This window comes from Leptodactylus fuscus, chromosome 7, assembly GCF_031893055.1.
Source record: "Leptodactylus fuscus isolate aLepFus1 chromosome 7, aLepFus1.hap2, whole genome shotgun sequence".
Classification (NCBI taxonomy): domain Eukaryota; kingdom Metazoa; phylum Chordata; class Amphibia; order Anura; family Leptodactylidae; genus Leptodactylus; species Leptodactylus fuscus.
In genome coordinates this window covers 74,752,973-74,871,947 of record NC_134271.1, presented here as the reverse complement: position 1 = coordinate 74,871,947, position 118,975 = coordinate 74,752,973, and the positions used below count along the sequence as shown (strand labels likewise).

General features: G+C 42.8%; 3 protein-coding genes and 2 non-coding genes across 6 annotated transcripts; 1 reads left to right on the top strand and 4 right to left on the bottom strand.

The window, feature by feature from the left end:
- Nucleotides 1–2,651: 2,651 nt before the first annotated feature.
- Nucleotides 2,652–31,084, bottom strand: FBXO31 (F-box protein 31). 2 transcript variants are annotated; one of them, XM_075282160.1, is made up of 10 exons: nt 30,754–31,084; nt 23,582–23,653; nt 22,817–22,903; nt 18,684–18,760; nt 16,580–16,747; nt 14,348–14,422; nt 14,159–14,268; nt 12,760–12,913; nt 11,406–11,752; nt 2,652–5,686 (listed from the first exon to the last, which is right to left on the bottom strand). In XM_075282160.1, the coding sequence occupies exons 1-10, from the start codon at nt 31,049–31,051 to the stop codon at nt 5,464–5,466; spliced, it is 1,611 nt and encodes a 536-aa protein (XP_075138261.1). In that variant the 5' UTR covers nt 31,052–31,084; the 3' UTR covers nt 2,652–5,463. The 2 variants fall into 2 exon arrangements, with proteins under 2 accessions (XP_075138261.1, XP_075138262.1); XM_075282161.1 differs by lacking the exon at nt 22,817–22,903.
- Nucleotides 31,085–31,284: 200 nt separating this feature from the next.
- TRNAM-CAU (transfer RNA methionine (anticodon CAU)) lies at nt 31,285–31,357 on the bottom strand. The gene has a single exon. It is a non-coding gene; the product is annotated as a tRNA-Met (tRNA).
- Nucleotides 31,358–37,418: 6,061 nt separating this feature from the next.
- Nucleotides 37,419–48,819, top strand: MAP1LC3B (microtubule associated protein 1 light chain 3 beta). The gene is made up of 4 exons (XM_075282167.1): nt 37,419–37,563; nt 43,977–44,032; nt 46,586–46,692; nt 47,566–48,819. The coding sequence occupies exons 1-4, from the start codon at nt 37,524–37,526 to the stop codon at nt 47,735–47,737; spliced, it is 375 nt and encodes a 124-aa protein (XP_075138268.1). The 5' UTR covers nt 37,419–37,523; the 3' UTR covers nt 47,738–48,819.
- Nucleotides 48,820–55,951: 7,132 nt separating this feature from the next.
- Nucleotides 55,952–118,747, bottom strand: ZCCHC14 (zinc finger CCHC-type containing 14). Its single transcript, XM_075282168.1, has 15 exons — nt 118,399–118,747; nt 111,474–112,228; nt 104,746–104,869; nt 81,541–81,614; nt 80,313–80,384; nt 79,502–79,608; nt 79,320–79,414; nt 79,178–79,232; nt 78,832–79,087; nt 77,015–77,106; nt 74,069–74,193; nt 68,854–68,997; nt 63,787–65,211; nt 57,238–60,166; nt 55,952–56,952 (listed from the first exon to the last, which is right to left on the bottom strand). Exons 2-14 carry the CDS (start codon nt 112,041–112,043, stop codon nt 60,111–60,113), a joined length of 3,195 nt encoding a protein of 1,064 aa, XP_075138269.1. The 5' UTR covers nt 112,044–112,228; nt 118,399–118,747; the 3' UTR covers nt 55,952–56,952; nt 57,238–60,110.
- On the bottom strand, nt 102,531–102,636 carry LOC142214744 (U6 spliceosomal RNA). Its single transcript, XR_012717308.1, has one exon. It is a non-coding gene; the product is annotated as a U6 spliceosomal RNA (small nuclear RNA).
- Nucleotides 118,748–118,975: the final 228 nt, after the last annotated feature.

Below are 118,975 nucleotides of genomic sequence, written 5' to 3'. Positions count from 1 at the left end.
ACTGAGTACAATGAAATAAGATGCATTGAGCTGTGGACTCTTGTTTTGTGCTCGTAATGAGAAATAGCCTGGAATTTATAATTGTGTCACTTATTAGTGACATCATCTGTGACCCCAGAACTGAGTGCAGTTATAACTACATCCAGGTACATAGTGTGTCACCCCTCAGTAATGAGAAATAGCCTGTAAGTAATCATTGTGAGCCACTTATTAGTGATGGCCTCTGTGACCTCATTACTGAATGCAGCTATAATTGCATCCAGGTATATAATATGTGTGTGACCCCCCCCCCCCCCCAATCAAAGAGTAATAGCCTGTAAGTAATCATTATGTTACTTACTTATTAGCAACTGCTCCTATACAGTGTGCAAGAATAACATGGAGCCATCCTTACCTGGTGTCCAAAGCAGCAGCAGCTGATCCTGGAACAGGTAGACTCTAGTACAGTAATGGCCAGTACACCATATGTGGGGAGACGCTAATAGTGCTACAGTATGATATGGTACAAGCCTTTACCAAACCTATGCATAGCATCCTTTATACCATACTTTTGGGCTTACTTTCTCTCCTTTTACTTAGCTCAGGATGTAGATTTCCACTTTCAATAGGTGCTGTATGCTGCAGCTGCTTTTCCTTGGCAGTCTTGAGTAGAGAGTCAAAAATTCCATCCCCATCCCTTCTACAGCAGGTTCAACAAAATCAGGACATCCTTCACCCTCCTTGGGTACTGAGCTGAACCCCACCACTCAGCCTAAATCCAGAGCTTAAAGGGAATGGGGCACCAAAAATTACCTATGTTTTAAGCCAAATTTTTATGTGAAACATATTTAAGAATTTTTGATGGCTTTATTTTAACTGCATTAAAATTGTAAATGTTTTACTATATCATTTAATTTTCACTCTGGCCACTAGGCCTAAGACACTTGCCAATTCTGTAGGGATTTTCATTGCAGCAGTGCTGTACACCACAAGCAAGACAGACAGGATCACATTAGAAGATCACACCTGTTACAGGGATAACCCACAGTGACCCATTACATTAACTGCGGACAAAAAATAAAATAATAATAATAATAATAATAATAATAAATGTCACTGCTTCCCAACCCCCCTCCCTGCATGGAGCAAGTCTGGAATACTATCCCATAGACTTCAATATGTCAGTTTCAAACTACTGCTGTCTAAGACCATGACTATGCTGTAAATCATATCACTAACTGCTGTTAACAGAGCATTGAGAAAGCTCATGCAAGATGGCTGACCCATAATCATGTACATAAAATAGAATAAGACAAAAAAATATGAACATAAAAACAGATTAATAAAACATAATTATCTATAACTTATGTATCTGGTTTAAATAAAGAAAAAATAGGTGATACATTTGTTTTAAGGCCCCATGCACACGGAGGAATCTGGAGTGTATAATTCAGCCCCAGGCTGACCTCCATTCAGAGGCATGGACTCTCTGCATCATATTAGTGATCTATCTTAGGAATTCCTGCCTTCATGCATATAGTAAGGGACAGCAGAGGTGTGGGGAAGTAAAAAGCAGCATCACTATGCAGTGTGATTTCCAGGAACGATGGCTGCTTTATATTTCTCTGCTTTGAAAAGTTCCAGTTATGTAATGGTCTATATTGGGATTGTGACTGTATAACAGTCTGCTGAGGGGTTAGGGGACAGATGAATAGTGGAGGATATTAGGCCCTGTGGAAAATGAGGAATCCAGGCTTGAAAATCTGCTCCGTGTCTCAACTGGTTTTCCCAGCCCACACTCGGTACAGAGATCTAGGCTCCCTGCATCTTAGTGATAAAGGATGTTAGGAGTCCCTGCCTCCCGCTGGCTCTATTGGCCCACACTTAAAAAAACCCTCTAGCATCATACAATATTTAAGGTACCAGAGCCATTTACCCAATTTATAAGGAAATTTATAAAACTATGAATACAGACACCATATTATAATAGGGGGTGGTGCGCCACATTTGAGCATTTTCTGATCTGTTCACCACTTATGGGCTGAGGAGTGACCAGGGAAGACCTGGGGTGAGGATTTACTTTAACCCACTCCAGAGAATTATTGTGAATACCTAAAATATACACCAATCCCTTGACTGGTGTAGAATTCAATTCTGGCATATAGGACCCCCTGTGGTGTTAGTGCAGGCAGCAGATGTACCACAGTTATTAAGACTGGCACATAATGCACAGGTCTTAAGAAAATCCCTCCAATGTCTCTACCGAAACCTCCTGCTTCCCACTGAATGATATATGGAGCTTTGCACATTCAGGGGGAGGTAAATAAAGCGTGTCCCTTTATTCACTCTCATTACATTAATCCAGCATGACCCCCCCCACACACACACATCTCATATTCCACAGATTATGACGTACAGCCACAGCCAAACACCAGAATCACAAGCAAAAAGAACATTCAAGTAGAACAGGTTTAAAACGAACAAGACAGCTGAATGTGTTACATGGAGGTTGCAGCCCAAAAAAGACCAGACAAAATACCTTGAGCTAGCACTCGTGGTAGATGGCAAGCTCCTACGGTCAATTTTATATAGATACACTGTAGTCTGATATTTTCTGTAGTGTAATAAAAAATTTCATAAAACACAAAAACAGAGGCACACCAAGCACATTTCTCCAATTATAGAGCCACAGTAGAATAGCAGATTTTATGTAAACATTTTATTTTTGGCCACATTTCTGACGTTTTATATGCTGCTCTATATGCTCATGAACACATTAAATATCTATTTTCAGCTCCATTTTGCTGCCGTCATTTGCACAGTGGCAGAAATAGGAACAGAGCACAGGAAGCTGCACATTGTTGTTAAAACTGCAGCACCATCTTGTGGCAGTAAATGCAATTTCAAGCAGCAACCTAAAAGGGTTTGTGTCACCAAAGCAAGTTCTGTCCGTAAGTAGAAGAAACAAGAAGTCACGGCTCCAACCTATGTTATATTGTACTTAGGTCACTTGTTGCAGTCAGGATACTGAGTAATGGGCAGGTCTTTATTCTGTATCCTAACTGTACCAAGTGAATAAAGTGCACTGTAAAGAGGGAGAGTGTCGCAACATTTTTCTTTCTACTAATTTATCATATCCTGCTGTTCTGTAAAACAACCACTAGACATCCAAAGATTCTGAAAACACAGTCCCATCTTCCCCATGTAAATGAACCAGAAAGTCACGCATGTTCATGGCTGCTCCATTTATATTCTGTAGGACTGTTTTAAAGACTATCTTTCATGTCCTCTGGCACCGATTTGGAATACCGCTGGAAAACTAACAGTGCCCTGAATTCAGCTTACTGTCAGCTTTGACAGTATGCATTCGAGTGTCAGTGCAGTTAGTTTCAAAACCGATATCCCTTCACCATCAGACGGGCGAGCCTTAATGCTCAGGGTCATCTCTGGGCGGCAAGGAATACCCCTCTGACAGTAGAATGCTATGGAAGAATCCTGCCCTTGTGACAGTGGAGAGATATCGGTGCTGAAAAGCATACTAGCGGTTTAAAATATCACAGGTTCCAGAGGACGTGAATGGTCCTCTTTAAAGGGGTTGTCCAAGAACTGAAGATTTTTGATACCGATGACCTATCTACAGGAAGGGTCAATAGTATCAAATCAGTTGAGGTGTGACAACCAAATCGATCAACTGATGTTGCTGCTTTTCTAGTCACCACCTCTATACTGTACACACCGGAAGCTTTGCTTACTGTAGCAGGGGCACTTGGAACTTCAGTCCCACTCCCATTTATGTTCTTGATTAGGAGCAGGATTGCTTCTGGGCCGGCTTCCGACGGCTGCATCACCTGATCAGTTAAGGGTTCAGGTGTTAGATCCTGATCAATCTGATCCTGTGGATAGGTCAACAGTATCAAAAGTCTTCCGATACTTGGCAACCCTTTTAAATAGCCAAGCACTGTACTCTGCAATCTCTGGCAATCCAACTGAAAACGAAAGAAGCAGCAATGTGCATGCATAACTTTGTGCTCCATGGGGAAGACAGGACCCTGCTCTGAGGATCAATGGGGGTCCCAGCAGTCAGAACCACAACCAATCAGTAAGTTATGACTAGAGATTAGCTGATCCGAACAGCACGCTCGCATAGAAATGAATAGACGTAGCCGGCACGCGGGGGGTTAAGCGGCCGGCCGCCGTCAAAGCGGAAGTTGTTCGGATCGGCTGATCTGAACAGTACTCGCTCATCTCTAGTTATGACCTATCCTGTGGTGGTTGCTTAAAGGGGTTATCCGATTTCTAAAGATTGATGGCCATTAGTATCAGATCTATGGGAGTCAGACACCCCTCTCCTCCCCACCAAGGGAGAGCCACTCTGCTCACTTGCCATACAAACTGTAGCGATGAGTATAGGTGCTGCAGTGCTTTTCCACAGTGAGCAACGTGGCTCTCCCGTGTTGCCTCAGTAGCAATGATCGTCAGGGGTTCTGGGTGTCAGACCCCGCAGAACTAATCCTGAAGGCCTGTAATAATGAAAGGCCATCAATCTTAGAAACCAGATAACCCTTTTAACTGGCATCACTCCTTTAAATGTTGTCTGCCACCACTACCTACTAAAACTCTTTATGCTGTTGTAGGAGCTTAGCGAACATAATTTTTTGTGTATAAGTGCAATCTCATTGCCAAGAAGATTTAACTTCAACTTTTAATCCTTATGAAATATAGCTATTTGGTATACCCAAGGTGTGGCCACATCTGTCATAGCATTCATGGTCCTTGTACATTGAGATGTGCCAATGTTTGTGTTAGTGGCAGAGCTGGGTGGTAGCCACAGATGAATATGGGTGCACTGACAGGTCTGGCCACACCCCAAGGACACTGAACAGCTCATTTGCATACATATTTAAAGTTGATTTTCATAGTAGCAAATCTGCACTTTGGCACAAAAAGGTAATTTTGCTACGCCACTCACCGCCCCAATATCAGCATATACATAGTTTTCAAGCAATTTTGCTAGCAGTGGTAGACTTTCTTTAACATGGGGTATATATGACATTGCCACACCTCACAACCATACACATATAGGAAGCTCTTCCAACCTGTTCACTTTAGTTGGATAACAAGCTCAGTTGTGGTAACCTATTGGGAAGCCGACCATTTTCCTGCTATAGACAGATATACAAAAATATGACCTGGTTACTCTGCCCTGATAATTAACAGATAAGTTAGGCACCCCCTTATTTTCTCTATTTATACATTATTACATAGGTTAGGTTGATTATATACATTAAACAAGGTTTGCTTTTAATTTTTTCCCTTAAAAGCATCACTTCAAAATTTGTAGGTGTCTTATTGTAACTTTGCAATCTGTTGCAGAGCCCTTGGCACACAAAGGGTTACAGTGTACATGCGCTGACCGGGCTCTCTTTCTTTCTCTCTCTCTGTGAAGCCACGCAGGAGATGATCTGGTATTGTATACATGGCCCCCTAGGTTGTCCATAGTTGCATAGCTTTTAGCATTTCGTCAAAGGCTTCTGGTGATGGCGGCTGCGAGTTCTGAAATTTGTCCCTCATGCGACTGTACAAACTGAAGGACTTCAGCTCCAACCAAATAAATCCAAAGCGATCGTCATCAAAGAGAATGAACAAGCCTGGGGTTCTTTCTGGACTGCTGAACCCATGGCCGGCTATCAAGCCAGTCCCAAAGAAACTAAAAAAAAACAAACAAAAACATAAATGTAAGCAGTGAGTTACAAATTTGATGTTATTGTGTGTGCCATCAGCAAGTGAGACATAAGTAGTATTATGTAAGAAAAGACTAAAATTCTGCTATTTCTTATATATTTTATGTTTCAAGATCTATACTTACTGTCAATGATTTTTTTTCTCTATACTCAGAAGCTAAGAATCTGTCCACACCCAATACCCTTATGTTCAAAACCCGCAATGACCAAGTCCTAGTTGCACAGATCAGGGTTTGCTGAATCGAGTCTATCTAAACCAGCGGTTCTCAACCTGTGGGTCGCGACCCCGGCGGGGGTTCGAACGACCAAAACACAGGGGTCACCTAAATCATACCTCCCAACCGTCCTGGTCGGTGGGAGGTATGTCCCCGTTTCAACTGATCGGCGCCCGGAGGACGCCGATGAGTTGAACACACAAGCGATTAAAGCAGGAGCTGTCACAGCCAGCTCCTGCTTTAAACGCTGCGCTGCGACTTCTGCAGTGTAGCCGCGATGTGATGACGTCACATCGCGGCTACATCTATATGAGTAGAGACTGAGCGGGCAGCGGGGGAGGCGAGTATAAGAGGTTTTTTTTTTGTTTTAGGTGGAACATAATGAAGGGGCAGATGAAAGGGGGGACAGCATGACATTGGAGGCAGAGATGGAGGGACATGAAGCTCTGGGCAGATGAAGGGGGGGGACGGCATGACACGGGGCAGAGATGGAGGGACATGAAGCTCTGGGCAGATGAAGGGGGGGGGACGGCATGACACTGGGGGCAGAGATGGAGGGACATGAAACTCTGGGCAGAGATGGGGGAACATGAAACTGGGGAATAGATGCGGACATGAAACTGGGGGAAGAGATGGGGGGACATGAAACTCTGGGCAGATGAGGGGGGGGAACGGCATGACACTGGGGACAGAGATGGAGGGACATGAAGCTCTGAGCAGAGATGGGGGGACATGAAACTGGATTATACTGTGTGGGAGCACATGAAAAATTAATGAGAATGGGCAGAGTCAACATAAAAGTGGGCAGAGCTAAATTCGTTGCGGCGCGTCGCATATTTTCTCCCTCTTTCTAATCTTCAAAAGCTGGGAGGTATGCCTAAAGCCATCAGAAAATACATGTGTCCGATGGCTTTAGCCACTGAGAAGCCACGCTACTATCTGCAGCAGCGCTATTCAGCTGGAACATGCGCTGTTATGGATGCGTGTTCCAAACTGAATGGGGGTCACCGCAACATGAGGAACTGTATTGCGGGGTCACGGCATTAGAAAGGTTGAGAACCACTGACCTAAACCAAGAGTCAGCAACCATTGCCACACAAGATACTGTGATACCAGAAGTCCCAGCATGCTCCATGCACTTGTAAGGGAGGTCCAGTAACAGCAGATCAAGTTTCTGACCCCTGGTCTAGTCAATGCTCTGTGAGTTAAACTGTTTAGAGTCCAGACACAATTTACCTTAACTGATACACTAAGTGTATATAAATCAAGTATACACTAAGTGGTGATACACTAACCTACCTGGAAAGGAGAAAGATTTGTGCTGCTGATGTGGTTACCTTACAAATTCTCGACTACACTGCATACAAGAAACAAATCCTCAGCTGTAAGAGAAAGCTAGGTGTGTACAAGCATCTGGAAGTAAATGATTCAAGTATAGTAGAAAGCTGCTGCACAGCCGAGGTTGCAGACACATTGTGGAAGATAATCTAAAATAGTCTAACTTTTAGACCGTGTAATGTTAGACTAGACAGTCTAAAATCGCACAAGGTTTTCCAAAGTGTGTAATACTATATAAAGGTACACCAGATTTCTAGTTTCGAATAACTTTACACCACTTATTAGTTGGCTTAGTTTACAACTGTAACCGGTTGGAAAGTGTCTAGCACACCAGTACACCATTTTTTTGGCACAAATTTGGCCATGATGTTGGTGCATATTTATTATTTATCTGGATACCCCATTGTAATGCAGCTGCAGCTGTGTCCTGTTGTAGACAGACATAACTTCTTCCATCTGACTGCTATGAGTTTAGTTATATTTACAGCAGTTACATTCTTTGGTTCCCAGCACAAGACGAGAAGCTTCACAGTCTAAGTGTAGGATCAGCTGATGGATATTTATACCCGGTCATCTATTTATACATGCCAGCTCTTATGCCTGGTGTAGAGAAGCAAAAGTTCATCACGCGGATGGCAGGGGCCCTTGCTGTGAGAGTAACAGTATGGTGGCATATTCCAAAGACCTTGCCTGGCATAAGTAAGAGGAAGACACTCATCAGTGGAAAACGTTCTGTACATACCACAAAAGAGACTGACGACTGCTCATATAATAACTGTGACAATTTGATGTAAATGAAATAATTAGGGGTGTTTCCTCTGCCAGCCTTAATTCATTACTCCGATGGTGCAAGATGTTCCTGAATTGTTAACAGCCTCCGATGTCTTAATAATGCTATTACACCTCGGGAGACACCATGTTAAATAGTTTCCTAAAAAAGTGGCGAACAAGTCGGAAAATGGTGAAAGTGGTGAATTTGTGCTCCCTACTTATAACCGTAAACCAGCATGCATTTATAAGTAAACTCTCAAAATTGCCATAGACTAATAATTCTTAGAGCTGAGGGTTTGTACTATTGTATCCAGTTTAGACAATGCTGAAATCTCTCCTTTATCACCTCTGGCAAAATAAGGATGAACTTGCAATAGGGAATTACTCAAATAGCAATTCCTCATTCAACTTGTATTATTAATTAAGTGAACTTTTGATTATTTTTGATGAATTGCTCAGCCCTAGTTGTCCACAGCCAACGTGAAAAAGAATATGCTGGCAAAATCCGTCATAAATGGGAGACCCCAGTACTGAAAGACATAATTCAGAATCAAGATGGCAATCCTAAATGCCTTACTTTTATTGGGCTGAAGCCATATGTGAGGGAATTGGGAGGTTTGGAAACATGCAATCCTTCAAGGAGAGGTATGGTAGATTTTCCACCTCAGAACGATAACACCATATAACCTAAACAAACAGCTCAATTTTCTATGCTTTATGTGGCACAGCACAATGTCATATTTGGGTCCCTTTTGATTAATTGTTTAGTTTGAATTTCTTGAAATAACCCACTTAAAGGGACCTTTCATGTCCTCAGGCACATGTGGTTTCATAGACGAGTACTTCGGGGGAAGGGGAGGGGCGTTCTTCACAGCTCAGCGTCATCGCTGGGCGCACGTCCCCTCTGACAGTACAGCCCTATGGACGAATACAGTTGGGGGAGGGGGAATTGTTCCTCACAACCCAGTTAGACTGTCAAGAACGCCCTTTTGACAGTCGGCAGAGATCGGTAACGACATCAACATCTCCAGCCCCGGGGCACATAATGGGAAAGCCGACAGTGCACTGAATTAAAGAGGACCTATTCACCACCTCCAATTCATGTTCTTAGCATCTGTTAATAGGCGTTGCTCCACCGATTCCAGCACAGTTGGAATTTTTTTCTCTAGTCCCCACCCAAGCAACAAGCGCAGTTAGTTTTGGTGACTGATGTGATATTTAAGCTCTGTAATGTCCGAAGGACGATGTCAGGCAGATTCAGAGCTCCAATCAAAGGCAACCAGTTTCAGAGCAAAGAATCACACCCCTTGCCTTCACCTGCCTGACACCACTCTCCTGACAGTACAGAGATTAAATAGCTTATCAGACACCAAAATTAACATCATTGATAGCTCAGAAACTGTGGGAACTAGAGAAAAAATACTAACTGTGCCAGAATCATTGGAGCAGCAATGATGTAAAGAGCTGGACTTGATGAAGGTGCTGAAAAGTCCACTATGAAAGTAAAGCCTTTACAAAGAGATGTCCCTTTAAAAGGATGTAGGGTACGAGCATCCGTGGACGACTGTGCCATAACTGGTCATGCTATGTAACCCCATATACGAACAAGGGGTGGTATTCTCGAATTATTATGGGTCAAGTTATTTTTTTAGACTACTGAGGAAGTTGTATGCAAGGTATCTGGGGTTAGTTCTATTAGGTGAGGTGCTCTAATAACAGCATGAAACTCCTCCAGCTTATGGGGAGAGCCTTCCAGTAATATCTTCCTTTTGTAATACGGGATTGTGAATGTGCCATGATGCTTGCCTCGTTGCTTTGTCTATTGGGCAGGGTGTTTTGGGATGACATGATGTGGTGTGTTGTGAGGTAGGAACATGGACACGCACAGCAGTGTCATTTTGGTGAGTGTTCTGGTCCTCCGATTGTGAGCTACAGGTGTCTTCTATGACATGGAGGAGACAAGGGTGGGACTACTACTTTCAGATTTTCAGTCTGCCGCATATGGGCAGAGTGTGCCACATGACTGGCCACTCACAGAATGTAAGGGAGCTTTTTAATACTGTGGATGGAGCAAAAGGAAGATGTCAGTACCAAAGTACATGCATGTGTTTGTTATTTTTGAGCCAATACCCTCTGTTGTATCCCTCTGTTACACTAAGAATCCCCTGAGGAGTCACCCTGTGCGTTTTGTCACAAAGGAGGCAGAGTGAGGTCTGAATTATAGGCATAGTTTGGGGAACTACCCTTGTGAGGACGGGGTACACGGGTGTGTGAGATAGTATGAAGTAAGGGATGGGCTAGGGAGGCAATTCAGTTGGTTCATTGGTGAAATCTGCTGGCTATGCATCACTCACACCAGCAGGAACCGCCTACTTACAGGAGAACCCATTAAAATTGTTTCAATAAAAGGGTGGTCTTGTGGTGTTTTGAAGCTCTAGAGATTGTGTTTTCTCTTTTTTTTTTTTTTTTTTTTTTTTTTTTTTTAGAGATGTTGTTAAAGGTGCTTTATTGCTTCAGGAGGGTGTAGGCCTGTATGGCCTTATTTGCTCATAGTTTGGGCTCTAGCTGTTCCACTTGGAATATCAGAATTATTTCCCATTAAATAACATAAAAACCTGATATAAATGTTGACAATTAAACGGCATTTTAAAGATTTTCTCTACCTATCTTAGTGGTGACAAGCTGTTGATTTATTGCCAACGAATACAACCATGAATGCAGGAGCTTTCTATGGTCTAGGACTTGTCAGAAACTAAGCCATGATTTCCTTATTGTGATTGGGTTATCTTCTGATTCATGTAATGGTACTCCCTGCACTCGTGGCAACCAATCATGGAAAAATTTTCTCGAGATGGTTAGAAAAAAAAATCTTAATTATTTCCATTTGTAAAAATGTTTCATGCTTAATTGTCTATAAATTTAAATATGATTATGTTAACGAGAAACCCCTTTAGGCTGCATTCACACGGAGTAACGCCAGCGTGTATCACAGCCGTACACGCAGGGCTGCCGTACACTTCCCATTCATTTCTATGGGAGCCGGCATGCGAGCGCTCCCCATAGAAATGAATGGGCTGCTTCTGTCACTGCGAGCAGTCCCATTGAAGTGAATGGGAAGTGCCGGCGTGTATGGGACGGCATGAGCAGAGCTTGCCGTATACGCTGGCACTTCCCATTGTACGGCTGTGATACACGCTGGCGTTACTCCGTGTGAATGCAGCCTTAATCTGATAACGGTGCAGGGCAGTAGCCTATAACCTGCTCATACAGAGACTAGTCAGTGTATGCAATAACAAAAGAAACATGATAAGAGATCCCTGCATGTGTCAAGCCCTGGCAGACTTTTACGAACTACCCTTACCACATCCTGCAGCTTCGGGGATAATCTTCATTCCTTGCCATCACTTCATTTGGAAGAGCAAATGCCTGGAGATCGGAGGGTTTCAGCTCGCCTTGCACATCCATTTGTCTGTCCTTCGGTTTTAGGGGAGGAGATGGTCCTTGCACTGGCTCTTCTCCTCGGACACCTGCTGCTGCTTCTTCTTCCCTTCCAGCTAATCGTTCTTCTCTGTTTATTTGCTCATGGATGTCCATGATGAGCCGAGACAGTTCATCAATATTCTGCAGGTGTTCTAGATCCGGGAGCTGCACTGACCGGGTGAGATCAACTTCAAGTGTCGGTTGTCCAGCTGGGACATTGGGATCTCCCTATAACCAACAACTGATTAATGTCATAGTTGTACTCAATCACTCCTTGCTGATAACCTGACAAGACATTTAGTATCTAACCAAACCTTGAAATTATGCCAATATAGCATTTGGTCAGGGCCCATCATCCTTATAGGGCATCCCCAAAGACAGGAATCCCATAGTGGTGCAGAAAAACATACATTCTACTGATCTTGACTAACATTACCTTTCCTACTCAAGTCAAATTCAGAGGAACGTTAATGTTGTAGAGCATTGTGCAACCTCAGATCACAGTGATACAGTTAGGTAATGAAGGGGTTAAACTCTATAGCCTTAGAAGTGAATGGAAAGTAGATAAGATTTAAAGAAAAAAGATCTCTACAGCAAAGGAATTTATATATTTTTCAACTTCTGTGCAAATGTAAGCAATGAAATTTGATTAAAAGGGGTTCTATCATTAGAATCCTGCTTTAAGCTAAACCCACCTCGGAATAGCCTTAAGAAAGGCTATTCTTCCCCTACCTTTAGATGTCTTCTCTGCGCCACTATTCCTTAGACATCCTGGTTTTCGTCTATATGCTAATTAGTTTTCTTGCAGCAATGGTGGCGGGCCCCAGCGCTCAAAAAGCATGGGCGTCCCCTGTGCTGCGAGAAAACCATCCAGCGCCGCCGTCTTCTTGTTCTGCACCTCCACCTCTTCTCTCCTGTTCGACCACAGGAAAATGGAGCTTTTTGAAGAAGACGTGACAAGGTAGAACAGACGGAGTAGGCGAACAAAAAGAAGGCGGCGCTGGATAGTTTTCTTGCAGCACAGGGGACACGCTCAGTACTGTTTGAGCGCTGGGGACAGCCCCTAGTCGTGTGAGAAAACTAATTGGCATATGGACAAAAACCAGGGATATCTATGAACAGCGGCACGGAGAAGACATCTAAAGGTCGGGGAAGAACAGCCTTTCTTAAGGCTATTTCGACGTAGGTTTAGCTTAAAATGAGATTCTAAAACAGAATTACCCATTAACACTCACTGTTATTTTTGTCGCCTTGGCAACTGTCCCATGGAAACTCAACATGACAATCTCAAGGCCGTGGCTTCCGTAGGTACCCTTGAAAAATCCAGGCTTCAGCAAATCATCAGGCCGACTGGGGGGATGGTAGATGCGCCGGTAGGTAAGGCAGTTGCTGCAGATAGTGGAAAGTTTATCAGGTGCTTTATAATACATTTTGTTAGGAGTTATATTTCTATTTGGGTTACCCATTAATTTTTGTAGTTATGAATTGTGGTCACTGTAGTGGTTATGTCTTGTTGTGTGTCTAATGCATATAGTAATTCCAATTCCATTTTACAACCCAGGATGTCAAATAGGTGCATTAATTAATTTGTAAACAGCCAACTGGTTTGCAGGTCTATACAAAGAAGTCAAGCGTTTTTAGCCTGGAAGCATGCCAAAACAAAACTGTAATATTGTACCAAGGAAAAGAACAGGACTTCTTAAAATAAATAAATAAATAAAAAAATGCATGTCATGTTTATACCCATCTCCATACAGGAGTATGAGTGGAAAACCCAGACCGGTCAGTGACATCAAGCATCTGGACCTTCAATGTTAACAACCACCCCAATTTATGTATCTGTGGAAAAGATTGTTATTCCATTTGCATGTTTGGCATGTCTAATCTAGTAACAACATTCTGCATCACTTGCTGGGCACATCATCTATACACGAGGTGCCCTTGCGCAATATGGCACATTGCCAAAATAGGTCAGATTCTGGTTTATTTGGTACATAAAATAGGCCAGTCATATATGACAGGTGGGAGGCTCTAACAAGGGAGCTATGCTAGGAACACATCATATTAGTGATGCACAGGATCCCTCATGGTCATGTACCTGGAGAAGCATCCAAGCTTGCCATCTGTCGAATTTGTCTGCCAATCTCCACAGCCAGGCTTAAAAAGGATAGCCCATCAATATTAGATCTGGGGGGGAAGGTGACATCCATGACTCCCGCGGATCACCAATACTGAGGCAGCACAGAAGAGATGTTCTGCTCACTGACCGTACAAACTGTAGCGATGAGAGTAGGTACTAGGAGACTGTCCTACTGAAGTCTACAGTTTGTACAGCGTGTGAGCAGCATAGCTCCTTCTCGCTTCTCTCCTGAGTGTCAGACCCCCAGTTCTAATATTGATGGCCCATCCTAAGGTCACATGTGCTTGTATGGCGAGCGGGCATTTGGATCCCTGACACATGATGGCAATATGCCCTCCACCTAATAGGACAAGTTAAGGATTGGAGAAGGGTGCTATGTTCTGTCAGCTGCATGGAAACATGGGAAATAGATTCAGGAGAATGTACTACAGAAGAGTGATCTACAGTAACTAAGTGCCCGCCTTTTAAGGGTTAATCGCCTCCTCCTCACTTACTCGTATTGGCAGATATAAATGAACTTCATGAGAATTAGCTCCTGCATGTGTTCATGGAAGATGTCGTCCAGCGTCCTGCCAAGGTCATCTCGCAGCCATGTCCGGAATTCCTGCATTCAGAGCACAGGGTCTTCATTACATAACTGCAGCAGTGAATCCAGTAACCAAGCGAGTGGCCAAGTCTCCTACCTCCTGCCGCCCTCCGGACATTCGGTGGTAATCTGTCTGCAGGCATTTGGTACAGAATTCATCCTTCTTCACTAGCTAATAGGACACAAGAGATATCAGTCATCAGCACAGTGACACCAAACATGAAACAATAATTGTTCAAGGTCCAATTTCATGTAAATACAGCTTAAGGGGTTTTCAAAGAATACATGTACTGTGCTGCTAAAAATCAACCCGTCTCTAACCTCCCATTCATCTCTTTGAACGCTTGGTCTATTCTCGTTTGATCCGCTATCTCTCTGCTCTTTTCTTGACCCCTTACAATCTTGCTTCCACACACTGCACTCTACTGAAACAACCCTGACAAAAAGCCTCCAATGATCTCCTGATGGCTAAATCTAATGGAGACTTCTCTCTTCTTATTCTGGATCTCTCAGCAGCATTTGACACTGTTGACCATCAACTCCTTCTCACTATGATTCACTAAGTCGGCCTCAAGGTTCTCCTCTCATCTCTCAGACTGCATTTTAATTTCAGAATATAATATAAACTTATCATCCTCATCCACAAGGCTCTCCATAATGCTGCACCTCACTACATTTCCTTTCTCATTTCTTTCTCTCGCCCAACCCGTGTTCTCCATTCACTTAATGACCTAACACTTACATCCTCTATTATCAGAACCTCCCACGCTCGTATACAAGACTTCTCCTGAGTTGCACCATTTCTCTAGAATGCTCTATCCCGGAAGATCAGATTAACTCCCAAATTCTACAGCTTCAAGCTTAAACTAAAGACATCTTTTCAGACAGGCCTATCACAATTCCTAATGTAAACGCTTCTGTAGTTAGAATCCTTAAAACAAACCCTCCTCTGTTCACTCTCCCACATTATCTCACAAGATATGATATGGTTTCAGATTAACCTTACATGACCAGGGACCATCTGCACGTTAAAAGACATGACTGGTGACGGCTAGTATAATTTTATGTTTGTGTAATGACAGTACCCTCTATTACAAAATTGTCTGTCGATTGTATAAGAAATGCTACCTCTGCTGTCCCTGCTACCTCTTGTGTCACCCCCTCTACCTCATAGATTGTAAGCTCTTGCGAGCAGGGCCCTCAGATCCATTGTGTGAATTGACTGTTTCTTTGTAATTTATCTTTTTTGTCTGTACTTGAACCCTACAAATTGTACAGTGCTGCGGAATATGTTGGCACTTTATAAATAAAATGTATTATTATTATTGATGACCTCTCCTAAGGATAAGTTACCAATATGAGGTCATTGAGGGCCCAACACCTGGCACTCCAACCGATCAGCTGTTTGAAGAGACTGCAGTTGAGGGGCAACACGGTGGCTCAGTGGTTAGCACTGCAGCCTTGCAGAGCTGGGGTCCTGGGTTTGAATCCTGCCAGGAACAACATCTGCAAGGAGTTTGTATGTTCTCCCGTGTTTGCGTGGATTTCCTCCCTTTCTATAAAAAGACATACTGATGGGGAAAAAAAATGTACATTGTGATCCCTATATGGGGCTCACAATCTACATAAAAAAAATAAAAAAAAAGACTGCAGTTTTTGGACCAGTGCTGCAGCCTTTTTACTAGTTACCAAGCACAGTACCATACACTGTAGGTGTGCTTGGTATTGCTGCTAATCCCCATTCACATTACATCACAGGGACTGTAAAACATAAGCGGTGCTTACTGGTGTGCTACTGCTACTTTAAACAGCTTTTCTGAGGGAGTTCTGGAAGTCAGATTTCGACTGTTCTGATAATGATGGCTCATCCTATCTATAGCTTATAAATATATTAGCCCCGGAAAATCAATATTATCATTGCAAGATGAAGACTTCTACCCCTTGTGCTTCAACTCCTTACCAATATGAAAATCTCTACTTGCTGTCAGTGAATAAGAACTTTCTTGTTTCTATTCAGAGGATGAAACCTAATACTTCTCACAGCCATCTATGAGCTTGGCTGCAACAAATCAATAGGACAGAAAAGAGATTTGGATGGCTGATGAGTTTTTCTCATAAGAGATTTATCCAAAATAGAAAAAAAAATTGTCTTTTCCCACCATAGTAACTGATAGACTATCGCTAATATATTATAAGATAATCTGTCCTTTACCAATTGCTGGAAGTCCGCATAATCTTTAGAACAAAGTTCACGGAGCTTGTGCCCAGATCTTACTCAAACAAGATCTTGTCTGGGCCTCCTGTATCTACACAGTCATGGCTACTTTACCTGGATCTGTCCACTGTGGGGTCCTTTGGGCCCATACATGCATTCTACTGTGGCAGATTTCTTCTCCATTAAGTGGATCCGGAATACAGGCTTTAATCTCATTGGTTCGTCAACATGTGGATCATGAGGAGGTAGATACATCCAGCCAATGATGAAAAAGCCATCTACCTGCAGTAAAATAGACAAAACAAGTGGATGAATTCAGGTGCCCGTCTGTGGGGGCCAAAGGAAAAACATTAAGGGTATGTTTACACAGAGTATATTTTGTAGGTGGATTTTGATGTGGAATCAGTCTGAAAAAGCCTACCTCCCATTCATTTCAATGGGAGACAGTAGCAGATTTTTTCCTCTAGCGGACTGTTTCAGCTAGCGGGAAAAAAAGCAACATGATCTCTCTTCAGGCGGATTCCACCTTGAAAACCCATTGAAGCCAATGGGAGGCAGAAAAAAAATGCAACATGGTTTTTTGATGTGGTTTAGGACACAGGTTTTACAAAAACCGCTAGTGTTTTTTTAAAGAGAGGTTTCCAGGTCTATACAGTCAGCTGGAAAACAAACCCAAAAAACAATGTCAAAAAATTGTCAAAATTTTTTCCTAATATCTGAAGCAGATTTTTTCAGCCTGCAAAAATCTCAGTGTGAACATAACCTAAGGGTATGCAGTGCACCAGCATTCCATCGCTCCGGTTTAGGCCCGGATGACTAGGCTTAATCAGGAAGGAGTCTAAAGCTGTGGACACTGTGGGTGAATCCGCCTGAAGATTGGTCATGTTGCTTTTTTTTTCTGCTAGCTGAAAAAAATCATTAATAGAAAAAAAAAACTGCCAGTGACTCCCATTGAAATGAATGGAAGGTGTTTATTTAGGCGGATTTTGAGGCAGATTCAGTCTCAAAATCTGCCAGCAAAAAACTCTGTACTGACCGCAATTCCTCCACATAATACTGAGTAACTATGTAATTCCTACATAACGTGTTATACTCTAGTCACATTAAGAGCTGCACTCAGAGGTTTACTAAATTCCTGCTAGCTCTTCCTTCTCTGATCTCTCAGAATGCTTTATTACAGCAAACAATGCAAACACTGAAGTAGTAACAAGATGAAGGAGATGGCACGTCATTTAGCTTGAGTGAACAAGAAACCAGCAGAATTCTAAATGCAGAACTGGATGTGACTGAAACATAGTACAAGGTAAGAGAAACAATTGACAAATTTACTCAATATTTGATGTAGCTCAGACTTTCCCCCCCCCCGGTGGAAACAGATATTTGCATGTAAAAGAGGTGCATCATGGGAGCCAGAATAGCTATTCTACAATGTACAAGCAGGATCATCACTGAAGGGGGGAGGCTATGGGAGGGGGTCATCTAAGGAATTTTATACTGTGACTGGACTAGAAGATGTCACAACAAATAGGCTCAGGTCCTGTACACAGGATGGAATACCGCCATTGTGTGACTCAGCAGATGCCACAGTCTCCTGGCAGACTATCTATACTGCAATGTGATGTATTCTACAGTATGTAATATCTGGAGATTTTCCTGAAGCTGAAAAAGCAAAAATGCCCTGTTCTAATTGTGATGCATTGTCTTGCATCTGCATCCTCAGACCTGGTGACCGATAGAGCACAGTTTGTAGGGTCTGACTCATCCACAGCAGCCAGCAGGAGATTGATGAAAGGTAAGGACTGGAGAATTAGGGGCAGCAGCAGCATGAGGCATAGAGATGTCTGATAAGCAGAGAAAATACATCTAATATTATTACCAGGATCACTACTAAAGCATCACAGCCAGTAACGACATTTATAATAATACCATAAAACCGCAGGGAAATTAAAGATGCAACATCAGAAAATTGCTGTTGAATTTCTAACTGTATAACTTATCATAGCTCCCAAATAACAGGAAACAAGCAAAACTATGGATGCAGCTACAGATATGACTACAGTAAAAGACATAAGATCAATAGAAAATATGCAAAGAGAGGTGACAAACAATGATGGAACGCATTACTGTACATGTGGTCACCCAGCTTTCCAGACCCTGAAAAGCATATATCTGTATGAATAAGAAAGACATTTTCTGAAACCTAGAAACCTGTACTCACAACAACATTAAGTAGTCCTCCATATGGGCCGAGGTCGGGCTGCCAAAGACCTAAGATGTCCCGGTATTGATGCAGCACTAAATGGAGCGACAAGATAAAAATAATTATTAATAATGAAACTGTACGTATGGGAAATAAAAAAATAGCATAAAAGGGATTATCCATCCAGCAATCGTGTCAACATTTACCTCCTCTGGGTTCTTTATGCATTGAACCCAGGGGTTTCAGGCTGGTCCCGACTCTGAGTCACATGATCAGAACCAGCATCCAGCCCCTGCGTTACTCAACCTACACTCTCTTTTCCCATGTTCATAGGTAGTAACCTGTACTCTGAGGACTGGCAGACTCTAGTAAAGCCAACCCATATAGTACTAGTACTTGTAAACTACTGGAAGAAGGGAGAAGGCGTAAAAACTCTGGCACGGTGTGCTGGCTCCAATCATGTGAACAGGCATTGTAACTAACTCAGAACCCCCGGGTTTTGCACATAAGGGACACCAGAGTAAGCAAGTGTTGACAAGCTCCCTGGATAACCCCTTTAATTATACAGACATGTTGAGGGCCTGAGCTTATGGTTTACCAAAAAAAAAAAAAAAAAGTTAATGCCATAATACATCACATGGCTGATATAACAATGTCTCCCAACCTATCAAACTATAGCTTTCCATTATATTACATGTGTCAAGCTGGGGAGAAGCTACAGTCATGGTCATAAGTGTGGCACCCCTGAAATTTTCCCAGAAAATTTTCTCAAAGAAAATTATTGCAATTACATGTTTATTTCCTTTGTGCGTATTGGAACACAAAAAATAACTGAGGAAATAAAAACAAAAATTGTATAATTTCAAGCAAAACTCAAAAAACCGAGCCTGACAAAATTACTGGCACCCTCAACTTAATATTTGGTTGCAAACCCTTTTGAAAAAAATAAAAAATATTCAACAAGCTTCTTACATCTCTTAAATGGAATTTTGGACAACTCTTCTTTTGCAAACTGCTCCAGGTCTCTCACATTTGTAGGGTGCCTTCTTCTAACAGCAGTTTTAAGATCTCTCCACATTAATGGAATTTAGATCCGTATTCATTGCTGGCCACTTCAGAACTTTCCAGCACTTTGATTCCATCCATTTCTGGGTGGTTTCTGAAGTATGTTTGGATCACTGTCCTGCTGGACGACCCATGACCTGGGACACAAACCCAGCTTTCTGACACTGGGCCCTACACTGTGACCCCAAATCCTTTGGTAATCTTCAGAGTTCATGATGCCTTGTGCACAGTTAAGGCACCCAGTGCCAGAGGCAGCAAAGCAACCCCAAAACATCTTTGAACCTCCACCACATTTGACTGTTGGTTCTCCTCGGTGAGGAACGTTCCGGTATTAGTCTAAGCTCCAAATGTAGGATTACTGGCTGTCTATTCAATTTAATGTTTTTCAGAGTTCTGATGTCATCCTCACAATGATCCCGTCACTTGCACTAAACTATAAAAAAAATGAATGATTCTAGAAAGCTTTGCCCCAAGTCACAAAATTTAACTGCAATGCAGACACCTAAAGCTCAACTACGGCATAACAGGCCATTAAAAACACTGGAATTCTCATCTGCTCAGACTACTCCAAACATAACAGATAGGTCCATAATAAATAGTGTGACATGCAGGGTCTTTTAGGGTGCTCATAATAAGTAGTGAATTCACAGGCTAGATACATGCCACTCACCAGTGTGTAGAGCACTTATAGTAAAGGGGATCTCTACCCAAGTGTAACCATAGAAATATCATTAAAGGGGTTGTCAGAGATAAGACTAAATTGAAGCAAAGACAGGCAAGGGTGAAAAATAAACTGCTGAGAATACAAAGTCAATGTTATGTTGCCCCTGCAGACCCATAATCCAACACTGGGGGCAATTCAAGGTGTTAATCATGCTTCTGTGGTCACTTTATATCCATGCTCGCTGTAGCTTCAGATTAGTGTGATCTCCCCCTTAAAAGATACAGTAACAGAAGTAAAGGGGTGTCTATATCCTGCTCCCTCAACAGACTGGTTGCTGGGGACTTGCTGCCATAACAGAAAACACAGTGAAGCTTCATGTGAATTGATCCCTCGTAACCAGTCAGGTTGTGTGATGCAAACTTTCACAACTAATTAATATACTATAAGTAATGTAGTCATTTTAAGATGTCTGCTTAATGTCAGTGAATGGGAACATTTCTTATTACTCAGAAAGGTTAAAACCTCCTCCTGTCCTAGTCAAACTCCATTATCCAGCCTAGACTCTAGACTGATCCATTTAACCCTCTGGTCCTATATGACCAGACAAGTTTTGTTAATTTTGCCAAGTCACAATAAAATAAAGTATTAGAAATGGGTTCCGACATGCCATTGACAACGTTTGCTTTATTTTATTTTAATTTTTTGTTTAACTTACATAAACCAGGTCCAACAGAGACAGTGGCAGCTTTTCAAGGTATAGAGTTCATTAGTGAGAATTGAGAATTTATTTCTCTAAAGATTTAAGCCGCAAAACCCCCATTGGTCCAAAGAACTAATTTGTATATTGATAAAAACAGACTCATTTTAAACAGGTTAAAAATCCTCAGCTGTAAAAGTATTAAGTCTAGATATTTTTCAGCGTCTAGATCAGGAATGTCCAAAGTCTGCCAGTACTGTTGCCTTTAGTAGATCCTACCGGAACCCCACTGCTTTCTTTACAGGTCTGGTAATGGCCCCTATTAACGTGCCTATCCCAGGTCCTGCTCACAGCCTCCTCTTCCTTCATCATCCACCATGTGCCACACATTATGTCATCCCAACTTGATGTGCGGCAAACAGAGTCCATTGAAGGCTGAAGAGGAAAGAGGAGGCTGCGAGCCGGAGCGGTAAGTGAATGCAGACTGGCTCTCACCCAGTAGATAAAACCAGATAGTCATAACCTGGAAGAAGTGGCGCAGACATCCTTCATTCTGCTACTGTTACAGTGGCCACTTCACTGTTGTTCCATTTCAGTGGCCTCTTCACTGGTCCCCCATACTGTATGCATGTGGACCAGCGCTGGGGCCATTATATTGTGTAGGGGCAGTGTTGGGGGCTACTTTTCAAGCTCTGTGTGAAAAAATTAGAAGTATGCCATTTGCAATAAAAATGTCATAAAATATTTGCATTCAATGTTAAAGAGGATTCCCAAAAAGGAGCAGTCTATTTATCAATTCATAATTGTATTAGATAGCCAAACATACATTGCCAGTTGTATATCTTGATTCTAACATAACGTTGGTCTTGCCACATGTGCTTTTCATAATAAAACTGCTGATACCTGATGTATTTGTATATACTGCAATATTTAATGTTATGGATTTGACTTATAATTGATCAATTTGCAATGTAAATCAAATCCACAACATTAAATATTGTACATTGGCAATGCAGCTGTATAGTGATGTGTATATATGAAAGAGATGGGTTTTTTTAAATCACATTTATGAATAAATTAGATGTATTAATTGCACAGTAGAGCTGCCCTGTCTTTGTTGCGACCTCTACCCCTTACACTTTGTTCTCTACCACTAGTTTAAAAAAAAATGTAATCACGTTTGGCTATATGAATAGATAATAAATGGATGGAATTATACATGTGCTATTCCTTACCAGGTTCCTTATATATTTTTGGACTTTGGTGGGCAAGTCTGATACTGATTGAAGCTTTATGATAAATCTGGAAGCCAATTTAAGCAAACCAGTAGTTTCTATCCTATACACTAACCTGAAGGCATGCACCATTATGACCAAGGAAAAAAGTAAATAAGTTGCACTGGATACACTGTATTCCCTCCATGTGCATTAAGTTCTAAAGTTTTACACCCAATGGCTTATTCTTGCCCCTCAGCCACAGACAGTAATAGAGGAGAACCCCTTTAAGCCAGAAAAATATAAACATGACAGGGTGATATGCATTTAGACAGAAGCACTTCATGGGGCCCCCTGCATGCAGTCCAAATGCAGAGGGTCAGCAATAGCTGCTGGAATCGCACACTGTAGTTTTGTAATAGAAGCATGTGTTCAGCTTTACGGCAGTGCCTTAATGCTGTCAGCAGAGTAAAGGTTAACACAGACACTGCACCTCCATGCAGATACCTACAGCATGTATACACATCTCGATAGTTCATGTGCTCATAGTCGGGAAGGATTTTCATAAAACGCCCAGATTTCACCCTCGGATTAATACCTGATACAGCAAGACACAGCAGGTTAAGGAGGTCTGAAGACTGGGAGGTCAGAAATGCAAATGTGTACACACAAGCTGGCGGCCATTTTTTAGGCATAAGGCATACACCTAGTGCCTTACTGCTGCAGAAGTATTCAAATATACAAGTTCTGGGTCTGACCACAAAATGGTACCGTCTACAGGGGAGAAGGGTCAAGTAACTGTCCAGTTTATTGCATGAAGATCTTGCCGAAATACAATGAAAAAGGTTGCAAAACCAGAACTTGTATGTAGTATAAAAGGAAAGACCAGCAAACACCACCAAACACTTTTGGTCTCCACTGGTATATGGGAGCCTATGGGTTTGTTTTTAGACCTGCACCTGTAGCTATACCAGTGCAAAAGCACAATGCAGATGTAATGTACTACTCCAAATCCTCACCATTTACTTACAGCCTTAATTTCATATAACCAGTTGGGTTCCTAGTGTTTTAGGAACGTTAAGACAAGCTGTTGGACCTCAACTCCTGACTCTGCAGATGGTGGGAGAGCCATCTCTCTTTATAACTTGTGGTAGAGTTAAATGCAAACTCTTTCTTGCAAGAATACTGGACAATACTAGATGCCTAACCCACAGATGGCTGGAGTTTGATGGATGTCGCCCTTCCCGTGTATCTGTGCTTGGGGATGTTCACTCACGTTTGACGTAAACCTCTTGGCAAGACACCCCTGTGACTTCCAGCTTCCTTAAATTTTCATGAACACCATATTCTGTAAAGAAAATCATAGTAAATCAGAAGGCTAATAATAAACATCTTACAATACAAATGAAAAGCTTCTCCACTCACATCCAAATCTGCATTCAAATTTGGTAGTTTATTTACTTTACTGTCATCTTATGGCTCAGCTTTAACCTCGTCATTGTCCTCTGAACTCCCACAATGCCCTACTCTCTAGTCATTACAATCAGACAGAAGTATAAATGCAGCCCTGGATGGTAAAAAACATGATGTCATTAAAGGCCTGAATAACAAGTAACATATCTGCAAAATAATCCAGAATCACATGTTGATTCGTCCCATGAAAACATTTCATTTCACATTAACTTTGTATCTTATGATAAAGGTTTATTCTATTTGTCGACAAAGTTTTTATATTTCACAGTACAGACAACAAACTTTTTATATTTCAAAGAACAGTTTTTGCAGCATGAATGAGAATCATGTAAGGTTTTACTGCTATTTGGGGCAGTCTCATGTTTTTTAATGAGCCATACCTGCAATTACTGTGCAGTGCTTAACCTATTGCCAAAAACAGCGGCACAATTGCACTTTCTGAATATACCCCAAGAAGAAGATGATGGTGATTTTTGGATGGTTAAATAGCAGTACAAGATAGAAGGGGTCATGTAGAGGGGTCAGTGAAGGGTGACCATATTTGGCAGTGACCACAAGGTTATATGTCATAAGTTAATATTATTTCATGCAAACTTGTTTTCTTGATAGAAGGAGTTATTTCCCTGAAGGGGTTTAACTCAAGTTAAGTAACATAAAGACCCATCCCACATCTAAGATAAATGGAAGGAACAAACTCCAAGTACAGTGTATGAGACAGGGAAATAACCATAGTAAGCCATCATGCAAGAAACGTAACAGGTTATCAGGGCTGTGGAGACAGTAGGCCAAACCACCGACCCTGTATCTTCTATTTTTCCTACAGACTAACTCTGACTCCTTCATAAATGGCTGACAGTCATGGTTGGTTAGAAGCCATAAGGCTCCTCTAAATTAATAAAAAGCTAGTGATTGAATTCCTATGAAAGTATGTATACAATATTAATAATTGTATAATATAATCATAAACAGTTAAAGGGGCTCTATCATTGGGAAAAGTCATTTTTAACTAAGCACATCCTTACATAGCCTTTAGAAAGGCTATTCCACACCTACCTTTTGTATGTAAATCGCCTCAGTGGTTTTTGAATGAGACCATTTTTATGCATATGCTAATTAGCCTCTCGGTGCACCCCAGAAGTCTCATCATGCACCCTCTGCTATTCTTTCCTATGTATTTATACAGCACAGGCTGCTGCTGCTGATGATTATGACTTCCTGCTTCCACACACAGATAGGAGAGAATAGCAGAGAGGAGGCTGCTGGGAACTTCCTTTGCTGGCTGGAGGCTCATTAGCATACGAGTAAAAATGGCTTATTCAAAAACCACTGAGGCGATTTACATACAAAAGGTAGGTGTGGAATAGACTTTCTAAACGCTATGCATGTATGTGCTTAGTAAAAATGACTTTTCCCAATGATAGAGCCCCTTTAATCACTTAAGTTGGAAGTCAGAGTCAGTAACTTTTTTTTGACAATAACTACTCCAGCCAAAATTGGTTCTGACTGACATACATATAGCATGTGGAGGGACCCTTAGAGGGTCTATCTACTTCGGACAAGTGATTACACAATCCCCAATTACGACATATAGCAGATTGTGTAAAAGAGAAACTTTGTTATGAAAGCATACTATGAAATGAAAGCTGTGCCATGACTGGTTGCTAATCCCAAGGAAGAGGATCTTAGACTAGAACATAAGAGAAGTTGGAGGGCGAGGTCCTCTGATCAGAGCTGATGTCTGGAGGAGCCAACCCATGTGACCCCCTGCAGCTGTATAAATGACCCATATTTACTGCACATGATGCAATGCATCATGCTCTGAGAGGGGTTAACTCTTTCAATGCCTACAGAGTGGACAATGGAAGGTGGATTCGGCTAAGCAGCAGTTCTCTCATTACACAGGGTGGTGGAATGGAACAGTGAGCATGTTTAGTGGACAGCTTGCTTTATTTGCCATGTTGGGCTGGACCACAGTTAGGTCAGGTCTGGTCTGTGATCAGAAAGGTCACTGTAGCAGAGAGGGTACTTGGCATCCATGACTGAAGAGGGTCAATGACACAGACTTCAGTACATACCAGACCACAGATAACTGATGCAAGTGTATGTCAGATACAGTACTCACTGCACGGACATACAGTACTTGGCATAAGTTACTTGGAATGTATGATAGGCGTTTTCAAACTGTAGAAATTTTTGAAAATATAAGCCTTTAAATATTCTGCAGAGATATAAAGATTTTCTCTAATAATGTTAGTGGTGAAAGACTGTTGTCTTAAAAGATTTACAATGGATACAACCACAAATGCAGGAACTTTCTATGGTCTGGAACTTTTCATAAACTGAGCTATGATATTCTTATTGCGGACAGGTTATCTTATCATGCACATAGTTTCCTTGCCTGATAATCTGTCCACATTAAGGAAATCATGGCTGAGTTTCTGGCAATACTCACACCATAGAAAGTTCCTGTATTCATGTTCATATCCATTGGAAACCTATAAAGACAACAGACTGTCACCTTTAACACAATTATCTCCCAATTCCACCCAGTAAATTCTTCCCATTTATCTGGGTGCCACCATCAGGGCTCCAGGGATTGTAATTTTAGCATAGGATTTGTCCCTAATCTTCTGATGTGCTCCCAAGAAAATATCTTTGGGTTTGGGACAGAGACTCTTGCACCTTGAAATATCTAATAGTAATCTGTAATAGCCGAATGGTGGAACTGTAGCCACATCTTAGATCATTTATATTCAACTGCCACCAACTACTGACATTCCAGTGAAATATTGGCAACGAATATAATCACCAAACAAGGGGTCATAACTTTGTGCCAAGTTTATTTATGTTCTGTTGCAACATATTTTAATGCAAATTTATTAAAGGTTACATTTTAACAGTTTCTGGATAGTTCCACGGTCTTCAGTGAACTTTGCTTTATTTTGTATCTGTGAAAATTAACCCTCTGAAACATAAAAGCTTCAAACTCAGCTTCCAGCATCTGCTGAAAATTCCTGAAACATTATTTTATTGCAACAAATTTAGCATCTAATTCCTCCATGTGAACCAACCCAAAGATGATTAGAGAAAATTTTAATGACTAGAGATGAGCGAGTAGTATTCGATCGAATACCTCCCCTGCATAGCTATTGATGTAAAAAAGCGCCAGGGAAGGTGGGAGGGGAATAGAATTTTTACTGCGTTTAGCACGTGGTATTCGATCGAGTACACCAATAACTATGCAGGAGAGATACTCGATCGAATACTACTTGCTCATCTCTATTAATGACCTATATTTGCAAAAATGTTTAAAGAGGACCTTTCACCATATCTGGGCACAGGCAGTTCTATATACTGCCGGAAAGCTGACAGCGCACTGTCGGCTTTCCCGATCTGTGCCCGGTGTGAAGAGCTTACGGTCCGGTACCGTAGCTCTTCTATGGTCAGAAGGGCGTTTCTGACCATTAGCCAGAGACGTCCTTCTGCCTCGCGGCGCCAATCGCGCTGTGCTGTGGAGCGGGGAGGAACGCCCCCTCCCTCTGCTCGCAGCGCTCGTCCATAGACGAGCATTATCAGGAGAGGGAGGGTGCGTTCCTCCCCGCTCCACAGCACAGCGCGATTGGCGCCGCGAGGCAGAAGGACGTCTCTGGCTAATGGTCAGAAACGCCTTTCTGACTGTAAAGCGCTACGGTACCGGGACCGATAGCGCTTTACACCGGGCACAGATCGGGAAAGCCGACAGTGCGCTGAATTCAGCGCACTGTCAGCTTTCTGACAGTATATAATACTGCCTGTGCCCAGATATGGTGAAAGGTCCTCTTTAACTTTCGTCTACAATTTTAAATATAGTTATACTCATGGGAAACCTCTTTAACTAGCAAATGAGTTTCATAATGAAGAGTACCTGGGTTGGGTATGGTGTATGGGGGGAGGGGGGGAATGCAGCAGAACTTTATATACCTCTAAAAACAAAAGCCATAATCACACAGGTCAACTCAAAGTGGGAGCATCACCATTGTTATTGTCAGCTACATTGCTGAGCATTTATAGCCTGGTATTTGACTGCGGATTACCTAGCTGTAATAGCCAGTGAGCGATATTACCCCAATTCTGGCAGTAAAACACGCAGTCTCCAGACATTCAGCTCTAATCCTCCTTAATTATTCATGGGGACTTAGAAGCAAGACAGCAGATATGAAAGTGACACAAATATATCTATAATACTGGGATGTATGAATTCACGTCACATAACACTTCATATCAGCAACAGTACAGCAGTGAGAGCATAAGTAATGGAATGTATGTACACAGTGACTCCACCAGCTAAACAGGGAACACAGCTCTGGAGTAAAATGCAGGATGTAACTCAGGATCAGGACAAGTAAAGAATAATATAATGTATGTACACTATGGATGTGTAGGGTATTAGAAAAGGGCTAGTGCAAGGTGAACTGGAGGAGTTTGTAGATTATACTGAGAGAGGGTGACTGGATGCTAACCTATAGATCAGGGGTAGGGAACGTACGGCTCTCCAGCTGTTGCAAAACTACAACTCCCAGCATGCTTACTTGCTCTGATGTTCTTGGAACTCCCATTGACGTGAATGGAGCATAATGGGAGTTGTAGTTTCACAGCAGCTGGATAGCCGAAGGTTCCCTACCCCTGCTATAGATAATACTGCAGGAGGGTGGCATTGGATGTGTATCTGTAGATAATACCAGGGGAGGGGAAAATGGAAGTGCATATATAGACTATACTGGTGGAGGGGGAACCGGTTATGTAGCTGGTACTAGGAGAGGAACAACAAGGAGTGGTCCTGTAAACTATGTGGGGAATGTTTACATTTGGTGGCACAAAATATATTTTATATTTTATGTTTTTCAACATAGAAATATAAATGCTAGCATGAACCTGGTGCAAGACAAATGTTTCAGTCTTAAACTGAAATTCACTGGTTCATTATTAAAGGGGTTTGCCAGATCCAGATGGATTTTTCATACTGATGACCTATTCAGAGGATTGGGCATCAGTATGTGATCTGCTGCATCCCCATCCACTGCATAGCATTGTTTCTGAGGAATCACAGCACCACTCCTATTACTTGAATAGGATCTACCTGCGCATGTGCTCCGTACACAGCAACAGATTCCGGCAGCAGGAACAGCTGATCTGTTTGATATGTCTGGGTGTCTGATCCACACAGATCACATAATGAAGGCCTATGCTGATGATAGTAATCAATACGAAAACGTCAACTGAGGCGGGAAAGCCCTTTTAATAAATTTGGCACAATTTGATCTGACTTAGGCTAGTGACATACGTAGAGCGTTCACAGCAGGGTACGCGCTGCAAAATTGTCAGTAGATAAGCCACTGTGATGTACAACACCAGAGTAGTGGATGAATTTACACAAATCCCATCTACATGCTTCATTCACTTTCCGAGGAATTCCAGGCCCAGGATTTCCATAATAACAATAATGAAGATTCACGCACTCCAGGATGTGTGATGTTTCTTTTATTTATATGCAATCCTAATAAACAGTAGGGACATTTTGGTCGATGGTAGACCTTCATCAGACATTTGGCTCGCCATTGAAGGGTAAGGTAAGTAGATGAAATGTAGCATTAGTGGTAACGTATTCTGTGCCACCATAAGTAAGACTCATCTTACTTACTGCGGCACAAACCACTGCATCTCATTTACTTACCTTATCTTCCAATGGCAATCCAAATGTCTGAAGAAGGTCTACCATAGGCCAAAATATCCCTACTGTTTATTAAGATCGCTTATAAATACAAGAAACAATCACACATAACAAAGTGCCTGAATTATCTTTATTATAATTTAGGGTTGAGACCCTTTTAGTACATCAATATCACTACACAGCCTTGAAATCTACTATAAAAACAACTTTCATTAGTCACATATGGAGCTGTAGCCAACCACACAAATTACCACTCCATTCATATAGAGCCCTCCATTCTCATAAGCTTGGGGTCTCAACCACCAGACACTTATCTCATATAAACAAAACTAGGTGTTGGTGGTAGGAAATCCCCTACAAAGTTAGATAATAAGATTTACACTTAGTAGATTAGGTTTACAGTTTACACTTGTGCTAGATTCTCCATTGTTCAGATCCGCTGGGCTACCCAAATGACAGAGAGACCGTCTGCGAAAACAATGACTATCTGCAGACACCTTCAGCTATAATGGGGTCTTTTTTCTTTCTATCTTGTTCCTGGAGCATGTAAGATGTTTCCTTTTTATTTTTTGATAAAGTAAAAGTTATATTTTATACAATGGTTGCTGGACATACTTTTTTGTGAATGTTCGAATAATGGAGTCTGCCTGGTTTCCAGTTTTTATATTGAAAACAGCGGACAGAAAAGACCTCTGTTCAGGACTTTTCTCTCCGCCGATTTTCAGCAGTTGGAGACTCCGCCGCAGGTGTGAACCTAGTCTTAATCGTGAATATAGTACTGTGCTACTTTTTGCAGGATTTTCCTTATAGAATGTAAGCTCTTAGGATGAGATGAGATGAGATCACGCCCAATCCTATAGAAAAGGAAGGATAGGGGACAAAAGTTGCACGTTATTATATAAATATCCCATGACCCCCCACCATTGGTTCCAGCAAATACTGGCATTGACACCTTAGGCCGAGAAAGTGCGGTGCCGCATACAACGTTGACTGGATGGGAAATAAAAGTTAGCACAGACCTGACAACATACCCCAATGTACCGTACTTACCTTCTCCCCACCCACATACAGGTGAACCCCTCCCTCCTGTATACACTGTAATAACTAGACCTCCAATGAACACATCCACCATGTTCAGATAGTGCACTGACCACCCCTGTACAGGTAACCCCTAATGTAATGCCTCCCCCCAGTATGCAGATACCCCTCCCCTACTAACACCCGGGGGTTGGTTCATGCCTCTTTCCCGGTAGGTGCCCGGGCCTCACCCTGCTTGCAGCGCCTCCTCCAAATGGTGTCGGTGCTGAGGATCTGGCGGAACTTCCGGCACACCAAGGCCAGCGGGGGCAGCTCGGTACCGGGCAGACAGGAGAAGATCTCCACCAGGATTTCGGGTGGCAGCTGCAGCAGAGTGCGGGGACCCCGGGGCGCCGGCTGCACCTCTATCCGCTGCACCTCAGTCTTCTCGCTTTCTTCCAGTTCAGCCTCGCTGCCTCCTCCTGGCTGCTGCCTTTGCTGGCATCCACCGGAGTGTACAACCCCGCATAACCGGGCACACACAGCCATCCCCGGGAATACAGCAGCACTGACAGCCGGGGATCCCGCCTACTCCAGGCCGAGACACACCCACTGTCAGAGCAGCCGCCGGCCTCCTCAGTCAGGGAACCTCCTACTAAAGCACGGGGACCCTACAATGCCAGGCCCGGAGGGGGTACACGAGCTGTGGAGACATTACAAGGAAAAAAACAGAGAAAAGGGTCGTAAATGTAAAGAGAGAAAAAAAAAAATGTAAAACATCATGCCCCGTGTGAGGATCGAACTCACGACCTTCAGATTATGAGACTGACGCGCTACCTACTGCGCTAACGAGGCGCTGGTAAGGGAAGAGAACGGTAAAAGTTAAAAGGCTGAACTACCAGAACCACGAACATTATAATTACTTCTATATCGCACATCCACCAACACCCCCTCATATCAAAGCACTTTTAAAGGAAAACTCCACAAACACCACCTTAATCCTAAACCAGAAATTTCCATCTTGGACATTTATATTGTATATCTCAAAGGGGTTGTCTATGATTTGTAGCAGTGAGTGGGACCGATAAGGGCGGGTTCACATCTGCACCCAGTCCCCGGTATAGCCAATCTGGCCGGTTTCCGTCTTCCCCACGAAACTGGACAGGAGACGGGAACCCAGCGGTCAGTTTTCAAAGTGACTGCCCATATGCGCCTTCTGCCTGTACGTGGGAAAACGTTTTTTTTTTTTAGCTGGACACAAAGTTGGATATGCAGGACTTTATGTCTGGTTAAAAAAACGGTTTCCCTGCGGAGAGGCAGAATACGCACACGAGCGGTCACCTTTACAAACCTATTCAAGTAAATGGGTTTGAAAACTGACCGCCGGGTTTCCGTCTCCTGTCCTGTCTCCTGTCCAGTATCGCGGGGTAGAAGAGGGAAAAAGGTCAGATCGCTAAGAGACAGGCGCAGATGTGATCCCGCCCTATGGGAGGTGCAATAATAAAAGATACACACACCTGTGCCCAGTGACCTTAGTGGTCAATGAAGAAGAACCAATGATGTCCCTCACATACATCACTGGTTCCTTCCAAGCGTCTGCTGAAGTCACCGAGTGGTCTTGGTGATCATGTGAGCCTCAAGGCTTCTGACAAAGAAGTCCCATTATGAGACAGAAAGAGCACCAGTCTTAGGCCCGTTATGATGGCAACTGTTTCAGGCCCTATTCACATCTGCTTTCGGGTTTCCATTTGGGGAGTCCACTTGGGGACCCCCAAAGGGAAATCTATATGAATTAAAAAATGGTTACCTGGGAAACCTGTGGACCCCATAGACTATAATGGGGTCCATGTGATTTCCGCTCGGTCCTGCAAGCAGCACTTTTCTCTCCACTTGATTCATACGGAAACTGAGCAGAACCACACAGACCCCATTTTAGTCTATGAGGTCTGTGTGGTTTCCTTAGGTATCTGTTCATGCGAATAGGTTTTCCCCATAACGGAAACCTGAACGCAGATGTGAACTGGTCCTCAAATCTCTGAGCTTTGTCACATATTTGCAGGTTACATTAGAACCTTGCAAGGATAAGGCTGTGTTCAACAACGCTGTCATGGCATCATGTCATACTGCATAATATGTCATAATATGTCATCATGTCATACTGCATAATATGATAATTTATGACGGCGTCGCACACTAAAGCCCTCATATGTTGGCGTGTAGGAAATCACAACAGTATCGTGTCACAGGTGCACTAAGATGGCTAACTCCTGTGATTGTGACACACTGTATGTCTGAGTGACAAAGCAAAGTTGTGTTATTTTGTGTTAGATTGTGCTATGGTATGTTACGTTGTGTTATGTTGCATTTGATTGTGTTAGATTGTATGTACTATTATTTTGTGTTACATTGTCTCAATTTGTAAACCTTTACTTTCTGCTTCTATCAGATATCCGCCCTTTTTTTGATAGCAGAATCTGTTTATTCTTTTTTGCTGGATTCAACCTTTTTGGGGAGGAGGCAATGGACGCACCATGATGCTGTGTTGTGATGCCCTTGTTAAGGATTCAGGAAGGACAATGCTTATTGGCTGGATATCTGAGCCTCATGGGGACACTCTCTGTAAAATGCTCCACCTACACCAACCAAGACCATGACTTATGGCTGGAGAGTATCCGTCCCTCTCAGGCCAAGGTCTCCATCTTGTGTGTGGCAGCTGTCTGCTCAGTTTTACATAGAATTAGTATAACTTCACATAATGTGTCTGTCATAGAGGCATTAAGTAGCAGGTGGCTCATATCCTGTTAATGTCACCAGATCACTTTCTTTCTCTGTGCAGGCATGATAGTACCGCTGAAACATGTAACAAACACATGTTATACTTGGTGCAGTTAAGAGTACGGGGAATGAAGTAGGTGACACGTTCACTGATATAGACTGAACATCCTAATATTATACATTGATCCATGCTTCTCTGCAAAATCTACCCCCCCCCCCCCAAAAAAAAAAAAAAAAAAAAAAAACCACAAAAAAAACAGAACATGAGGTTCATAAAATATATTTCGATCAAGGTGTGTAAAGCCCATTAGACACTTCACGGTGACCTCTGTATAGTTGGTGCGTCAGCACATGGCAACTAACATCACAACAGTGCAACACTTATAGGGTGTGGGACACAGCAGCCCAATAGTACCCTGCCAGGCTAAGTACACAGGCAGTGTCGTAACTAGGAATGGCGGGGCCTCGTGACGAACTTTTGTCATGCCCACTCTCCCCTGACCGACGCCGCTGAAGACCTCGACCAACTGATACCCCCCCCCCCCCGCATTCTTGAACTCACTATTATGCCCCTTAGTGGCCCCTGCACACAGTATTATTTCCCATAGTGTCCCCTGCACACAGTATGATGCCCCATTTGGATGGTCTGAAAAGACCCCAAAATATAATAATAGTGTTTGTAGGGCCTGCGACCTCACTTATCGATCCTGGCTCCTGCTCACAGCGGCCTCCGCAGAAGAAGTAGCGGTGGCGGCCATGAGCAGGAGCCCGGATCAGTAAATAAATAGGGCCCTTTACTTGCTGAAGTTACTCCAGCAGATAACGGCCTATTTAAAAAAAAAAATAACACAGCGATAGCGGCTGTCACCAGACCCCTATGGCAGATCCTACTGCTGCTACCCCGGTAGTTACGCCCCTGTACACAGGCTTTTGGACACTCTGCCTCACAGCCACCACACAGCGCTACACCATGTTCACATACAGACGGAAGCATAAAAAGAAAAAAAAAAATGAACAGAATACAGAACTTTATTGGGCAACCCGCCTATGGATGAAGTTGCTATATTGTCTAGTGATGACATGTGACGGTGTTTTCTGACATTTCACTGTACAACACCTCAGAAAGCTGCTGCTGCTGCTTCCTTATTCTAGGTTCACAGGCCCTTCAAAAAAGTCATTTTGTCAAACATAAGGGATCTCCATAAGAGCTGCTGCTGGAGTAAATACCCCATATCAGAAGGGAAACAAATAATCAGGCAAAACTGGGGTACAAAAAGCTATTGTATTTGGTGCCCTTTTTATGTTTCTGTTTCTATCTACGTACCAGCTTGTGAAGTAATGTGTTCCCTGAGAAAGAAATCTGAGAATCTAGATTATGTATGTATGTATGTATGTATGTATGTATGTCTGGGTGTATGTACAAGCAGGCACCTCTGTAAATCTCCTGTGTATCTGAGGGTGTAACAAGATTGAATTATAGTCTGGTCAGTGACTACAATTAGCATGTGAGATGAATGGGTCAATATTAGGCAGGAAATGTCCTTACTGTTTACATATCTCAGACTTGTCAGCTATTGTGCTAATCATGGCAGACAATAGTCCTAGAACTTGCCCCCCAGGGGCCCATCTACATGTGTACACCTACACCCACAACACAGGGCACCAACTCACCTAATCTAATCTGTGGTATACTGTTTGTACACCACAATCTCTAAGACTATCCCTTATGATACTGTATCCTAAGCCTATCATATGTCATACCATCTTTTTGAACCACTGTCTGCTAAATTGCTATATCTAAACTATATGTACAATATTTGTGATACTGGAACTGCCTCAATCTCCTCTCGTTTTGGCATGAAGTTCGTGGAGTAGTTAGGGAAGTTACTGGGGTGATAATAGAGAATGACCCAGCCCCCCTCCTACTCTCAATCTTGTCTCACATCTCAATCTTGTCTCACAAGGTATGTTGATAGCGACCAGATCAGTCATCCTCCATCACTAGTTGCAGCGCTTAGACCAGATGACAATGTGGCAACTCTTGTCCCAATGTCTTCTATTACTCCCCTAATTTCAGGCCCTCTTTTATACTCGTTCTCCTAGGACCTCTGTCCCGCCGTAATGCTCTCTCCTTTCCCCTACTTTATATACCTTACATTGGTCATACTGTTTTACTGTTATTGTTATATATGTTATACATCACGTTTTCTCCTTGATGACCAATAGCCACATCCTTGGCTTAGCCTGTTTTAGTAGGAGATACAGGGGGATAAGTGTGAGCGTAAGTGTCCATTCATAAGGCAGAATATGTTGCTGCTTAGCAGCAGTCACCACCCTGATTCTGCCTCCCATTGCTTGCATGCAGGGTTCCTCTATCCGCTTGAGAAGTCGGACATCTTCACTTGCGGACAGGGAAAGACGGGCACGGAGTGCAAAAGAACGCACCCGATTACCATTGAAATGAATGACAGGTGTCACGGACACAGCTAGTGTCCGCTCCTAGTGTCCGTGACAGATTTTGAGCGGACACTAGGAGCGGACACTACCTGTCGGACACCGACGGTAGTGTGAACGCTCTCTTAGAGACAGAAATTGGAGGAGGACTCTCAAAAAAATAAGCTTCCAGGTCAATTGTGCCGTGGATTCCGCATGTGATTCAGCTGCAGAGCCTGCGATGCGAGACTCCCCAATGATTAGACCCATTCATCTCCAATGGGAAGCTGGAAAATGAAGAGAAATTTTAGGACAATGTCCACCCGAAGTTCCTCTCTATTTTCAGCGATGTGGTTGTAACTTAAAGGGGCTCTATCACTTAATTTCAGCAATATGCGATAGACATATTGCTGAATAGCCTTTAAAAAGGCTATTCCGGCCCTGCCACAAATTTAATAAACAACCCCCCCCCCCCCCCCGTTTTTAAGTTTAACCTAAAAAACTTATACTTACCATGCACAATGGGCGTTACGTGCACTCTTCCACGTCATCCGTTGTTGACGCCCTCCTCTGGCTTCTTCTCCGTGAGACATCCTCCTTCTTTTGCGATGTTCCTAATCTCACTACACAAAAATGGCGCCGGAGCGTGCACAGTAGCAATGCTGTTGAACCACTGCATGTAGGCCTACCACTGCATCTAGCCCACACCTATGTGTTGTACTGTCTGCTGAGTCACCGTCTCTAAACTTATCATGTTAGAGTCTGCCATTAACGTTACACCTTGTATATTATATCAGGGGCTCCATTTCAAGCTTTTCTTTTTTACCATGAGTAACAAATGAAGATTAGCAATTCTCTAACAAATGGGTATTATGGTCACCTCTGCATTTTTAGATCTGCTACCATGTGATTACACATTTCGTTCCCATGTACCATATTCTGTCTATAGGAGCCATGTGAATATATTTCTCGTGCCTATGTATCATATTCCGTCTATAAGAGCCATTGGTTACACTTTTCATGCCCATGTATCATATTCCGTCTACAGGAGCCATGTGATTACACTTTTCATGCCCATGTATCAAATTCTGTCTATAGGAGCCATGTGATTACACTTTTCGTGCCCATGTATCATATTCCGTCTTTAGGAGCCATGTGATAGGTGTGAACCTAGCCATAGCAGCAATAGGGATTGTAAACACTGTGAAGAGCTACTGAGGGTGCTGTAATGGCTGCCATATTGCTTGTCAATCAGTTTTCTTAAAGGAGTTTCCGGGATAACTGGAAAAAGTCATTTCCAGTGATGGATGCATTGGTTGACTGAACTCATGCCGGAGGGTACAGGGGGTGCACCGCCTTAATGGATGAAAGGGGTAGATATCTTTTCTTTTTTAATTTTCCACAATCCCAGCCTCCAGTTATTTTTTCAAATATTATGGAAAACCCCTTTAAGAAGATACAGGTGCTGGATATCTGGCCTGCAGGGCTGACACTCTTATACAGCACATTCTCACTGTATTATAAGCCTGGCATGCTGAGCACTAGTTATTCTGTCCTAAGACTTTGTCATCGTCTGGTCACGTCCACGTTGCAGGTGGAATGTTATTTAGTTCTTCTCACGTGACCGACAGCTCTTGCCACACTCAACATGGAGGCGGGAGGCTGCCGTGTGACGTATGCACTGACGTCAGCACCCAGTGTTTTGTTTTGCATGGTATAGGCAGGCTCCGCAGACTGCACACCAGAGGAGGAGGCAACAAGACGCGGACAGCAACTTGGATTTAGGCTTTCGGTTCTTACCAGATATACAGAGATGCCGTCAGAGAAGACCTTCAAGCAGAGGAGGACACTTGGTAAGTTGATGGAACCCTTTAAATAGGGGAGGTGGCTGTAGGAGCCGATGTATAGGGCCACATGCCATATGGACGGTTGGGTTATGTCCAGGGTGCTGAAATAGTTAATAAAGGATAGTCTTGTAGGGCGTAGAATCCCTGTTCTGGCAGATAGGGTTATTTTATCATCTCTGCTATATTTCTGTGTGGTTGTGTAGCTGATACTTGTTACTGTATACCTGTCCGTGGGCGGAGATATAACTATATATATATATATACTGTAGAAGTGACAATAGGTAAGATGGTGGGCTGTACATGATGGGGTCATCCTTTCTTTCTTACTTGGTATTACATACATAACCTCTGGTCTCAGGCTACCTGCTATATGCAGCCTTGTAGGTGGGGCCAGGCTGATGAAATAGTTAATATCTACTGTACAGCGTATACTGTACGCTGTCATAGAGTCTGTCTTCTGGTAGTAGAAGAGTTAATGCCTCCCATTTCCTGCTCTTACATCTGGCCAGGCTACACGGTGTAATTCCTTCATATCTCCTGAACATGTATCTGGGTGCTGCAGCTTGTCAGCTCATTTCCATCTTAATGACCCTAAAACAGTTGGAGATCAGAAGTGGGGAGGGGGATGTATAGGCCAGGCCACAGCCAGCCTGAGCCCTGCATTATAACGACAGTAGTGGAATTAAAGGGCAAGTGGAGGGGGGGGGGGGTCAGTATGAAATCATCTGTACTGGAGAGGAGGACTGCAGGGACGTGGGGGTGGTCCCTGCGTAATACACAAGACAGTAGCGTCTGTCCTTCCCTATATTACAGCCCATCAATACCCCTGTAACATTCCCATAACCAGATCCTTGGGGCTAACGTCACTGTTCAGGAAAGAGGGTGACTGCAGCTACAATAGTACAACACAAGTCATTGTGGGTAACAAGATCAGGATTGGCACCAGTACTGTTCGGTATTTTCTAGGTCAGTCCCTGGTGTGCAGGATTTAGGCTGGGCTGCTTTCTGGCTGGCTAATGCTCTTTGTGTGTCCTTATATGTTCTCAGTTGTTGATGACTATGACCCCCAGTAACAAGACCCCAGAGAAGCCCCCACCTTCCACTTAGGAATACGATCTGTCCTGTGGAGTGTGGTGTCTGGTTTTTCTGTTTACAAGTCACATCACCCTCCTCCCCTTGTGTATGATATGCTTACAGTAGATACTGTATGTACTGCATCAGGTTGGGCCTGTGGTCGGTGGTGGGCTGAATTATCAGCTGTTGCACTGTGCTGTGGATGAAGTCATCACTGCAGGGTTCTTTGTCGCCCAATACACCACAACTTGCTGTTTACAGGCCACACGCAGGAAGCCAGCTTCTCAGTGTCACTCTGTCATATTTGGCTATACTCCATGGTGTGAAGGCTGAAGCGGCTGTGGGTTTAATAGGGGCAAACACTGATGCTGGCAGCTCAGCCCCATTCAGGAAAAATGATGCATTTACTGCAGAAGACAAAGGACGCAGTGTACAAGGCATGTTTCCCAATTAGCCGCCTCCTTGTAACAGGGAAATTATCCTTGTCCATCAGCCATAGTAATTACATAACAACTGGTCTGGGTAATCGCAGGCGGGCCAGGAGAGGGTCACAGGCCGAACTTCATCTCCTTTATACATGATAAGACTATTACTGCCTGCAATATTTAAAGGGGACTTTGCTCTTCTGTAAGCAGTTGTTTTTCCACTTCACCCCTGGATTCCATTTTCAATTTGGCTCAATTCTGACAAGAACCATATTAATGTATCATATGGATAAACAGAGTCATGTGTGATAATACAGTACTTACTCTTAAAGGGAATTTATAGCTAGGACAGCTTCCCTTCCGTATAATGTTTTTTATAACTAATTTCGCTGAGACTACAAGGTCTCCCCCAAAATGGCAATTACAGTGGAAGAGGAAGTGTCACTTAGGAAGAATATTAAGAGCTGCTACAAAGTGTCATGTGACTCTACTGGAATCTGCTGATTGGCTGACGATTCATACATGGGAAGGGCAAATCTGATAAATAGGCGGCCGGACACTTAGGAGGGTGTTCAGTGGGTAGAGAATTAGGGGCTTGTCCTGGTGACTAGTGTAATAAGACTGAGCAATATTGATCACATTGAGACTGTTTGTGATGGATCTGGCCAGTCTAGTGCCATGGAGTGAAACTGCACTTACTAAATTGCTTTGTGGCCTTTGACCTCACATGTGATTCCAGGTTCTGCAGTCTGTGGCCTAGTGATAATTACCGTAGCTCACATATCATAGGGCACATGTCCTTGTGTAGCCGAGTATTAAGGTCACGTGTTAATTCCTACACGTATACCTATAGAGGAGCCATTGTAATAGGGGAGGGGTGCCTAAACACCTCATTGATAATAGACATTCACTGCTCTAAGATGGTGTGTGAGGTGTAATATATATATATATATATATATATATATATATATATAGAGCTGATAACTCAATTATTTATTCTTTCTTTATTTTTTTATTTTATTCTTTACTATTTAGAATAAATTTCCTTTCTTCAAAGTCAACTATGTATGCCATCACTCGGTTTAATGGGTTCAGTCTGTAAAGAAAGAATAAATAATTGAGTTATCAGTTGCTAAATTGTGTATACATTTATTTTGGGACACCCTATATATTAACCATGTGATGTCAGATGCCAACATTTTCCAGCCAGATTTATCATATAGAAAGTGAAAGCTAGCACCATTACGCAGCAGAATTTCCTCCTCCTGCCCTCAGGTGTGTCTACTCTAACCTTGTATACCACATGCAGTACTTAATACTCCTTCTAAAGGCAGAATGAACTATATTACATTATGCTTAGTTCACACATCAGTATGCCATCCATCCTCTGTTTGAACTCAGTTTGAGACTAAAAACCTGAATGATGCACATACTGATTGTATACTGACACCTTTTTATGCTGATAGCAAATGCTGTCCTCCCCTAGAGGACAGATAAGGGGATTAAAAGTAGAAAATTGCAAACAGAGCAGAGATAAGGACATATATAAATGTCCTTATCTCTACTCTGTCCTTACAATTGTCCTTACAATTTTCTACTTTTAATCCCCTTATCTGTCCAGACAGACAGCGTTTGCTATCAGCATAAGAAGGTGTCAGTATACAATCAGTATGTGCATCAGTCCATTTTAAAGTCTCCAACTGAATTCAAACGGAGGGATGGCATACTGATGTGTGAACCAAGTCTTAAGGGGCGTTCACACTACCGTCAGTGTCTGACAGGTAGTGTCCGCTCCTAGTGTCCGTTCAAAATCTCGCACGGACATTAGGAGCGGACACTTGCTGTGTCCGTGACACTTGTCATTCATTTAAATGGCGATGGGGTGCGTTCTTTTGCACTCCGTGCCTGTCCTTTACTATCCGCTTGTAAAGATGTCCGACTTTTCAAGCGGACAGAAAAACCCGACATTTCTGTTTTTCTTTGTGGACTTGCTCTTATTATACCTATACAGAAACCGCCATTGTTGCTGCAGGTATATTTGACAAGCTGTGATTTTCAGAAAATGTGGGTGATTTTTTGGAAAACACAGTTTTTCCCCCTTTTTCTGTCAGAATCCCATTCACTTTGCGTTTTCGTAGGGCTTCAGTCTAAAGTTAATTAACTCTACATTGCTTAAACTGACAGACTCCCTTTGAATGAACTTTCAGTATGAGGGCCAGGGCAGAGGTTTGTCCTGAAAGGCACCACAAAAAAACCACCCAATGTCAGTAATCACTCTAGGTCTTCAGCTGCTTTTAACCTATGCATTGCATAATCCACTACCAGTATGTGTAGTGTTTCTCCAGCCTAAAGGAATTTTCCAGGATTTAGATATTGATGACTGAAGTTGTTCATACATATTAGACATTATTTAACCAGATTTAAGGTAAAAATATTGCAGACAACTGTTCTTGGTGGCAAACGATTGATTGCCAAAAAATTTTGTTGAAATTTTTGGCCATCAGTCAGCTTATAAAACAGTTTGGCAAATGATTATGCTAATTTTCACAGACTTGGAGCATTTTTTTCTAAACTGTCCCTCTTTGGTCAGTCATATTGTCTGTGGATCATTCACACAAAACTATCGTACCATTGGAGCACGTTGCTGCGTCATGGAGACTGTTTTGTATGGCTAGCCTTATCCTTAGGATAGGTTTGTATCTGATTGGTGGGGTCTGATGGCTGATATCAAGAATTGATGTTGCTGGAACTAACACAATTGCCCAGATTTGCTAATATTTAGACAGCATAAACTAAAACAGGCATGCTGAAAATATACCAGATTTATTACAGTGACTTATGCTGGATGATAAAGCTGTTGCATCTTTAGACTGTCTAGTCTACATATATACCACCTTTTTGTTGGCTTACTTTGAGCCAGGATTTTTTGACATAATTCTGGAACATTTAAGCTGCACCTCCTTTTAAGGGAATCTTCAACCACATGTTTAGCAAGCTATTTTTTTTTTTTTTAGCCCAAACTAGATGCATCACCCTGCACCACATTTTTCCAAAGCTCTGCCATGTTTATGCCAGTATCTAATCATAATCACAATTAGTAAATGTGGACCAGTGTATGCAGACAGGAGCATATACTGTATAATGGGAGTTTCTGCTTATTGCAGCTCTTCTCGCATACTTTAAACATGGAGATACAATGTAAAAATGATCCTTAAAAGTTGCAGAATTCAATTGATCCCTTCCTGCACCGTAATACCACTTAGAGGAATTGAACAGTTCCAGCAAACCATTGCCAGTTTTGGAAGCATTATACAGCCAGCACCCACCTCTCACTGGCAGATAAACTATTAAAATATTTACCGGTAATTGCTTATGCCAGAAATGATATTTTCTAGTCATCACCTAGAAAACAAGGTGAACAGTCATCAGTAACCTAAAACTTTCCCCCACACAATAGTCCTCACAGAGCTCCTTCAATGAAAAGTGATAAAGGTTCAGAATATGGAAACACATTTTTTTTTCAAGGTTTCATTTTGTAAAATTACCGTAATAGAAAATTAGAATTGTAGTTTTGTTAATAAAGTCCAGTCCAAAACATTAAGAAAAGCGAATATAGAACCATATGTACCCCAAAATGCTGCCATCCAAAAATACTTGTCCCAGAAAAAACAAGCTCTCCTGTATTGATTGAGAAGCAAAATAAAACTGAAAATCATTACGTTATATATCCCTAGACTGGATGCGACTAGTCAGCGGCTCCACACAATGACATTGACCATTGTGAAGTAGTAATAGGCTGGTGTGCATTTTACTGCGGTTGAGCCATTCTCTTCCCTCATACACTGTAATTGCTGTATAGATGATGACAAAGACCTCAAGGGAATCCTAACATGCTGTAAAGAAGGTTAAAGTGCCTTAGTGCTAATGGAAGAGGCAAGTTGTGCCAGAGCATCGCCGCCAGTAATGTCTGCAGAGACCGGGAATATTACACACAGTGAGCCTTTATTTCATATGAGCTTGGGCAGGTTGGGCTTAGCTTTTTAGGGCCATTCGCTCTGCTAGATTCATCTTCTTATACACCCGTTTTCTGCATAAATGATGCCTGAAATCTATATCAGCTATGATATCAGCTATGATATAGATTTCAGTTAAGTGCACAGCCCACCAGATAATGTGGCCGCTATATGACAAGGCCTGCCTCTTATCCTAAATTTGTCTATTCTTCTGCAGCGTTGGGTTCATGAAGACCAGTATATAAATTATTCAGTTTCAAGATCTCTGCTTGCTGCAACTGAATGGAAACATTCAATAATGTTATAGTCATAAATAATTGGTAGATCTATGCTTTTAAAAATAGATGGATCTAAGAAATCTTCCCCATCCATTATACTACTTAATGTTCTAGTATTACAAGTTACCATCGGTATAAGGGCAGTCTACATGCAGGGCAATGAAATATGCAAGGAGAAAAATGTCCACATTCTGTTACCTCTGCTTAGCTTTATAAGGGTCAATGCACACAAAGTTTTTAGGCGTTGATTTTGATCCTGAATCAGCCTCAAAATCAGCCTTGAAAAAAAAGCTTCCCAATAGAGTATTGGGAGGCTGATTTTGAGGCGGATTCAGCATAAAAAAAACTCTGTGTGCACTGACCCTTATTAGGTGGCAACATTATGTGTAATGCATGGAGAGAGGTGGCAGATACAAGGCAGGTAACTTGAGGACGCTGGGTCTCACCTGTTACTGCACCTGTTACTATGTGACATCTGAACTCTATGACCGAGGTGGGGGTGCGGGAGTGTAAATCACGTCTCTATCCCATAATCTCCTAAGTGAATAAGGCTGTACCGCTGGTAAACTTTGAAAATGATTGACCTTTGTATGCATGGTCTGACTGTTTTTTTTCTCTCTTCTACTTAGAGCAAAGAGTAGAAGATGTACGAGTGATCAGAGAGCAACATCCAACCAAAATCCCGGTAAGTGATTTCCACAGATCCCTTCTGCGATCAAACATGAAAATCTCCATTAGTATACAGAAAGTAATGTTGCTGTACAGTGCAATACGCTGTAATGTTTTTGTACAGAGCCAGTAAACTGCAAGATCTGGAGAGAACCATTTCAAAACAGTTAAAACATAATAACATTTATAGCTTTCACATCTTCCTTATAAAACTATAGAGAAGCAGAAGATGTGTCACTGGATAACAAACAATTGAGAGTAATCTAGTGTTCCCTGTTATCAGCCCTTCCCTTCTGAGACTGCTTGTACTGTGAGAGGAAGTGAAGAGACCTCCCTGCCCCCAGGATTGCAAAACCTCCAAAGACATGTACTTTCTATGTGATGGATATCAACCACTCTATAAAACTGCTGCATTTTGTCAGGCAGACAGTGCGGTCAGTGGCCCTTTAAGCGCACGATGTGCAGCATCTCACAAACCCCTTCTTAGGGCTCCATCATCCACAGCTAGAGAAAAAAGGAGGGGGCACAGGAAAGGACTTATACAGAGCCAGCGGAGCCTGGGGAGATCACGTTTCATTCCTCTCCAGATGGCTTTTCCTCCAGCAATCCACCCAGTCATATGACTGCTTTATGCAACGCTGGATATACTTAACATTTACTTCTCCAGTTATTGGCCCATTCCTCAGCAACGTCATTGTTCCATTTGCATTACTGAACAGAGTAGATTGCAGATAGTGAACATTTCCACAAATAGCTCAACAGTCGGCAATTTACAGGGCTAATTCCTCCTCAATCAGAAGTAATAAGTATTAATCAGTATTGCGCTGTGTAGCACAGGCTATGGCAGTGACAGTCTGAACTTGGTGGGGAGTTCACAAGGTGTGCTACTGCTCCTCATTGCTCAGTCTAGGACTGCATTCACACTTTTTTGTTGTTGTTGTCAAACCCATTAAAAAACACTGGGAAAACCACAAGCTGATTTTTATAGGACACGTGCTTTTCCTTTTTAGTTAGTAACTAAGCTAAAAGACAAGCCACACCTTTAAAAAAAAAAAAAAAAACATGTTTTTACATGCATTTGTTCCAAAGTGCTTTTAATGCATTTAAAAAAAAAAAGAACCCCCCCCCCCCCCCAAAAAAAAATAAAATAAAAAAAATAATAAATAAATAAATCAAAACATGTTAGTAGTGTCCAAAAGGATTGGCTCTTTTAGTGTTCAGAAAAAGACATGGCAATACATGTGATGGTTGTGCTACCCACATGATGGGTCCTTCTTTCTTTTATTGGCTACATAAGAAGCCACTGTGACAAAACATCCAAACACTTTAAGGGTGCATTCACACTGAGTAAACGCTAGCTTATTTTGTAGAGTAAAATTACACTTGTAAATTTTGCTATCCCATTGACTTCAATGATATATTTTTACAAGTGTAAAAATACGCCAGTAAAAAATACGCCTGTAAAAATACGCCTGTAAAATATCATTGAAGTCAATGGGATAGCAAAATTTACAAGTGTAATTTTACTCTACAAAATAAGCTAGCGTTTACTCAGTGTGAATGCACCCTAAGGCCGGGGCCCGACAGGCCGGAAACACAGTGGGAAAAATCTCGGTGTTATACAGTACTTGCAAAAGATTCGCATGAATCCCATCCCCACTTTGTGGAAAAAATTGCAGCATGGACACGCTGCGATTTCCAAAACCGTTGCAGTTTTGAAAATCGCAGCATGTCAATTATATCTACGGAAATGCCTTATCCTCAAAACAGAACCAAAGACTGTTAGGGTTCTTTCACACAGAGTTTCTTGGCGAGGATTTTGTCGAGGAAAAAATACGCTTCAGGAATTAGGAAATGATTTTTTCCTCCAGCACAGTGTATGGACCTTGAAAAAAACTTTAGCGGAAAATGGAACCCATTGAAATCAATGGGAGGCTTTTTTTCAGCGCTGAAATTCCACACCAAATTCCTCACCATTTTCCTCCATGTGAATGGACCCTTAGGCGCTGAACCTTAGTGCGCTGAATTCAGCAGAGACGCTGCGGGAAAAATCGCGTCGTTTTATAGTGCAAGCAAAGGGGATTGGATTCATGCGAATCCTATACCCACTTTGCGGAAGAAATCGCAGCGTGGACACGCTGTCAATTATTTCTACGGAAACACCGGCAGCTTTCCCATAGATATAATTGTAACAGAAAGTCCGCAGAGGAAAACTCTGCAAAGTTTCTGTTGAAAGCGCTGCGGAAAGAACCGCAGTGCGTTCACACCGCGGTTCTTTCCGCAGCACTTTAGCTCTGTGATTACGGCCCGTGGGGCCTTAGCCTAAGGAAGCCTTTTTTCCCCGCTAGCAGAAAAAGAAAATCGCTAGCAGGAAAAAAGCTAGCAGAACCCATAGAACTCTATGGGGAGGCTTTTTTTCCACGTGGATTCTTACACTGATTCAGCACCAAAATACTCTGTGTGAATGGACCCTAACGGCAGTCACACAGGTAGGTACGGTATGAAGGTCTTTGTATAGAAAACTCTTCTCCTAAAATATACTGATGTGCTCTTTCATCCTTTTCCACAGGTGATTATTGAGAGGTACAAGGGGGAGAAGCAGCTGCCAGTGCTGGATAAAACCAAATTCCTTGTCCCGGATCACGTTAATATGAGTGAACTTATCAAAATTATCCGGTAAGATACATCTCTGCGCACACCCATAATATCAGACTAGGATTTTGCTAATCCTATTTAATTCCAGTGCTATAAATTCTTTTCTCAGTAATGTGTTTTGGCTGTATCGGTGCAGTAATGTATTATATCATATATGTCATCACAGCATAGAAGGTATAAAACTAAAGATAGGTGACAAAGTGGGTACTGTGGCGCATCTTTGACGTACAGCCCTCTCCTTTTTGCCAAGCAGGCTCCCCATTCACCTTTCTGTACTTCGCTCACCACTTTCTGCGAATATGGGTGAATCAGGATGACGACACCTCAGCCAGACATATTTATTATAACACTCCAGAAAAGGGCAGTGAGTCATATAGAAAATCTACGCCAGTTCCTGACTGGTGTAAATTTCCATTCTGGCACATGGGAATGCGCCTGATGTATTAGGAACCTAGAACCTCTTGATAATGAAGGCGTGCCACGTGCCAGTCTTTGAAACTGACAGAGCCATAAGACCAGTCTTAATAATTTCCCCCCAGTGTCTTCCTGCAGGGAGGTGTTAAGCAAATATTATTACAAATACTGTACTATACTATGTAAGTCTGTATTAGTAGAAAATTAATTACGCTTGAAATCTGGGGCAGTAGAAGACTATCTACTATGTTAGTGACTAAGGGTTGGTTCACACTAGCGTTTGGGTGCGGTTTCACTGCGGAGAGCATAAAATGCTCACCGGCGCTCACGGCTGGACTCGCCCTGACAGGTTTCGGAAACCTGAAAACGGAGTTCAGGCGCTGTGGTGTGAATCCAGCATCAAAAAGATTGCTCTATTCTTACTACGGTGATCCAAATCTTGTATGGGTTGTGACTTTGCTCTTTTTCATGATATTGCAGGAGACGTCTACAACTGAATGCCAACCAAGCTTTCTTCCTTCTTGTGAATGGCCACAGTATGGTGAGCGTATCCACGCCTATTTCTGAGGTTTATGAGCGGGAAAAAGATGAGGATGGATTTCTCTACATGGTCTATGCATCACAGGAGACGTTCGGGATGAAAACTGCATAAATTCACCATGGCTGCATCCATTGTTTTAATTTTTATTTTATTTAAAAAAGAAAAAAAATCCCTCGGAGTCCTGTGGTAAAAGTGTAGCAAACTGCAGGTCTTCTCCGAATAGATCCATATGAATTCTTGCTACCCATAAAATCATATTCAATTTTAGTATGCCTCTGGATAACTGCGTAGAATTAAAAATATATCATTTAAAGCTAGAGAAGGCCTGATTTATACTCTGTGTAATGTGGTCATTTCCTCTACCCTACCCAAAGGAGATCTGTAGCTTGGATACTCAGATGAGGAGGTGCACCTCAGAGTCAGGCTGTCTCTGTAAAGGGTTGAACATTTTACTTCATTTTATTGACCTGTAATTTGTTTTTATGATGTAACCTATCCTCGGGGGCCATCAGTATATCTGTACAGACACTTTACATTGTCTGCAGCATGTCATCTCCTAGATTAACTTTCAGTGAAACCTTTTTTTTGTGCTGTCTTTGTTTGATGCAGGTGGAGCAGACTGCGGTGCTTCAACTTGTATTTGTAATTATGTAAATTATCCACAGTCCTGATTGTCAATGTAACAGCTCAATATTGCACTCTTATGATATGGAATATTGCAAATGAAAGGATCAACATCTCTGGAAAAGAAATGATCTTGTGTAGAAGGCATGTGCTGGCAGTGGCATGTTTATATGTACATTTTTCATCTTACATAGTTAGACAAGTGATCCTTTAATATAGTACTTCATCCCAATGAAAAGAGATTGGATAAGTACTAATGGGCAGAACATATCAAACACCAGTACGTTGTGGAAGGTCAACCAACAGGTGATAGGTGACCCAACATTCAACCAATGCTCTCACCTACAAACTTATTAAGCAATATCATGGCTTCTGCATTGTGCAGAAGAGAATGAGATTCAGATAACCTTACGCACGTATTTCACTTTATGTTTGACATAGCCTTAAGAATTCTGGACATAACCTAGATTTTCTGATTTCATATTCAATAACTACTTTTTTTCTTTTTTTTTTTAGTTTTGCTTTCTGTTATTTTAATGTTTTCTTGTATAAATAAAGCTTTTTTTTTTTTTAAATATATGTGAATTAGTTGGATTCTGTTTGGTTAGTGTTTTCTTTATTGTGGTTTATGTTAATATTGTTACACATGATAAACTTGGCACGTTATATAAAGCTAATATTTTTACACCATTTGCTAGGATTTGGTCCTGAGGTGGAGCAGCCGTCATGGGACCACCTATCTGACAGCGTAATTATCATATTGGGTGCTGAAACCAACTGCACTAATTGCTCACGTATGGTGAGGACTAGAGATTAAATTCCATCTGCCCTGGAATACTTTATCATATTGAGTCATGACAACCCCAAAAACGTACTCCAGAATCTTTTTTTTCTCCCATGTGTTGCTAGGCTAGCATACATAGTATACTGTATTTGGTTAGAGTCCCGAGAAACCCCTTTCTGAAACTCCTCCCTTAGATGTCAGCACATGGATGCATAAAAGGACCTCTCATACAGAAGCATAACAATACAATCATAGAAATCTATGGGGCTCCATATTGCTGCTAGTGGAGAAGGGAGATCCCATACTGTGGCACACAGACAGTCTATGGTCTCACATACAGGATTCTTAAGCTCTGTTTACCATCTGATTGCATCCATTCACATCTTAGGTTGCTGACTGTGGTCTGCTTTTACCTTCCTCTGATCTAATCAGAACTTGTAACTTTTCATAATGCTCCCAGAATAACATAACACTTCAGTCTGTGCTTCAAGGGGATAGCTTCTTTAATGTCTACAGGCAATCCGCACGATTATGTGTTAAGTTCTCTAAGCAGTATTTCTTGACTGCTTAAATCCTTTATCATTAAAAGCTGATCCAGCAAGGCAAAAACATCCATTATTTCCTGACTTTAACCTTCATCTAAATTTTCATTCCTCTTTTCCAATCAGCGATTTGGGAGCCACATATGGCTTATGAGACCAAGCTGTGTGGTTTGTCATAGGCAACCATGGTCATGGTCATATGAACTGGTCACAATGTATGTATCTTGACAACATTGCAGGCATATCACACCATTAAATTTCAGGCTTTTATTTTTTTTATTCTATATGGTTTGATTTGCCTTCCATGCCATCTTGCACAGTTGAGCGTCTTTCTTGCCAGCACATTGGGGTATCCCAGACATTCACTCTTATTCACACTGTAAAAACAAGTGTGGTGATTAATTTAGCGATTTCTACATCCATGCCAACGATTCCACCAGCAAATCTGTCCAAATCAAATACCTGTTTTTAAAGACTATAAACTCACAGCTTTATGAAGTTAAAAGGGTTGTCCAGTTACAGCAGATGTTAGTTTGTATAATGAAAACTTCTATAATTATCCGATAAACTTTCTGTATCAATTCTTGACTGTTTTCTAGATTTCTTCTTGCTGTCATTCATTCTGCTTATTTCCAGCAGATGATTAAAAAAAAATAAAATCGGTCCATGGTCATGTGATGGACACACAAGTGCACAGCTCGTTACAGTCACAGCTCAGTAATCAGTCATCTGCCTGGTAACGAGCTGTGCACCTTGTCATCACACGACCATGGACTATTCATTACATGACTGACGGTTCATCACATGACCATGGACTGAATCTTATGTATGGGAGGAAAACAGAAGACAGCAAGTAGAGATCTACAAAACTGTGCGGAATTGATATAGAAAGTATAGAATATGGAAAATTGTATAACTTTTCATGATACAAAACAATAACATGTATTTGCTTGAAGGGCACAAAAGAAAATACAAAAGGACTCAATTATACAACAATTGTGCACTGACCTGTCACCATGTCCCCCACGCAGCCAACAAAATAATTTAAAATGGAGGTTAGGAATCTAGCAGATGCTGTAGACAATTTTCACATAAAGAAGCTGAAAGGAAAATGTTGGAAATGATCACTTCATTCATTCAGCTTCATAAAGGTATAGTTGATGGCATGAAGGAGCAATTGGAACAGATATAAATAGCCATAAAATAAAGTTTATTAAATTAGTCTTTAAAGGGGTTGTCCAGGCTAAACTTTTAAAGTTTAAATAAGTTGGGGGCAGTGAAAAAAAAAATACATACCGCTCCTCACCTGTTCCAGTTGCTCCATTGTCATTCCACGCCTTCTGGTTTGTTAGCTAACCCGGGTCTCTTACAGAGTTGTGCCACATGACCGCTGAGGCCAATCAGCGGCTTCAGCACAACGTCGGAAGACGCCGCGGTAGTCACTGTATTTTTTTTTCACTGCCTCCAACTTAGGTCTGGTTCACATCTGCGTTAAAACCATTTTGTTCCCTTATTCGCAATGAAATATGCGGAGCAAAAAGTCCTGCAAACAGCACTTTTCTCTCTGCATTTTTCATGTGGAAACCACACAGATCCCATTATAGTCTATGGGGTCTTTGCCTGGACAACTCCTTTAAATAAGTTCCAACTTGTGTAGCTTGTTCACTGGTGATATGGGCACTGATCACACAGTAAATCCTCAAATGGTAATCCTGGCAAAATATTCTCTAACAAATCATACTGGAGAGCACCACAGATTTCAAGACTAAAGATGCGGTATACAAAGAGTACACCTCTTTGGCACAGTGCACAGATTTCTGTTAGGGGCTGCCACTATGGAATATTATCTTCTTACAAACGCCAGCTACAAACTGTAGGGTGCCTGGCAGCACAGGTTCAACTACCCTGTAGTATTGTCACGAGATAACTAAAGCATTACATTCCATCCCCCCGAACTCTGTTCATGTGAAACGCAATAGAGAAAGCCCTCAGGTTGCATTCACTGGGCAGTAGTATGTCGTATGGCAAGAACCAGGCAACAAAACTGCAGGCAACTTACAAGAGTAACCAGTCTAAAGCGATTTTTATGTTTTATGTATATAATTTATGCTCTTTAGAAATAAATAGTTTTGCAACTACTTTGTGTTAAAATTTCTCATCATTTTCAAGACATCAATTTACTTTCAGAGAGTGGGAACATCAACCTGTTTACATTAAAGGGGTTGCCTGACCCAAAAATATTTTTCCAAACTGTACAGAATCTGTACCATCTGTGGGGTCTGCTGCACAGGTCAGATGCAAGGCGCTGCAATTTCCTGGAACCACTGCTATAATGTGGACAAGACTGCAGCACTCCCTGTCTACTAATACAACAAATGATCTGTGCACAGAGGTCTGACCGTCCCCTGGATTAGTCATTAGTGTGAAAAATCCTTTTGGGGTTGGAACCCCCCTTCAAGAGGCTGCAAACACTGTACATATAGCTAGTTATGATCTCAGTTGAGAACTGGATACAGTTATATCCAAACTAAACTCTAGTAACTAGAGTCTAGTAACTCTGAGTAAAACACAAGAGAGTGCTGTTATGTATGTTAGTATCTGTGGGTAATGTTCCTGGACTTGCCATTATTTTATACTGCCTCTTCAGATGCACCATGGCAAATAGAAATAATATGTGAATGTCATCTATACTTGCTAATCCATTCCAACCATGGCAGAATCAGTGGAGTGAAAGGTCCTCTTTCAGTCGAGAGACCAAGCTGTTTAGCTCACCGAGAATATCCTACACTGTTGAGAGACTATACCTGGTAATAATCCCAGCATCATTGCAAAACAAAGGCCTCTTGGAAGGTCAAGCATGATGTTAAAGGGAGCAGCCTCTATTGGGCTATATCACTGAGATTCTGTCTTCCTAATTACATCAGGGAAGACAAGCTTGCACATTCCAGTGAGCGCCCTCTATTGGTTTGCAACACTGAGGCACCTGACTTCCTAATTACATCATGGAAGACAGATTTGCATATTCTTCCCAGGATACAACTGTCAGATTAGCTATGTAAGGCTTTACTTCCTTTTATGAGCGGTCATTCACCGACACCAAGAAATACAATTCTTGAAAATGATGAGGAACTGGAACACAAGTTATTAGAAAGTTGTACAATTTTTGTAATTTTTGTTTTCCAAGACTTGAATATTTATGATCTAGCTAATGGTGCTGTGCTTGGTAGGCAGATAAGGCAGTACAGTGTTTGGCTCATTGGTGAAGGTGCTGGGTTTTACTACCTGTATGATATTGACAAGTCTTCAATATCACAGAACTGGAAACCCCTATTAGACTAAAGCCCCACGTAGCGAGCTGCAGCGAAAAAACAATAATCTGATCGCTTATATTATAAACTGCAATGAATAGTAAAACCCATTTATTTCTATTACATGCTGCCTATGTCATTACTATGATAATGACAAGCCTGGGAGCCTTCAGTCATGGCAACCGATCACTGCCCTCTAATGACATTTTGGAGGGCGGTGATCAGTAAAAGATGGTGCTACCTACACACTTTAGGTGCCATGGTCGCATTTATCTGCAGCAGCTTAAGTGTCAATAGCTGTGATCGATGTTGAAATCTGTCGTGTAGGGAGACTAATAACGTACATTGATTGTTAAAGAGAACCTTTCATGTCCTCAGGCACATGCAGTTTTATATACCGCTAGAAAGCAGACAGTGCAATGAATTCAGCGCACTGTCAGTTTTCCAGTCATGTGCCCAAGAGGCAGAGCTACTGTTGTCATTACCAATAGCTCTTCACTGTTCCCAGTTGTCAGGACTGTCAGGAACACCACTCCTGTCCATATCTCTATACTGTGAGGAGGCGTTCCTTACCGCCCAGCGATGACTCTGAGCAGTAAGGCACACCCGCCTTCTTCCTGACAGTACTTGCCCATAGACTAGTACTCAGGGAGGCATTCCTTATGGCACTGAGTGTAGCACTATACTGCGAGGGGGTGTTCCTTGCCCCCCCTCCTCCTGACTGTATTCGTCCATAGACTAGTAGTGGGGGGGGGGGGCGTTCCTCACCACCTAGCGTCATTGCTGGGCGGTAAGGAACGCCCCCTCACAGTATATCGCTACACACAGTACTGTCAGGATGGGTGTTCCCAGCTAGACTGTCAGGAACGCCCTTCTGACAGTGAAGCGCTATCAGTAACGGCACCAATGCCTCTCCCCCCGGGGCACATAATGGGAAAGCCAACAGTGCACTGAATTCAGCGCACTGTCGGCTTTCTAGCTGTATATAAAACCACATGTGCCCAAAGACATAAAAGGTCCTCTTTAAGGAGTTAACTGTAAGACTGGGTTCACACGGAGATTTTTGGAGTGGAAAAAAATCAGCTTCGGGAATTAGGAAATGGTCTTTTAAAGCGGTTTTTTACATGAGGCGATTTTTGTAGCGTTTTTTGAGGTATTTTTAGTTTTTGTTCTTTTTTCCCTCCAGCACAGTGTATGGACCTTGAAAAAAACGCTAGCTGTTTTTCCGCCTCTCATTGACCCCCATTGCTTTGTTCAGGTGGAATCTGCTTGAAGAAAGGTCATGTTGCTTCATTTTTCTGCTAGCGGATTACATAGGACTCTATTGTGAGGTGGTTTTGGACGCGGATGATTAATGTAAAACCACCCTAAAGCCTCAAACACAGGACCAAGTATGCAGGATTTTTTAATGGAAGGCGCTCAGCTTACACTCAGATGACATCAGAGTCCCTTTAGTATTTAATTCATTCCTATTCCATTCCGATATCACAGATCAGGACAGGACCTGCTTTATAGTTATCGGTATGGATAGTACACTTGACCGAGTGCAAGTAGCCTAAGGATTATATTATTTCTCTCCTCTATGTAATAGAGCATATAATACAAACCTTGCAACAGCCACCTCACCAATAACATTATACAAAACATTTTACATCTCTACATGTAATCTCTGTCTCAGTTCTGTAAGATAATACCTGTTCCATCCTTCCTAATCCTCTGACTGTTAAAAGCTGAGACTGTTGAACACTTGTCTATACACACAAAGAAAAAATAACCAAAGACATCCTGTAAGAAAAAAAGAAGAGAAAAAAAAGAAAGGGATTTTTTTTTCTTTATTCGCTTTTTTGTGCATTTCTGTATAAACCATATTTTATCTTCAGTACTTCGATAAAAACGTCATTTTAAAAATGTACAGTTATAATTCTTAACAAAGTATAATAAACGTAAAAAAATCCAATAACCAAATACACAACCATTTACATTTCAAAAGAGCGCATGAAATATTTACAGGAGGAACATGCACACCTTTGTAATACTGCAGGAAACCACTCAAATTTACCAAGAATGGCTCAAATTAATATAGTGTTTATGAAAACAGTTGGATTTTTTTTTTCCTTTTTCAATGTTCTACACCCACTGTGCCTGTGCTTATTTCAGGGGAGGAGTTAACATGACATCACACCATCATGGTGTCAATGGATAGGGAGGAAGTTTCAATTCAATGGCAAGCACTTTCCCAATATATGAAAAAAATGCATATATATGGTATCTATATACACATACACAGAATTGCGCAGAAGTCTTAGGCAAGTGTTGAAAATGCTGCAATGTAAGAATGCTTTCTACAATAGGTGGTTGATTATGTTAAATGACAGATATAAATTATGAAGTGAATGAACAAGAGAGAAATCTAAATCATAAAAACATTTGGCTTGACCACCCTTTGTTCTGGACATGACGATATGGCCCCCACAGAGCCTACATCGATAGAAGATCTGTGGTTAGTTCTCCCAAGATATTGGAAACAACCTCCCAGCCGAGTTCCTTTAAAAACTCCGTTCAAGTGTGTCTAGAAGAATTGATGCTGCTGTGAAGGCAAATGGTGGTCACACCAAATATTGACGGAATTTAGGTTTCTCTTTTGTTTTGTCTTCATTTTGTTAACTAACAAGTAAAACTATTAACACAAACTTACTTTGCAGCATTTTTTGCACAGCACTATGTGTATATCTATATGTTACAGACACAATTTTTTTTATTTTTTTTTTATGGCAAATAAAGATTAAATCAGATATAATGTCTATCATTCCCTCCACTCTCCGAAGCATACTGCTATAGACTTCCTGTTTATAGATCAACTTTGTGCTCACTGGACACAGCTCAGGAGTTTTAGGGTTCATGCACATAGCTATATCTGTAGCCTATTACAGCACTACCATTTATGGAGCTAGCATTTTGCGGCACCATATCTCTAGCTCCCTGGAACCAAGAAGCAAAGCTCCCTTATACCACTATAATATGGTATAAGATAGCGCCCCCCCCCCCCCCCATTCCATCATACTCACCAATGCTCGCATCCTGTTCTTCTGCTGGGCATCGCTTCCTTCAAAAGGGAGCTGAACCCAGCACAATAGAATGCTAGCAGAAGTGAAGAGAAATAGGTGTTCTATTGCGCATACGTGGTAGGCCAGCTGCTTCTCTTCGTTTCTGCTGGCGTTCTATTGTGCAGGCATCATCTCCAGCTCCAAGGTGCAGACAGAAGAAGGGACAGCAGCACGAAAATAATCTCCAAGATGAGAAGACAGGTAAGTATGATGGAGTGGGGAGGGGGTTGGATGACTGAGTTAGTTAGCTAAGCAGGTGGGGCTAGGACCTAAGAGGGGGGATCTGAGTGAACTGCAATGCATGGTAGTTGAAGTCTAAGACAACAGGAAGCTACCCATGTAAACAAATGCAGAGACTACTATGAGCTTCCAGAGAAAGCCAAAAATCACTCAAAACACTGCTAAAGGTATTTGGATGCACTTATTAACCCACTGATAGCACTAACAGACCTTTTTTTAAAAATATTTTTTGTGCCGGAAAACGCCTTTAACCATTACAGCTATTATATAAAAAAGGGATGCCTTTGATGGGACAAATCCTTTAATATGTCCGGCTACTTGTCATGAAACCACAACTTCATGTGGCCACTAGTGATCGCACAATTATACTATATAATAGTGCGATCATTGGCAATCGCATGCAGACAGGATTTTGCCAGCACGAAGCCCCTGCTATATGAGAATGCTCCCAAAGAATTACATTCAGTTTCTTGACCCATTTGTACGGTTTACTGTGTATTTTGAGCAAACAAGTACTCTCCTCCTATGACAAATGACGCCTGTACAACTGGGCGCTTCGGTTCCATGATCAGCATTAAAATACCAAAGTGCTAAAGCAAAACAGAAGGTTTGCCAAATCCTAGGAGAAGTGCTTTCCTTTGCACACGGGCTGATATGAAGCACCAGCCATGAATGCAGAAACTGCATATGACTGAATGCAATAATTCCTTACATGATAAAAAAACTTTTTAAGTCTTCAGTAGGTGATACCTTTTTTAATGGCTAACTCATAATGATGACAGAATATGACGTTTCGAAGCTTCCTCTGAACTTCTTCTTCAGATATGAAGAAGAAGCTCAGAGGAAGCTTCGAAACGTCATATTCTGTCATCATTATGAGTTAGCCATTAAAAAAGGTATCACCTACTGAAGACTTAAAAAGTTTTTTTGTTTTTTTTTTCATATTTCATAACCACTGGCTAACACGGTACCAAAACAAACATTTTCCTTTTACATGATAAAGTATTACATAATCATTAATAGGGCAAACATTAAGGTGCAAATATACTGAATAAAAATGCCTTATAACTGTAACCCGAGAGATCTCTAAATACTTCTCAGCAATGTTCTCCTGATATACAGCTTGTAAAGCAGCAATGCACATGTTCTCTTCAGAGGCAGGATGAAAAAGAAAGCATGTGACCAGGAGATTTGTGTCTTTTTCCTTTTTTTGTACATTTTTGTGCACTGGCCATTCAAACATCAAATGGAAGAAAAAGGCATCAAACATTTTCCTTTTAAAAATAGACATATTTACATTACCGTATTATTCCTATGTCATTAAATACAATTCAAGTTTAGACAATTCTTTTCCTTTTCTTAAAACAAACGTTTGGCTTTCAGCGCACGAGTAGGCCGTGTGAAAAAGGCCATCTTGTATATTATTTAAAAAAATTTTAAAAAAAAGGTGGTGGCAGGGGTAAACATTTAAAACCCACGTGTACACTGTCCGATGATGTGAATGCTGTCTATTACAATATATTAAGGCTTAGTGTCTTTATAACTTGTCCCCTTCTCAGAATAATGTCTTTATATTCTTGTCTTGATTTTTACAGCATAAACATACATAACTATTGTATATTGCCCTATACCTGGACAATCCTTCCACTTAACCAGTGTTAAATCCCACATGTAGGTAATAATGAGGTCTCGTATCCTCTTGATAGCGCTTCAATAGGACACAGACATTTGCATAAATACACCTCTCTCTTTATGGTATGTTCTATCTGTCAAATAAACAAAAAGGGGAAAATGTAGCAGGCGATGCGACCCGCTGGTCTAGATCAGTGGCCATTTATGGACTCTGAGTAGACTGTACAGACTAGAAATTGTTGAATATGTTGAATATTTGTATATTTGATAGATTGTACATGAAGATGTCATAATGAGAGAGATGTATTTATGTAAATGCATGCGTCCTATTGAAGTTTATGTACAGCGCTATATATGGAGAGCGGGGCCTTATTATACAGGCCAATTATCCGCCTGTGCCCTGCTTAATTTTGCCTTTAATGTTTTGTTCTTTAATTGACAATTGATTTATACATTTATATTGTGATCACCATGAATAAATGATATACCAGGGCTTGCTTTAAAAGTACATCTAGTACATATAACACTAAGATAATAACTCCCTGTGTGGTGCATTGTGGGCAAAGTAGTGTTTATATCAGGCAAGTCTCATGTGTGACCATAGGGAAAAACAAACAAAAATAAAACACAACGCACCACAGTCGCACATGTTTTGTTCAGACACTCATGTGTGGTGTGAGGTCATACAATAGTAAATGTCTGAATGCAGATCTAGAGGTGACTGGAGGCGACTGACATTAGGTACCCCAAGGTCCATAAAGTCTTCAAGTTTACTCAACATTATAGTTAGATTATAAAACAATATTCAAGAGCAAAACTACATGTTAGTGTCATGGCTTCACTTGGTACATTCACTTCTCTGCATTAGGCTTCATGCACACATCAGAAACACGTGGAAAGAACCTTAACATCAGCCTGGGGTGCAACTACAGCTCCATATTGTAGTGGAGCTACATTTTTCCCTAGAAGCAGTATCTCCTTAAGACAGTGTTCAATGGAGCATGAGGCACAATACAGATTTCTTTTGGCGCTGTTCAACAAACCTCTGTAATACAGCCATGTACATGAACCCATAAAAAAAGTGGTTCCTCTATCGGAACCAACAAAGAAAATACAATGTGATCATCTCTACACTGAAGATAGGGTTAAGAATATTCTGACTTTTTTTTTTGTAGTGTTTGCACTGCATAAACCCACAGCAGAACAAAATTTTGTGACAATGTGAGACTCTTGTATTTTCAGGACTCTCAGAGTCAAGTATGTAACAAGAGTTTAAGGTTCCAAGTAGGAAACAATCATTAGTAGCCTTTTGGGTCTCCTCTGCACATTGCTTGAATCTTTGGTTTCGCAAGAGCCACCATTCATGGAGTCGCTGCAGCAATCACGGACTTAGTGCTAAATGTTTTTTCACCAGGCGGTGGCTTCAGCAATACTTTAAGGTTATGGGAAAAGAAAAAAAAAGTCTTGCATTGAATCTCTGGGAAATTGGTTTACAATAATTAAATAAAATCTATAGTTAAATCGACACCATAAACCCAAGATGCGAGAATATCACATGACATCTGCTGATAGTCGAGACGTACTGTTTACAGCCCTTGGATATAAGTCCTCAGCACAAATAATACTGTCTGGTTCAGGGTCGTCACTTGTGTTTTTCTTCATTTTGGGGAGACATACACTCTCCATATGTAACAGCAATCCAATGAAATATAAAGATACATACAAAAAAATTAAAGTGCAAAATTTCTCATAGATGAAGTTTAAAAGGAGTTTACTGCGGAGGAAGAAGGATTCAGAATTTAGTCTTCTGACAGACGGTCCAACATTTTGTTTATGCCAGAAAATTTCTAGAACAAAAAAACGAGTATAGTCTTCCCCTAGTGCAATCTACAAGAATCCAAGTGATTACTTCCTGGCGATGAACAGACACGTCTCAGGACCGTTACCTCTTACAATTTACCTTGATGTTTATTGTAGCTGCCCTAAAAATTTTAGAAAGCGCTAAAAAACAAAAAATAAGAACATAAAAACAAGTTCTTCACCAGTGAAACCGTTTTCTCAACATGTCCTATAAAACTTGAGGTTCACACAGGCCAAGGTCATTGTGTCGCCATTAAGATTAACAAGATACTGGAAGCAGAATTTGGCAAGAGAGAAACATCAACCCTGAAGGTATTTCACTTCAGCCTGGATAAAACTAAAGCACCTTTAGATGAGAAAAGCAGGGTCAAGAGGCTGAGGTCCAGATAGTTAATCGGCAGAGTCCAGGCCGTCTGATGGTGGAGCGAACTTAAGACGGAAAGTTCCTGGATAAAAAGGAAAACACAAAGTGAGTGATGACAGAGACATTGATTACGTCAAATACACAGACCCTAAGCTTAGCCATTTACTAGAGAAAAACTGGTTTCCGGTGTATAGGATTCATTTACCATATGGACAGGGATCCGTGACTATAAAAAAAGAAGTCAAATGACGCACTGGAAAGTTTCCACCACTACCCTCTCCCCAATTTATACACACGCTGCACCGACATATAACAGTCCTAAGAAGCCAAGCCAATCACAAGCTTAGCCTTTTATAGGGTCAGCCTCCCCATATAGATACATTTTATTGCAAAGGATGGACATGTTTATGGCAATACTATTCAGTAGCATAACTATAAGTCCTTATTCATATGATGTGTCATTGTTTTGACAGCCAGCACAAGGCCCCATAAATATTAATGGAATAATTTAAGAGACAATTTTTTTTTTTTTTTTTTACAACCCATATGACCAATCCAAATAGAACCTGTCATTTCCAGGACTGAGTTCACAGATCCTTAGACTAAAGTCTATAAGGGATCCATGAAAACTGGTTGGTAACACTCTGGTGGATACTTGGCCATCAAAAAGGTACATGGCAGTAACAGAGAGAAGACCACTCATCTTTAACAAAAACGCAACATGCCAGCTTTTTTTTTTTTTTTTTTTTTTTTAAAACCATGCACAGTAGTCATCGGAGTAGATTCAAAATCTGCTGGCATCTGTATCCAACATCCTTTTACTGTTTCTGCAAAAGACAGAGCTCATATTACTACTGTATATATACACCCACCAGGATCTTACACTGTGAAGGCGATATAGTCACAGATGCTGAAAACTGCAACAACTGCTAACGGGGGCATGGTGGCCTGACAGACTATGATCCTTACAGACAACCATGGTGTGGGTCAGTGTGCTATTCATGTATTTCACTGATAGCACACAGACCCATTCTTTTCTATGGGCCCATACACATGACCGTAATTTGTAAGCAACCGTAATACATAAGCAAAGGTAGAGCCAAAAATAATAAATATCCAAATGCACACAGTAAAAACTGGTCAAAAGCTTCGTGGCTTGATTCATACATCCCTCTTGCGGCATAAATACCAATATTACAACCACAGTCAACAGTTCACCAATTGTCCCTTGAATACTGGATATAGGGGCTTACTATAAGATTTTGTATATCTGGATATTTACCTGTATCACATTGATTTACTTTGCAAGTCCCCTGAGGAATTCTTCTGGCATCTATATATTTAATAGTTCCACAAAACACATTTAATGTGTTAGTATCATAGTTGTCCTAGCAATGCTCTAAGCACTGTATTGCCAATATGTACATATGTAGTATATGCCAAGGAAAGGGGAGGTCAATTCATATAGTGGTTGATCTGCTTTTATCACCTACAACATTGGAGGTTTAATATGAAAGATGAGATCTTCAGCACCGATATGATACCAAAATTGCAGTTCTAGCTTTAAAAAACAGCAGTATTAAAAATTATTTTATTATATTGTTATAGACACAGCAGGAAATAGGATGTGTATGTGCAGTGTGAACTTTCAGCTCTCGTATGCCACCAGAACCACTGAGTAAGGTGGCATAGAACCAGACACACAACTATTGAAAGTGACCCCACTTCTTTAGCACCTGTTACTCTATACATAATGACGATACACAAGACGTTTTAAAATAATAACCTAAAAAAGAACGTGCTCTACTTACGGATCATGCACCCTGGGCGGGCATTCAGGGTGTATGAAAAAATATGCAAGAGCGTGTCAGCTCACTTACGTGTCCCGGATAATGATCAGATATGGTATCCACAATGAATGATCCTGTGTTTCAATCCTTTGCAGTTGGTGCGAATTGCACGGAAACCAGCCCCTCAGCCCGGGGTAAATAGTGAAAAATTCAACGATGTATCCAGCAAAACACTTTCTTATTTAAAACATAGCCTTTAATTCGAAATATCCAGAGTAAAACAAACTTGATAATTATATTTCAAAAATGGTACATGATGGCAGATGGAGAGAACGACGTCTGGCTGACGCATTTCGGAGCACTAAGGGGGCTCCTTACTCATATGAGTAAGGAGCCCCCTTAGTGCTCCGAAACGCGTCAGCCAGACGTCGTTCTCTCCATCTGCCATCATGTACCATTTTTGAAATATAATTATCAAGTTTGTTTTACTCTGGATATTTCGAATTAAAGGCTATGTTTTAAATAAGAAAGTGTTTTGCTGGATACATCGTTGAATTATTCAGGGTGTATCTTCATCTTCGTCCATGCCTCTTCTTCTTCCGATGCCCTCCGGTCACGTCCTCCTCCGGCGCTCGTAAACTGACACTGATATAAAAAAAATAGGCTGGGAGCATGCGCAGTAGCATGCGGCTTCTACTACGGCTACAGCGCATGCGCCCAGGCTATTTTTTTTTTATCAACGTCCGTTTGCGAGCGCCGGAGGAAGACGGGACATCGGAGGAAGAAGAGGCGTGGATGAAGACACACCCTGAATGCCCGCCCAGCGTGCACGTTCGGTAAGTAGATCACATTCTTTTTTAGGTTATTATTTTAAAACGGGGGGGTAGTTTAATATAACTTTTACGGTGCCTGAATAGCCTTTTTAAAGGCTATTCACGCATATGTGGGGCTCTATCAGCATGATTTTGCTGATAGAGCCCCTTTAAAAAGTCAACAAGACAGGAGAGGGCTTTAATCTTGAGTTTTAGAACCAGAAAAGCATCAGCAGATTCCGCCCAGATACTCCGCCTGCTCACTGTATTCAAAGAGAAACAAAAATTGGAGTAGGGCACTGAAAAAAACATAAGCGTCTTGCTAGATTTTGTTGCAGAGTCCGAGGCTTAAGACATCCTATTGATTAGGCCCATTCATCTCAATCAGTGGCAGAAAATAAAGAGGAGTCTGAAGCAGATGTCCACATCAAATTCCTATTCATTTTCTGCTGAATGAGCATAACCTTAGGGTGTGTTCACATGGAGGAATATGTCACAGATTTCACCCTCAAATCTGGGGCAGATTGCTCCCGGAATCCACGTCCCATGGTTTTCAGTGGGTGGCAGAGATCACAGCAGAACGCGGAAAAAAGAAGCGTCCTGCTCGATGTTGCCACAGAGTTTCGGCTCAATGCTACCTGTTGATTAGGCACATTCATCCAGGAGTGGACTGCTAATGCACTGCATCAGAATCCGGTCGCGGCTAGACCATGTGCGAAATGCCGGCGGCAGAAAATGAAGAGGAATTCCTCTTCATGTTTCGCCTTGTAAACGTACCCTTACAGCCAATGATGATGTATGAACACTCAGCTCATTCAGTCTGCATCTATAATTCTATCAGCTATTTAGACCATTTTTCTAATACTATGAAGAATCCAAACAAAGGAACAAAAGAAGCTAGTATAAACTGAACTCTAATAAAATATGGTGAAGAATTAACGAAAAGATGTTCAAAGGAAGTTGTGCCTAGATCCACAGGACACTGCAGAGAGTGATTCTGTTTAAAGAAATTACATATAAGAGTCCTGCTATTGTAAGAAGGTTGACAAAAATTGTAAGCATGATGTACTGAGCACATAAAGCTATAGCTGCCAAGTTACCTTGCTGATTAAAATCCATTGATGGCTGCTTACAGTCCTGAGCACGGTGGCCACTGACCCCACAGTTATAGCATGAAATGTTCCCACTCTTTTTGTGAGTTGTGCCATTAATAGTTCCCATCATGCCCTGAGGCTGGTACACCCCTGCTGTGCCAGTTATAAAGTTCTGCATTGGAGGCAAGGAAAAGCCAGGTTGCCCTGTCAGCATAGAGTCTGGGTTCAAGCTGTTATTGTACGGTGTGTGCACTACAGGAAAAGAGCTGCTGTTGTTGTATTGCTGGGTGTTAATATAACTGTTATTGCACATTGGGCTAAAGGGCATAAGAGAGAATGGAAACATTGAGGGAGTTGAAAATTGATGCTGGAAGTAGTTGCCATAATTGACAGTAACACCTCCAGACCCACAGCTGCCACTGCAGCCACACGAACTACAGACTGTACACCCTGCCTGTGATGGCCCCGGCTGCTGCTGATGGTGTACATGGTGGTGGCTTGGAGTCTGACTGGAAATCTGAATGTTCATGGTTGGCGCATTGCCGCTGCCACTATAGTAGCTGTTGTCAGATGTGGAGGAAATTGTAGGGCTCGAGCTGGGGACAGGGCAGCTGGGGAGGTTTGTCACATTACTATATGACGTTGAGGCATGGTTGCTGGAAGTGGTATTGCTGTTTGCACAGAAATTGCTGGGCATCTGGGCTACAGGCATGCCACTCATAGCAGAAAAGGCAACTTTGGTATTGGCTGTATACAGAACACTTCTGGGGTTTATTATTGCAGGAGAGACACTGGTGCAAGTGATTTGTCCGACCACAGAAGAATCAGAGGATGATACGAGAAGCTTCACGGGTGTGCGGGTCACCTGGAAGACTGGAGTAGATGGCATGGTGGTTGGGACGCTGCTTTCAACCAGAAGAGCTGGCGGTTGAATTGGTTTTATCGTCCTCTCGCCAGATAAAGTATTACCAACTTTGGCCCGAACACCAAAGCTTACAGTCTGTTGTACAGAGCTGCTGTCAGGAATTATGGAAAGTACCTGACCAGGCTGTAATGGGCTGGATGAAGCTTTAATGTCCAGAAGCACATTGCCAAAGCTCTTCTCTATTTTTATGCCACTTCTAGATCCAGGTGAAGCCTTATTCCTTTCTTCTGAAGACAACAGAGTATGTGGAGATGCCTGGAGAATTTTAATTTCTGTGTTGCCCCGGTCTGATTTGTGCAAAGTGTTCATGAGGTGCAGAGGAGTAATGTGAGAGGGGGCCCCACTTAAAATCTGAATTGGTGCTGGGTGATGGCTTGTAGGGCTGGAACCACTGTCATTTTGCACCGGTAGAACCTGAGCTGTTGGGCGAACTGAACTCGATGTGAAGTGATTCACCAGCAAGACAGACTTATCTTTCTCTGCACAATCCAAGTGCCTCCCAAGACCTATAAAACAAATAGGGTCAAACAGTCTGGTATATAAATGGATAAATCAAAGCCCCATGAAACCAGATAAGGCACAACTTGAAAATGACCAATAACTCTAAAAGGGATGGGCTTATATCAGGTATATCTTATTACAGTACAGCAGTATTATAACACAAGCAGTTGAGATTAGTCAGATTTTATTACAGTACAGCACTATTATAAGCAGCACAGCTAATGCCAGTAACATCCCATTACAGCAAAACAGCCTTATAAGAAGAGAAACTTAAGTTCTGTCTTATTACACAGCAGTATTATAGTATATAGTATAGTATTATTAGTACAGCAGTATTATAAGAGGTTCAGCTGATCTTATTACAGTACAACAGATTTGTAAGAGAAGTAGCCGATATTATTGATGGAATATATGAAACTTTTTCTAGAGGTTCTCAACACTGGGGATAGTTCCAGTATTGAAGTTCCTATAGGACGCCAATAATGGTCTCTGCACACAATTCACACTCCTCTGCATATGTTCGCACGGTTGAATTTTTACTAGCTGAAAAATTTAGATTCAGAAATTTGAAGCTGAAATTTTTCCGACTGACCAAATTTTGCACAAGCTGGGCGGTATTCTTCCGACTCCCATTCACTTCAAATGAAATGGAGCATGAGGTTTACTTTTTCCTCTAGCTGAAGAAAAGAACACACCTCAGCCCTAAATTCAGTCATGTAAACATACCCTTAACAGTGTCTAACAACATTCTGACTGCCACTGTTGTACTTAAGTATAATTTCTAATCATGACTAGGGCTGGGCAATTCTGCTTAAAAATAAAATCTCAATTTTTTTCACGTTCATGTGCAATATTCTGTTTTTAATATTTGTTTAAAAAAAAAAAAACACCTAAAAGTTTAGTGATCTGGTACAGCAAGGAAGAGTCAGAAAAATTATGGATGGACTATACTAGACTCCGGGATGGGCCCAACATTGATTTCATGAGTTTGCTGAAAATCAGAATTGAGCTTTTTTTTGAAATGGCAAAGTAATCAGTTTAATTCGATTAGTTGCCCAGCACTTCCTGTGACCACCCATCATGGAAGAAGCACGCTGTAGCTGTGCATGTCAGACATGGTCAGCCCATGTTGCCTCCTGGTCTTGTCTCATCAGCCGCCTTTCATTTGCTGGATGCTGCCCTGGTAAAGTTTCGACCCTGTAAGGATCCAGTTTATAAACTACACTAGCATCTGCCCGCGACTTCGTCTGCGGTTGTTGTTGGCGCTTATGTTTAGCCAATTGCTGTTGTGGATGATCAGTCTGCTCCCGCGTCTCGGCTCTGCTACATCGTTGCATATTCGCAGCATACTCAGTTGTATGTACATCTCTGCATATGGAGAGTGTACTCAGCTGTGCTATAGCGCTGCCTAAGCTCTACTACATCTGGCCATTTGGATTAGAGGGATGTTCTTATGTCAGTGTCTGAGCAGCTTCTGTGTTGGAAACAGCTGAACGCATGTTGCAGAAATTTGCCACAGTTCGATCAGCCTGCTTCCGCGTCTCAGCTCTGCTACATTGCTGCATATGCATAGAATACCCAGCTGTATGTACATGTTTGCATATGGAGAGCCTATAGAGGTATGCTACAGCGCTGCCTAAACTCTGCTACATCAGGCAATTGTGATTACAGGGGTTTGGTTATGTGACGGTCTGAGCAGCTTCTGTGTTACAAAGGGCTGAACAGATGTTGCTGAAATGTGCCAAATTCTCCCCCTTCCCCATAAGAATGCAGAACACCACATTCCCTGTAGTACTGGCTGAAACGCTATATCCGATATAGTCCTCTTGCCCACACACAGCCTGCATGTTCTGTAGTCTCCTGATCTTCTATGAGACTCCATTTTCTTCAGCTTTCACACTGTTCAGCTTAATCCTATATAGCTCCGCCCACAAAATAGCATGTAGCTCCGCCCACCGCTTAGCATGATCCTATCTGATAATGACTGAAGGACCTGTGATGACCGCTTCACAGGTCCTTTAGTGTTGTGTGAACCTAAATTCCTTCACTGTGGTCATGTACAGGATAAAAAGTAGCCTATGTTTTAATCGGGGTTCCTATCTATGTATGTGGCACCTTTCATGCAAATCCGTTCAGCCGTTTTTGCGTGATTGAGGAACAAACATCCAAACACACAAACTTTCATATTAGTAGGATAGGATAGTAGGATTTCAGATTTATAATATTAGTAGGATAATATTAGTAGGATTTCACATTTATAACATTAGTAGGATAGGATAGGATTAGTAGGATTATGGCCAGACCAACATCCGAAGCATAATCAACTGCTACTAGGACATTACAGAACAAAATTACAATGTTAAAAAAAATATATACCTCTTATGTCACTTTTGTAGATTTAGAGAAAAACTCTGAAGTGACATGCAAATGAGCAAGTTGTTGCAATAAAGGTGGGCCTTAATCCCCGGGAGCACTGCTCAAGTAGGATGGGTGATGTCATAGCAGTGGGAGGATGGTACAGGCAGGAGATGGTAAGAGTCTGAGGTCTAAGCAGCAATAGCAGTGTCCCAGGGAGCTGAAGACCCTTATGCATGAACTTCCTCATCTTCATAACATTCAAAGTAGTTTTCCAAAACGTACATACGTGACCTATGGTATCATTGTCATGTGCTCTGCAACACAGTGGTGGCATTTGCTTTGAAGAGGTGGACTCCATTTAATAAATGTTATTCCTATTGGTCTTTTTCTATTGGTGTTCTCCATTTCACTAATGCTTATAAATCCTTTGCATACATGGGATCCATAATTGGTGTTGCACTGGATATATGTAACTATTGGATACAATGGGCACTGCTATAAATGTAACACATGCGGGAATCATCTGAATTATGCACATACATATACTGTATTACTAAACTAACCGAGAAAGCTTGCACAATAGAAAAAGACACGTCCTCCTAATATATAAAAAATAGCAACCAATCTTTAATAGCAAGCTATTAAAACACTTAAAAAAAAAAAGAAAAAAAAGACACAAAAGCTCACGCGACATCCCCAGACCATTTACTATAAATAACTTAATAAATGTGGCAGTCAGCTTGGCTAGGAAAACACATACCTATTGGTATTACCATGTAAAGTACATACAAGTGTCAAAATACATACTGTAGTGCTGTCCCTCATATGTGCTGCACTATGTAATAGCTGTAGTGTGAGGTAGAACTAAAGCAACAAAAAGGAATCATATGAATGGATGAAGCCCCACATGTATCGCTTCTCACAGAGGCTGTGGCAGGCGTATAGGGGTTTTCTGTATTAGGGTGACAAGTCTCTTTTTATATTATGCAAGCTTTCTTGGTTGGTTTCCTAGTACTGGAAATATGTTACATATTTCACTGAACAGAACTATAGTTATCCTGAAATGCCTGATAACAGCCATCAATAAAGGGAATCCAATAGCAAAGCAAAACCAGGTAGCACACAATTTTGTTATGTTGACCATTCAGAATGATTAACAACATTGAAGAAGTCTTGCTGTGTTTCAGTGTAGTCTTGAATGCACAGGGTATTTCTAATCTGTTTAAGTCACAAACATGATGAGTAAAAGATGTAGCGGCCATTTATTAAAATGACAGCAGATATCTTACGCCTGTCCATTTCCTCTGCACTATCAGAGCTCTCTTCTCGGGTTTGTAGTCCCATTGGGCTCGATGGCGAGCTGGAATACTCTGATGATGAGCTGCCTTCTTGAGGCATCTGAGAGGCTGAGGTCTCCACGTCTACAGACAGTTCTGGAAGACAGATAGATTTCTTAAGAAGAAAGTATTGCCAAATGAATTTATTTATTACAACAATATAGTGAAATACATAACTTTATACAAGCCATTTTTATTTTCTGATTGCAGATATCTTTAAAGAGGACCTTTCATCAGATCGGGCACATGCAGTTTTATATACTGCTGGAAAGCTGACAGTGCGCTGAATTCAGCGCACTATCGGCTTTCCCGATCTGTGTCCGGTGTAAAGCGCTATCGGTCCCGGTACCGTAGCGCTTTACAGTCAGAAGGGCGTTTCTGACACTTAGCCAGGGACGCCCTTCTGCCCAGCAGCGCCTATCGCGCTGTACTGTGTGAGCAGGGAGGAACGCCCCCCTCCCGCTCCTGATAATACTCGTCTATGGACGAGCTGTGTGAGCAGAGGGGGGGGCGTTAATCCCCTCTCCACAGTACAGTGCGATAGGCGCTGCTGGGCAGAAGGACGTCCCTGGCTAACTGTCAGAAACGCCCTTCTGACACTAAAGCGCTACGGTACCGGGACCGATAGCGCTTTACACCGGGCACAGATAGGGAAAGCCGATAGTGCGCTGAATTCAGCGCACAGTCAGCTTTCCAGCAGTATATAAAACTGTCTGTGCCCGATCTGATGAAAAGTCCTCTTTAATTCTATTGTCAGTGTATAATTGTGGAGGCTGCCATCTTTCTTGAGCTTCCACTCTGCTCTGCTAACAGCATTTAGTGATATGATTTACAGTATGAATATAGGCAACAAATCTGGAGAAAACTCACTAAGATATATTAAAGAGTTTTCTGGGCATGCTCTATGCAGGGAGGGGGAAGTAGAGAAGCTGTACCATCATCTATGGTCAACTACCTCCAACCAGTCCAGCTCTTTACATCATGTATTAGGTGCTGCTCCACTGATTTGGCAACCTTTTCCAAAAAAATCAATGCAGTTAGTACAGAGCCTAAATAGCATATCGGGCACCAAAAACTGTTAGGAGAGCAGACAAGGGGTTTGATTCTGCTCTCTGACACTGGCTGTCTCGGATTATAGGCCCCTGACCCAACTCTGCCCTACTGACATTACAAAACTTAAAGGGGTTGGCCACTTTCAGTCCAATATTGAGAGACAAATGTTATTGTTTGTAAAATAAAAAGTTATACAATTTTCCAATATACTTTCTGTATCAATTTCCTCACAGTTTTCTAGAGCTCTGCTTGCTGTCATTCATTCTGTTACTTCTAGTGGATAAAAGTCTGACCATGGTCATGTGATTTACGGTCCGTGGTCATGTGATGAGTACACAGGTGATTACCAGGCATTATTGTGTGATTATTGTGCTGTGAGTGTAACGAGCTGTGCACCTGTGTACTCATCACATGACCATGGACCGAAAATCACATGACCATGCTCAGGCTTTTATCCACTAGAAGTAACAGAATGAATGACAACAAGCAGAGATCTAGAAAACTGTGAGGAATTGATACAGAAAGTATATTGGAAAATTGTACAACTTTTTATTATGCAAACCATAACATTTGTCTCTCAATATTGGTCTGAAAGTGGCCGACCCCAAAACTATCTGATCTTGTGGCTCGGGAATTGTGGAGAAAATTTCCAACAGATTTTACTATATGGGTTTTTTGAGCCAAAGGCAGAAATAGAGCGAGCAGAAACGAGGAGTGTAAGAACTTCCTATATATTTCCTATTCCCTTTGTAGCCATTCTTGGCTTTGGCTCAAAAAACCTCAGCAAAATCTGCAACATAAAAAGCTGCGTTTTCGCAATGTGGGGCCTCATCCTTAACCAGGAACACCTGTCAATCTAATTAACAAACCAGTCTATGATTTATACTAGAACTCCTATAAGACATGAGAAATAAAACATTTTATTTTCAAAACTAAAACCTAAATGTTAATTTTGACTGCAGCAAAGAAAATCCCTACAGAATTGGAAAGTGGCATTCTAATATTATGCTTAGTGGTCAGAGTAAATCGCAGGATGTACCATATTTTTTGGACTATAAGACGCACTTTTTTTCCCCAAAATTTGGGGGGAAAAGAAGGGTGCGTCTTATAGTCTGAATGTGGCGCCTGGCATCCGCTGTACTAGAGAGACGGATGCCGGCAAGGGATAGATGCCGGGGCCTGAGACATCGCTGCGCTCCTCTGCCCTGCATGAAGCCAGCAGCGGCAGGAGTGATGCTATTTCGCTCCTCCGTCCCCCCGCCGTTGGCTTCATGCAGGACAGTGGAGCGCAGCGATGTCTCAGGCCCAGCACCTGTGCCAGCGTCTATCCCTCCCCGGCATCCGCCTCTCTAGTACAGCGGATGCCGGGTCAGTATCGGTGGCCCCTTCTCCCCCGGGGCCGGTCCCCACCGGCCCCGTACCTGTGAAGTTGCAGGCCGGCTCCTGCGCGGCGATATCGCAGGAGCCGACCTGTTCGGGTGACAGCCGGGAGCCTAATGAGGCTCCCAGGCCTGTCACTGCTGTATTAGTATTGCGGCTGGTCTCTATGACCAGCCGAAATACTAATAGACAAAATGTCCCATAGACGGCAATACAGTTGTATTGCCGTCTATGGGACTTGCAATCAAGTGACCGCAGGTTCAAGCCCCGGGGGGAATAAAATGGTAAAAAAAAAAAAAAAAAAAAAAAAGCTTTAAAAATATAAATAAAAGTTCTAAATCACCTCCTGTCCCTAGAAAAAAAATAAAAAAATAAAAAAAAATAATATATATATATATATATATATATATATATATATCTCATAAACCACACTCTATGCATCCCCGTACAGCTGCAGGGTCACCTGTCAATGTGGCCTTGCAGCTGTTGCAAAACTACAACTCCCATATATTAAATATTTTACCATTTTTTGCTTCAAAATTTTTTTCCCCTCTTTTCCTCCTCTAAAACCTAGGTGCGTCTTATAGTCCGAAAAATACGGTACTTATTTTTAATAGATGGTGACATCTATCTATCTATCTATCTATCTATCTATCTATCTATCTATCTATCTATCGAAAAAGGAAGCACTCCAAGGTAGTGAAAAAACAATGTGGGTTTATTCCAGCTGCAACGTTTAGGTCCTAAATGCACAGGATCTTTCTCAAGCAAAGCCATAGTGCACACTGCAAACTTTACATTATAGTACAAATTCTAATTTTTCAACAATTAGCAATCAAGTGTAATAAATATACATTTAGCAAAACCATTCATTATACAAAAAATATTAAATGTGATATTCAAGTACATCAATAAAGTGCATATAATAGTCTCAGAAAATATATGTAAAAAGTCAAACATATCCACCATAGATCTACACGACCAATTGATTAATTAGGTGAACATATGCCACACATATAAATATTATTTAATCAATAACTTCTATGATCTCAGCAGACTGTAACTAGTAACTCACCCCATGCTGTAAACTATTCACATGGCCAACGAGACACTACATGGTGTTTCTAGAAGTGTAATGGGCATGACAGGAACAGGGATATCAATATGTGTATAGCGCCTGGCTGCAAATGCACATTCCAAATCACTGCATGATGTGGGCATAGGTCACGTTACCACATGATAACTAGGTATCATGGTACTATAAAGAGTATTGAAGTACCATCTTAGGCTCCGTTCCCACGGAGTAACGCGCTGCTCATTTTGACACGTAAACACGTGTCAGAGTGAGCGCTGTAAAACAGAATCCCATTGCTTTCAAAGGGTGCAGTCTTACGTGCACTACACATTGAAATCAATGGGTTAAAAAGCTTCCATTGATTTCTATGTGTAGCGCGTGTAAGACAGCACCCATTGAAGTCAATGGGATTTTGTTTTACAGCGCTCACTCTGACACGTGTTTACGTGTCAGAATGAGCGGCACATTACTCCGTGAGAACGGAGCCTCAGAGTAGGAAAAATACCCCAAAACTCCTTATACATGGAAAAAAGTATATCTATATATAGATCAACTTACATGAGGGCCCAGGGAGGCTAGGAGTAAAGTTAAACCATAATATGCAAAAAATGAAAATAATAATAATAATAATAATAATAATAATAGAGGATAAATTCCAAAACAACTTTCATGTGCACATATAAAGAGGGTCTCTATCCTTCCCTGTACATTCAACCAGACATGGCAGGTGCCTAGTAACCCACCCAAGGGAACATAGGCACATACCACAGGGCAACACCTAGGATGTCCAAGGAGTCATCCAGTCATCCACATGCTAACGAGGGTGTCACATCCCACTCACTGGTCCTTGGGAATTAATCCCTTTTCAAGCAAAAAGAATATATTCCCCTATGAAAAAAGATTAAGCAAATTACCCCCCCCCCCCCCCCCAAAAAAAAAAAAAAAAATGTATAAAGAAATAAAAATAAATAAAATGTGGTAATTAAATATGGTTTACCCGCAGCCTGCAGCATTTTACAATCATAGCAGAGTGGATATGATTCTAAGGAATCCCATCCCCACTGTGTGGGAAAAAAGCGCAGCAGATATAAAAGCAGCAGAAAGTCCACAGTGGAAACTTTTGCTAACTTTCTATGAAAAGCACTGAGGGAAAAACCGCAGCGGCAACGCATTACATTTTTTCCCGCAGCACTTTTATTTTGGCTGCGGGACACTATGTGGGGTCTTAGCCTTAAAAGTTCTTTTTCTGCTGGAACGTTGCCTTTAAGAGCAGGGCTAGCAACTGGCACTAAATGTCAGCACTCACTAATTAGCGATGAATGAGATTTATCAGACTGTGAACGATTACTGATCTCATTAGAGTCACATAGCAAAGCAGGAACCTCTAATTCACACACGACACATGATGAGATATTGAAACAAAGAGGACAAAACCACAAAATCAGATAAATGGAAAGAACTGTGAGAAGTTTCTAATGTATACCTCATGTATTATCTGTAAGATTCTCAGTGGTAGCAAAATCAGTAGGAGAGATCCAAAGCTGATTGGACACAGAAATTTCCAGTCTGTAACATGTGCCTCAGACACAGACCACGATGCTGCTTATAACAGCATAGAAGCAATGACTATCCAGACAGCACTTTATGCAGCTTATTTACCTGTAGAGTGAGTGCAGAGGACATTTTGAACAGGGCCCACATGACTGGTTGGAGGAACCCGTGCAACTCCACTGCTGGTGAATGTACATGATGCTGAATTCAAACATCTTTTTTCAGACTTTTCTCTGATGAATAAAACACAAAATACAACAATGAAATATTTCCAAATACACATGTTAAGGCTAAGGCTGGTGCCCCACGGGCTGGAAATGCCGCAATTTGCCTACGGCATTATACAGTAATTGCAAAGTGGATGGGATTCATGTAAATCCTATGCCCACTTTGCGTTAAAATCCGCAGTGCGAACATGCTGCGATTTCCAAAACTGGCACGGTTTTAGAAATCGCAGCATGTCAATTATATCTATGGAAACGCCTGCGGCTTTCCATTAGATATAATGGTAACAGAAATTCCGTGGAGGAAAACTCTGTGAAGTTTCTGTTAGCCTAAGGCCCCACGTTGCGAAAACGCAGCTTTTTTGTTGCAGATTTTGTTGCGTTTTTTTTTTTAGTCAAAGCCAAGAATGGCTAGAAAAGGAATGGGAAATATATAGTAAGTTCTTACACTTCTCCCTTCTGCTCAATCCAGTTCTGGCTTTGTCTCAAAAAGAAAAAAAAAAATGCAACAAAATCTGCAACATAAAGCTGCGTTTCTGCAACATGGGGCCTTAGCCTAAGGGAGTTTTTTTTTTATTTTAAAGCATACCTAACTTTATGGAAAGTGTTTAAGGGGCAGCTGTAATGTGTGTACGTGAGAATTACCACTTTATCTGGCCATTATTTGTGTACTCTATTTTTCTAGTAGTTTTCCATCTGCAGATTATGTCCTTACTTGTCAATTGTTTCTCAGCAAGCTACTAAGATGAGTAAAGTGAAAACAGGAGATTCTACACCCTAACTTTTTCTCACGGAGGCTGGATTCACACCAGTGTTCGCTTTCCATTCGGAAATTTTGTCACCCATTCCACTTGAAAAATGCAGAGAAAAAAGTCCTCCAAGCAGGACTTGGCTCTCTAAATTTTTCTGTCGGCAACCTGGCAGACCCCATTATAGTCTATGGGGTCTGCGGGTAACTGCTTTTTAAGCAGATTGGGTTTCCATTTTTCAGGTCCCGAAGCGGACTCGAAGAACAGAAACCCGAGTGCAGGTGCAGAAATATCATATAGGCCATTACGGAAAAGTAATAAACAGTACTCATGTAAACAAAGCACTTAGGTTAGAAGATGAACTATTATACTAGGTTCACACCTGCGCTTCCATTCTTGGTGTTCGCCCGAAAAAGGCAGAAAAATGCAGAGAAAAAGTCCTGCTTTCAGGAGACAGGGCGCAGAAGTGTACCTAGCCTTAGATGGTGGAAGACTGTCCTTCTTACACTTGGCCCCTAGTTCCTCTACCCCATCCAAAGACTTTTAGGCTAAGGCCCCCACGTCGCGGGGAAACAGGTTTTTTGGTTGTAGATTTTGTTGCCTTTTTTGGAGCCAAAGCCAAGAATTGCTACAAAAGGAAAGGGAAATATATAGGAAGTTCTTATACTTCTCCCTTCTGCTTAATCCACTCCTGGATTTGGCTAAAAAAAAAAAAAAAGAAAAAAAAAAAAAGAAACGCAACAAAAAAAGCTGCTTTTCCGCAACGTGGCACATTAGCCTTAGAAACAGATGAAATTTGATTCCATTGTAAGCTTGGAGTCCATCTTGGAAGGAGGGACAAGAAAGATTTGGTAGATGTCATGGTGAATGCCAGTGTATAACAGTAAGTTCATACGGGGTTTTTTGGTCCGGAACCTGAGGCAGAGGCCGCCTCAGGTTCCAGACCAAAAACCGGGTAGCCGCACTCCACTCTGGATTAGGCCCAATGAATGGGCCTAGTCGGGAGTGTCCTCAGGCAGATTCGCAAGGCAACTCCGCCTGAAGAATGAGCATCTCACTTCTTTTTCCAGGAGCCGGAACAAACCAGCTCCCGGAAAAAAGAACTGACCACCTCTCATTGATTTCAGTGGAAGCCGTCTTTTTGGTCAGGATTTTGAGGCGGATACCCTAAGAGTAGAGGGGAGAGAGTCTGCACACAAGCTGGGTGTTGGCCAGCCCATATAAGAGATCCCTCAAGTTCTATGAAATAAAAGGACTCTTAAATTATCGTTTTTCTGATTTTTTTTTTTTTTTTTACCAACTTTTATTTCAAAAAAATGTTTTGCTTGTTTAGTCATCTTTTAGGTGTATATATACATATAGCACTGAACTCCTTGGGTAATTAATCATTAAATTTAATATCACTTTGTGTGTGCTCTATGAACCAATTACCTTTTTAAAGAGCAGGGAGCAGTAAAGTGTATGTCTGGGATTCCTAGTGATCCTGAATATAACAGGCAGTGGCAGCATGTATTTGGGGTGTGTGGAGTGTGTTGGAGTGTGATTTAAGTTCAATTTGCTAAGTAAAGAGTGATTGTAAGACTGAGTGAGTGGAGTGAATTAACCCCTGACAAGTGCAACCACATCATGTGCTAGGAGGTCTGTACATGACACGCATATTTACAGAGCTGTTTTGCAGCTCTCCTGTATACTTTGTAAACACATTCCTGACCATTTGTTCGCTTGCCATCAGTAAATAAACTTTTTTTTTCCTGTAAATTTTTTTTATATTAGAGGTCACAATCATATTCAGAACTAAAAACATTCTTTGATTTTTCCAGTTGTTTCCTTGTTGCTTACATTTCATCACTTGTAATTTCCTGTAACCTGCGGAAGGAAACTAATTATAGCTCCCGTGTCGTTGCTGCCAGGGATGAATAAATGCATGTTTCCCTTTCTCCTATTTTTTTAATTTACTTCTAAAAATAGACATGAGTAACGGTAGATGGACTGTGCCTTAGAGAGGCTGTACTAAAATCCTTGTGACGAGGATGTAAGACATAACAACATGGCACCAGTGAAGGCACACGTATGGCACTCACTTCTCAAGCTCCAGCTGAGTCTTCAGCTTCTTTTTCGCTCCCATTGTTAGGGATTCAAACTTGTTTAAATCTTCCTCAGTGAGACTCAGGAACTGAGAAGGAAAATAAACACATGTAATAACAGTGGTCATATTAGCATGTGCTACTGCACCAAGGTCAAGTTACACTTAGTAATGCTATAAAAGTGTGCACCGTATGCAAAGTTTTCCATTTGGTTTTCCTCTGCTATAGGAAATCAAGTAAACTCTCAAGCCCCATGCAAACAAATCTAATTCACACCATTTATTGCCTGATTCCTGCATTGGTTGTGGTCCAGATAGGACTTCTTACATTGTAGTGATCCCTGATGCCAAGAGTCCTATCCTCCTCACAACTCCAAGGAGTTCAGTCTGGAAAGTGTGGCCAATATAGGGTCTGGATTTCCTGGACTGTATTTGCTCTTGTACATGGAGATCACTTATTCCCAGCATACTTCATATAAAATCACAGCATTATCATGACACAATCACAATGTTTTCCTAATGGGAAAAAAGTGCAAGCCACTTTTCCTCAAAGGGAAAAACTGAATTTGCATCTTAAATTGTGGATATTCTGCGATTACCATGGATACCTACAGTAGATATAGTTGCTGCATTGCTGTAAAGTTATGTGGTTTCTAATTATTTATATATATTTGTGCCATTTCCGCTATGTGGGCTCGATATCTTTAGCCTATTACAGCTTATCCTTTTATTTTATAAATTGGAAAATGCAGGTTATGCTGTGGTTGGTTGTTATCTATTGCACAGTTTAATAAAACCGTCCGACTGTGAAGTTGCATGGAATTCTTTATAAACCATAAGGGTCCATTCACACTTGAAGGGTCCATTCAAAAGGGCTTTCTTTCAGCGCTGAAATTCCACACCAAATTCCTCATCATTTTCCTCCATGTGAATGGACCCTAATGGCATAAAAAGTATTTATTCATACTGTCATAAATGATGCCTAAAATCTGCAACAAATGAGGCTTCAGTCATGTCAATACAAACAGTTCTCTGTGGGCATATAGCTGTACCATATAACATGGCATGTAACTATCAACTAACTATATCTCCGAAGAATACATGACAATTTGGCTCTTTCTAAGCACCATCCCCAGTACTCTGTAGGGGAGAACAGGGAAATATAAAAGTGGAATCAGGCAGGACCTGCAGTAAAAACAAAGTTATGGACAAAGCGTGTCCACCATCTCACATTGGCTGGTGAACATTATAATGGCAACCAGATATAGGAAGTACTTCACATCATAGAGAAATAAGTGAACAAAGATCTTGATTCTGCTTTATTTTTAATAATGAAAAACGCCTGTCTTCTGAAGCCTGTTTTAATTTTCTGATTGACAATTTCATTTTCTGTACGTGGCTGTGTTATCTTCCCAGGGGTTCTCCTCAGGTCTTTGGTAATATGCTTTACAGAAGTCCTATAGTCATAGAAAGCAAAAGAACGGAGCAACCCATTGGAGTTTCTAGATATGCACGATATGCAAAGAAAAAAGTTTAAAGTGTAACTTTTGATTTTCTGGCAATATTTGTGTCATTAATGCATTTTGTAATATACTTTATTATGTCTGTGAAATTCTACATTCTTCCCCTGTATTGATAGCTGTTCTTGCCTCTCACTGAAAGTGTATGGAGTAGGGGTTAGGAGAATAGGCAGAAAAATCAAAGGTTGCCTGAAAGTTTAGTTACGCTTTAACAACTTACATCAAAATAAATAGTCATTTTGTGGTGAAACATTCCCTTTTAAGACACACAACATGAACAACAGATGCTTATTACCTTTTTCATGGACAGCTGGCTGAATACTGCATAATATTTATGCAAGCGCAACTTTCTAAGCCACTCTAATATTTCCTGCTGTTCTTGAGTCTGCGGGCTTGGCACACTGGAAGGTAATGCAGTAGAAGATATTGGTTCTGCTGGATGTCGATATGTTACAGAGGTCGAGCTAGGGGACATGCTCATAGTGGCTCCACTGTGGTGCAAGGCAATGCTGCTGTGGGAAGACTGGATACTGGCCACGCCACATATCGGTCTGCAATACAGGTAACATCTAATCACATCCACTGAAAGTGAGAGATGGAGACTAAAGGAATGGAACATCCTGCTACTGGAACCTACTTACCGTACAGAGGGGCCCACAGACGTGTTCACTTTCACATGGGATGGGTTGTTGGGACCTATTGAAAATGTAACCCAATGATCAAACGTTGCAGAAAAAGCTATTAGAAAACAATGTAACAAAGAAAATTGGCAGGAAAACTCACTTAAGCTCTGATGCTGTTGGTGGTTTACTGAAGTACTGAAGAATTTCTTAATAAGGTCACTCTTTAACACATGAGAAGGCAGAGACGCCAAACACCTGGGGCATGACATAAAAATGTCAATGGAGCATTTCTGTCATCAAGATTGAGATGGGCAAAATAAAATAGCCAAGGAAAGACCTTACCGGTGATCGAAATCAAGATCCATATGGTTTCGGTCAATGGAATAAGAGTCCACACCACCACGGTAAGGAATGCATTTCTCCAAATCTTCTGAGAACATATGAGAGAGCTGGCAGGGCACAAACAGAAGGCTTGTTACATGGATACAAAAATGACAAGACATCCTTTAACCACAATGTGTATATGAACACTAATGTAATAGAAGCCTAAAGCTAAAACCCTATGTTAGATAAAATTTATGTTACACCCTGCTCCAAAGATGGACTTCTTATTCTACTGGTAAAGTCACTCAATATACACATTAAACTATTTATCCTTACTGATCCAATGCAGTTTTATACTCCAGAACTACACTCTCTAGTAGGCGTTTTGATTTAGACTTTTTATATTATATTATATAATATATACACACACGGTATATTATACATACATAAATACATACGTACATACACACACACACACACACATACACTACTTATCCTTTACTGTTTCCAAGCCTGAATTATACTTCAAAGTTATACTCCCTATGCTGGTGGTGTCACCGAGGTAGACTAAACCTTTAAGCATGGACTAAACAGTCTAAACATACAGCACACACAGTGGTTAATGCTGGATGATACCACCTTTTGATTGGCCAGTAGGAACACCCCTATAACTGTGACCAAAAGAATTACCATAGGAGATGGAGTGATGGGGAATTTATCAAGGAAATCATTAATTTGTACCAATATCCAGGACAACCCCTTTCATTATCACATCACACATGTTCTTTACATACCCTGGACTCACATCCAATACCAGTAAATTGGTTACCTTAGCAAAAAACTCTGTAACTTCAGCTGAAGATTTGGTAACCAATGACACAGAGGAATCAGACCAAAATATCTGTGGTAAAGATAATTTTGTGTAATATTTAGACATACAAGTTGAGTACAGCAGTGAAGTGAAGTACCAAGAATCAAACATTTTACAAGGAGGCACCAGGCTCCTGAGAATTTCCAGCATAAACAAATTCACACTTGGGACCAATAGCATAATACAATAGTATGCCTTATAGATTTCTCAAATAATTACAAAGGGAATTAGTAGTTGTCACTTTCAGACATTTACCATTTAAAGGAGTTGTCCAGATTTGTCACTTGATAGGATGGCAGGAGGGATAGTGAGACGTGTTCTGGGCTCTGGAACCTACTAGAAGCCTTGGAAGTAGCGAGAATGGGGTCGTGTTACTCCCACCCTTGGACTTATTCTTGGGATGTGGGAGAAAACTAAGGAGTTAGACTTACATGGTTATTCAGACTATTCTCCTATTTGGCAAAATCCTAGTAATGTTGAGCTTATTAAACTTTTGGGGTCTGAGTTCTGGCAGGCTTCTGGCCTCCGCACTATACCTCAACTGTTTAAAGACAGGGAACTTAAATCCTTTACGAAATTCCAGTAGTAGTCTGATATATCCACCCACAAGTTCTATTAGTATTTTCAACCGAGAAAGTGCTTGAGGTACAGCAGCGTCTGCAGGCCGAAAAAGGGATTTTCTTAGACTTGGTGGCTAGGCAAGGTGACACTGAAGGGGTGATATCGATGCCATATTTGTATTTATTAGAAGCCACCTTAAAATCTTGGCAGCGGCCACTGCTGACCCAATGGGTGAGAGATGTAGGTCCCTTGGAGTAAGGCGTTGGGACAGATATTTTAGTATCCGTTTCTAAGCTGAAATGCATAGGCTCTACCAGCTGTATCTTCTTGACAGGGTTTATAAGACACCATTCCTGCTCCATAAAATAGGCTATAAGGCCAACTCCAAATGCTATAGAAGTGTGAGAGAGGGGGCAGTCCTAAGCAATGTTATGTGGAGCTGCTTGAGTAGGAGACACTTTTGGAGGGTAACTACTATATTTATTGGACAGGTCTACCACCGTGAGATGGTTATGGACCCCACAGGGAGGGCTGCATATTGTATTGTAATTTTTTATTTTGTTACTTTTGAAAACTTCAATAAAAACTATTTGAAGTAATTTCTTACTGAGCCTGCAGTAGTTACCTCAAAACAATACTCTGTGTTCCGGTCTTTCTTCTTGTGCGGCAAAACCTTAAGTTCAATTTTTTCAATATTCACTAGAAAAAGAAAAAAAAACCAAGTGAGTTTGTGATTGGAATATACTTATGACATATACTCATAATGAAATCACCATGTAGTTTATGGCTTCTGGAAAAACAAAACCTAAAGGGATAGAGCCGTCTACTACATAGCAGTGGCACCAGGGAACTACAGTTTCGGACCTATACTTGAATAGGAGCTTCATATGCAGATTCACTGAACCCTCCTTTAGTGATAAATCAAATATGATTTTTTTCCAAATTGAAGACATAGGTATATGGTTTTTTTTTTACTGGTACACAAAATGAACCGTGCATAGGGCCTGGGGTTCGATCGAACCCTCATTAAGAACCACTGGATTAGATACTGATGACCATTCCTGTGGCTACATCATCAAAAAATGCATTTGGGGCCTGAAAACCCCTTTAGCACCTTCATAACCACTTGTAATAAAATAGCTGAAAATGTGTCTGGGAAACTGGGCAAGTCTTGAACTGGATAAGAGCAGGGAGATCTCCGCCATCCTCTGCCAACAGAGTGTGAGCCTAAGTAGCTCTGTCACTGTCCAATAGCTAAGGACACTGTCAAAATGGCACCCACAGCTTTAGTTTATGAGACTTAAACCGTATCAAAGGATCAGACCTGGATAATACTTGATTCAGATAATGTTGGTCTTAGCCAAGGCACAAGCCATCAGCTTGTAATAGCAGGTAGCAGCAGGGAATACAGAGGAGATCTGGCTGCCTAGAAGAAGTAGAAGCTAGAATCAGAATCTTCATTTTCTTGCCATGCTGCTGCTGTTCTTTTGCACATGCCTTCGCTTCTGTGCTTGCTGCTGTCTGAAGGCAGTGTGATCTCATGTGACAGTGCCAGTCTCATAAGATTACATAGCAGGGGCCTCTCTGATACTGTCTTCACCGATTGGACAATGACAAAATGATGAGGGTAAGGGAAGGTGACTTCAATCTGTTACGCCTCAGGCATTCTAAAACATATGACACAAAAAGCAAGTTTTATAATGTCCGGGATATAACTGTTTGAAGTGACCCTCCCTTACCCTCATTTTCTCCATATGTTACACAGTCCTGTACTCCACACACAGGAACTTTCAGTGAGAGGCAGAAACAGCTCTCAATACAGACGTAGGGAAAGAGTGAAAAAAAATGCTGAGAAAAAAAATAAAATTATCCAAAATTTGTTAATAAAGCAGGTTACAAAATGTATTAATGACACAAATGCTGTCAGAAAAATAAAAAGTTGTCCAAAAGTTTAGTTATGTTTTAACATACTGGCCACACAATAAAGAGGAGCAGAGGAATGCAGGTAGAGAAAAACTAAAAACAAAAAAAAAAAAAACAACCTATGCAATCAGAGGTCATCTTCATAAATATCCTCCAAATTTTCTTGCGTTAATTGCAATTTTGAACAAAACATGTCTAAAGAAAAGGAGCAGAAAGAGGGGCAGCGCTAGCATATGATTTTACTTTTCTGAGCATCTCATGTGTCTGGTGATGCTTTAAAGGGATTCTACCATTAAAACCTTTTGTTTTTGTGAATAAGACATCGGAATAGCCTTTAGAAAGGCTATTCGTCTCTTACCTTTAGACGTGGTCTCCGCTGCGCCGTTCCTTAGAAATATCGTTTTTTTACCGGTATGCAAATGAGTTCTCTCGATGCGATGGGGGCAGGCCCCAACGCTCAAACAGCGATGAGGGCATCCCCACATTGAAGATGAAGCTGCGGACGAAGAAGGAAGCGGCGCTGGAGACTATTCTCTGGCAGCGGTGGGGACGCCCTCATCGCTGTTTGAGCGCTGAGGCCCGCCCCCATCGCTGTGAGAGAACTCATTTGCATACCGGTAAAAAACGGTATTTCTAAGGAAAGGCGCAGCGGAGACCACGTCTAAAGGTAACAGACGAATAGCCTTTCTAAAGGCTATTCCGACGTCTTATCCACAAAAAAAAAAAAAAAAAAGGTTTTAAATTGTAGAATCCCTTTAACCCCAATATTCACATTACAATTGCAAAAACCCTTTTGAAAACTATTTTATTTCAAATTTTGAATTTATGGGTTAAGTGAATATAGTTGGCGCATACTGTAATTCTGGTGCCTTATGTGCATTTTAACCCTTTATATATCTAATGTATTTTAGCCTTAAACCAGTAACATTTTATTCCAGCTTTCATAACGTTTTACATTTTTCAATGTAGCTTTAGAAGAACATTTATTTTGTGGGTAAATATGTGGGTACTTTTTGATCATTTTTTTTTTATTTTTTTTTATTACTTTTTGTTTTTGAGAGGTGAGATGAACAGAAAACATCTGGCATTTGATTTTTTTAACGGGTTATTCCCATCTCAAGGATCCTATATATACTGCTAGCTTATGTAAATTCAAGAGTTTTCCTAAATACATTATTGCTTCTATTGTTTACTCAGTGTTTAAATGTCACTGCTCTTGGGCGGGGGGATGGGACAGGGAGTAAGTGTTCTATACAAACCCGTGTAATGTAATATACATTTACTGTCCATATTTGATCTGCATTGATTTAGATTTCTAGTTATAATAAGGTCTCATGGTAAAGGCAAAGTCTACTGCATAGTGTCCTGTTCATCAAACAGTTAAAACCACCTCCACCAGCTTGCTGAAGAATACAGGAAGTGAGAAGAAATGGGAGATGGGAAAACCACTTTAAGGTTCATGGCGCTTATCATGAAGAATAAAATGTACTAATTTCATTTTACAGGTCATTATGGATGTGGTGATACGAAGTGTGTTTTTTCAAGGAGAAAAAAGTTATAATTGTAAAAATGTTTTACTTTATTCTGTAAAACAACTTGGGTGATGTGATCTGCACTGACAGCAGTGTATAAGGGGTTAAACGGAAAGTATGCACTCTGATTGATAATGGGAGGGGTGGGGTCACATCAAGAAAAAAAAGTTGATGGTACCCCCTCCCGTGGGGTCATCTGGAGAGACAGGGGCAGGACAATAAGATATCCCTGTTACACCGATAGTCAATCCCCAGCCTGTTTTGGGTCTTAATGATCAAATCACTTGTGTTTCATCATCATCATCATATATAGAGAGTTCCAACTTTTGTTCTTATTTTGCTATAAATGTATCTGTACGAGAGCTTATTCTTTGCAGGACAAGTTATAGCGTTTCATGGCATCATTACTTAAATTTAATTACTTCTGTTAAATCTTTCTGGGGCAGGGGGGAACATATTGCTGGGGATTTTGTTTTGTTGTTATAAAGAGGATCTTTCATGTCCTCGCAGATCAGTGGTATTATATACCGCTAGAAAGCTGACAGTGCACCAAATTCAGCGCACTGTGTACTTTGCCGGTGTGCATCCGGGTGCCAGAGATATTGGTGCAGTTAATTTCAGCACCAGTATCTCTCCACTGTCTGAAAGGTGAGCCTCACAGCCTAGCCATGAGGAAACCCTCCTAGACAGTACTCTTCTATAACCTTGTACTCTCAGGGGAGTGTTCTTCACAGCCTAGAGAAGATGCTAGGCTGTAAGGCCAACCTTTCTGGCAGTGGAGGGATATTGGTACCAAAATTAACGGTACTGGGGCGCATACTGGCAAAGGTGACCGTGTGCTGGATTTAGCGCACTGTCAGCTTTCTGGCAATGTATAATACTGACCATCTTTGAGGACGTTAAAGGTACTCTTTAAATAAAACTTTATATAAATCCCCCACCCTGGCAAAATGTGTTATTTCAGCCCTGTAGTAGAAAGAATACTAATACAAGGTAAACAAGTGCATTGATCATTTTATGCAGCTTCTGAATGTTGACCCAAAATGCTGATTTACACAGCAGCCAGAAGTCCTTGGTGTCCATATAAGTCTATTACAATGTAAAATCCAGACTGTCAAAGACTTGCATAGAAAATGTGAATTCCAGCTGGTGTCTGGATTGGCAGGTCAGTCTGCCAAACACATGACCAGCCAGGTCATGTTTCAGAGGCTGAATAAAGTGAATAAGCCACTCAGTGAGCAAGTGCTTTGACACAACACATCTTCTTGGAATGGGGCTTTAATTTTCTTTATAACACTTTTTTTTTTTTTTTTTTTTTTTTTTAGTCCCTGTAGGGGAACTGATCTTGCAATCATAAAATCGCTTACATAATACATTGCACTTATGTAGTGCAATGTGTTATACTGTATGTTTGACACGGACTAATAGGAATTTCCTAAATTCAGACCTTGATGCCTTCATTATGTCCTAATCAAGATGTAATGGTATCGGCAACCCGCAATCAAGAGTGTGACAATGGCTATGGAGGGAGCCATTTAAATGTTGCAGTGGCTGTTGACTGGAGAATGGGTTAAACACTCAGGATTGGAGCAGTAACATTGTGCGGAAAACCTACAATGTTCTGATGCATATGATGTAGAACGTTATGTTGCATTGCAATAAGGAAAACCCTTAAAGGGGTATTCCCATGTCACATACTCATCAGTCTTTACTCCTGTAAAATCTTCTTTCTTCCTGGTTTCTTGCATCATTTGGTGGGTGGGGTTTCACATGCAAACTGCTGTTTAGCTCCGCCCACCCATATTGGACTATCAAGTACAGGCAGCAGCAACTCCATTCTGTGTTACATACAGAGACTGCTTGTCTCTGCCATAATGAACACAATTGAATTAGCTAGCCTGATAACTGGGAGAACAGAAGAAATGAAAGCAGCTCCTCTCCCCTATCTGCTAACAGGAAGCTAGGTCATGTGGTGTAGACACAGGAATAGCTAGATACACAGGCTCGCTCCCTGCACTTAGCCCCTCCTCCCTCCCCCCTGAGAGCAGCAGATACATCACTTGACTCATGAGCAGCTAAGTCAGGGCTGTGGCCACAAAGAATTGAATAAAGTAAGATAGTGGACAAACAAAGCAGTTTTGCTGAAGCAGTGTATTTAGGAAAAGTCTTACATCCACATTAACAAGCAGTATAGATAGGATCCTTGTGATGGGACAACCCCTTTAAGGCTTTAGCTGAACAAACTGCAGTGTTTTCGCAACATGGAGTTTTACAGGAAAGGGGTACTTCAGCCAACAGCAGTCATCACCTATCCATTAAATAGGTGACAAATTCTAGAGTGGTGGGGATCTAATTGCCAAGACTACCCATCAGTCATCAAAAGTCACGCAAAAACCTAGAGGCTGGACTTCACCCCCAACCTAATGTTTATCACCTATCCAGTTTTTGGCTTGAATACCTCTTTACAGAGGTGCTTTCACCTGCTCTGACTCCTGCAGTGCTGTTATACCTTTACATAGCAGAGCAGCAACTATGTTTTTTGTCAGTAGTTTACCCTGTATCAGAGATATGTGTTGTTAAATTGACAACCAATAGCTGTGTACTGTCAAGTGAGAGATCTGTGGGCAGGAACGAAGGCTCCCTTGACAATACCCAGGTATTGGTGGTTCTACAAAGGTACATAGCACTCCGGAGGTTAGAGAACCTGAAAACGTCCTTTTTAAAGTATGTCAAGAATAAAATTATTACCATATATACTTGAGTATAAGCAAAGTTTTTCATCACAATTTTTGTGCTGAAAAAGTCCACCTCGGCTTATACTCAAGTCAGGGAACAGGAGGGAGTCAGGGAGAGATGACTTGGGGCGGCCCTGGAGACAGCGCTACTCCAGGCTGCCAAGTCATCTCTCCCTGGCTCCCTGACTTCAGCGGCCGCCTCGACAAAACAATGGGATGGCGATTCAGACCCCAGGCTGAATATAGGGTATGTGCAGTGCTCCTATTCTGTCAGGAAGGGGTTAATAGGATTAATGCAGATACCCTATATTCAGCCAGGCTGAATTCCAAGTGGGGGATAACCCAGTCCTCAAGCTCAAGGAAGGGGCAGACATTCAACCAAAACACCCCCTCCCCTTCCCCAGCATCTTCTGCACCCAAAAACTCTAGCCACCCTACCCATCCTGTCGGTGCCCATGATCAGACCCCCTAGGTTTCAAGACCCCTTGGGGGTCTAATGAATGCAAAAAAAAAAAAAAAATTATATATAATTCATATCACCCCCATTCCCCCCCCCCCAGCTTATACTCGAGTCAATAAGTTTTCCCACCTTTTTGTGATAAAATTTGGGGCCTCGGCTTATACTCAAGTATATACGGTAAGCCTTATTTCTCTGAAACTGGGGACGTCAAAGCTGGATAACAGAGGCATAAAGGAAACTCTAGACTCACCTCTATGAAGGTACTAGAATTTGTTTTATAGCCAATTTACTGCTAACAGATTCCCTTTAAGGAAAGACAATAAAAGAGCACAAAAGCTTCATTATCAGATGCCTAAATTTTCAAGTCACATGACACAATGGGGGATATGGTTCACCTGTTATTCCCCCCCAACACTATTGTTCTCCATCATTAGTAGAGATGAGCGAACACTAAAATGTTCGAGGTTCGAAATTCGATTCGAACAGCCGCTCAATGTTCGTGTGTTCGAACGGGTTTCGAACCCCATTATAGTCTATGGGGAACAGATACTCGTTAAGGGGGAAACCCAAATCCGTGTCTGGAGGGTCACCAAGTCCACTATGACACCCCAGGAAATGATGCCAACACCTCTGGAATGACACTGGGACAGCAGGGGAAGCATGTCTGGGGGCATCTAACACACCAAAGACCCTCTATTACCCCAACATCACAGCCTAACAACTACACACTTTACACACTCAATACCACCTCTCTGACAGTAGGAAAACACCTTGAAACATGTGTATTTGGCACTTGCAGTGAGGAGAGCTTGTCACCAGCAGTGAATTTGGCCCTTGTAGTAAGTTGAGGTTGGCACCAACATTTGTTTTGAAAATCAGGGTGGATTGAGCCTCTAACCAGCAGAGTTTGGGCAAATTCATGGTGGAGGGAGCCTCTAAACACCCCAGTTTGGGCAAATTCATGGTGGAGGGAGCCTCTAAAAACCCCAGTTTGGACCAATTCATGGTGGAGGGAGCCTCTAACCAGCCCAGTGTGGGCAAATTCATGGTGGAGGGAGCCTCTAAAAAACCCAGTTTGGACCAATTCATGGTGGAGGGAGCCTCTAACCAGCCCAGTTTGGGCAAATTCATGGTGGAGGGAGCCTCTAAAAAACCCAGTTTGGACCAATTCATGGTGGAGGGAGCCTCTAACCAGCCCAGTTTGGGCAAATTCATGGTGGAGGGAGCCTCTAAAAAACCCAGTTTGGACCAATTCATGGTGGAGGGAGCCTCTAACCAGCCCAGTTTGGGCAAATTCATGGTGGAGGGAGCCTCTAAACAGCCCAGTTTGGGCAAATTCCTGGTGGAGGGAGCCTCTAAACAGCCCAGTTTGGGCAAATTCATGGTGGAGGGAGCCTCTAACCAGCCCAGTTTGGACCAATTAATGGTGGAGGGAGCCTCTAACCAGCCCAGTTTGGGCAAATTCATGGTGGAGGGAGCCTCTAACCAGCCCAGTTTGGACCAATTCATGGTGGAGGGAGCCTCTAACCAGCCAAGTTTGGACCAATTCATGGTGGAGGGAGCCTCTAAAAACCCCAGTTTGGACCAATTCATGGTGGAGGGAGCCTCTAAACAGCCCAGTTTGGGCACATTCATGGTGGAGGGAGCCTCTAACCAGCCCAGTTTGGACCAATTAATGGTGGAGGGAGCCGCTAAACAGCCCAGTTTGGACCAATTCATGGTGGAGGGAGCCTCTAAAAACCCCAGTTTGGACCAATTCATGGTGGAGGGAGCCTCTAAAAAACCCAGTTTGGACCGATTCATGGTGGAGGGAGCCTCTAACCAGCCCAGTTTGGACCAATTAATGGTGGAGGGAGCCTCTAAACAGCCAAGTTTGGACCAATTCATGGTGGAGGGAGCCTCTAAAAACCCCAGTTTGGACCAATTCATGGTGGAGGGAGCCTCTAACCAGCCCAGTTTGGGCAAATTCATGGTGGAGGGAGCCTCTAAACAGCCCAGTTTGGGCACATTCATGGTGGAGGGAGCCTCTAACCAGCCCAGTTTGGACCAATTAATGTTGGAGGGAGCCGCTAAACAGCCCAGTTTGGACCAATTCATGGTGGAGGGAGCCTCTAAAAACCCCAGTTTGGACCAATTCATGGTGGAGGGAGCCTCTAAAAAACCCAGTTTGGACCAATTCATGGTGGAGGGAGCCTCTAACCAGCCCAGTTTGGACCAATTAATGGTGGAGGGAGCCTCTAAACAGCCAAGTTTGGACCAATTCATGGTGGAGGGAGCCTCTAAAAACCCCAGTTTGGACCAATTCATGGTGGAGGGAGCCTCTAACCAGCCCAGTTTGGGCAAATTCATGGTGGAGGGAGCCTCTAAACAGCCCAGTTTGGGCAAATTCATGGTGGAGGGAGCCTCTAACCAGCCCAGTTTGGACCAATTAATGGTGGAGGGAGCCTCTAAACAGCCAAGTTTGGACCAATTAATGGTGGAGGGAGCCGCTAAACAGCCCAGTTTGGACCAATTCATGGTGGAGGGAGCCTCTAAAAACCCCAGTTTGGACCAATTCATGGTGGAGGGAGCCTCTAAACAGCCCAGTTTGGGCAAATTCATGGTGGAGGGAGCCTCTAACCAGCAGAGTTGGTGGAAATCAGGGTGGAGGGAGCCTCTAACCAGCAGAGTTGGGGGAAATCAGGGTGGAGGGAGCCTAGTATTAGCAGAATTGTGCAACGCTTATGGTGGATGAGTATGAGGATGCGGAGGAATTGGAGAGGTTGAGTACAGACATGGAGTTTCATGTTGGGGTGCTTTACACAGGTGGGCACAAAAATGACGGCTCTACCCAGTGGTGGTTCATTTTTATCAAAGTGAGCCGGTCGGCACTCTCAGCTGACAGACGGGTGCGCTTGTCAGTGATGATGCCACCGGCTGCACTGAACACCCTCTCAGATAGGACGCTGGCGGCAGGACAGGACAGCACCTCCAAGGCATATAGGGCAAGTTCAAGCCACAGGTCCAACTTCGACACCCAATACGTGTAGGGCGCAGAGGGGTCGGAGAGGACAGGGCTGTGGTCGGAAAGGTATTCCCGCAACATGCGCCTATACTTCTCACGCCTGGTGACACTAGGACCCTCCGTGGCGGCACTTTGGCGAGGGGGTGCCATCAAGGTGTCCCAGACCTTAGACAGTGTGCCCCTCGTTTGTGTGGACCGGTGAGAACTTGGTTGCCTACTGGAGGAACTGCCCTCCCTGCCGCCAACGTCACATGCTGGAAACATCTCCATCATATTCTGCACCAATTGCCTGTGGCAAGCATTGATGCGATTGGCCCTCCCCTCTACCGGAATAAAAGACGAGATGTTGTTTTTATACCGGGGGTCAAGGATAGCAAAGATCCAGTACTGGTTGTCCTCCATGATTTTGACAATACGCTTGTCGGTTGTAAAGCACCCCAACATGAACTCAGCCATGTCTGCCACAGTGTTAGTTGGCATGACTCCTCTGGCCCCACCGGAAAGTTCAATCTCCATTTCCTCCTCATCCTCCATGTCTACCCATCCGCGCTGCAACAATGGGACGATTCGAAGTTGCCCGGAAGCCTCCTGTATCACCATCACATCATCGGACAACTCTTCTTCCTCCTCCTCCTCCTCCTCCTCCTCCATTAAACGCAGTGAAGCGGACAGATGTGTGGACCTACTCTCCAGCTGTGACGGATCGGATGCTATCCCTAACTCCTCTGTGTGATCTGAGTTATCCCTGATGTCAATCAGGGATTCTCTCAGAACACACAAGAGCGGGATTGTAAGGCTCACCATCGCATCCTCAGAGCTCACCCCCCTTGTGGACTCCTCAAAGACCCGTAGGATGTCACAAAGGTCTCTCATCCATGGCCACTCATGGATGTGAAACTGAGGCAGCTGACTTTGTGGCACCCTAGGGTTTTGTAGCTGGTATTCCATCAAAGGTCTCTGCTGCTCAACCACTCTATTCAACATCTGAAACGTTGAGTTCCAGCGTGTGGGGACGTCGCACAAAAGCCGGTGTTGTGGCACATGCAGGCGTTGCTGGAGAGATTTTAAGCTAGCAGCGGCTACTGTCGACTTGCGAAAGTGGGTGCACATGCGCCGCACTTTCACCAGTAGCTCTGGAACATTGGGGTAGCTCTTTAGGAAACGTTGCACCACTAGGTTGAAGACGTGGGCCAGGCATGGAACATGTTGGAGTCCGGCAAGCTCCAGAGCTGCTACCAGGTTCCGGCCGTTATCACAAACGACCATGCCTGGGCCCAGGTGCAGCGGCTCAAACCATATTGCCGTCTCATCGAGGAGGGCATCCCTCACCTCGGAGGCAGTGTGCTGTCTGTCCCCCAAGCTGATCAGCTTCAGCACAGCCTGCTGACGTCTACCAACGCCAGTGCTGCAACGTTTCCAACTCGTAGCTGGGGTCAATCTAACAGCGGAGGAGGAGGCGGTGGCGGAGGAGGAGGCGGTGGCGGAGGAGGAGGCGGTAGAGGAGGAGGGTGGTGTTCTTCTCGTGTCCCTGCCAGGAATGTTAGGCGGGGAGACGAGGTACACCGGGCCAGTTTGGGAAGCAGTCCCAGCCTCAACTACATTCACCCAGTGTGCCCTCAGTGAAATGTAGCGTCCCTGTCCGCATGCACTTGTCCACGCGTCGGTGGTCAAGTGGACCTTTGTGCAAAGCGCGGAACTAAGGGCCCGCCTGATGTTGAGTGACACGTGCTGGTGCAAGGCGGGGACGGCACACCGGGAGAAGTAGTGACGGCTAGGGACGGCATAGCGAGGTGCCGCAGTTGCCATCAGGTCCAGGAAGGCGGGAGTTTCAACAAGCCGGAACGCCAACATCTCCTGGGCCAGCAGTTTAGCGATGTTGGCGTTCAAGGCTTGCGCGTGTGGGTGGTTAGCAGTGTATTTCTGCCGCCGCTCCAATGTCTGAGAGATGGTGGGTTGTTGTAAAGAAACGCCTGATGGTGCCTTTGATGGTGCAGGAGAAGGAGATAAGACAGGACCAGGGGAGGATGAGGTAGAAGTCAACAAAGTGGCGGAGGCAGATGAAGTGGTGTCCTGGCTCGTCCTCTGGAGTGCATCGCCAGCACAGTCAGCAGTGGCAGTGGCAGAGGCAGTGGCAGAGGCAGTGGCAGTGGCGTGAACGGCAGGCGGCCTTTGTCCTGCCGTTGCTGCCTGCCACTGATTCCAGTGCTTGGATTCCAAATGACGGCGCATTGAAGTGGTGGACAGGTTGCTCTTCTCAGAGCCCCTAATCAATTTCGAGAGGCAAATTGTGCAGACAACACTATATCTGTCCTCGGCGCATTCCTTGAAAAAACTCCACACCTTCGAGAAACGTGCCCTCGAGGTGGGAGTTTTTCGGGGCTGGGTACGAACTGGAACATCTTGGGAGATTCCGGGTGTGGCCTGGCTTCGCCTAAGCTGCTGACCTCTGCCTCTGCCTCTAGCTACCCTTTTTGGTGCTGCACCTGCCTCAACATCCACACTACTTTCCCCGCTTGACATCCCCCCTGTCCAGGTCGGGTCAGTGTCCTCATCATCCACCACTTCCTCTTCCAACTCCTGTCTCATCTCCTCCTCCCGCACAATGCGCCGGTCAACTGGATGCCCTGACGGCAACTGCGTCACATCATCGTCGATGAGGGTGGGTTGCTGGTCATCCACCACCAAATCGAACGGAGATGGAGGAGACTCTAGTGTTTGAGCATCTGGACACAGATGCTCCTCTGTTAGGTTCGTGGAATCGTGACGTGGAGAGGCAGGTTGAGGGACAATGAAAGGAGCGGAGAACAGCTCTGGGGAGCAGGGACAGTTTGGGTTATTGTTCTGTAAAGCTTCGGAATTTTGGGAGGAAGGAAGACAAGACTGTTGGGTAATAGGAGGAGAGGAGGCAGAGTCTGACTGGCTGCTGGACAATGTGCTGTAAGCGTTCTCTGACAGCCATTGCAAGACCTGTTCCTGGTTCTCGGGCCTACTAAGGTTTGTACCCTGCAGTTTAGTTAATGTGGCAAGCAACCCTGGCACTGTGGAGTGGCGCAATGCTTGCTGCCCCACAGGAGTAGGCACGGGACGCCCTGTGGCTTCACTGCTACCTTGCTCCCCAGAACCATTCCCCCGACCTCGCCCACGGCCTCGTCCACGTCCCTTTCCGGGAGCCTTGCGCATTTTGAATTCCTAGTTAGAAATTGGCACTGTATACCAGTAGTAAAAATTGTGGGTGCACGTAACCCCAATATATTCTTTGAATTCCCAGTCAGACACTGGCACTATATGGCAGTAGCAAGAAATGAGGGTATTTGTATTCCCAATATATTCTTTGAATTCCCAGTCAGACAATGGCACTGTATACCAGTAGTAAAAATTGTGGGTGCACGTAACCCCAATATATTCTTTGAATTACCAGTCAGAAACTGGAACTATATGGCAGTAGCAAGAAATGAGGGTATTTATAACCCCAATATATTCTTTGAATTCCCAGTCAGACAATGGCACTGTATACCAGTAGTAAAAATTGTGGGTGTATATAGCCCCAATTCTATTGCTAGGGGACTTGCAGGGTATTTCTGGGGTGAAGGTGGGGGGGCACACCGTTGGAACGGGTATCGGGGTATATATCGGGTATACGGGAATACACTGACAGTGTATTCCATTCAGGATCCTGGGAAAGCTGGGTTGCGGCGATTGAGCCCGTCAGTGCCACGTTACACTGACAAGCTTCTCCCTGGAATTTAGCTCTTATAAGAGCTGTTGGTTGTCTTCTCCTTCCTATCCTAGCCTGTCCCTGCCTACCCAGAATCTAAGCCCTAGCTAGCTGGACGGAAACCTCCGTCCTCGGTGAATTGCAAGCTCAGAATGACGCGAACCTGGGCGGCGCTGTTCTTTTAAATTAGAGGTCACATGTTTTCGGCAGCCAATGGGTTTTGCCTACTTTTCTCAACGTCACCGGTGTCGTAGTTCCTGTCCCACCTACCCTGCGCTGTTATTGGAGCAAAAAAGGCGCCAGGGAAGGTGGGAGGGGAATCGAGTAATGGCGCACTTTACCACGCGGTGTTCGATTCGATTCGAACATGCCGAACAGCCTAATATCCGATCGAACATGAGTTCGATAGAACACTGTTCGCTCATCTCTAATCATTAGCAAGCAATAAGATTCATTTCAGCAAGTCCAAAAATGTGTGTATTTAGGAGTCCAAGAAAGCTGGGTGTCGCCCATGTGGAAGTTTTCAGAGACATAATGGTTGGCACTTGGCTTTCTGTTCCTCAACAGAAGCATGCCATAGACTAACTAAGCATTTGCTGCGTTTGCACTTTTCATTGTCTGGATAAGAGAGAGGCTTCTGCTTATTTTAGATTACCTTTTCCTTTATGGAAAGAATTAGAAATCCAGACACAATATAATGATCATTGTAACCCCAGCAAAGGAACAGAGAATGAACGGCAGAATTCTAAACGGAGATGCAATAACGTGACCCCCCTCACCCCCATTACATGCAGCTCTATCAGTAAAGAAAGCGGCTGTAGAAAACATTCTACGTCAGCAAGTGCTGATCAAAGAAAATCTTTTGTGGCTGCACATGGTTTCAGTACAGTACACAGGGAGTAAAACGCTTCCATCTGCAGCAGTGCCAGCGATGATTCATCCACAGGACAGAGGCAAAGCCACCAGATGTTATTATTCACAGAAATCCGACTTCACCATTGTCTAGACCTCAGATGCTGCCTTGCTCATTAATGCCACCGATACCTCAAGGTTGATATAAGACAGAAGTAGGTTATTACAGCTGCATACAAAGACCATAAATGCTATATCTTTTACTGGGGAACAATCGCTACCAGCTACCACATAGGCCCACAGGTTTGTCAAGCAGCTTTCCAGACCCTGGTATGGTTTTACACGTAGGAATTTAGTGCAGATTTTGAAATTTTAAAGTCCGCCCTGAATCGGACTCCCATTGTATTTAATGGGAGGCAAAGCTCAAACCAGGTCTATGAAAGAATAATTAAAGAAATAAGCATACGGTTTATCAGGGTACTGTTGATCAGCTGCAGAATCTGCAGCATAGGATGGGGCACTCAGTGAATTATCCCCATTCAGCTAGGCCTAGCCAGTGAGTGAAAGTCACACCAAAAAGCTGAAGCTCTGCTTCGCCAATCAGCTGGGAAGAGATGTAGGGTCAGAAAAACAGAAGAATCTGAGGTGGAAATCCGCCTCAATTCATCTTTATTTTACACCATCTGAACTGTCCTTAAAGTTACATTTATCCTACTTTCACTGCACTGTAATTGTCACTTTCTATTTCTCAACCAAGATGCTCTGGCTGTGTAAAACTAAACATGGGAGAACTTAAACGGCAAGATAAATGGATGACAACAGAGTGTATGGCTGCATTTCAAAAGTCTTTTAGCTCTTCAGATTCTGCTTAAAGAGGACCTTTCATCAGATCGGGCTTATGCAGTTTTATATACTGCTGGAAAGCTGACAGTGCGCTGAATTCAGCGCACTGTCGGCTTTCCCAATCTGTGCCCCGGGTAAAGCGCGATCGGTCCCGGTACCGTAGTGTTTTACAGTCAGAAGGGCGTTTCTGACAGTTAGCCAGGGACACCCTTCTGCCCAGCAGCGCCTATCGCGCTGTGCTGTGGAGCGGGGAGGAACGCCCCCTCCCCTCCTGATAATACTCGTCTATGGACGAGCTATGTGAGCAGAGGGAGGGGACGTTCCTCCCCACTCACACTGTACAGCGTGATAGGCGCTGCTGGGCAGAAGGAGTAGGTCCAGAGAAGAACACACTATAGGACGTAGATGTGTCTCTCTAGGACTTTCATCAGGTGATAAAAGCCGTAATACTTTATAAATGAATTTTGTTTCCTTTCAGTAAAATCCTGTACCAAAATGTATAGTGCTTTTGTATAATGTGGGGAAAGTGAGGGTGGGAGGTGTCAAGTTTGACTGAAACAATTATATGTTGGATATTGTCTAACTGAGAACATATAAAAAACAAAAAACTTGAGTCTTCAATAGTTGATACCTTTTTTAATGGATAACTAATAATGATGACAGATTACAAGCTTTCGAAGCGCTCTGCTTCTTCCTCAGGTAAATTTAAAAACAATTTCTGAAGGATGCATATTTATATACATAGGAATAAAATTTTAGGAGGGAGGGTGGAAGAAGGTTATTGGTACATACAAGTAAACAATTCATCAGTTCACAATGTTCTTATCAGTTGTCTTTTATGGCTGTCTCAGTTCAATGATTTCTGTAGGATGCCATGAACCCATGTGACAGATTCATCCCTTTCTGGAGAGTGTTAATCAAGGTCATAAACTTGTACTCATAAATCTGTCTCTCTTTCCTTGATTAAAATTCCCTCTTAAAACCAAAATTTTAATGTCATTGGTGATATTATGATCTTCATTGCTGAAATGCTTGACACGGGAAGGTCCATTCTTTGTTCTCTAATTGTATGGTGATGTGAGTTAATCCGCATTCTAAGCTTCTGACCAGTCTCTCCAACATACAAATTTTCAGTTGAACATTTGGAGCATATTATTAATTACACTACATTAGGTGTGTTACAAGTGAACGTACCTGGGATTTTATATTCCCTGTTAGAATTTGGTATCTTTATCTTGTCGGTGGTCAGTATGTGAGGGCAGGTTTTGCACCTTTTCTGTCAGCATGGAAATGTTCCTGTGTTAGTTGGAGGGGACAGTCAGCTGCTAATCACCATATTCCTGAGGTTTGGTGGCTGTCTATAGCACAGGATATGCATCCTTCAGAAATTGTTTTTAAATTTACCTGAGGAAGAAGCCGAGAGCTTTGAAAGCTTGTAATCTGTCATCATTATTAGTTAGCCATTAAAAAAAGGTATTAGCTGCTGAAGACTGGAGTTTTTTGTTTTTATATTTTCTACCCACTGGCTAACACGGTACAAAAACAAACGTTTTCCTTATACTAACTGAGAACAGTAGTTTACATTTCATACAAAAGAGAGGTTTACCATCTTTCATATGACACCATGATAGCAGTTCTACCTTTATTATTTTTAGAGATATACAAAGCTGAAAAAGTCATGACTGTGAGAAGCTGCAAATAAATATGTTGACTGTGTTTTCAATCACTCTCATCTCTGGACATAACAAAACATCTTATCTTTGATATGAAAACCACTGATCTAGAGTTATATAAGTCTGAGATACTGTATATCTGTTTGAAGTCACCACCCAAATCTCCCCCTATATAATGCAGCTTTCCTGCATTATACAATAACCTGTACATCCCCACACTCCAGTGAGAAACAGTGAGAGAAGCTAGGCAAGGAACACAGAAGAACCAAGATTTCAGTTCAAGATATCAAAGAAAGGAGCCAAAATTACATCATTCATTTCTCAAATTCTCAAATGTTTGTATGTTTAGTGGCTTTAAAGAAAATCTGTCACCAGGTCTGAAAACCCCAATGATGTACCTTATCAGATAGTTGCTGTCACCCTGATCATTTTGGTTTTTTTGTTCATGCAAATCCTTTCAGACATTCCAATGATATAAGTCATTTTATTGTTGATGCATATTAGGATCTACTAGATAAGTGACATGACATAACACACAGAGAAAGTAGTGCGTTACTACCCCAATTGCCACCAACAATAAAAGGGCTGATATCTTTGGAAAGGGTGAACAAATTTGGATAAACGAAACACCAAAATGTTCAGGGTGACAGTGCCTACTAGAGGTCATTGGGCTTTCAGGCCTAGTAATAAGTCCTCTTTAATAACAAGGATCTGACATAAAACAATCCATTTACTGCACAACAAGACATAACAAAGAGGCTGCTCATATGAGTGTTAGATCTCAATGCCGTACTGTTTACATTGTACAGTGTGTATTTTGCAGCCTGGAAGGAATCCCCCAGAACACAGCTGTAGTTTCTACAAATGCACATTCAGCTTAATACTGGACAAATAACCAAGACATGGAGAGAGGAAACCGCAGGAACGTAACAAAATAAGCATTTCCAGCAGAAAATGGATGGGAACACATTTGTTCAATTGGACGCCTTGGCTCTGAGATTCACACTGCTCATGACTGAGAGGAGGGGGAGGGAAGGATCCATGAAATCCTGGTCAAGAAAAGAAGAAATTAACATTGTGCTTGCTCTGCAAGAGTCATGCTTAAGGCTCAGGCCCAAGTAGCAGGCCACAACCAAAAAGCACCAAGGGAAACGCATAGTGTTTTTTCCTGCAACGCTTTTCACAGAGAGTCCGCAGAATTTTCCTCAGACAAACTTTCTGCTTCCATTATAACTATTTAAAACCGCTAGCGTTTCCATAGGTTTAATGGACATTATGCAATTTGCACAAACACAAGCGTTTTTTCAAATTGCAGAATTTCTGCAGCGGATTATTTTCTGCAATGTATGGATGAGATTAGCCATTAATGTAAATTGAGGCAGTTTTGGTCTCGTGCTTACACTATGTGGAGCTCCAGTCTAAAGGGATTGTTCTGCAAACAACACTTACCTCCTATTCACAGGATAGGATGCCTCACATTTCTGTGGGTCCAACTGTGGGGGACCCTTTCTGAACATGAGAACAGAGTTCCTGTGTCCCCATTGAACTAGTTTGAAAGGAGCAGATTGTAGTAAGGAACTACTCATGATGTATGTAAGGGACATTACTTTCCCCTTTTCAGCAACCGCTGAGGCCAGCGATTGGTCTCAATGCTCATATGGGTCACAGGACGGTCACAGGACTTCCGGCAACCAGGCTTCAGGATGAGTCTGAACAGACACCAATGTGTCATGTACAGGTCAATTTTATTTTAAAACTTCCTCTGGTGTCCATAGTGGTTGCTCCAGTTCTTGGACAATCCCTTTAAATCTCTGCTCTTACGATGTCAAGAAGGTAGTCTTATCTGTTTTTATTAAAACATTTGGACGGTTTGGCTTCAGCAGGTTGTATTTATTATCTTCCAAGCTCAATACAACAAGGAACGTTGAACTCTGCTCTAGCCACGAGTTAGCTTAGAAGACTATTCAGGAAAGGACAGGGAGGGGCTGGACACTGAGCCATAAGACAGCCAGTGTAAAAAATTTGCTAGTGAATATATTTCTTACCATACATAGCAAGCTACAAAATGTAAGACACCAGGTGCCAAATGGCTCGAAATCTGGTTAAACCTATTATAAAAGTGATTTCTGTTTAAGGAAAAAAAAGAAAAAAGTTAAAACACAATAAATTTTAAAAAATTAATAAAACAAACTATAGGGTCTCCATAGTCTTTAAAGAAGTATGCTCCAGGCAGGGGATGGTCCACATCGCCTCCTGCTATTCCATTAGCCTCAGCTGCCGTAGAGATCAGTTGACAGATTGGAGGACATGATGTAGCCTCACATTACTTACAAAGTCAACTGATGTACTTGAGTCAAGAGTGGCTTCTCATACCGATCACTGGAGAGGACCCTCCCACCAAGATGGAATAAAGAGGGCTTGCCCAGATTAGAAAAAAATACTAGAGATCTATTGAAGTCTATGTAAAGCAATCAGCACTGACAGCAAATACAACTATAATGTCCAACAACCCAATTATCCTGAACCATATTATCAGCTCATATGGAAATGGATTCCAACAAAAGACAAAAGCAGATTACCCTCCATGTCCTATGTGGAGTGTTCTTTCCAGGAATCAGACAGTTAAAACATCCACATAGTAGATTAAAGACATACACAGCAGCTGTCAGGGCAGCATGCCTTGGCTTGAATATGCGATCTATGATAACATACTATACTGCAGAGATCAGATAACAGGGCAGTAATGAAGCACAGAGAAATGAAGACTTCTCAGACATGAAATAAGACACAAACACTTGTACAAGAAGGTTTTCTCTGATGCAGCAGATGTGGGGCTGTCATAGTGATAAATTCCCTCCCCCCCATAGAAAATAATATATGATATTAAAAGGGATGTCCAGGATGAAATGATAACTTCTACACCAAGCTAAACACCCTCCCCCTAACCTACTCACTTTACAAAAAAAAAAATGTATAAAAAAAAATCAAATAAAAAAAAAATGTAAAAAAAAAAATAATCTAGATTTACCAAAATTGCCAGGGCACATGTTGAGATTTTCCGGTGACGTTCCATTTCTCAGTTTCCGGAAACAGAACGTCACCAATTCTAACCCCACCTCCCCCCTCATAACTTACCTGTCTTCCTGTCCAGACATTCTAGGCATGGAACATCAATTACTTCTGGGGGGTGGCTTCGGCTACGCCTCTTCTTGACGTCCGTCGGCCTATCACGCCTGTGCAATAGAGCCCAAGTGCGCCATGCCAACACTCAGGGGCCAGCAGACATCAAGAAGAGAAGTCGGCCTTGTAGAAGGAAGTGCAAAACATCCATTTTTCACAATCATTTTGCACCTGAGGGTCGACCGTTTTCACGCAATTGAGTGTATGGAGGGGGTCAGTGAAATAGGACCTGACATATATTTTGTCTGTCAATGACAACAAAATAATGGTCAATTGAATAGCCCCATTCACAGACATTACATTTAATGTTGACATGTGATGTCCGTTTTAACAAAAACAAAACAAAAACACCACACAATGGCTGTCACACGGACATTATTCATTGTTGTGTGAATGTAGCTCAAGTGTTGTATCATATAGAGAACAACAGAGCTTTCACACACAGAAAATGGTGCTACCAGTGTCTATTATCTTGTACAAACCAAATTCCATTTTTCAGGCATTAAAAACTGATCAGAACAGACAAGGAATGTGTTAAGTCACAGATAACCAGTCAAAGCTACAAAAATTAGGGAGGAAATTTAATATTAATACTGAGAGTTTCCTACAGAATTTTTAATCTATTTCTCTGTTGGTGCCTCCGGCCTCTTCGTAATTCTGATGCACAAGGTAGGTCCTGTTTGCCAAAATAGAAGTCTATTCCAGTCAGGTCCAATTCATGAAACATTTCTCTTTTTTTTTTTTTTTTAAATTTATTTAGGGGCTCTGGTCTAGGGTCAGTATTTCTTTGGGGTTTGCTCTGGGCTGCATTTTAGCTTAGGGGGTGTAGGGTCTGCCTTCATTCAGGGAGTCTGGTATGTACATTAGTTTAGGGGATGCAATTTGGGGTCTCCATTTGCATAGGTGGTTTGGGTTGTGTAGCAGCTTGCGGGGTCGATATTGATTTAGAGGATGTGATTTGGGTCAGTATGAGTGTGTCAGATGAAGACACATTTGGCTGACTGCGACTACTACTATTCCTCACCTCCTCCAGAAGAAGGAATATTCGCCGAAACACGCGTTGGGGACGGGTCCAGTCCCACCGGGCATCCTAGATACATTCCATCATAGGTATGTGTTCTCCTGTCTGCCAATAGTGGTATATAGACTTTCTTCACATCGTACTATGACTATGAGCCCCCTTCCCACTAGTGGTTTCTAGGTGTGCTTCATTACTCTTTATCCTATCTATCTATACTAGAGGAACTCTTCTTATTGTCATTACTATTTATTTGCCACTACCATTACAGGTGCTTGTCTTCACAGGCAGTTATGACCATGTGTATTTGACCACCTATGTTATATGACAGTATACAATTTTGTGACTTGTATATATTGTTGTACAGATTTTGGAGTCCACTATATTTTCTACTTATATACTCACCTTGATATCATTTTATATGTACATTACTGTTACTTTTTTATGAAATACATTATTGTACAAGTGACTATATCCAATTCACGTTAACCTTTACCCTGCTATGTTCTGATGCTCTGTGTGTCGGGGATCCCATTTCTTTGTCTGTTGGTAACAATCCTTCTACTATGACCTTTTAATGTTTAATAATTAAAGATATAAATTTTATCCCTAATTATTTTGAGTATTCCTCCCTTTGTTCTGTTTTGTCTATTTCTCCTGACTGCATGAAAGAATTTGGTCAAAATATGGAACGGTTCACAAATTTGCGTGTCATCCTTGCACAGGGACCATGCTAATCTTCTCTGTATCGTTCCAATTTTAGTATATGTTCATAGAAAATGGTGCTATTTGGCATAGTTTTCTGGCATAGATAAAATAGACAATTCTTTCAATGTGTTTTGGCTTTAGTCAGACTTATGATACATGACTACACAGTAAAACTCAACATACCAAGTAAATGTGTCATAAATACTTTCACCATCTCCAAGTATAGCAAAAATAATCAAAACAATCTAGTGAAAAAGCTCCTAAGGCAAATTACCACAACAAGCCCTGACACACAATATAGGGCTACATTATTACGGTGGGTATGCAACTCCTTACTCCCTGTCTAAGCCGATGCCTCTTTCATTGTATTCACTGGGGAACACAGTACCAAGGGGACAGGCCCTGACACTAGGAAATAATGATTGTTGGCTCCGGCCAGGTGGGCTATACCCTTTCCACAGACAGGAAGTTAATCAGTTTGTACCAACAGCAGTAGCAGAAGGTGAAGCGAGGAGCAAGCACCAATAGGTCCTGAGCCCAAAAACAGAACCCAAGGACAACAGTCAAAAACAAAATAAAGCAGAGGGCAGATTTGTGTCCACCAATAAATACAACCAGAAAGGGATTTCATGGAATATACAAACAAAGAAAAAAAACAAAACTATTTTTGGAGGACAATGTACCATGGGGGATGTCCTGAAAACTTCCAGAGGATGGGAAAGGAACTTGCTCTGCAGCTGCCCAACAGCACAGGAGGCTACTCCGTCTAAACCTCAGACAAGGAGAAGAAAGTCTGTTCTGGACCGGCAGGGCCTGGCAACAATACTGATGCCAGCAACATTAGATTGGGCAATCATGATTGGACCCTCAGATTTACAGGACAAAATGGACAAAACAGATAGCACCTGTAAATGTCCTAAGACACTAAGACAAGGCTCTCAAGAGATGAATGACCTGAAGGTTGACCCTCAATAGAGGAGGGAGAGAGGCCTGATGTAATGTGTCTGGAGTTAGAGACTTCAGACAACATGAGCCTGTGACAGAAAGGCAAGGAGGATAGGTCACTGTAGCAAGAAAAGGACTGTACTGGGAGTACAGATGGGTGGAAAACTATCTGTTAGATCAACCCCCTCAAGAGGACAGAGGCCACCCATAGCAAGGCTGGATGTGCACAGGTCAGTGCAGTAAGGGGAAACCCTCTCAAAAGCCTGCTCAAGATGTCATGAGAAATGAAGGTCCCTGCCACCCTCGCAAAAGTCAACTCCCACTGTGACAGAGGGGAGAGAGAAACTCCCTCTAGAGACAGGCAAAGAAAGTCTGAACTACAGGGGAGAAGTAGCACTTCACTAGCGGAGGTGGGGCTAAATGCGGCCTGGGACTAGTTCAACCATAATATGGTAGGGGGGAGCCTGGTGCAGAGGGACCTTATGAAAGAGGTAGAGGTGAGAAGGACCTGGGAGCTTCACCCTCATTGGAGAGGAGCCCAGGGACACCCCAGAAGTAAATGCACCTACCTGGGGAGCATGGCTGGGACTAACATGAATAGATGCTGTTCTGCAGCATTTAGGAGCTTGGAGGAGCACAGTACTGCAGAAGGCTGAGTACTCCCAGGAACATTAGTAGGCAAGCAGCGGGGATATGGGGCCACTGGAGATAGGGCCTAACAAGGAGGGAGTCTGGGAAGTGAAGCATACTCACCCCTCCAATGTCTTCAGGTGCTCGCAGGGTCACCCCTTCGGTAAACTCGCACTCAAAGTGGGATTACCGGCACTCCGGCTGCAAGTAGGGGGACTGAGTGACCAATTATGAGGAGAGACACAGGCCTGGGTAAGAAAACTGTAGCTGCATGACTCCTAGCACTCACAGGGGGATACAATTATTGTGGCGATTCACACTGACGACCCCCTCTGTAATCGGATAGAAAAAAGAAATAAAACTAAAATAATAAAAAGCAGAAGGCCTGAAAGCAGGACATGTCTGCCTCCTATGGCTAAAACTAGGCTAAAACTGATTAACTTCCTGTCTGTGGAGAGGGTATAGCCCACTTGTACGAAGCCAACACTTTCGGTTATTGTCATACACTTCTAGGATTACAGGAAAACATTGCCCCATATAGAAAAATCAATGCAAATAAGGTGTCAGTCATGAAATATCTAATTGTGTATAGGTAAGGCCAGCCTATCTTACCTTTAGAGTGCTTTCCAGAAGGCCTCTTGGGTATAGGATCTTCTATGGAATGTGCTGATGTGTGTAGTGCATTTGCTAAGCTGTTACTGACGCTGATTATTGGGGCCTCGGTTCTTGGACTCATCTGTAAAACACAGCAGACACAAAATATCATCCAGAATATTTCACATGAAAACTCATCAGAAACATATTTGTTGTAATGAGTTAGTTGCTGATCAATTAACCCCTTGAGGATACGTCCTAAAAGTACCTTAAAGGAGTTGTCCAGGTACATATGGATAACCCTTTTAACATTTAAATAAGCAGGGGGGGAGTGAAATTTTTTTTAAAAAATGCATACTCGCCTGTCCCCATTGCTCTGGTGTCCTTCCGGTTCTCCTGCTCTCCCTTTAAAGAGGTTGTCCAGAGTAAATGAAATTTTCTAATTAGGCACCCCCCCCAAAACAGTCACCTGACCCCAATGCTCCAGTGTTCTTCCAGTGAAGTCTGCTGCTTTCTTTTTGATGAATTTCTCACTGACTGTGATGTTCTAGATCCCTTCCAACGAGGTCGCTAATTGGTTTCAGCAGTCACATGGCCGCTAAGGCTATTTAGCGGCCTCAGGAAGGGAACTGGGGACGTCACAAGTAGTGAGGTCCCCAATTCCACTCTTGAGGCTACTGATTGGCTTTAGCAGTCATTTGACCACTGAGGCCAATCAGTGGCGTCAGAAAAGGAATCAGAACACACAGGTAGTGAATAGAGATGAGCGAGTACTGTTCGGATCAGCCGATCCGAACAGCACGCTCCATAGAAATGAATGGATGCACCTGGTACTTCCGCTTTGACGGCGGCCGGCCGCTTAACCCCCTGCGTGCCGGCTACGTCCATTAATTTCTATGCGAGCGTGCGGTTCGGATCGGCTGATCCGAACAGTACTCGCTCATCTCTAGTAGTGAACTCTCTGGTTCTCTTCCTGAGGCCGCTGATTGGCCTCAGCTGTCACGTGGGGCAGATATTTCCGCCAGAAGACCACAATGGAGCTGCAGGACCAGACTGCACGGTAAGGCGCCAGAGCACTAGGAGAGTATAGGAAAGTATAGTTTTCGTTCACTTTTTTCACCTCCCTCGGCCTGGCCTAATTAATAAGTAAAAATTCAGGCCGGACAACCCCTTTAAAGACCAGGCCTCAAAACTAAAGTGTCACTTTATATAGCAATAACTTTGGGACGCTTTAACTTACACAAGTGATTGATGGAAGAAAAAAAAAGGAAAATAAAATTATCGCAATTTTGAAAACATGAAATGCTCTGCTTTGCAGTCAGATAGTCATACCACCCAAATGCAGATTAATATTTATTAATGTCATATCTCTGATTTACATCGGCATCATCTTTTATTCGTCCTGTAATTTATTTTGGATGTCAGAAGGCTTACAAGTGTAACAGCCATTTTCCAGATTTACAGAGCACTTCAGTTCGGAAAGTGATTATAAAGGCCTATATATATTAGAAACCCCCATAAGTCACCCCATTTTCAAAACTACACCCCTCAAATAATTCAAAACCGTATTTGGGAAGTTTATTAACCCTTTAAGCATTTCACAGGAATTAAAAACAATATGGAGGTGAAATTCAGACATTTTATTATTTTCAATAATACATTCATTTATCGCTATAATTAACATATTCACAAGGCATTAAAGAAGAAAATGCTTCTCAGTTTGTCACACAACTTTTCCAGAGCACAGAAATACCCCACATGTGGGTGTTTCGGCACCCGACAGCGCGTGGAAGGGAAGGAGTCATGAAGGTACCAGTAAATTGCAATTTGCCTAGAAGTGATCCCATTTTGTAGGGACAATTTTAGGATCACTGCAAACGTGACATGGTGTCCAAAAACCATCAATATAAATCTGTGCTGCAAGAGTACATAGTGCGCCTTCCCTTCTGTGCTTGACTGGGTGTCCAAATAGCAGTTTATACCCACATATGACATTAAAGAGGACCTTTCATGTCCTGATAGATGTGCAGGATTATAAACTTCTAAAAGCCAACAGTGCACTGAATTCAGCGCACTGTCAGATTTCCCAGTATGTGCCCTAGTGCTGGAGATATGGAAGACGTTAATTTCGGTCCAGCTACCTCCCCACTGTCAGAAGGTTGGGATTTATAGCCTAGCTTCATCTCTGGTCTGTGAGGAACGCCCCTCGACAATATTCTTCTATAAACTAGTACTGTCAGAGGGGGCATTCCTTACCACCCAGCAATGACGCTCAGCAATAAGCCCCACCCTTCTGAAATTGGGGAGACTCTAGCGGTATATAATACTGCACATCAATGAGGACGTGAAAGGTCCTCTTTAAGTAGGCTATCCTGGGTACAACAGCGTCATACATGTGGGAATAAACTTCAGTTTCATGTCATATATGTGAAGAAGCACTAGGTGGTTTTTGGAGAACAGATTTAAAAGTCTGGTATCTGGACTCCATGACATGTTTGCAGAGCCTCTAAGGGTGCATTCCCACAGAGGAAAATGGCGCGGATTTTGGCGCGAATCAGTGCGGAAAAAAAGCCTCCCCATAGAGTTCTCTGCACCATTTTCTTCTGTGTGAATGCATCCTAAGATGTCAGAAAAGTGGAATCCCCTACACCTTTGAAAGAATTTATCGAGAGGTGTAGGGAGCATTCCCAGACGTGAATGCACAGAAGTGAATATGTAAGCTGTTTGAAGTGCATTGGGAACACCAAATTCCTATTATTTTCCGAGTAGCTCCTATAATTGTTTACCTTGTTTGTCTCTTTTTATATGTAACAGCACTGAACCCCTTGAGTATTAAATGAAGTGGGTTAGTGTCTGTTAGAGAGATATGTGAGTGGGACTGCTCCTGAGCCTAGTAAGTCACTAGTGGTGGCAGCATGTATTTGGGGTGCATGGGCTGTGTTTGGTTGTGATTTACGTGAAATTTACAGCCTGAGTGAAGGGTAAGTGCAAGATTGAGTGAGTGGAGTGAAATAACCCCTGACAGCCACTCCCACATCATGTACTAGATGTCCTGTATATGAAAATCACATCAGAAGGTTGAAAATAATAACGGTTAATAACAGTTGTTACAACATATCAGTCCAGACAATTCTCTGGATCAAACAATAAAAACACTATTTCCCCTATCCCTTTGTTTATCTCAGTATATCAGTGCAGATAGAATGTGCCCATCTGGAGTCCAGGTTGTTTCGAAGAGATGCTTAGATTGGATACAAAGAAAAATCTTCTGCTGTGAGACATTAGGTAAGTTTAAGACTGACTCTTGGATGTGAATGATAATATTCTTAGTTACTGACATCAAACAGAAAATTTGAAAATTGTGAAGAAATAAAATTAAATATAATAAAATTAGAACTCTACAGAATCTTTCATTATACAAAAACTGAAAGTTATATACATTAAAATGGACAGCCCCTATAACTTGAAAATAAGGGTACAACTACAGCACCTTTAGGGTCAGTTCACACGTGAACTGCCCGCGCGGGTTTCGACACCGAGAGACACGCAGTGAGCCGCGTCTCTCTCTTGTCAAAACCCGCCTGCCGCAACCATCGCGGTCACGGCTTTCCCCTCCGCTGTCGGCTCAAATGAATGAGCCGACATAGGAGGGAGCTGCCGGGGGCAAAAGCCGCGCGGCTTCCGCCTGAAGAAAGGGCATGTCCTTTCTTTTCTCCGCTAGTGGCAGCCCGCCGCTAGCGGAAAAAAAAAGCCCGGTGGTCTACATAGACCACCATTGTAAAGGGGCGGATTTTGAAGCGAAATCTGCTGTCAAAATCCGCCCCTTTGTTCACGTGTGAACTAGCCCTTAAGGCTAAGGGCCCACTTTGTGGGAATGCAGCTTTTTTTGTTGCAGATTTTGCTAGTATTTTTTTTTAGCCAAAGACAAGAATGGCTACAAGAGGAATGAGAGATTATATATATATTACTTATACTTCTCCCTTCTGCTTAATCCACTCCTGGATTTGGCTCAAAAAAAGCACAACAAAATCTGCCCCACATTGTCAAAAAGCAGCTTTCTTTGTTGCAGATTTTGTTGCGGATTTTTGAGCCAAAGCCAAGAATGGATACAAAAGGAATGGGCACGCTATAAAAAGTTCTGATACTTCTCCCTTCTGCTCAATACACTCCTGACTTTGGCTCAAAAAAACCACAACAAAAAAAGTTGAGTTTTCGCAATGTGCCTGCTGTCTTTTCTTAGGCCTCGTTCACATCTGCATTGGTATTCCATTCAGGGGAGTGCACATGGGGACCCCCCCCCCCCCCGAATGGAATAACGAACACATTTGCAAGTGGTGTGCAGTGAAAGCACACAGATCCCCATAGACTATAATGGGGTCCGTGTGCTTGCCGCCAGATCTCTGCAGGGAACATGTGGACAGGAAAGTAGTTCACAATCTATTTTCCTGTCCGCATGATTCATGTGGTTAGCGTGCGGCAAGCACACAGACCCCATCATAGTCTATGGGGTCCGTGTGCTTTCACTGCACACCGCTTGCAAATGCGGTCGGTAGTGCGTTCGCAGAGGGGGGGGGGGGTCCCCATACGGACTTCCCTGAATGAATTACTGAAGCAGATGTGAACAAGGCCTCACTTATAGCTTACTGAACAGGATACTATGAAGTATCACAATACTTATGATTAATAGAAATCCTACTAATATTATAAATGTGAAAGTTTGGATGTTTGCGTGTTTGTTCCTCGATCACGCGAAAACGGCTGAATGGATTTGGATGAAATTTGACACATAGTTTGTAACCTCGATTAACACAGACTGCTTTTTATCCTGGTAAATAACATGGCTTCACAACTGTTATGAATTTATGTTCACATACTATATATATATATATATTTTTTTTTTTTAAATGTAGATTGTGGTTCCCACATAGAACTCACAATGTACATTTTTTTCCCTGTCAGTATGTCTTTTTGGAATATGGGATGGAAAGCCATACAAACACGGGGAGAACATACAAACTCCTTGCAGACGTTTTTTTGCCCTTGGTGGGATTTGAACACCGGGACTCTAGCGCTGCAAGGCTGCAGTGCTAACCACTGAGCCACCGTGTGGCCCCTTTATGTTCACATACTATATTACACTGCTCTTGGCAGAAGGCTGATAAAGCCATGTCTGTTATCTCTATATGTAAACACACAGCTAACCCTTAGTCCATTTGTGTGCATGCATTTGCATATTATCTGATCTTCTCCAGGCATACTGCTGACAGTATGGATGGGAAAACACCTTTAATCCAAATTGGCAGTTTGCCAGTTTTAAACATGCCAGGAAAAAGAAAATCTAATTTTTCACAAAATTCTATAACAACGAGAGCTATGAAAGTAGCCAGAAGTCAACAAACTTCTCAAGCGGAAATCAGGGGGATCATCAACGCCAACAGCACGCTCGTTATATGGTGTCCCAGCGAGCTGCTGAGATGCCCGAACAATCACAAGCATGATGAGAGGAACAAGTTCAGCGGCAGGCCAGCTTGAGAACTACCGAAATGCCGGAGTAGGCGAACCATCGACGGCAGTAATTTGCTGAATATAGGCGGACCATCGATGCCAACAACACACAGACCAAGTCGTGGGCAGAGAGTAGTCTAATGCAGATGAGATAATATGCACATGCTTGTAGAGAAGAACTCAGTGTTATCTATCTAGTTACATAGAGAGATAACACAGGATTTTATCAGCAAACTGCAATTAGCTGAACTGATTGTCCTGCAGAGTTGTAGGTAACAGTGAGAGCAGTGAGTGCTGTCACTTGTCCTATCAAACAGGTCTCTGGTTATGGAAACGCTGTGTAAATAATGGGAAGAATAAGTTCACTTAGCAGGAAAACAAATCAGCATTTCTAAAGCAATATATTCAGGAAAAGTTTTAAATTTACATAAGCTAGAAATATAAATAGGATCCTTGAGATGTGAATACCCCCTTAACAGAAAAAAAAATCCCTACATTAGACCTAGTTGGCCTAACAATGTAGAAGTGATTTGGTGCAGCAGTACAGTGCAGTCCAACAGGAAAACTGGCCAAGCAGTAATAAATTCTAAATCTTTCCATTCACATGTGGACTAAACGTTTTAAAAGGGGAATTCCTTTTAATTTTGGCCAACTCTGCAATAATCAAACCACAGGATGGAGCCAGAGCACACAGCAGAGTGCCTATTACTCCTTCATACCTGTGGGCACATTCCCCTAATGCTATGTATAGAAAGTGGCATCTGACTGCCAAGTAAGTGACATTTCACTGACAAGCCCCCAGCAGGGCACACACTGATAGTGGCCTCCTCTTTCACCAAGGTCAGCAGGTGGCACATAAGGCTCCCACAATCACACTGTAATTCACTGTGCTTAAAGGAAATCACAGGCTCAGTTTGCCAGGCAGCATCCTCAGCTGACCTTTGGGTTCAAGCTCAACCCCTGGAAATAAAGCCACTGAGTACAAGTCAAGTGTCAGCATCCCTTAATGCAGAGCAGATCCCATTGTCATATTGCATGCAATGTTACCTATGATGTTGCTGGTGAACAGGTTTGAATGTTTAGGATTACAGCAAGAAATGAATTGAATGCCATCCCTAACGTCTAACAGGGCAGCCAGGGGGACAGGAGGGTTGTCAGAGAGGGTCACACACTATAGTGGTAGAGGGGAAACAAAGACAGGCGGGGCGGCAGAAGGGGGGCAGACAAGCAGAAGCAGTTACCTTGGTGCAGCCCTTGCTGCTGCTGACAGTGGTAGTGGTGGCGGTGGGCACTGTCGGGGGTCCCGCACTGGAGCCGTGCCTCCCCTGGATGTGAGCCAGCTCTTTACGCAGCAGCTGCTTCTGGTGGAAGCTGAAAGCCGGGTGGTTGGTGGCCATGGTGAAAAGCAGCAGGAACTCGTCCCCGGTACGGCCCTCATTGAGCTGCAGGCCCAGGTTATTGATGATGGAGTCGATGTGGGTGAGGGTCCTGCACAGGACCCCCGCCGCCTCCCGGTTGTCGGAGGCCAGCAGTGCCAGGGACACCAGCAGCTTGCTGCGCACCACCTCGTCCGCCAGGTTGGTGAGGCTGCCCAGGTCAGCGGAGTTGTTGGCCTTGATCTCGGAGTCCCGCAGAGAGTGGTAGTCCTTACGGGCTAGATCCTCCAAGCAGGAGCCCAAGAAGCGCAGCTCCAGCGGGAGGCATAGGTCCAGCAGGCCGCACAGAAACTCAATGCGCTGGGAGGAGGAGAGCTCGGAGAACCAGCGGTACACACCGTCCCTCTGCAGGGGGCAGCGCTGCTTCTCCACCATGGTGCCCCGGGACACACCCGGCGGCTGAGCCCCCGCTCTCTGGGATACGCGTAGACACCGCCTCCCGGTCCGGCTGGGCCCGCCTCCTCCGCTCCCTCCCTCCGGAGTTGTGCGGTGCTGTGGCTCTCACGGGGCCCGCTCCGTCTGCTGCATCCCGATCTCTCACCGAGCCACAGTCATGACACCTGCGGGGACAAAGACACGTGTGAAGGCAAAGAGCATCAGAAAGGGAGGGGGAGACACTGCTAAAGAACGGAGAGCCCAGGCTGGGGTACTGGTCTGACAGGGGAACCTGGTGACAGGGGGTATAGCAGGGGGATGTGATATACATGGGATAGGGTAGTGGTGAGGCAATACACAGATGAGGGTGTCTCCTGGGGGAGCTGATAGGTAAGGCTGCATACTGAGGGGGTGGTAATACACAGATGAGGGTGTATACTGGGGGAGGTGATAGGTAAGGGTGTATACTGAGGGGGTGGTAATACACAGATGAGGGTGTCTCTTGGGGGAGCTGATAGGTAAGGGTGCATACTGAGGGGGTGGTAATACACAGATGAGGGTGTATACTGGGGGAGGTGATAGGTAAGGCTGCATACTGAGGGGGTGGTAATACACAGATGAGGGTGTATACTGGGGGAGGTGATAGGTAAGGGTGTATACTGAGGGGGTGGTAATACACAGATGAGGGTGTCTCTTGGGGGAGCTGATAGGTAAGGGTGCATACTGGAGGGTGGCAATACAAAGAGGAGCAGGAATACTGGGGGGATGGTAATACACAGATTAGGGTGTATACTGGGGGAAGTCATAGGTAAGGGTGCATACTGGGGGATGGTATTACACAGATGAGGGTGTATACTGGGGGAGCTGATGGGTAAGGGTGCATACTGGGGGCGGGAATACACAGATGAGGGTGTATACTGGGGGAGCTGATAGGTAAGGGTGTATACTGGGGGGTGGTAATACACAGATGAGGGTGTATACTGGTGGAGCTGATGGGTAAGGGTGTATACTGGGGGGTGGTAATACACAGATGAGGGTGTATACTGGGGGAGGTGATAGGTAAGGGTGTATACTGGGGGGTGGTAATACACAGATGAGGGTGTATACTGGGGGAGGTGATAGGTAAGGGTGTATACTGGGGGGTGGTAATACACAGATGAGGGTGTATACTGGGGGAGGTGATAGGTAAGGGTGTATACTGGGGGGGTGGTAATACACAGATGAGGGTGTATACTGGGGGAGCTGATGGGTAAGGGTGCATACTGGGGGCGGGAATACACAGGTGAGAGTGTATACTGGGGGAGCTGATAGGTAAGGGTGCACACTGGAGGGTGGCAATACAAAGAGGAGCAGGAATACTGGGGAGTGGAATTAAACAGAGCAGGATTTATCCTGGGGGGAGGTGATAATTAAGGGTGCATGGTAACACACAGATTATGGTGAATACTGAGAGGTGGTAATACACAGATAAGCATACTGGAGAATGAATACATAGGTAAGAGTGCATACAGGGGGATACACAAAGAGGATGGATATTGGGGTGGATATGCACATGATTTCCCAGCACAGTGATAGCTTCACTCTAGGTTATGTTATAATAATCTATGGTCTCACAATGGGATCACGATAAACACACAAATCTAAACGTAAATTTGCTATTTTTCAGTATGGAGGAGCATTAGGAACCACTTATTCTACAAATCTAGACCAGAAAAAAAAAAAAAAAACACCAGTGGGGGATTTTTCCGTGTATTTCCCAGGGTGAAAAATGTTTCCCAAAGGTAAAAACCCAACCTGTCAGATCCTTGCCTGTCAGGCAGTCTACAATGCCATTAGGTTGTAAAAGGTGAAAAGTCATTAAAGGCCCATTCATGCGTCAGAAATCGAGTAGGAATGTGAGGTCGAGGACTGCCTCAGATTCCGCTCCTCATCTCTCACATGAATGGGGTTCTGCAGCTGTTCAGCCACCAAATCTGCGGCAACATCAAGAGGGACACTTATCTTTTAAGCGTCCTGCTTCAACATGGGCAAAATCATGCTGATAGAGCCCCACATATGTGTGAATAGCCTTTAAAAAGGCTATTCAGGCACCGTAAAAGTTATATTAAACTACCCCCCCCGTTTTAAAATAAAACCCTAAAACAGAATGTGATAAACTTACCAAACGTGCACGGTGGGCGGGCATTCAGGGTGCGCCGTCTTCTTCATCCACGCCTGAGGGGGCCACACGGTGGCTCAGTGGTTAGCACTGCAGCCTTGCAGCACTGGGCCCTGGTGTTCAAATCCCGCCAAGGGCAAAAAACCATCTGCAAGGAGTTTGTATGTTCTCCCCGTGTTTGCATGGATTTCCATCCCATTTCCAAAAAAAGACATACTGATAGGGGGAAAAAACGTACATTCTGAGCTCTATGTGGGGCACAATCTACATTTAAAAAAAAAAATGGCCTGGGCACAGTTGCCGTAGTAGAAGCAGCATGCTACTGCGCATGCGCCCAGGCGAGCGCCGGAGGAGGACAGGATCGGAGGAAGAGGAGGCATGGATGAAGAAGAAGGCGCACCCTGAATGCCCGCCCAGCGTGCACGTTCGGTAAGTTTATCGCATTCTGTTTTAGGGTTTTATTTTAAAACGGGGGGGAAGGGGGGGGGGGAGTAGTTCAATATAACTTTTACGGTGCCTGAATAGCCTTTTTAAATCATGCTGATAGATTCCCTTTAAATACAAAGGGAGGCAGAGTCAGGGCAGAATCTCGCTTTAAAATCAGTGGCAAAAAACAATGAATTGCCCAGTTTCCTACCAGTGCTAGAGCACTGTTGCCATTGCATATGTCCTGCAGACCATCTTTATTCAGGTCAAGCATTCTCAGGCTACGTCCACATCTGTATTGCAGTCTCCATTTGGAAACTCAATTGCAGTGTGCGTCCAACATCACCAGACGTAAAAGTGCTGCAAGTCTACCTAAAGGATCTCATTCTAGTTAATGGAATCCAGGGTAGCGGTCTATCTATGCATTGTCATGCTCCTCTGACAAACCAGAACAACAGATAGGCCAACACTACTGTACAATTAGTATCAGGTTTCCTATCTCTTCCCTATAGCTTATTATTCAATTAGTGCATGTGGTGTTCCAATATATGGAGCATGTGCAGTACATGTAGAATTTCTGTTATTGCTGCACCTAGGAAGAGAATGGTGCAACGGGGACATGTAGTTTTCACTAGTGATGCAAACAGTCATATATACGCCATAGTAAGCATTTCCCAGTCGTGCCACCAAGGGCTGAAAATGTAATAAAGCTATGGGGGTGCACATCTTAGAAGAGAGGACACACAGGAGGAAGGTGACAGTTACAGCTACTGAGCAGATGGCTTATTCACATAGTTGCTTAAAGGGGTATTCAGCTGTACTCACAAGCCGCAAAATGGAGAACAGATAGAGAAACAGCTGAATTTCTACAGGTCAACTTCCATACAAGTGAAAGGGACCTGAGCTGCAGTAACTCAGCTCAGCCACTAGATAGATAACAGAGCTATCTGCTTTCGGCTCTGTTTCTGGTATAGCAGCCAGTGAGAACAGCTGACTGGAGGGGTTCCCGAATGTCAGACCCCCGGCAACCTGATATTGACCTATCCTAAGGATATTAACATCATTTGCCAACTTTAAAGGGGATCTATCATTGGGAAACATCATTTTTAGCTAAGCACATCCTTGCATAGCCTTTAGAAAGGCTATTCCACACCTACCTTTTGTATGTAAATTGCCTCAGGGCTCATTAACATCTGCGCCCGGTCTCCGTTCTGCAGGTTTCTGTTTCCTGCACAAAACAGAGGCTGGAGACGGAAACCTGCAGGACTCTTTCATACCCATTCATTTGAATGGGTTTGAAAGATATCCGGCTGTGAGCGGTGGTGAGCGTTTTATGCTCTCCGCCGCGAAACTGGTTTTTTAAAATCGGACACAGAGTCGGACATGCAGTACTCTGTGTCCAATTTTAATAAACTGGTTTGGCGGCGGCGGAGCATAAAACGCTCACCGCCGCTCACGGCCGGACCCGGTCTGGCAGCTTTCCGTCTTCATCATGCAGAAGACAGAAAGCTGAGAACGGAGACCCGAACGCTAGTGTGAACCTAACGTCAGTAGTCTTTTGAATAAACAATATACAATCAAGACCAGTCATCCAAATGTAAATACACAGGAAAGACGAAATAAAATCAATGGATCCGCGCTTACCCTTCCAACGATTTTTATTCAGCATACAATAGACAACACACAACGCGTTTCGGGACACAACCCGTCCCTTTCTCAAGTGTCCGTTTTTGTCCTTTTAAAACATTAGCAAAATATGCTCTTTTTATAGCAATATCGAACTACCGGAAGTGATTTGTCTCCGTTTCACTTCCGGTAAATAAACTATACAAACATTTACCACAAATTCAAATTATCACACAGATGGCTTAGTAATGTATACTACCTTCATTGGTGGCATTCCGGAATGTCATTCCGAGGGCATGTCTGCAACAAGCCCCTCAAGCACTACATACACTACGAACGGCACCATCGGGTCCGCAGTGGAACGCATATGCGCTCCACCAAACCGGAAGTGTCAAGAGCGCATGCGTCGGAAGAAGATTGTATACGTCCGGCTTTCACCATACCATACGCCTCGCGGCGTCAATCGCGCTGTGCTGTGGAGCGGGGAGGAACGCCCCCTCCCTCTGCTCACAGCGCTCGTCCATAGACCAGCATTATCAGGAGCGGGAGGGGGGAGTTCCTCCCGGCTCCACAGCACAGCGCGATTGGCGCCGCGAGGCAGAAGGACGTCTCTGGCTAATGGTCAGAAACGCCCTTCTGACCATAGAGCACTACGGTACCGGCACCGTAAGCTCTTCACACCGAGCACAGATCGGGAAAGCCGACAGTGCGCTGAATTCAGCGCACTGTCGACTTTCTGGCAGTATATAACACTGCATGTGCCCAAAAGTGGTGAAAGGTCCTCTTTAACTGCCTGTATTTCAGCTTCTGTAACATATAGAAGCGTGATCTTGGTGTGACTTCAAACAACACTGCACAAAGCCAAACATATTGGCATATGAAATCATCCAGCCTCTTGGTATGACCCTTCTTGGAAAACAGGCCACTGTGACTCTTCTCAGCTAATCTGCATATAGACTTCTGGCTTCAAACACGTTTTGCCCACTTGGAAGACTTTGAAATGGGCTGCACCAATGGACTGACAGAAACAGGGTGGTCATTTCAATGAACTGCGAGTCATTAAAGCAGTTTTCCTGTTATGGACACTTATCCCCTATTGTCACGTGTCCCATCACTGTGTCCCCCAGTGATCAAGAGGACGTGGGACCATGTCGCCTTAAGGCTTCCTTTTGAATGAATCACCATTGCACTTGTGTGGCCGATGCACCATTAACTTCTACAGAGCTACAGGCACTGCCAGAAATTACAGTCCCGGCAGCCCCACAAAAGTGAATGGAATGCTGGTCACACGAGTGTACTATTGCTCCATTCACAGTTAGGCTTTGGGGGACTCTGTGTCCCCTATACTCCTGATCACTTGGAGACCTGGCGATCATCCCCCATAAAATGCCTGTCATGACTGGGCTTCCAACTGACATTTTTGACTGGATAATGCTCACCCACACACAGCCAGGAATATCACTGCCAAATTGTAAGACTTCTTTGGTCTGCCTGGTTGCCAGAAATATCACCAATCAAGCATATATATGGGACCAGCTGCGATGCCAGCCTCAGCAACCTACAAATGTGTCGGATCTACAGACCCAGTTAGAACATGTGTGGGCAAATTGCCGCAGGACACCACACATTCTGTATGCCTCTATGCCCAACCCTATCTCATCTTGTATCCAGGCTAGGGTACTAAACCTGATTTCAATTCTACACTTTCCCCAATAAATGTATCCTCTCTCTAATATTGCAGCAGGTGATGTATTACATATCTTTGAGTATTGTTTATTATACTGTATTGTATATGAATTTTACCCATTTATATTTGTATATTGCTTTGTGTTCTTCTGGTCCTCCGAACCGAAAACAGAAAAAAAGGAATCCTCTCTATGACGGACACAAACTGAGGGACCTGAGGGGACCATTGGATGGCGGCTTTATTAATTTTTACTAAATTCTACAGATGTTTCCACCTGGCAATATATGAGAGATCTGAGGTGAATGAAAGGATACTCAGGGCAGATTTGGACTTAGCCTTATATAGCATACCGCATAATATTCATTAGCATAGTACTAATACCACATAGTACTTTACATTCCTGCAGTTACAATGTATCCTGTACAGATGTGTGAAGTTCCCCTCTAACCATTACTCACCAGTAGCCAGTGGGCGGGGCTTATCGTGACAACTATTTAATAGGTGTGGAGTTGTCACGACACTCTCGGTCTAGCCCTCCTCTCAGGTTCCTCCCCGCTGCAGGTAAGCCGTTCTCGCTCCCTTTCTCGGCGGGTGTCTGCCTTGGATGACCGAGTCAGGAAAAGACGCGAACACGACAACCACCGACCCCGGCTGACGTGACCGCTCCCCCAAGAAAGGGAGGCGAAGCCCTCCGTCCGTCCAGACCGGAATCCGGCGTCCCCGGGGTTTCCGTTACTCGCCGTTATTTTACTGTAACCCACAAACCGTTAAGTGAACGTCTGGCACCCCAGCACTGACACGATGACCCGCCCGCGGCCCGCTATGCCAAGTCACTCCATTGGCTAGCTGCAGGGGTAGGACCGCCCACATAGTGAAAGTAGTAGATCTGATTGGTCAGCATTCCTTGTCCATCTCTTCATCTCCGTCTAGAAGGAGAGGAAAAAAACCGCTGTCGTGGATGGTCCAGCCAGCCTGTCAATCAAAAGGGGAGGGCTCCACTAATTCCACGCCCTTACAGTAGGGGCTTATTGGTCC

Coding starts and splice junctions, on each gene's coding strand:
- FBXO31 (XM_075282160.1), bottom strand. CDS start 31,051: ATGGCTGTGTGTGCCCGGTTATGCGGGGTTGTACACTCCGGTGGATGC. Junction 14,423..16,579: donor CCCACAGTGGACAGATCCAG/GTAAAGTAGCCA, acceptor GTGTCCTATTAG/CTAGTGAAGAAGGATGAATT. Junction 14,269..14,347: donor TGTCCGGAGGGCGGCAGGAG/GTAGGAGACTTG, acceptor CTCTGAATGCAG/GAATTCCGGACATGGCTGCG.
- MAP1LC3B (XM_075282167.1), top strand. CDS start 37,524: ATGCCGTCAGAGAAGACCTTCAAGCAGAGGAGGACACTTG. Junction 37,564..43,976: donor CAAGCAGAGGAGGACACTTG/GTAAGTTGATGG, acceptor TCTTCTACTTAG/AGCAAAGAGTAGAAGATGTA. Junction 44,033..46,585: donor AACATCCAACCAAAATCCCG/GTAAGTGATTTC, acceptor CCTTTTCCACAG/GTGATTATTGAGAGGTACAA.
- ZCCHC14 (XM_075282168.1), bottom strand. CDS start 112,043: ATGGTGGAGAAGCAGCGCTGCCCCCTGCAGAGGGACGGTGTGTACCGC. Junction 74,194..77,014: donor ACTCAGCTGGAGCTTGAGAA/GTGAGTGCCATA, acceptor TTTATTCATCAG/AGAAAAGTCTGAAAAAAGAT. Junction 60,167..63,786: donor AATGGATTTTAATCAGCAAG/GTAACTTGGCAG, acceptor CTTTTTATCCAG/GAACTTTCCGTCTTAAGTTC.